The sequence below is a fragment of the Myotis myotis genome, unplaced genomic scaffold (assembly GCF_014108235.1).
Source record: "Myotis myotis isolate mMyoMyo1 unplaced genomic scaffold, mMyoMyo1.p scaffold_m19_p_6, whole genome shotgun sequence".
NCBI classification, from domain to species: domain Eukaryota; kingdom Metazoa; phylum Chordata; class Mammalia; order Chiroptera; family Vespertilionidae; genus Myotis; species Myotis myotis.
Genome location: NW_023416368.1, coordinates 61,051,586 through 61,195,764, shown reverse-complemented (window position 1 = coordinate 61,195,764; position 144,179 = coordinate 61,051,586). Strand labels below are relative to the sequence as shown.

General features: G+C 36.9%; 1 pseudogene; it reads left to right on the top strand.

Annotated features, from left to right (window-relative positions):
• The first annotated feature begins 81,510 nt into the window (after window positions 1-81,510).
• On the top strand, window positions 81,511-83,407 carry LOC118658475 (annotated as a pseudogene).
• Window positions 83,408-144,179: the final 60,772 nt, after the last annotated feature.

The window sequence follows — 144,179 nt, the reverse complement described above, 5'->3', positions numbered from 1 at the left end:
AGAGTCATTATTTTATTTATGGCTATCACACACTTCATAAAAATTATAAAATATAATAAACAATGACTTAAATTCATGCTTCTGAGACTTAAATGTGTAAATGCATCAGAGGAGTGTACTGTTACAAATGAAGGTAGATACTAATTCAGTAGCTCCCAGATGATGCTGAACATACATTGAGTAGCAAGGTCTAAATAATACTAAGTAATACTGGCTGCTAACACATAGACAAAAAAACACACACAAAAATCTGGTTTAGCTTAATATTTTATAACTAGAGGCCTGGTGCAAGAAAATTTGTGCATTGGGGGGGAGTCTCTCAGGTGGGCCTACCCCTCTTACAATCCAGGAGCCCTCAGAGGATGTCCTACTGACAGTTTAGTCCCGCTCCCAGGGGAAGGCGCCACCCCCATCACCCTGCTCCTGCTGGCCCTCGCAGCCACCGTGGCTTTCTCCGGAAAAACGTTCGGTTGTCCAGTCTAATTAGCATATTACGTTTTTATTAGCATTGATTTTGTCCCCTGTACCTTGTAGATATTCATAAAAAAGTTTCTTTGGAGCTGAACACAGAGATATCAGAAACATATTAGACTGTTTGAAACTTTTAAATGTTAATCCTCTTATGGAGCAATACTTTCCCACATTCAGAAAACCAATTCCAGATTTTAGCAACATTCTTTATATTCTTCGGCAGTCCTAAGTTCTGTCCACATCCATGATATATGTTTTTAGTGAGATATAATTAACATATAAATTTTATTAGTTTCAGATGTACAATATGATGATTCCTATTTGTGTATATTGGAAAATGATCACCATTAGTCTAGTTAATATCCATCACCACACATAGTTATAAATTTTTTTCTTATAATGAGAACTTTTAAGATCTACTCCCTGAGAAACTTTTGAATATACAATACAGTATCATTAACTAGAGTCACAATGTACATTACATCCCAGGACTTATTATTTATTTTATAACTGGACGTTTTTATCCTTTAATCACCTTCACCTATTTCACCCACTCTCCACACCCCACATCTGGAAATCAATAATCTGTTCTCTGTATCTATAAGTTTAGGTGCTTGTGGGTTTTTTTTTAGATACCATAAGTAAGGTCATACACTATTTATCTTTCTCTGTCCAATTTATTTCACTTAGCACAATGCCCTTAAGATCTATCCATTGGCAAATGGCAAGATTTCCTTATTTTTATGGCTGAATGATATTCCATTATATATATATACACACACACATTTATATCTATACATTGTGTGTAATTATAATGTTTTCTTTATCCATTCATTTATTGATGGACACTTAGCTTACTTCATGGCTATTGAATAACACTGCAAGGAACAGGTGGGGCGCATATATCTTCTTGAATTAACATTTTTATTTTCTTCAGCTAAATATGCAGAAGTGCAATTGCTGGGCCTTACGGTAGTTCTACTTTTAATTTTTTGAGGAACCTCCACACTGTTTTCCATAGTGGCTACACCAGTTTACAGTCCCACCAACAGTGCACAAGGGTAACCTTTTCTGCACATTCTTGCCAACACTTGTTATCTCTTACCTTTTTGCTAGTAGCCATTGTAACAGGGGTGGGTTGATATCTCCTTGTGGTATTGATTTGCATTTTCCTGATAATTAGTGATGTTAATTTCAACAAAGTAATATGCAAAAACTACAATTATGTAAGATAAATTAGGGAAACCTGGATGATGGTATATGAGAAAATTCTGTACTATATTCATAATTTTTCTGTAAATCTTAAATTATTCTAAAGTAAAAATTTAAAAATTCTGCTCAAGTTATAGTCCCAAGTCAGATTTTGAGTTACTCAGTCATTCAATAAATATTTATTGAAAATGTCTACCATATGGTAGGGGCTCAAAAACACTTGTTTAATGAACCACTGCTACATGAATATGATCATGTTGTACCTTGGACATCCCATTATTAAAGTCACTGTTGTATAGTCCAAGGAAGGAAGCCGGTACTGTTGCCAAAATGCCACAATTTGAGTGAACAGACTAGACAATAGGTCTTCAGCCCCTTAGTAAACTATTACTAAGATTTTCAATTTAGTTATCTGTTTACTTAAACAACAAATAAAGAAGCTACCAGGAAGAATATTTTCTATAAGGGCAATAAAATAAGAAGAAGTCAGTAAAATGGACCACATTAGATATAAAAATTTAGTACATGACACACAAAGTATTTTAAATAAGTAATATAATTTATGTGTTGAGATAACTGATCAGTGATTTTGAAAAAAATGAATAGATATAAAATGGCAAAAATGACTTTCTACAGTAAATAGCTACATAAGCATTTACATTGTATGTTGAATTGTATGTCTTTAAATAATTTCAAGACTGCACATACTATAATGGTTATATATTTACAAAATAAGCTAAGTATTCAATTAACAAGAATTTCTGCTGCTCACCCATCTCACTTAATCCAGAATATTTACCTGCATTACACATATATTATTAGAAAACTCAGAAAACGATTTTATTTTTCTTTCAAATATAGAAATTTTATGTGGCTTTTATGAACTATTTACAACTGTTAAAGAATTGTGTTAAGGTAAATAACAAAATTTGTGCATGTTTTAACATGTTTTTAAATTTGAATTTTTATCCTCAGAAATTTCATAGTTTCAGCTAAGAATAGCTTTTCTTTAGAAAAAAAAAATTGTAACTGTGTTTTGCTGTCAAGCTTCGCTCTTTTCTACCCTACCCCATCTCCTTTTTAAAGGGTCCCTTTATTATGTGATAAAAAGAGAAGCTGTGAAGGAGGGAAAAAAGATATCAATCAAATTGAGCACTACTGACATATGTGTGAGGTACAGCGTTAGGTACTTCCACATAAAAACTAAACTCTTGCATTCCTTTACACCCAAACTTGCTCTTTTCCCATTGTTTCCAATTGAGGAAATAGCTCTTCCTCATCACTGAGCTGTTCAGGCCAAAAAAAAAAAAAAAAAAAAGGTAATTTTTGGATTATTTATATCTTTATACTCAACTTCCTTCTTTTAAGTAGATCCATGACACTTTCATTGAATATGGTGAGTCTGACCTGCTCTCTGTACATCCACAGTGTCACCTAGGTATTGACCTGTAGCATCTCATTTTCCAGACTCCTGAAATAGCTTCCTAATGAGTCCTCTGTTCAAGTTGTGTTTCTCTACAGTTTATTCTCCATACTGCATCCAAAGAGCCTTTTCAATAACTCAAATAATTTGCAATCTCACCTAAAATAAATATCATAGCTTTACAATACCTTGAAAGGCTGCATGTCTGGCCCCTGGATATTTTTCAACTCCACCTTTTTCCTCATTGTACTTCAGCCATTCTTGCTAGAACATTCCAGAGCATTCAAGTTGTAGGACCTTTACACAGATATCTGCATGTCTAACTCCCTAATTACCTTCATATGTTTAAGTTTCACCATTTCTAATAACTCTAACCTGACCACTGTATTTAAAACAGAAAAATTTTCCTCCCCTAATTGCCTTCCAATCACCTTATTGCTTTTTCTGTTTTTTGTGTGTGTGTTTTACCATTGTGTTTACCACCTGATTTATTAATAATTGGTGTAATGCTGTGTTGTTTTGTTGTTATCTGTCTCTCCCCTTTAGAAAGTTAAAGCTCTGCTGACTTTGTTAAGGACTCTCTTAGGAATAAAATGTTTGTTAGTTTGATCCTGTATACCCCATGCCTGGAAGCTTATCATATAAGTGGTAAGCATTTCATAGATAATTACTAATTTTATAAATTAATAAATGAATATGGTTTTTTATTCACATATATTTATAAATTGTCTCCTTTACATGTAAAATATTGACTATTTTCATATTGAGAAAAACCTGGTACCATACAACATAAAACATAAAATTTCATCTATGCTAAGAGTAATATTCAGTCACTTTTAAGAATATTTTCTTCATTCTGTTGTTTTATGTTATCTATATTATTTTAACCTAGGCTGGTCTTTTAAAGTCTGCTGCAGTCTTTAATCAGCTGAAATTATTGCAAAAAAAAGAGCTCATTCTTGATAATGTTATGTTTTGCTTTAACATGCACAAAATCTCCCGCTGATTTCAGACTATTTGGGATGACTTGTTTTTTCACCAATATAAAATTGTGCAAGTAAGATTCTGAGAGATCAGAATCCAGGTTTTAAAAGGATTAACAGCTTTGACTTTCACAGAGAGGAAACCTATCTGCCATATAAAACAGTCTAGGCCAAGGGTGGGAAACCCCTGGCACGCCAGTAACTTTTGCTGGCACACGAAACCCTCTCTTATAATCTTCAATTTACAATTTTTTTCTTAATATCGACTTTTTTATTTTTCAGATAAATTCAGTGTAGGTACATCTTAGATAAATAAATAATTTTACATAACACGTTATCTTAAAGACCATAGACATGGATTGACGAGAGAGGGGAAGAGCAATTCCTATGCCTCTGCCTTAACTCTCCCTGCCTTCCTAGATCCGACCAGTGTTTTGGTTTCATCCACATAGGCTTTTGAATCTTTGCTCTCAGTGATGAATTTTGTTAAGTCTCGTAATAGGAGTAGCCTGATGGATGAAAGTAGTAGCTCGTGCATATCTCTGAAGGTCACAAAATAGAAACCTGATGTAAAATCTCTGTCATCAGTGATGCAGCAGCAAAAGTTTCACTGATAATATCAAATGGAGTCGTAAAGTTTTCTGTTGGACTATCAGTGTACATGTATACATTAAAAAATAAATGTATTTTTCATCATCATATATTGTGTTTTTGTCGCTCGAAAGAATTTTATTATTTCTTCAAGGTTCTTCACATATGTACACCTTAAGAGATATAAAGTAGGTGTAACATGTTCTCAAAAAATTAGGGTTGGCACGCAGAAGAATTTTGAGTCAGAGATTTTGCTGGTTTTGGCACACACTCACAAAAAGGTTGCTCACCCCTGGTCTAGGCCATCTATCACTGGAGAATTAGAAACATGTAGAAAGAGAAAAGCCACATGGAGAAAAACTCGCTCCCCAGCACCAAGATCCTAGACATGTGAGTGTGGTCACCTTGGAATCTCCTACCACATGGAGCAGAGAAGAGCTGTAAAACTATAAACAAATACCTCACGCTGCCTGGCTGGTTGCTCAGTGGTTGAGCATCAACCTATGAACCAGGAGGTCATGGCTCAATTCCCGGTCAGGGCACATGCCCGAGTTTCAGGCTCAATCCCCAGTAGGAGACATGCAGGAGACAGTCAATCGATGATTCTCTCTCATCATTGATGTTTCCTTCTCCCTGTCCCTCTTCCTTCCTTTCTTTAAATCAATTAAAAAAAATATTTGAAATACCTGACCCTTAGAATTGTGAACAAATAACATCATTGTTGGTTTACTCCAGTAAAATGTGGAGTGTTTCAGCAGTTCTATTAGTCTGCCAAATACCACAGACTGGGTAGCTTAAGAGAATTTTATTTTATGACAGTTCTGGAGGCTAGAAGTCCAAGATTAAGGTGCTGTCAGAGTTGGCTCCTGGTGAGACCTCTCTTTCTGGCTTGTAGGTGGTTCCCTTCTCATTGTGTCCCCAAATGGCCTCTTCTCCAGGTGTGTGGAGGGAGCTCTCTGGTGGCTCTTCCTCTTTGTATGAGGACACTAAACCTACTGCATTAAGGGCCCACCCTTGTAATATCATTTAACCCTAATTATTTCACTGAAGGCCCTTTCTCCAAATACAGTCACATTGAAGGTTAGGGCTATAATTTATGAATCTTGGGGGACATGATTCAGTCCATAAAGGCAATAATAAAAAATCTTATACACTTACCAACAGAATAGTTATTAAATCATAATTAATCAATCCCATATTGACCTTCCATGTAATAAAGATGCTCTCCACTGAGACTAACAAATATGACATTGCTATTTCTTACATTTGAAATTACTTCTAATGCTTTCATGTAAAATGATAATGGTAAATAGGTTTCTATCATTATTAATATGTAAGATTGAGTATCACTGATTTTATAGTCACTAGTTCACTTAAATGAATGCAAACAAATAAAAACATAGCCTGGCCGGTTTGGCTCCGTGGATAGAGCATTGGTCTGGGGACTGAAAGGTCCCAGGTTCAATTCCGGTCAAGGGCATGTACCTTGGTTGCGGGCACATCCCCAGTAGGGGATGTGCAAGAGGCAGCTGATCGATGTTTCTCTCTGATCGATGTTTCTAACTCTCTATCCCTCTCCCTTCCTCTCTGTAAAAAATCAATAAAATATATTTTAAAAAAAAACATTATTCGGCATGGCATCACTATGCCACTCATGCAAAACTTGTCATGTGCTACTCTTCCCTGCAATTGGTCTCATATTCTATCACAATTTGCCATTAGCAGGAGCAGCATTATATGATCAAAGGGACCATACAACTGACACAGTTGAGAAACTTGCTTATTATCCTTCTTTAGCAAGTGCATATGCTATTCTCTGATCTAAAATTTTATGTTACTTCTCTTTGACTCCTTTCCCCCAATGTTAAAAACCAGATTAAGAATACTTTCTTTGACATAGTGAGGCTAAACGTACTACTGCACTGAGGATAACTTTCATTAGCATCCTTGGAAGTCCATGATGAAAGGCTATAACTAGCAGAACAGATGATTGTTTCTTAAAACAGAAAACACATTGTGTCACTATGCTCTAGTGATTTTTATTCATCCCATTCATTTTACTGTATAACCCAGTTTTCTGGGAGCAAAGTGGAAAATTTTAATATTCCTTTTTACTTTGAAATTAAAAAAAGACACCTGTTAAAATGTGACTTATACTAACCTTCAAAATAGTTAATTAAAAGTTAATAAAAGTTAATACTAAATATAAGTTGTTAGCATCTTTGTTAAATTTTATTTCTCAAAAATGTTTTTCTAATATTTTCACTCCAAAAAAGCCAATCTCCTAGGTTTTGAGAAGTGTTCCATTGGAAGAAACTACCCTTAAAAACCAATATACTCCTTTCTTGTCCAGATGATCTTAGAAATTCAAGGTGCCAGTTGAGATCATTTGGGACCAGGAATGCTTTCATTCACTTAAAGAAATCAATGTTTTCATTTATTCACCAATAGTTATTGCAGCTTTTCATTATGCCAGGTGCTGTGCTCGGTGCTAGCAAGCAATAAGATGAGTGGATGGGCAGGAGGAATGTTGTGGCTGGCGACTTACATAGAGTGATCTAAGAAGGCATCAAGGTGGAGGTGGCTAGATGACAGAAAAAGCAAAATATCTTCTGTGGGAATTCACAGTTTCACATCCCATAATTAGCCAATATAGGGAGTGATTAAAAATATGCTATGGCTGTGACCTAAATTTGAATAGCAGGTACTATATATAGTGCACTATAACTGTGGAGGAAAATGTTCTGCGTAGGCCTTCAAATATGAATAGTGTAAACAAAAAAAAGAGAGAGAAACTGTCCAAGGCATGAAATATAAAAATTTCTATTCCCCTTAATTTAGATGCTATAGTAAAATGTTAAGGAAAAGAAAAGATGTTTTTGGCATTCTAGTGAAGAATAGTTTCATAAGGATTTCAGTATAAATTCAAATCTTGTAAAATTCCTTTACTACTCTTTTGAGAATAATTAAAAGTAAATTTTAATTATTTAGAGCTTAGAAATTTATTTTGTTTCTTTGGTAAAACCTTAATGACTTTCATACAAGGATATGGCATCTGGCTTGATCCCATGAGATAAATACTCTGAGCAACAGAGTCTGTATATTAAAAAATTCTTTAAAAATCTGCAATTATTCCACTCAAAAAGAATTTCCTAGAGGACATTGTGTTTGTCTACAGAACCTTGTATTTAAAAACATCTGGGTCAAAATAGAACCATTATTCATTCAAGGCATAATGATTTTAATGAGATAAAAGTCCCCCCCCCAAAAAAAAAAATTCTAAAATGAATTTATAAAGTATTGTTTATTTTAAAAACTCACGAACACAAACAGCAGTGTGGTGGTTGCCAAAGGAAAGGGGTTGTGGGGAGAAGAGGGTCCTAATATAAGGTGACAGGAGAAGATTTGTCTTTGGGAGGGAGGTATAGAGTGCAATATACAGATCTTGTAACATAGAAACCCACACTTGAAACCTGTATGTTCATGTTGACCAATGTCACCCTAATCAATTTAATAAATAAAAATAAAATAAAAGCATGGAACATGCCATTATGAAGCTAAAGGTCAGTTGAATTAACCTGAGTAAACTTCTTATTTGAACCTAAGGCATTGATTGGAAAAAAAAATATGACCCTCAGAATCAGAAAATAAAATAAAAACTTATATACACAAATGCAAGGATTATATATCATTACTTTGAGATTGTGATGCAGCTGGGGACATTAGTGTGCTCTGATTATAGAGATGAAATTAAAGCAAAGATGCTTCATCAACATGAAGATATAGTTTTCTGGGAGTTACTAGTGGTTTTATAACCTAAAGAAAACTTTCTTTGTTTTTTCTTTTCAACAGCTCATACTGGTAACTAATTGAAAAAAAAATGTCATGTGAATAGAAAATACAATCTTCATTCTAGGTATATATTTATATTTATTCTTATATTTATATTTATATTATTGATTTTTAGAGAGGAAGGGAGAGGGAGAGAGAGAGAGAATTATCAATGTGAGAGTGAAACATCAATTGATTGATTGCGTCCTGCACACTTCCTATCTGGGATCAAGCTGGCAAACCCTGACCTGGAATCAAACCCTCAACCTACTGGTGCACAGCATGATGCTCATCCAACTGAGCCACACCAGCCAAGCCATTCTAGGCATAGTTTGCTCTTATGCTTAGTGAGTTATAATTTATGTAGGTAAGTTTTAGGGATCCTAGAAAGGTGGAACTACAAGCAAGAATACTCCAGTGATCATCTAGGCCAAATCCAGCATTTTCCTGAATAGTCAGTGACTTAGTCTCCAAAAGATGACCCTCCAATAGTAAACCATGTACTCACACCTGTGTGTTCCCTCCCCTTGAATTGAGACTTGATCTGTGATCACTTTGACCAATAGAACAGGTAGTGTTATTTCCAGCATTTGAGTCCCTCTTCCTCTTTCAGAAGCCAGCACCTTTCTGAGACCATGAAGCTATGAGAAGCCCAAGTCGGATGGAGAGACCCTTGAGGATGAGACCCCGAGTGGAGAAAGCAGCCAAGACCTGTGAGTGAAGCAGTGCTTGTTGACATCCAGCCTAGTGAAACTTTTGAAGAATTCCACCCCAGCTAAAATCAGACTGCCACTGCAAAAGAGACCCCAAAGCAAGAACCTCCCAGCTGAGCCCAGTAAACCCCTAAAACTATGAGAGAGAAAAATAACGTGTTGTTTTAGGCTACCAAGTTTGAGGTGGGTTGTTATTCAGCAGTAAATAAGCAGAAGTTTTGTTTAGAAATCCCGAGCTGGAACAGGACAACTTCTCCTAAATTCCATCTCCAGATCCTCTCCACAATCACCTGCACCTGCGGTTATTGCCACTTTCTCTGAACATCTCTAGTATTTACTATTATTACAAATAATCTTTCAGTATTAAGCAAACACTGCTTGGTATTGTTAGCTACTTATGTGTTTTTTTTTTAATCACTAAAGAGAGCAGAAAATAACATGACTTCTATATGCAGCAATGTTTAAAGATCACAATGATGGTGTTTTGAAAATTAAGTTTCTTTGCCTTTAACTGAATAGGCAGTGAACATGAATAATTATCCACATACAGTCTGGCTTAGTTTTTGACAGAGGTTCCACCTACAGAGCTTGTGAAGACCAGATTTCTGGACTCCGTCCACCAGCGTTTCTGATTCAGAAGGCCTGAAATATGGCCAAAGAATTTCATTTACCACAAGTTGCCAAGTGATGCTGATGCTACAGGTCCAGGACAACATTGTGAGAATGCACGGGTTAAAATACCCCCCAACCCTCTTTTCTAGGACTTTTAGTCCACAATAATTACAAATCATGCAAAAATAATTTTTTTCTACTATGCTCTTCACATCCTCATCCTTAGTTTCCCTCCTTCTTGATTCTCCTTTCCTATAACCCTATCCAGGGGCAGTGACTTTGGGTTCATATCTGCCTTCCCAGAGCCACTCAACGTTCATATCTGCCTTCCCAGAGCCACTCAAGTCCCTCATGGATATGACTTCCTCCAAACAGAAAGAACATGCCAAAATTTTTTCATGGCCTCAGTAGTTTTGACCCAAAAATGTTGCATTTAGATGATCAATTTTGAAATTTTATTTTTCAATTAAATTTTACATTCAATATCATCTTGTATTAGTTCAGGTGTATAGCATAGTAGTTAGACAATCATATACTTTACAAAGTATGTCCAGTACCCACCTGGCACCATACATTGTTATTCTAATATTATTGACTATATTCCCTATGCTGTGCTTTACATCCCCATGACTATTTTGTAACTACCAATCTGTACTTCTCAACCCCTTCACCTTCTGTACCCAGTCCCCCAACCCTCCTCCCCTCTGGCAACCATAGTCCATTTTTTTGTATCTATGAATCTGTTTCTATTTTATTTGTTTGCTTGTTTATTTTGTTCTTTAGATTCCACATATAAGTAAAATCATATGGTATTTGTCTTTCTCTGACTGACATCTCATTGAGCATAATATCCTCCAGGTCTATCCATGCTGTTGCAAATGGTAAGATTTCATTCATTTTTATGGCTGAGTAATATTCCAGTGTGTATATATACCACGTTTTTTTATCCACCCATCTATTGACAGGTATTTGGGTTGCTTCCATATCTTAACTATTGTAAATAATTCTGCAGTAAACCGGGGGTGCATATATTCTTTTAAATTAGTGTTTTGGATTTCTTCAGATATATACCCAGAAGTGAAATCACTGACTCATAAGACAGTTCAATTTTGAGCTCATCCAGGATAGAGATTATGCTTAATGTAGTATTATTCTTGTATTATCAGTGCCAAGCTATACAGTTTCTGACCTATATAGTTGTTTTTAGGTAAAATTAAATACAAATCAACCTAAAGTATGAATTATTGATAGTTCTGCTATGGTGTTACATGGCAAGGATTATATACAAGTTTAAGAATTATGTCTGAGAATTAAAAAGAATTAGAACATCAACATTAGGTTTTTGAGTGGTTCCAAATATATAGGTGTCAAAGAACATTTATTAAGCAAGTCCCCATGTTAACTGAAATTGGGGAAAAAATAATGAATAGGAATCAATCACAGCATCTCAGATACTTACAGACTAATAGAAGACAAGTGGGAAGGACAAGATTTTGTTTCAAATGATGGAGATTCTAAGCACTCCATTCAAATGTGAAAAAGGTCTCTTATTAGAGAGTGAGATCTTAGGGCAGAGACTTGCCACTATGCTGGACAAATACTATTCTAAGTACTTTACATGCATGAACTCATTGAATCCTCTTGATTACTTAAGTGGTAGGGACTATTATGTTCAGCATCCCCATTTTGCAGATTAGAAAACTGAGCCACAGAGAGTATGTCAGTGCAACTGGACGTGGGCAGTCTGGCTCGAGAGTCTGGGCTCCTTGCGACTAGGTTGCATTGCTCTCTTTTAAAGCAATGGCATATTACAATTATAAGACAAATTATAATTTTATTTTGATAAACAGTTATTTACTTTAATTCATAGTTTTACAAAGAGAGTTTTCTAGTACCTTGTATTAGAAGAGTCACATCTACATTGTCATACACCTCAGACTTCTTTAGGGAGAGATGTTTAAACACAGAGTCTATAACTTTAAAATTGCTGTAAAGTTACGACAAAAATAAAACAAAACCACAAAATAAAACTGCCATCATTCTACCTTCTACCTATCTCTCTATCTCCCCCACTCCTGTAAACATGAATAGGGATATTTGCCTTATCACTCAAAAATGTGTCAAGAATAAAAGTTGAAAGCTTAAAATTTACTTACAATTTTTATATTTTTTGGACTCATGGCTCTTTATTGGCAACTGAAGAGGTGGCGCCAGACTCCAACGCTAAGACAAGGAGGGGAGAAGCTGCTCTCTCCAGGCTCAATGCCCATTGACTTTCTTGTGTTTCTGGTCCCCTGGAACCCTACTGCCTCTATCACCTTCACTTCCTGCATCTTTAGATGGAGCATATAGGTTCTTTTTAGAGCATCTTCCACTGATGTATCTTTGGAAACATCAATCATTGTTTCAGGGACTATACCATCAGCTCTGGAAAATTTAGGTTTTGAAACAATTCTTCCTGATTATGTGAAGACTGGTATTGCTCTCCTGTCTCAGTGAAACTCCATTCCATTTCTGTGGGTTTCCACAGGATCCACAAGTTTGACCTCGCGAAGGATCATGGTTCCCCTCTAATCCTCAGTCTTTTCAATGAAGGATAAAGGGTGTTCAGCCCATCCAGGATTTTCACTGCCAAATAGCAGCATTAAGACGCCAGGCCCATATCTTTCTTGGCTTCATTCCTACTGAATATGACATTTTTATCCCAACAGTTGGCATGTTCACCTCTAAAATAGCAATGAAATATTTGCACTATTAACTTAAAAATGCTTTAACTGTATATTGAAACCAAGTGGATCTATATCAAATATTCCCAAAGGTACAGATTTAGGTATCTGAGAACCATAACATTGAGTGTGATTTGTTATTAAAGTTGCAAATGTAATGCAGATGGTGGTAGACTCACCCAATAGGTCCTATATTTGAAACTTAATAATATGTGCATTACCTCTATACGGGGAAGGGCATACTCTCACTTGTGACTGTCATAAGTTTAAGTATAATTTAGAATATATCTGAAAATGAGAGATGTTTGACCTGATACAATAACATAAAAATATAAAATTTAAATATATTTGGCATTTGAGGCTGTTTGTTATTACTAACAGTGAATGCTACACATATAGCTCATGCAAAGTTATATTGATTTTGTTTCAAAGAGTTGAGATTACTAACATTTCAAAGGTTAAATTTACACATAATTGTACTAACATTTGCTATATTACACTAAGACAAAAATGTATACTTACACCATTTATAAATTGGTTCTTCCAGTGTAATTTCATAATGTGTTGTCTTTATAAACATAGTTATGTTGCATAAACGGGAAATATTATTTCATTTTAATTGGGTAATTTAAATTCTCAGCCATTAAGGAAAACAGCTTTAGGGCATAAAGCATGCTTTTCATAACTATAGGCTGCATTTCTTTACCTAATAAATGGAATGAAAACTGAGCATCCAATTTCCCAGTGCTTAAGCCTAATGACCAAAGCAATTCTTATATCGATAAACATAATGAACATCTGTGTGACATTTATGTTCACCATTCAAAAATAAATGTGAACTCGGTAATTGTAAGGATGATGATGATAATGATAAAGAATAACTAATGGCACATAACTATTAATATTTCTTTAAGAAACAATAGCTAAATGAAGCTAATATTTTAGAAATTTTTCTATATTCAAGGCACCATTCTAAATACTTTGATGAATTAAACATTTAATTTTCCTAATAGTACTATTATTTTCACAATTTTCCAGAGGAGGAAATTGGGTCCCAGTGAGGAAGTAACTTCCCAGTGTTGCACAGCTACCAAGCAGCATAATTAAGTTTCCAACCAGGTTTGTCTACCTGGAGCTCCACAGGAGAATCAGACTTGGATGAGGCAAAGTCTACTAAAAACTGGTGTGATGGTCTGATCACAGACATGTAAAAAGTGCTCTGATGGCTAAAAGACAGGGATGTTTCTGATTCTATGGAATAGGGAAAATATTTTACACTTAAGTTCCTTATTTTTAGTTGGGCCTAGAAATTCAACCACCAAAGAACAGCAAAAGAACATCCAAGGGAGAGGGGACAATACCAGCATAAAATCGTATATTCAGGCAGCGATGAGTAGATCAATAAGACCACGGCAATCAGAGAGTGAAAGGACCCTAGGGAGACCTGGAAGGAGAAATGTCTTTTGGAATCAGATTGTTAAGAGACCTTGTGTGCCACGACAAGAAAATTAGATTTACAAATAAGGCCGTGGGAAGTAATCAAAGTCACTTAAGCAGGGGAGTGATACTGTCAGATTATCTTTCACTAAGTTAACGTGTTGACAGAGTCAAACCTGGGTCTTGATAGAGATCAGTCAGGAGCAATAAGCAGCAGAAGGAAAGGGGATATAAGTGATCAGTAGTCAATACTTAACCTCACTATGCTACTGCACTCCTTGTGGTCCATTTATTTTTAACTTTGAAGACATGTTTTAAGAAAGGCAAATCACTTTTGAAATTTGCATAACTAGCCAAATCAAAACATTACAAGACCAATATTTCAAGCCACAGCTGTCAATGTTTTTCCTGCTCTCTCACTTTCTGCTTGCCACCCAGCTAGTTCTCTAGGTCTCCATTCCTTCTTTCAGCTAGTGCCAACCAAGAGAAATTTTCAAAGGCTGTTGGTAGTAGTATTAGCCAGGTTTCTCCAGACAAACAAACCAATGGAAGATATATATATATATATATAATATAAATACAGTACAAAAATATACAAAGTAAGGAAAAAGTAGGTTTATACTTGTTCCTATGGAAAATAATATAATAATAAAAAGCAATACAAGAGTAAACGTTTTGCATACTCACAACTGAAAACCAACTTTTGCCCCACCCTGTATACTTAAAGAGATTTATTATAAAGAATTGGCTTGTGCAATTTATGGAGGCTGGGAAGTCCAAAATTTTCAGAGTGTACAGCGGGCAGATATCCAAGACAGCTGACAGTGCAGATGAAGTTCAAAATCAGTCTATGGAGAATTTTCTCCTGATGGATCTGGCGTGTTTGTTCTGATCTGGCCTTCACCTGCTTGAATAAGACCCACCCATATTATAAGACCAATTTTTTTACTAATTTAATAAGCAATGAATAAATGCTTTCTGCTCTCCTACAGATCCGGGGCTTCCTGTCCAGCTGGGAACACTATACTAACTAATTTAAAAGTTAATCTCATTTAAAAATATCCAATTTGACACATAAAATGAACCAACACAGTGGTCATTCCTGGACTGGCCTCAGAGTAAGTTTCTACTTGATAGGATATCCATTAAGAATTCATAAGAGTCCCCCTGCATGATTGGAAATGTCTTTCATCCTAGGAACAAATATCGGATGTTGTAAATATTTGCCTGCTACAAGTCTTCACTAGTCATAGCATCAAAGTCAAAATTCCTTACACCCATCTTCACGAGCATCCTTTTATTTGCTAATTGCCTCTTATAGGCTCCTTGGACCCTACTCACTGTGCCTTATCTACATGCTCCGTACATACCCAGGGAACATAAGTCTTGTTTTGTTTTTTGGAAGGCATTTTTAACATGTACTTAAAGAAACTCCTGTTATATAAATAGGACAAAATAAAGTGAGAAGAAAATGAAGCTATCTACCTGAGCAATTTTCAAATTCAACATTCGGGAACATGTTTAACATTTATTGCAAAGACAATTGCCATAGTGTATTGTGTTTTTCTCTAAAGCACTGGAAAATGTTGATCACTTCCATGTATTGCTGTTATTAAATCATATTTATAGCATTTAATGCATAGAAAGAGCATTAATTAAAAACACCATTACACCTCACCAGCATTTACTGAGCTCCTTCTGGGCCAGGCACTGAATAAATGCGTTCTGCTCTCCTACACTTCTGGGGCTTCCTTCCCAGCGGGCACACTATACTATCTGCACTTAAGAGAAGCCAGAGACTGTAGATGCACATACCCAAATCCTAACTCTTGGCAATCATTCCCTCTCTCACTCAGCACCGCTTCTCTTCCAACTGCTCCTCATCCAACAAACAGCTCTGAAATGAAATCAGTCCTGGAAAATAAAATGCCACAAAATAAAGAGACTTCCCAGACTCTCCTTAGACTTCCTGGCTCAGGAACTGTTTATCCAACTTCTCTGAGTCTAACACTGAGAATTAATTAGAAGGGCTAATCTTAATTGCTCCCCCTGGCCTGTGTAAAGTGGAGAGAAAAGTGGTGCTGTGGCGTGCTTGGTCTACAGGACTTAGGGATTCTAGAATAACCTGGATTTTTGCACTCACATAGGAGAAGCAGCTAGACATTGCCCCTAGCCACAGGCACATGACTGGGATTTGCTTTCAGCAGAGACCCAATGGGGTAGGTTGGGCAGGTGCTCTGCAGTGCTGCCGTCTCTTCTCTGAGGGCTTTGACAAGAAGAGAACAAGAAGGCATTCCTAAGAAAAGAATGGAGCTCACACACTGTCAGAGGAACAGGGAGCACATTTCCCTTTCTCAAATGCACATGTGGTAAACCAGTGATGGCGAACCTTTTGAGCTCGGCATGTCAGCATTTTGAAAAACCCTAACTTAACTCTGGTGCCATGTCACATATAGAATTTTTTTGATATTTGCAACCATAGTAAAACAAAGACTTATATTTTTAATATTTATTTTATATATTTAAATGCCATTTAACAAAGAAAAATCAACCAAAAAAAATGATTTCGCACGTCACCTCTGACACACGTGTCATAGGTTCGCCATCACTGTGGTAAACTATTTGCATGTTCATATATTGCCCTAAGTTCCATATCCAAGAGTACCATTCCAAGGAAGCATCATGAAATGTGATGTGGCCTTTGGCATTTTCTACAGTTAAAGCAAATTCTGTGCTAAACGAGGACGCTTTAAATGTGTTCAAAGAGATTTCTGGTGGGGTGGTGATAGATTTTAGGGAAAAAGTAATGATGCTTGGGGAACCGATTCCTGACTGTAGAGTAGGTATATGACAAGACAAGAGGAATGTTTAATTTAACATAGTCTGCTTTTACAGGGAACTAGATTTGATGTAAAAGTTAAAATGATTTCGCTCAGACTGGAAGATCATCCTTCCATTATTTATCTTTAGTGATCAAACTGGTTTATGTTGTAATCCATCTGGATGAGCAAAAGATCAAAACAAATGACATGAAACAGAAATATATGCTCTATGCTGCATGTTTCTATGATCTAATTTTTCTTAAATTTGATGCAATGTAGCTTTTTAATCAATGTATTTATCACTCAACACAAATATGTAGATTAGAGTGGAAATATGGGATGATAGAGGAAATGATACTGTTCAACATACTGAAATTTTTCAGTTCCTAACACTTTTGGGGGAAAAATAGAGGAGAATGGCAACAAACTCAATCTCAAAATAATCTGACCTGGGTAACCAGTAAATAAGAAGAGGATTTATACTCAATGACACACATGTTTTTCATTAGACCCCCTTTCCAAAGTAAGTAACACTTGGCAATGAGGAAGGCAGGAAGATGATGAGAACAGAGCTGGGGTCCAGTAGATCTCATACAATCAAAGGCGTGTGGGCCTGAAAAAGAGGCTGGAATCCAAGCCCAAATTTAATCAGCCTCAAGGCATGTGAATGACATATCTTCATGGTGTTAAGTACCTGGTAGGTGTCTTAAAAATACTTGTTTGGCCCTAACCGGTTTGGCTCAGTGGATAGAGCATTGGCCTGCGGACTCAGGTGTCCCAGGTTTGATTCTGGTCAAGGGCATGTATCTTGGTTGCAGGCACAAACCCAGTAGGGAGTGTGCAGGAGGCAGCTGATCGATGTTTCTCTCTCTCATCAATGTTTCTAACTCTCTATCCCTCTCCATTCCTCTCTGTAAAAAATCAATAAGATATATTTTTTTAAAAATACTTGTTTGGGGACAAGACTTTTAGTTGGTAAAGTTATACTATGTTTTGAATCTCTGTTTTTACTGTCTTGAAAATAATGATTGATTACAGGGACCTATTAATGCTCCAGGTCTACATCAAGTTTATTATATACAACTTCACTGTAATGTTTTACAAGTGGACTAGTTCAAGCTTATCATATTAGATTTGTCACTCAGATTAGCCCTGTTGTTGAAGGTTCTACAGAACCAAAGTTAGTGGAGGGAATGTCTCTCCATAAGGAATGCTTGCAGGTGAAAAGGGAGCAGGTATGGAGGTTGGCACACTATAAAAGTGAGGCTAAATGTGCAGCTAAGTAAGCATGGAGGTGGAACTTGGGTAAAGCTCAAGAAACTAAGACTAAATAAAAGAAATAAGAAAGCCAGGGGATGATTGACTGGGACAAGTAAAGACTTAGGATAAGAAGAGGCAAACCAAAGAACTTATATATTTATATGCATAGCCCATGGACGCAGTTCAATAAGGTAGTGAAGACCTGGGGGGTGGGAGGTAGGGGGTGTGTAGGGATTGGGAGAAGGGGTGGATACAAGGTATCTATCATACTATCAACAATAAAAAATATATTTTAAAAAAAGACTTAGAATAGTCTTTGCCCATGTATTTTTTAAAGAATATGCCCTCCATGGTAAGATCTATTCGACAACTACTGTATTTAAAGGTAGAGGCTAGATGAGAAGACTCAGTCTCTTAAGAAATTGTCTAACATTATTGAGATTTCCAAACACAATATTATACTTTAAAGAAGTATGAATACCTTTTGTATCATCATTCAAAATAATATAAAAAGAATGAAATATAAGCTAGCCAAAGGAAAGAGCCCTGTCAAAAGGATTTTATAGTTTGCATTTGGGATTGCTCAATTTTTAAAACTTTTATGTATATATGCATAGCCTATGAACACAGACAACAGTGTGATGAAGGCCAGGGTAGGGCAGGAGGTAGGTAGAGGGGGGCAAAGGGAAGAATGGGGGACATCTGTAATGCTGTCAACGATAAAAAAGTTTAAAGCACCCTCTACTTTTAAGTATTAGTTTTATTTTCAATATGACATATTTGGACTTAAAAAGTCTTCAATATATATTTTAAGAGCTCTATTAGGTATAAAAATCTAAGGAGCTTGATTTAGAAGAATCAGAATTAGTCACGATCAGTGTCATTGTTATGGTTGTAAAGTTAATTTAGCAGCTGAAATTAACCAATCTAGCAATGGGAAAGATGATTTCTATATGTAAATGTGGTGTTAAAATAGATTGTCATATCCTTCAAAAAATAGTGTGGCAAGCATTAAATCTGCACTTAACCTCTTCAGAGACTTGCAGAACACGCTGTACATATTTATCAAGTGTAAAGTCTCGAGAACAGAAAACATGGGCATTATTTTAAAGATCACTGGAGCAGTTTTATATGGCTGCATAACAAACAACCGCAACATTTCAAACAATTCCCATTTTTTTTAGCTTATCATTCTGTGACGTTGTTATTTGGATCTGGATTAGACTCAGATACTCTCAACTAGGCTTGTCCATACATCTGAAGTCAGCTGGGGACGGGTGGGTCTCAGACCGCCCCACTCATGTCTCGTATCTGTTGCCTGGAGCAATGAGGGTAACTGGGCCACATTTCGCTCACCTTCCAATGGCTACTTTGGCTTTAACCACTTTGTAAGAAAAGCAAGAGGGCAAATGCTAATGCACAAGTATTTTTCAAGGCTCAGTTTGCATAGTTTTATCTTCACCCACATTGACCAAAAAAGAGTCGCATTTTGCCAAGTCCAGAAACATTGTTGGGAGATACTACCAAAGGCCTAGAATACAGGGAGACAAAAATAAACAGGAGTCATTACTGTGATTGACCTGCCCTAGCCACACAGACTAAACCCTCTAGCAAAAATAAATCTTCACATTAAAAAAAAAATGACAAGGATCTATTGCAAGAAATAATATAAACGTTCTGAGAAAGATAATGAGAAACTAGATTTTATGTTGCATTAAGAAAGACGATGTCCCTCTTGTTTACCACTGTATCCTTAGAACCCAGGCCAGTGTTTGACTATTATTGGCATTACTAAAAGTTTGTTGAATAAATGAACTATTTTTAAAAATATACTTTTATTGATTTCAGAAAGGAACGGAGAGGGAGATACAAGAAACATCAATGATGAGAGAGAATCATTGATTGTCTGCTTCCTGCACACCTCACACCAGGGATCAAGCCTGCAACTCAGGCATGTGCCCTGACTGAGAATTGAATTGTAACCTCCTGGTTCATAGGTTAACGCTCAAACACTGAGCCATGCTGGCCGGGCTAAATTAACAATTTTTAATGGAAGTAAGTCTTCCTCTAGAAGGTCTAGAATAGATGCTAAAACACACCTTCTGTGTTCCACAATGGGAAAAAGTAAGGTAATTTAGTGGTTTTAACATGAACTCTGGAGTCAGACTTCAAGGGTTTACAGTCTGGCTTTGCCTCTTATTACATGTGTATTCTTGGAAAAAGTACCATACCTTTCTGAGTCCATATTTCCCAAACTATAAAATGAAGATAATGACAGTGTCCATTGTGGTGGTTTTAAACATGGCTCCCAAGTTATCTGACATGAATTGCTTCAAGAGATAGAGTCTGCAACACCTTTTGAATGAATTGAGCTGTGACTGTTTCTGACAGAGTCCCGTGAGAAGAATGCTGCATGACTTCCAAGACCTGGTCATCAGAGGGGATGCACCTTCTGCCTTGCTTGTTGGAACACTTGCTTTTGAAGCCCTGAGCCTCAATTTAAGAAACTTGACTACCACAAGATTATTACACTGTGAAGAAAGCAAGGGGCACAACAAGTCCAGGTGTGGTGCTCCAGGTAGCAGTCTTACTCTTGAAGTCATCCTAATCCATATGCCAGAAAAGTGAGTGAACAACCCACCAGATTATCCCAGCTCCCAACTGTTGAGTTACTCTATCCAACCTTCGAATCTTTCCGGCAGAGGCCACAGGCATCATGCAGCAGGGAATTCTGCTCCACTGCTATGCCCCAGCCTAGCTAGAATGTCTGAATTTCAACCCACAGAATTCATGAGCATAAACTGTTGGTTTTAAGCCACTAACTTTTGGAATAATTCGTTATATAGCAATCATAACTATAGCAGACACATGGTGCCTGGAAGAAAGGTGCTACCATAAAAACCCAAAACATGTGCCTTGGCTTTGGGAGCAGGGAGCGGGCAGAAGCTAGAAGGATCCTGTGATGATTAATTTTGTGTCAACTTGACTAGAACAAAGCATGCCAGACATTTGGCCAAACATTATTCTGAATGTGTGTGTGAAGGTGTTTCTAGATAAAATGAACATTTGGGTCATTAGACTAAATAAAGCAGACTGCCCTCCTTAATGTGGGTGGCCTCCACCCCATCGATTAAAGAGTTGAATAGAACAAAAGGCTGAGTAAGAAAGGACTCCTCCTTCCTCCTGCCTCACCACTGGAGCTGAGGCATAGGCCTTTTTTCCTGTCTTCAGACTCAACATAAAAAATTGGTTCTTTGGGGGTTTCAAACCTGCTGGCTTTCAGACTAGTACTTTTATAATTGGCTTTCCCTTTTTTAAAAATATATTTCTATTGATTTCAGAGAGGAAGGGAGAGGGAGAAAGAGAAAGAGAAACATTGATGATGAGAAAAAATCATTGATTGGCTGCCTCCTGCACACTCCCTACTGGGGTTTGAGCCAGCAAACTGGGCATGTGCTGGAATTGAACCTGAGACCCTGCAGTCCTTAGGCTGATGCTCTATCCACTGAGCAAAACCAGCTAGGGCATAAATGATAGCTTTAACCCATTAAGTTTGGGGGTAGTTTACTACACAGAAATAGTAACTGTAGTACAATCTCATAGAGAAGTTGTAAGTTATCATAAAAAGCACATAAGACAATTCCTGTTGTACGTATTCAATAATTATTAGTTAAAATAATAATGATGATGATTGTAAACATGAAATATATACTCTATGTATGAGTTTAGTGTCAGGATTAGGTCAAAGCTGCCTTTATCTTCATAGCATATCTATTTAACAGGTTGGGCAGAGAGATTATCTGTCATGCTAAAAACCACAAATGTATATATGAAAATTTCAGAGAAAGAGGAAAGCCCATTTTAGCCATCCACATTCAGGGCTACCAAACCCAGGATTTCTATAGTTTGAAAAACTGGGGAGAAAATAGTTACATCCCTGTTGACATTATACAAAGGCAGAGCAACTGACCCCTATTAAATATCATCTATAGTGTTATCCAGCCCATGTAAATAAACTCCCTAGTCTCACATTCTCTTACCCAATTCAAACTCAGTGCAGTGGCTTGTCCTTAGGCATGTCTACGGTAAGCAATTTAATTGATGGTGCACACTCTGATATCCCCAGAGGAGCCAAAAAAAACTTTTCACTGCGCAACTCATGCCAAATTGAACCAAGCCAGTACCTCAGGTAAATGCTGTAAGTTCAACAGTTATAATAAAGCCATCATGTGCAGTTGACGATCATGTAAAAGCTGTTCAGCTCAATGTTATTGTGTTAAAAATTTTTATTGTGATTTAGAAAAGTGAAAAAAAATATATAATTTCCGTAAGTACTCAAATATTCACAACATCATCCGGTGCATGTAACTCTTCAACAAACTTTCCTATTGAATATCATTGGCTATTTTAGTTTTTCAGAGCACAACCTGTTCTTTATAATACCTAACGAGTTGGTAAACAAAAGGCAATTAAGAACATTGCCATCATAAAGATGAAGTAAAAAAAAATGATCAAAATAAGATATTTACAATGCAAAAATTTTAAAGTCCATGAAATGTTGAAAAACATTAGTGTAAGTAAAGAACACTTGGCAATGTGTTAATGGAACAGAAGTGAAAGATGACATGCATTTCTCTACAAAGTTTTAACACTAGAAAATTCTTGGTTCAGCTGCTGTAGGATTGAGGTTCAGACAGCAAAGAAAAGCCATAAGGTTAGGTTCCACTTATCTAAGACATGGTCTATCCCCATAGAGGTCAAATAGTTGACAAACTTCAAATAGTAATTAGTTAGCTTTTTCTTTTAATTATTTTTATCATCATTATTATAAAAAGCTCAATCAATGATTCCAGGCAACCATAAATATTTTACCACTTCATCATTAATGAAGCTATTACTTAATCATATTCATTATAAATAAAATATGTTGATAAAAACATAGTGAACATAGGGAATTAATTCCTTGAGCACTTTTATTTATCCAGCTCTTAATGGTATTTATTTTGTCTCAATGAATCTCCTAGCACTTGAAGTATCAATTTATTTTAATTCTCACAACTTTATGAGATAGTCCTCACATTTGTCACTATTTTACACATAATGATACTGTGGCACAGAAATGTTAACTAAGCTTACCAAGGTCCCTCAGCTAAGAAGTAGCAAAGCTCAGATTTGTGCCTAATTATTCTTCCTCCAGACACATGCTTGTACCTGCCCCACTTTGCTGCCTCAACATAGACAGTCATATAATAAGCAAGAGATTCCTTCTAAATAGAAAGCATGAAGTTTCTATTATACTCTCATTGGACAGCAATCTGAATGCCTGAGTCAGATGGTAGCATGGATAGGGAAAGGCAAAACCTTCACTGTGTGAATGACTGTTTACAGAAATCGCTTCTGCCCTAACCAGTTTGGCTCAGTGGATAAAGCGTCGGCCTGCGGACTCAAGGGTCCCAGGTTCGATTCCGGTCAAGGGCATGTACCTTGGTTGCGGGCACATCCCCAGTGGGGAGTGTGCAGGAGGGGGCTGATCGATGTTTCTCGCTCATCGATGTTTCTAGCTCTCTATCCCTCTCCCTTCCTTTCTGTAAAAACATCAATAAAATATACTAAAAAAAAAAAGAAGAAATTGCTTCTTCCAAAACTTGAATGAACTGCAGTAGTTGTTTCACAGTAAATGGTTATATAGAAAATAGTTTTAGACTAAAATAAAACTTATTGCTGGAATTTAAATTTGTAAAGCTTTGTAAAGTTTACAATAACTAATCTCCTATTTTCTAAGTTTATGAAAGTGAATTTTGAATAAATATGGAAAGTAAAACTGGGTTACAGATCTAAGTCTGTTCAAATTAATACACTTTCAGCCAGAAAGCATCCATAGCCATACAGTGCTGTATGGAACTTGTTTAGGAGTAAAGCTGTTTAGGTTTACAGGTAGGAAGAATTACTATTTGTAAAAAACAAACTATTAAACAAACAAACAAAAACCCAACTGAACATTTGTGAAAACACGGAGCTGGTGCCTCACTGAACAAATGTGTTGTTCACTCGGTATGTCACACAGAGCTTTTCTGTGCCCTGCAGCATTTCATGTCCAATGACTTCCCGGTGCCAAACTTCTTTTCCTAAGAAATTTTCTTTTTGATGTTGACATCAAAAGTACAAATCCTAAAGAATTCAAAGTGTTCCTTTGGCAGTGGTCCGGCGAAAGAGATTCCTTTGCCTTTCATATCCCGATTTGCACAGTTTGATGAATGGGATAATCAGTGTGAAAAGTGAGAGGCCAAAAGCCAAAAGCCAGACACCCAGCGCTCTGGACCACTCTGTCCTTTTCGCTCGCTTAACAGCAAAGTCTTATCACCAGTTCTACCCTCATGTCACACCTATTTCAATTATTTAATAGGGTTGCAGAGACAGGAAAGAGAATGAGTATCGAATAGATGTCATTTCTCATCCTCCCCTGAAGGTTATGCAGGCTGCTGCATGTGGCTCAGAGTGATATTTGGAGGCATGAGCTGAGGGAAAGCAACCCTCAGACTATGATCCCACTTCAGCGGAACTTCAAACGAGCGATTCTAAATCCATGTTGGTATTGTCAGCTCCCTTTGTGCTGCGAAGAACTGAGGCAAGTGTTAGCTAATCAGCAAGTTCTAAATATCCTGATTAATAAAACATGTGTAGCTACATCTGCTCCTCCCATGCTCCTAGACGCTTCTACATCAAGATTTTTGTTCAACTACCTTTCAAACATGATGATCACACTGAGTCTCATTAAATCACCCATGAATATGTAATAATTTTTTAAAAACCCACACCAGGAGAGTAGTTTTAACAATATGCCTGCCTAAGTGAGCCCACAATTTTAAAAAATACCGATCAGGGTGTACCAGCAATTACTAATTGTTTTCATTTAATAGTCAATAAATGTGTTATTCAGTCTTACTTACTAAAGCAATTAGCCACAACATCTGTTTTAAACAAGAAAAATTAAAGTGAATTATGCTAATTTAATTGCTGAAAGCCAATAGTAATATGGAAATTTGCTGGTTTTCATTATATGAAAGTATTTTAATGCTATTAGCAGACTCAGTGGAATTCACTCTAAGCACATGGGACTCTAATACTCAATTTAGACTCAGGAGAGTCATTGGAAATCGCTCTTCTGGAGCAATGAAAATGAGAATTAGCCTTTCTACCCCCTAGCATTCCCTCTATAGGTCGGATTCACACCTGCCAAAGATGTATTTTATTTGACTAATACAGAGCATTCTGGGTAAACGTAAAAAGGTTATTCATACATGAATGTTTGTGATTGCTTTATCTGAATCCCAGCTATTTTCAATCTCCCAAGAGTCGTTGCACAGGTAACACTGCAGGGAACTATTGTAAATACACTCTGGCAAAAGAGAATCATTTAGAGCTCTGCTATGTTGTAAGTATTATAACATCCAAAAAATGGCTTAAACAATAAAGAATATATATTGAATTGCTTCATTGGAAAGTTGTTTGGTTTTGACAAGGGTTGGTTTCAAGCTAGGGCTGACCAAGTGGCTCTGCCAACATCATTCAGAACTTATTTTCTCTTTCTTTGTCCTATTTCCAAGTCAACTTCAGCATCAAAGGCATCTTTAGTTCCCCTGAAGCTCCAACCTTTTCCTTTACAATATCCAGATCCGGACCTCATGTCCTCATACAAACCATCCAGAAGAAAAGAGCAAGTCTATTCTAAAGGTTTCTAGGACCAAAGGCTTCTCTTCCCCAAAAGTCCAAAAGGTTCAACATGTGTCATTGATTTTGATGGAGTTATGTATCCATTCCTGAGCCAATTACTATGATATACTGACTAATTTAAACAAACCGAGGCTCGCCCTGAAACACATGGCTGAGAATGGGCAGGGCTGGTTCTCTGAGTCCGTTACAGAAGGAAGAATGAATGATGCACAGAAGAGACAATGGATGTCCACGAAAGTGAGTCCTCACTACTCAGCTCTATGCTGCCTGAGCCAAACACAGTAAGTCCTCACTTAACTACTTCAAGTGAAATGACATACGATGAAACCACTGTCATAGTAGGCTTATTGACATAAGCATGTATTCTCATCAATGTTACAACAAAATGACATGGGATAAAACATGTCATTCCAGGACCTACTGCATGCCTTTGAAGACAATCACAGTCATTGTACACCCAGAGTGGAGCACGACCACATGATTATGCTAATGGAATAACAGATGAAAATAATATTTTTGAAGTGAGATATATTAGCAAATATACTTCTTTTCTACATTCACTAGTAAACATGCTTTTTTTCTTTAAGGGACAAGCTGGAGATGTTGGGGAATTTACTTAAGGTGAAAAGGCTTTGGTGAGACCACAACTCCATTTCAGCTATCCTGACTCTCACTTAGTCTACTTTTCTCCCTAAATGGTTTTGCCCATTATTATTTAATTTTAACTTATTCTCTAAGTTTTAATGAGATTAATTCTAGTTATACTCTATAAATATATAAATATATAAATATATATATATAAATACATATATAAATATATATAAATATATAAATATTGAGTCATGGGCAGATAACAACAAGAAATCCAAACTGCCCCCGTCGAGAGGTTAGCAGTTTTGAGGGTTAGACAGCCTCTTTAAGTTTGGGGATGTAATTCTGTTCCTTGGAGAAAAAAAAAAACTTACCAAATGCAATAACAACCAAAAGATCACTAGACTGGCAGTTAGTAGGCCTGTGTTTTTATCCCAACTTTACCACTCAGCAGTGGTGTGACATAGACAGGTTGCTTATTCTCTATGGGTTTTAATTGTGGAATTAAGATAAAAAATTCTTAAGGGACTTTCTGATTTTGAGATACTTTGATTCTATAAATTTAGCTTAAGAAATGTGAAAAGGTTATAGTACCTTAATTGTAAAGAAACACGTAGAATCTGAAATTAGATTGTCTAATCTCAAATTAGGAGGCTCTGGCCCTAAGATTCAATGTGTTATTTAGTTTTTATGATTTTCTACTAAAAAGTAGAGTTAATCTTTAATTTATCCACTGTGCTTAAAAAGAAGGATATATATCAAAGAACCATCTTTTTCACATCGCTGATGCTCATGAAAGGATTGCCAATTAACAGAGCAGCAGCTACTGTAAGGAAGGTGGCCCGATGGGCTATCATTGGAAAGACACACAGAAGACCTCGAAGGGATATCCCAGAAAAAGGGAAGGAGAGTTAACACTCTTTTTGGAAAAGAAGAGGAAAACTGAAGTAAAGAAATATCATGAAATCAGTAAAGGAAAAATATACATAAAACTCCCCTTCTCTGCCCTTCCCTCTACCCACAAAAAAATTCTTCTAAAGCATGATTGGCATGCATGGTCAGTTGCAAATGAGGGAAGGGTAGAAGGCAAGGCCTCATGGCCTCTTTTCTCCTCTGGTGTAACTCCCATTGTCTAACTCCCAGCTCTGTACCAACAGTGTAGGGCAACATGCAATGAAGTGGCAGCAGCACTCTTGACTGGATCCATTGGTCAGTACCTTAATTGTAAAGAAACACGTAGAATCTGAAATTAGATTGTCTAATCTCAAATTAGGAGGCTCTGGCCCTAAGATTCAATGTGTTATTTAGTTTTTATGATTTTCATAAATTCTTTACAATTAAGGTATAACGTTTGAAATAGAGTGGGCTTCAGAAACATTTGCTTATCAATCCCAGAGCATTTTAAGGAATATGTGCTAGAGGTCAACTAAGTATTTAAATTTACACAATCAGAATTTCCAGTTACAGAGTATGAAAGTAAGTGACCTCGAAAGTTCTAAGAATTTGATTAGTCTTGTAAGAGACAGGTCTTACATGCCTGAATCCCCGATGTGAATTCGTTGTAGCCTAATATATGGTAATAGATCTAAAAAAAAAAAAAAAAAAAAAAAAGGGAAAATGGATAAACAGAAGCAAAGTGGCCCATTTAGAAAAGTAGGCAAATGAGATTTAAAGAAACTAAACTGTTCAGTCTCTGTACTCAACTAGAGAAGGAGAGATCTGAAGATATCTAGAGCTAGAGCTACTAACCTCTTTACAGAGCCATTTCCCTCCATGGTTTTCCCAATGTTGTGGCTTTCCCAAGGTATAGATTAATAATAATATCCCTACACCAAACCATTTCATTTCCCTCATTGATTTCATGCTACAAAGAAAAGTCTGATTACTAATTTCCTTTTTTGAACTTTTCTCGAGCATTCTATCACTAAAAAATATTATCTCCAGGTATAAATTAATACATTTGATCAGCTGCATTACATATAAATCTTTCAAAACTCTGATTAGTCTATCAATTTCACAGGAGATTGATCATCTAAGAATAGAGTTGTGTTAATAAAATCTTGTCTCTGGAATGCAAGTCTGAGGCACTGCCCTTTAACTGTCCGAACAACCTCTAGAGCTGATGTCTCTAGATGATAAATCTGCATACTTCACCTAAACATTAATCCCAACTATATCCAAACTGGTGTTATCTGCTCCTTGTCTTTTGCACTTCTGGCGTTATGAAGCAAATGCATAAATAATTATAGTGTTGTGCCATGCACAATATGTCAAACACATATTCACTATAAAGCTTGGAGTTAGAATTATTATTATTTTTAATTTTAATGTTATTTTTTCAGCTTCGATCTTTTGGAGTGTTATAATAGTTAATAATAGTTTCATATTTTATGTATGTTATTTAAAAAACTAGATAACAAGTTTATAGGTTAGTATATTCAAGTTTCTAAGAGAACAAATTAAATTTGCTCAACATTTAAATTAGCAAATCCTTAATCCTGAAGTTGGATCACTTGCCCTATGTGTGCATGTATTATTTTGACAACTTTAAGACAAGTAAAATACATTGAAAAAGCCCCAAAGGAGGATGTGTCTCAGTTGCTCAATCAGAAAAAGTGCACCTGTCTACAAGATGTTCTACCTTCCTTTAAAGAGAGTCACCACTTGTCCTGAACAGGTTCCTCTTGCTTTCCAAGACACAGGGTGGATGGTGTTTAACTTATCCACGTTAAATGGCATTTAGAACCCTTTTAGACTATTTATTTAATTCTTCAAAACAGGAGATCTCTTTAATAAGATTTAATACTATGCTTCAAAAAAGAAATATTTAACTCCATCCTATAGAAAATCAAGAGGTATTTGAGTCCTGAAAAGTGCTTCCCTTTTTTAGAACTATGTCTCTTTTTAAAAATAACATGTAGACTGGGAGCTTCCTTTCTTTTTCCGATATTTAACGTTATTTTCCTTTAAGAGTACCCACCGATTCACCCTGTGACATATTAAAGTGTATTTGCCCCTGAAAGAAATGAAGCTGTTCATAAATAGGTACTTCTTTAAAATATTTGTGAGGATTTCTGAAAATGTGGCTTAACATCAATATCTGAATAAAGATTGTGGCTGTTTGAGGTAGAATAATTTCATTATTATTCCTAACATGGAAAACAACCAAGTTTGATTTTTTTCAAGTCACACAAGCCAGCCATCCCACCTTTATCTTATTCATCACCAAGTAGACAGCAGCAGCAGGAGATTTCTGGTGGTGACATATGCCAAAGAAGGAGGGTGGGGGATCTCGAAATGAAACATTTTTCAGATGCTGCTCATTCTAGATGTCAAAACTATCACCCAATTTCATCTTATGCAGTTTCCTTCAAAATTATCTTAACTGCATCCAACGGATCTAGATGATGAGCAATATATAAAATTTATAAATCTGCTTTTAGCAATTCCAAACCTAGTTTCAAAAGTGGTCAATGTCCTCCACTCTCCACCCCATTCCAATAAACTCAACAGACAGCTCTTTGATGTTCTAACAATCCCATTACCAAGTCAAAGAGGAGAAATATTTAAAAGAATATTTTTGATTAATAATAAACTGGTAAGTTTCCTGACTTTACAAGGATTTTTCATTTTAGTAACTCCAGAAATATGTAATGTGCCTATGAAAGGGCATTACTAAGGTAAAGTATCTCTCAAGCTAAATTAGTCAGACAAATCTCCTGAAGTTTTATACAAATTCTAGCCACATTAAGATCTCACTAATCTTCAATGACATTTCTTTTTTGAATCCTCAACGAGAATATTTTCCCACTGATTTTTGGAGAGAGTGGAAGAGAGAGTGAAAGACAGAGAGAAATATCCATGTGAGAGAAGCACATTGATTGGTTGCCTCCTGCTAGCCCCCTCCTCACCCCCCGCCCCCCCCCCCCACCACCACCACCAGGGCCAGGGATGGGGAGGAGCCTGCAACCGAGGTACATGCCCCTGACTGGAATTGAACTTGAGACCCTTTGGTCCACAGGCTGAATGCTCTATCCACTGAGACAAACTGGCTAGGGCTTCAATAACATTTCAAAATTAGTTCAAGTGAAGTACAAAGAGGCTATAAATGAACGTGTGCTTGAATTTATTATTCTCTTCCTCTCAGTCAATCTTGACATTCCACTGCCTTTACTAGTTTGTTTTGCTTGGTTTTGGTTTGTTTCTATGCCCCCTACTACCTATCTTTAGGTAAAAGATGAACGTATGAGACTGGAGGTAGGAAAGCTCATTTTCTACAAAGTTAAGGAGACCTGAGGACTGTCAACAGATTAAAAAGACAAGAGGATTACAGGATCTGGCATTCTATCTCAAGTTCCCTTTTAACATAACAACATTTTTATTTTCACCCAATATCCTTGTGTCTGCTTAATCATTTTCTTAAAATACTTTGAAGTAAGGTCCCAGCATCTGATCTTTCAGGCAATTTAACTTAGAACAGCAGCTGCTATATTTAACTGTAAAATAAAGCCTGAATATGCTGTTAATTATTATATTTCTCTTGCCCATGTAAGTTTCCAATAGTGCTGCTTTTTCATGAAGAAAAAGATGAAACAGGTCAAACAAAACTAATACACAGACATGTGCTGGGAGTGTATATGGAGAGCAATAGATCCTATGAGGCAGTGAAATGTCATCTTAATTCATGTTATGTATTCAGTGACACAGCTGTCATATCTCTGGTGTTTCTGTCACTTCGTTAAGAGAGTCATTTTCAAACATTCCAGCTTAGTGGGCAGTGAGCAACATTAGCAAATATCAACAGCCCCGCTGTCTGAAAGTGGACAACAGCAATGTCCACAGGACAGCTGGGTTGTCCCCCATGAGCCATAAAAGTCCACCAAAGTGACCCTGTACACTGTTTAGAAAAAGAGGCAAAAGTTTTTATCTGTCAAGCAGCAAGTGTCCTTATGGGTTTGAGTCCTTTCCTCATTCAGAAACTAGAGGTTACGTTTCGTAGGTCCCTGTTAGTTCCAAATGATCTCCTTCCAATCAATCCACAGTTACATACTGAGAGCAAGACCCCAGCGGCTCTTAAGCCTTAGCCACATCCTGTGGTGCAATGAGCAGCATTGGCTACAGTTGGCTTGGCTGTCTCATTTTATTAAATCAAACCTTCTCTTACCTCGACTTCCTTGTTCTTCTCTTTGTTTCTGCCCATTGAACTTCTCCCATTGCTGGCAGTCTCCCGTGCTGGGATTACGGAAATCTGGTGGAGGGGCATATTGGCAGGGCTGCAGATTGCCAGTCCCTGATTGGATGCCTTATCTCTTCACTCGCCCTGAGTAGCCCACCTGCACAATTGTTCATATCCTTGCTTTGCCAAGCTCAGCTCTAAACAAAAAAGGGGGAAAATAGTGTTTGAGACACTAGTGCAGCAGAAGCCAGGGTCTCTGGCCAAAACATCAAACACACTGTTAGGGACTCTACTGGTAAGGGAAATGCAAGGGCAAGTAATCCAGGGGATGTTGTCTCTCAGAAGGATGATTTACTGCAAGTCATAACTGCACTGCTTTGTCACTGGAGCACCTCCTCTCCCCTATGAGCATTGCGGGAGACAACTCAATTTCGATGGTATCTAATAACTGTCATGGAAACCAAGGAAACCTAGGTCTCACAGGCCCTTATTAGCAACTGCTTCCTCTAATGGCACAGGCTCCCACATTTGCAGCGGCTACCACTGCTGCTTTTGTTTCTCCAGATTCCTCAGGGGTCCACTAAGCACCCAGAGACACTGCATCCCTCTGACTAAGTAAATAAGCAGAAGGCTGAAAAGCTTAGTGTCCTATTTGGAGCCAAATCTCTTCCTTGAAAAGCATGAGAAGCTGGCTATGTCCTTCAAGCTCCTGCGATCATTTGTTTAGGTCAAAGAACCTGCCTTGAAGTGAAGAGCATCCAAATAAGTGCCATAAAATGAGTAGGGGTGTGTGTGTGTGTGTGTGGAGAGAGAGAGAGGGAGAGAGAGAGAGAGAGAGAGAGAGAGAGAGAGAGAGAGAGAGAGAGAGAGAGAGAATTGGGAGCAAGTGCAAAGGTCTTTTTGGATGATGGTGAAAAAGAGTTAACATTCCCTTCACCTCCCTTAATAAGACACCAGGAGTCAAAAGGCATCATTCTGAGAACAGAGCACCACACTACACATTTTTTATTGCAATTCCTGTGCTCCCGGAAATATATTTATTAGAATCAGTAGTAGCCTCTCCTTGCTTTTCCAAGAAGGAAACAGACTGCTAAGGACTTGATTGTCCTCTTTCTTAATAAGTATACAATTTGTAAAAAAAAGATTGATCCAAATGTCTGCCCTTTATATTTAAACAATCTAATCTCTCAGTACAGTGAGTTCTTAAAATACATTTTTTTAAAAAATCACTTTTGCCCTGTGGTCTTTTCTTCTTTGTTAGGGTATTTGGTATTCTGCTTTTAAAAGAACTGAATTGTCTTTCTCATTTTGTATACATGCACTTTATATTTTCTGGACATTGTAAATAGATCAGATCTCACTATCTTTTGTGTTTCTTTACTCCAAAAGAAGCAAAATTTAGAAAATCTGTTGTTTTATATATCTTCAGGCACTGGGTGTAAATTCTAATTTGTCCCTAAACTTCCAAGTAGTTTCCAGCTGTACTTCATCATTAACCACCTTTGCATTCCACAACAAAGAGGGTCATTTTCTATAAGACACTCCAATTTTTTTTTAAATTCAAGATAGTCATAAAGTGAAAAGGATAGGTACTCTCATTGGTCATTAAGACAAAAATAATCATGTAAAGGTTCAAAAAAATCCTTACGTTAAATATTTGGTGAAATAAATACTTCTATGTACTTTCAAGTTTGGTTTGCTGCCCTACCATCCATTAGGCCCACCTGCAGAGATTTTATAACACAGACAGGTACCTGTGACTCACTTTACTATAGATTCAGATTCAGTAGGCTGCAGTGGGAAGCTGAGCTGGACATTTCTTTAAAATATCATTAATTCTGATACAAACCAATTTGGGGAATCACTGCAGTATGTCAATAAAATAACCTTAGAGCAGCAATAAGCAAATTAAAGTTTGTCTAGTAACAATTTTCTTGCTTAGAAATAAAAAACAACAACAACAAAACAGAGTTAAGTAGCCCTAAACCTGGCATTTGCTCATCATTGTTAGGTCTGGTCTGATCAAATAATTGAATTGATATCCGTTCTCCTGACCTTTCGATTATTTCTCAACCAACATTCCCTTTCGCTCAAACCACATCCATTTGCTAACTTTCCCCTCCTTACCTACCCAGGATCCTGATCTTCCCAGAGAAGTCCCTGCAGAAAAAGTCCTCCTACCTCTGACTCCATGGTCACTGGGTGCTGGCACCATTTTGGGGCTCAGCCCATCTGGTTTCCAGATGACCTAATAAATTTATAATTCTTTACCACTTTCGGCCTCTTGTATACCTCCTTTGGTGACCCTAACAATCATCACCCCTAGTTTACAAAATGTGTGAAACACAGAAACTTTAATGAAGTGAGTAAAAGTCAAATTCTTCCAAAAATGTCATATCCAAAGTTAAGTTGATAATGCCTAAAAATCACTTCTGTGATGTATAATTGTGAGGTGGTCATTTCCTTATTTTAAAAATAATCCTTAATCCCTGTATCTAGAAGGGCTGTCTTAATTAAGGAAAGGTTGAACATAGAAGTCTGTAAATTCAATAGTGTGTGACAACTATTAAAATGTAAATTATGAATCTGTTTAGAAAAGTACTATCCTCAGTGTTTACATCCATGAAAAGTTCCATGAATGGCTAAGGCAGCTTTCCAGATAATTTAGACTTAGTACTTTTGCTTAAAATATTCATTGAAGTTACAGGAAAGGAGATTTCTAGCTTGAATTAACTAAATGGCATTCTTCTTAATCCTTGACCTCATTATACATGCAAGGTTTATCCTTTGTTTACTATGAAATTTTTCAAAAATCAGATTTAAATGTCAAGTTAATTTGATTTATGTGGTTGAGTTATTCAATTAGCTTTCTTTTACCTTAAAATTTAGAAAATAAATTGAATTTTTAAAAAGATATTTACTTCCCAGAGTAATTTACACATTAAACAAGAGAAAGTTTATTATGTCTTTTCAAATAAATACTTCAGAAATAACAAGGAACATTGATAACCAGAATGTTTAATGAAAATTCACCTACTATTGTATTAGGTACTGCCACAAATTGAGCTTTTAAAACTTTCAAACTGTATCAGAGAGAGAAAGAAAAAGAAAGCGCATACTTTTAACACTTTGTGTGTCCGAATACTCTTTTTTTTAAGTATTTTTATTGATTTCAGAGAGAGAGGAAAGGAGAGGGAGAGAAAGATAGAGACATCAATGATGAGAGAGAATCACTGATTGACTGCCTCCTGCAGGCCCCAAAATGGGGATCAAGCCTACAACCCAGGCATATGCCCTGACTGGGAATCAAACCATGACCTTAGGTCGACGCTTCTTAGATTGATGCTCAACCACTGAGCCATGCCAGCTGGGCAGAATACTCTCTTGCCTTGGAACACATATTAGCTAACCTCAATGACTTGCATCTAACACCTTTTCTTAAGCAGCTCCCAACATACTCTGCCAACTACAAGCATGAAGGAAGACTCCCTGGGATGACTCATTTTGTTACAATCCAAAACTAAAAACAAAACAAAACTACAGTACTGTGGAATGCATTTCTCCTAGGAGAGCACAGTCCATCTTGTGAGTAATTAAACCCCATGGAATAAACAGGATGCAATGCATTCAGCAACTGAGCACTTACAGGAATAGCCTTGCTACCAGAGAAAAGCCATGGATTCTGGAATCATTCAGCTAATTTGTGTCTACATACACAATTACAACACAGAGGCATGATCGAGATTTCCCAACATTGCTGTGGAAATTATTTACTATAATTAGTGTTGAAACCATCCTGGAAGATTCACTCTCTACCTGATACCAGGCCATACAGCCTGAATTACATTTGGTTTGCTTTCTCCTTTTGGTTTCCAACCCTCTGGTTCTGGGAACAGTACTTACAGACTCTGGCTCCTAAATTTGGCAGTTGCAGTTTGTAATTTTAATGCTAGGATCTCAGCTTTTCCTAAGCGATTCTGATTTGGTGTTCTCCTTGCACTTGATGAGCTAGGTTGTCTCTAGTTTAAAAGGAAAACAAAACAAGATTTGCATCTGAAGGATACTGTAAGTCCTCCTTCAACTTTGCCACTTCAAGAAAAAAGGAAGGAAGGAAGGAAGGAAGGAAGGAAGGAAGGAAGGAAGGAAGGAAGGAAGGAAGAAAAGACGGAAGGAAGAACCTCAGGTGGTTTATTTAGATTGTAATTAAGCAAGAAAAGAAATACAGTATTAGACAAAGGAAAGGAAGCAAGGTAACACCTACTAATACATTAACTGGACAGACTGATAATTAAATTCAACAAATATTTCTTGAACATCTGTGCTTTCTGAACAATGCAAAGAATTAAGGGGCATGAGGTAATGTATGACATTATGTGGGATAATCTTTGTAGTCAAGGAGTTTGCTATGTCATTAGGGAGGTATGACTTACATAGGCAAATTAGTTTGAAAAACATATGATGCAATATATCAATATTTGAAACATAATATAGAATACTGACTGTAAGTAAAAATCAAAACCAAAAAGGTTTGAGCACCAAGAAATCATCCTAAGTCTAAATAGTTGATCTTGAGGAATTGGGGGTTGCTAGACATAGGGTGATAAAGTCATTTCAAGGCATAGAGAGGAGTGTGAGATTGGCTTGTGGGGATGCAGGTTCCTATTTTAAATAACAGAGAAAATTTGTTTTAAAATTATCAATTGATTTAGACCATGTATGCCCATTAGAATACGTCATTGATTGAACCTTGGGAAGGGAGAGGGGAGAAATCAGGCCAAGAGCCTGAAGAAAGGTAAAGTCTATGCCAAGCATTGGTAGAGAATATAAAGATAATAAAGTTAAAAACTTCAAGTGAATTCTGAAAATGGAAACAAGCATTCTGAGTTGGGGAAGATATCTCATAACATATCCCTGGTGAAAGAGGAGAAACCTTGATTAAATGGATTTTGAACGTGACATCACATAAGGCCACTGTGAGAGGTTATTGGGAAGAATATAGGAGCCAGATACCACTGCACAAAAACTTTATGATGTACTGTAAATGAGAAGGAAAAGGAACTTGGATTTAAAAGCTATTTTTACTGGGGAACTGCTGAAGCATAAGCATATACTTACATAGAAGAGTTAGGAAATAACACAAACAAACAAAACAAGAACCATGGGAATAATGAGAGGGAAAGATGAAACAGAAAAATAATTAAAATCCCTAGTTCTGTTTATAAAAAAAAATCTGCAATATAATGAAGCATTTCTAATATGGTGTGTTTTTCCTGGATTCGGTCTGATTTTTGGAATCCAATCATGATTATTTTGGTATGTGCAACTATCTTTTGTAATTAGAACAACATCTTTTTAATGTAGGAATTCAGTCTCTGGAGACCTTTCAGAAGCAATTGGATGATCAACCTTGAAACATGAACATGAAATAAACTCTCAAGATCTTTGATTTTATTCTCTGAAAAGTATCGGTCCTAATTTTGGACACGTCTATTTTCTGAGGTTGAAGCAGAATACAATGGAGCGAAGGACATCATTTCAGTCTTTTGTAGAATCAATAGCAATCCGCAGACTAAGATATGTGATAATTACAGCAGGCCCATAAATGGTCAGTTGAACCAGTTTTTATTTTTTTTATATTGTGCTCATGACAAAAGAATGTCATCAAAAACAGAATCTCTTTATTAACTTCATAGGATTAATCATTGCTCCTTTCTAATTTGCAGTATTAGAAAGAAAAACATCACTTCATTCTATTCTCTAAAAATATGTTAGAAATAATTTAAAAACTAAGTAATATTGTACACATAATTTAGGATTTATGGACATAGTTTAGAATTAATCAAAATCAAATTTTATGTTTTATAGTATTTTATTTTCTAAACAAATACAATTAAAATCTTATTTAAAAAACAAAATTAGTTTGGCAGATACAGTTTAACTTTCCAAGTAGATAAATGCACAAGTTAATCTTTGTTAAAGTTCTCTGTAACTTTCAAAATGTTGGTGTATCTACTATATAAGAAGCAAATGGGGGAGAGGGGTATCTCTTAGGGCAAGTATCAACTTATTCGCATATTTTCAGAAAGTGTAAAGTAGTCATCCCAAAAGGATGGGCTGGCCTCTATGGGGGCACGAAGTCCTGGCAGAAGTTCTTCAAATCACTGGTTGCTTCAGAACCTTTCCACCCTTATCTCAGAGGAATAAGAGTAAGGGGGAAGGGGGACTGGGTATTTTCACAGAGGGGAGTTTTTGTAGCTTATAAATTTTTTTAAATCCCCAAAAAATAGAATTTGATAACTAACTGGGTATAAACCCAATTGAACAATGTGTTTCAAGAGACCACTGAGTATACAAAACTATCTTGATCCTTTTGAGAACAAAATTGTTTATCCCATTTTTTTGAAAAAGTATTTATTGAACACTCACTATGTTGCAAGCAGTATGCTAACTATTGGGACAGAAATGAATAAAATAGTTTTTACTCTCATGGAACTTACAGCCTAATAGGAAAGATATGACAGGCAAGTAAATATGTACTTATAAATTGAAAACATACTATGAAGGAAACAAATAGGACAATGTAATAGTTTAACAAGGGGAACTATTTCCCTGTAGACTTTTAGAAATAAGACATGAAATTCCATCAGAACTTAATAATACTTCTTATTAGTAGCCATACTACTTTATGGATTAAACTACCTGTTCCCCAAAATATATGTTGGAGTTCTAGCCCTAAGTACCTCAGAATATGATTTTATTTGGAGAAAGGGCCTTTGTAGATATAATCAATTTAAAATGAGGTCATGAGTGCAGGCCTCAATCCAGGAGAAGTGGTGCCCTCAAAAAAGGGAAAATTTTGGACACAGAGACAGATGCTCACATAGGGAGAACACCACGTGGAACTCGAAGGTACACTGCCACACAAGAAGGAACTACAAAAGCTAGGGCCTGGCACAGACGCTTTCATAGTGCCTTCAGAAGGAACAGGGCACCAACAACACCTTGATCTCAGATTTCTAGCCTCCTGAACTGTGAGGCAATACATGTCTGTTGTTTAAGCCACTCAATTTTTGGCACTCCCATACAGTAGCCCTAGGAGAGAAAATTCAATTCAATAGACAGAAGCTTGGAATTATTTTTACTATTAACTCTCCCCTAAAAGTGTATGAGTGATACATATACAGTAAGCTACTAAAAAATAACTGGATATAACCCCAATTAAACAATGTGTTTTAAGAACATTAAGAATACAAAACTATCTTTTAATCCTTTTAAGAACAAGATTGCTTATTCCTATTTTTTTAACCAGCATGTATATTTCTCACAGAATTTTTTAGAAATAAGCAAGTAAAATAAGAACTGAGATACTCATTAACTTTGAGTAGCTAATATAATGGTCCCAGAGAAAACGTTTACTAAATTCACTAAATAGTCTCTTTGTATGGACTGTTATCTTAAAAGTAATGTTATGCTCTAATTTATTTTCTGACATGGATGAAAACATTATACCAACATTTTACTGTTATAAAAAGTAATATCCTAATGGAAAGTAAGGAACAACTAAAATCTTAACACCTAATTTGTTGCTTATATTTTTAATTTTTTGATTGATTAAAACAATTTTGGTTAATCATTACATATCCCGTATTCAGACAGCTAAGATAGGTCTGATCTCTTTCTAGAAAAGAGAAAAGTGACGTTCAGAAGGATAAATTTACATTTCTACATTTCAAATACTGAGGAAGAGAATTAGTAAAAGCACTCAGGTGTTAGCTCTATACCAGTGGTTCTCAATCTTGGCTGCACATTAGAATCACCTGGAAATCTTTTTAAAATCCTGATTTCTGTGCCTCATCCTCCGGAAATTCTGTTTCTTTGTTACTAATATTGTGGCCCCACCCCATAACAAAGAAACAGAATTTCCAGAGGATGAGGCCCAGAAATCAGGATTTTAAAAAGATTCCCAGGTGATTCTAATGTGCAGCCAAGGTTGAGAAGCACTACTCTATACAATAGTCTCTATTCCTCACTAAAGCCAGTGAAGTTTTTCTCCAGATTAGTAGCACTTCCTGGGGAGAAGCAAATAGCAGGTGCATAAAAGTTAGAATGCACTTTACTGAAACCTGCACATTTTGAAATACATGGTACTTGGATAGGCAGCAAAGTGAAAATAATATTCCTATGGAGATCCAGGCTCCATAAGCAGGCAGGCATGCTCCACAGAAAAATGACCCACAGGAGAGGCAAAAAACAGGAGAGCCTGTGAGGAGTGACATATAAGATGTGAGCGCTGACAAAGGACCAGGTGAAGGCAGGGGGTTCTGGGGATAGAGGCTTCGGAGAAGAGCAGTATCTAACGGGTCCAGAGAAGCCATATTGTTTCAGGAAAAGCGAATGAGCATCGATCAGAACCAGGGCATTAGTCAGATGATAACAGTGGGCATCAAGTCCAAGGGAAAGAGCCTAGAATAGAAAGAGAAGACCAAGGACGATGTTGTGAGAGCCAAGAGCAGAGAAAAGCAGTTTCAAAAGCAGTCTGAGAATGAAGAGTACAAAGCAGTGTCTGCATTTTCTGTTTCCCTATGTGTGGTTATAGGGGCTTGGAGGAGCCAGAAAAAGAGAAAGGGAGGGGGTGGTAAATGGTTGAATTCAAGGGGTAAGCTGGGTATATTTTGAAATAATGTCTTGAATATAGTCCAACATTTGGGTCAGTACAAGCAAGGAAATTATGACGATTAGACCTCTGTGAAAATAAAAACAGGCTACTGTGTTAGTGTACAGTTTAGAAACAAACTTTAATGTTCAAATAGTGAATACATAATCACTTATTGGGACAATTAAGGAAATAATTTTAAAATATTTTTAAAGGCTGGATTCAATAGTTTCTGAAGTACCTTTTATTTGGGGGATTCTGTGACATAAGATGTTGTGTTTATCCTTTGCAAGTAAGATTATTCCTTTTATGAGTCAATATAGTTCAGTTAAAGTAGGATTTAATATAAAAAGGCCGAGCCTGCTACTATTAATGACTTACCATAAAGCATAGCATAGAAAATAAAAGAGAAAAATCACAGGGGATAAAAGGTTCCAGGTCTTATGGCAAAAGAAGACGTAAGCCATCAAGTTGTGACAATAAATGTAAAGAACTTAACTATCTAGTTACCGACTTTATTGTTTGTCAATTACATATTCTTTATCCACAACTTAAAGGGTCATAAACACACACAAATACAAATTCTACACATAAAAGGTCTTCAAATATTCGAAAATGGACTTTTGAATATTTAAGAGTATCACAATACTTTCAAAGGAAAATACGTAAATCAAAAGATTTATCAGCTATAATTATGTCATTTTTATAAGATGTTCTCTATATTTCATGATTAGGTCTCTAAAATCTAATAAATTAGAGTACTATATTAATTATTTAAATATTTTATTTTTATTATTAATAAACATTTATATATTTTTCAATTTTCTAAGGCAGCAAGATTCTATTTTTTTCATTTTTTATGTAAATGTATGTAATTATTAACACAGTAGTACTATGTTGACACTTAAAATAAGATAATGCATGTAAACTTCTTGGCATGTGCCTGCCGTGGAGTAAGCACTAAGTGTTCACCACTCATATTTGAAGTTTAAAATGACATAAAATGCTTTAATCTTTAAACGTATACATACATTTAAAGGAATAGTGAAAATTAAATATAGTTTTTAAAAAGTAATTGGCTATGTTCCTGCAGACTCTACCTAAGAAAGTATTCTAACTACATAGTAAAACCCAATCTCTTATTTATAAAGGGAATTACTTTCACTTGTCAATTAAATATAAATGCCTATACTATTTTGAATAGCACTTTTTAAAAATTAAGAATTATAAGAAAATTGCATACATGTAGTATACAAGCTGTAGTTTATACAGTGTTGCTTTTCAGAGTTGTAGTAGCATGGTATCATTATAAATTTGAGTTAATATAACGCATTATAGAAAATAATAATGATGACAATAGTAATTACTATTTGAGCCATCTACTATCTGCCAAGTAATGCATCAGACACCCTACACATATATTACCTCACTTGGCTCCCACCAGAATCTTTCTAGGTAGAATTATGACCTCTATTTATCAGAGAAGGGAACTGAGGCTCTGAGGGATATATGGCTTGACCAAGTTCCAAAATATATAACCAATGACTGATTTTAGATTGAATTTAACTCTGCCTGACACTAAGCACCTTTAAAACAACATGTTAATACAGATTACTGATTGATGGACTGCAGAACAAATACAATATGGATTGTGTGAGTTGCTGATGATCATCATACCCTGATTATGCTGTCCTTGCAGATCATGCCACAAAGCCAAACAGTCAATGAATGTTCTTAGAGCTTTAGTGACAGTGATACCCAGCTCAATGCATTCTATAATACAGTAATGTCTTTGCTTCCATAGTAGTGGGCAGAAGAGTATATCTGTCATAAGTTCTTATAGTGTTTGGCTATTTTCCCAAGAATATGGAGTCAACAGAGTGCTAACAGGTCAAAAATCTAGAAAATTAACTTTTAAATTGTAGGGAAAAATAACTGAACCATAGAAGTCCTAAACTATTTTTTATGCCATATTATGAATCATTGAACTGAAAGAATGTGTTCAACAAGACATTATTTCCTAAAATTTTTCACAGATGGCAGTCACCATAGATGTCAAATAACCATAAGAAGCACCTAAATTTTAGAACACAAACTTAATTTACTACCATAAGAGCTCTGCAGGCACTGGCTGGTAAATTAAGTAAAACATTAACTAAACATAAATGTGTAAAGAAAAATAAGGAGATAGGCACACAGAGAGAAACTGAACTTTATTTAAAATACTTAAAAAGCATAAATTTGATTTGGGGGCCGGAATATTTGCTGATACAATTACTGAGTTGGATAAAATGTAATAATTATTTTTAGTCCCTGTGGAGGTTGCACTGAAAAGAAGGAACATTTGAGTAGAATATTAAGAGGTATTTATTCCCAGACCACACAATAGACAAATATCTATAATTGGTTTGAAAATAAAGTACCATCTGAACTGATTCTATTATGAACATTATACATAATTTTAAATTTGATATCTCTTCCTTCAGAGAAGAGCCACTACCTAATAAAAAGTTTACTATTATATAGGGAATGGCACCAATATAATAAAGCAATAAAGACAGAGTTCTCTGCTTAGAATTCTAAAATTAACTGGTGATATTTCATCAGTTGTAAAAGAGGCTGCAATTACCCAAGAATAATTTTTCTAAAAATAACTATAATTAGCAAATGAATGCAACATGAAAGAAAATGGTGACCATTTAGGTCATGTTGAAATAACCACATAAAATGTCCACTTAAGGACAGAGAGTTTAATGCACCTGTTATCATATTGTCTAAGATTCTACTTTTCCTTTTAAATAAGAGGCTAATATATTTGTGATACCTTAAATTACTTGTAAATAAAGACAACTATTCGCTGTTAGAGTCTATAGTAAAAGAATACTAGAAAAATATTCAATAACTTTACTTGAAGCCATCACATAAAGACTTAAAAAGCATGTGGTTATGATATATGTAAAGCACATGCATAGATCATAACACATTCGAGGCAGTAAACATTAGGTTACAAACACCTAGGAATAGAATGGAAATCACAGAATCAGGTAATGATACAAGAGGCAAGGCAGATAGTACTGGAAGGAAGCAGCATAAGATTAAAAATCAAGGTGGGGAGATTACTTCCTCCATTTATCTGAGGCCTTTCCTACTGTATACAAATATAAACCACTGTAAAGAAATATAAGACTGAAAAAATATACTACACAAGTGTTTGCAGGCAATTTACAACCAGGCAGCACAGACCCATGCATGATTCCTGAAAAAGGGTAAATCATGAGATGATTCCGGAAATTTTCTGGTTTCCTGCCTAGAGACAATTTCTGGACTCCGATACTGTGAACCAGGTTGTCTACCTTAGTTGAAGAGATACCAATTGGGCTGGAGGGAAATGGAGATGGCTGGAATGTGTAGAGCAAAGAACCAGAGAGAAGGGCTTAAAGAGAAAGAGCTCCAAAAATTTGTAGAGTCCCTTTGAGCCTTTAGCTACACACTAACCTGCAGGTTTTCGAGGTGAGACCACACAAGGCAAAGGAAGGAAAGAACTATCTGAGAGCTCTAAACCAAACAAATCCAAGAGCTCACCCAGCGTTCAAGATCTATCAAGTGAGAGAGGAGAGAACTTGTGAAATCACAGAATATTCAGCAGAGATCCCCAAACTATTAGAACTTGGGAGTAAATTATATTCTAGACGAAGCATGTCAAACTCAAAGGCTAACACGGGCCAAATAAACAAGGCATGCAACCCACAGGCCACAAGTTTGACATGCTTGTTTTAGACTCTCCCCACAGGAAGCTTAAAAGTCAGCCTATAAGGAAAAAAATAAACCTCAACTGAATTAACTCTTTGCATTTTTTAAAGGAAGATAGCCTACAAGGGTTCCTTTTTCTCAGGAATGCAGACAGGTACAACCACTATGGAAAAACAGTGTGGAATTTCCTCAAAAAATTAAAAATGGAACTACCATTTGACCCAGTGATCCCACTTCCAGGAATATCTCCTAAGAAGCCTGAAACACCCATCAAAGACTATATTTACCCCCATGTTCATAGCAACATTATTTACAATAACTAAGATCTGTAAACAGCCCAAGTGCTCATCAGTAGATGAGTGGATAAAAACTGTGGTACAGTTACACAATGGAATACTATGCAACTGTAAAAAAAAAAAAAAAGGATCTATTACCCTTTGAGACAGCATGGAGGGACCTAGAGAGTATTATGCTAAGTGAAATAAGTCAGTCAGAGAAAGATAAGTATCACATGATCTCACTTATATGTGGAATCTAATGAACAAAATAAACCAATGAACAAAATAGACCCAGAGACATTGAAGCATACAACAGTCTGACATATTTCAGAAGGAAGGGATGTGGGGCAGGAAGAAATTAATGAAAGAACTTATATACATATATGCATAACCTGTGGACACAGACAATAGTGCAGTGAAGGCCTGGATGGTGGGGATTAGGGGTGGAAGCATGGTGGAAGGATTGATTCAATGAGGGTGGGGGAGGCAACATCTGTAATACTTTCAACAATAAAGATATATTTTAAAAATAAAAAAATAAATGAAGATAGCAAAATCCAGATTCTCAACAATGAAATATTCAGAATATTTGGCATTAAAAAAAACATGATTAGATATATGAAAACAGCAAAGTATGATTCATAGTCAGAATTAATGGCAATGATGTGGCAAATCCAGAAATTACAGAGACAATGAAATTAGCAGACAAGCCATTATAATAGCTATTATAAATTGGCTCAAAGAAAAACATAAGGAGAAAAGAAATGCAAATATTAAAAAAAAGCAAATGGAACTTCTAAATATAAAAAATACATCTAATATGAAAATTCATCAAGTTGATCTAAAATCAAATTAAGCATTGCATGAAAACATAGGTAAACTTGAACATATAACAAAAGCCTACCCAAATATAGTAAGGAGGGGAAAAAAAGAAGACAAAAATAATAGGAAAAGAGTTATATGTGGAAGAAAGTCAAGCAGTTTAACACTCAGGCAATGGGGGCAGGGAGGGGTGAAAGGGTACATGTAAAACTTTAAACAATAAAATTTTTTTTAAATATATAAATATATAGCAAATAAACCAACATGAGAATAAAATTAAATTCTAAAATCAATCCAAAAGAAGGTAGGCAAAAGAGGAAAAAACAAACAAACAAAAACAGATGGGACAGTAAAATATATATCTCTACCTAGACTGATTAAGAGAAAAATAAAAAAAGGCTCTAATTTACCAATAACAAGGGTGAAAGAGGAAACATCGCTACGTATTCAACAGACATTAAAAGAATAACAAGAATATATTATGAACAATTTTAAGTCAATAAAAAATTGACAAATCAGATAAAATATGTAAATTATTTGAAAGATACAAATTAATAAGTAGAAACTCTTAATAAGCCTATTTCTATTAAAGAATTGAATTAATAATTTAAAACTTTTCAATATAGAAAACTCAGGGTCCAAATGATATCACTGAGGAATTTTTAAAAAATTTGAATTTGAAATTAATACCAGCCTGACACATTTTTTCAGAAGATATTAAAGCATAATAACCTCCATCTTGTGTAAAAACTGCTGTTTAAAATTTTAACCCTATTTTGGCTTCTGTAAATGCTTGCTTGCTTAAGTAATAGGGAAAATAAGACTACTCCCCATTCCAGAGAGGCCATAAAATATTCTCCAGACAGAGATGTCAGTGCTGGCGCCAGGCCAGGCCTTGAGATATGGTCTCATGGCCCTGTCCCAGCAAACAGGACTTTTTCTCAGAAGATCTGGAAGTCTCATTCCAAATTTGGAAAACAAAGTGCTGAAAAACATATAAATTGAAAAGACCTCCACCATATTGGCGCCCCAGAATTTGAGAAGCAAGAGTTCCTCTGGGCCCGCTAGCGCTAGCAAAAATGAACAGGACTCCAAATAAATTTGGCTTATTGATTAATGCGTCTTCTAATTTACAATATAACAATATAAAAGGATAGCACAGTTTTCCAATTAATTTTTTTGAAATCAAAACTACCCCTATACCAAAGACATTCCAAAGGAAGAAAAATTTACAGACCAATATCCATTATAAATATAAATGCCAAAATTTTAAACATAATTTTAGAAAGATGAAGCCAGCAATATTCTAAAAGGATAATCTATCATGAAAAAATGGGGCTTATCCCAGCATCTTAGTTTAACAATAAAAAAATTAATGTATTGCTCCATAGTAAAGACTATAAGAAAACAAAATGATTAACTCAATAAATAGAGAAAAAGCATTTGGTAAAAAAAAAAAAAAAAAAAAAAAAAAAACAAAAAACCTATTGACAATATAATTTTAGCAAACTAGGAAAAGAAGGGAAGACACTCCCTCAACTTGAGAAAGGATACTTAATGAAAAATTTTTAGCAAACATCACACTTAGTGATAGACAAGCAAACAAAAACTAAGTTCTTTCCACCCTATGATTGAGACAAGACAAAAATAATCATTCATAATTTTAGTCAATATTGTCTTTATTTCCAGAAAACATTATTGGATAAGTAGATAAGCTTTAGGAATGTCACAAAAAGGAATTAGACCTAAATGAATTCAGACAAATTATAGAATTGAAAGTCAGTTTACAAAACAAAAACAAACAAAAAAACACACACACACACAATTTTTTTATTTGTATATATTAACCACAAACAATAATAAAATGTAATTTTCAAAAACACCGTTTACAGTAGCATACAAATTCAAGACTACTTAGGGATAAATCAAAGTGCACATAAGATCTATTCACTGAAAACTATAAAATATTGAGATAAAATAGAGAAGACTTAAATAAATGGAGTAATATATATTATGTTCTTTAGAGTATCAATATTATTATGTAAATTCTCCCTAAATTTATTTATAGATTCAATACAATTACAAACAAAATTCCCAGTAGGCTTTGTAATAAATTGATATTTATCAATGCTTTTAATCATATTTTTAAAGTATAACCACAAATAGAAACATTTTGTAGAATAAAGGGAATGACCCACCTTTCCATAAAGAAGGCTCTTTGAAGGAAAATGAGAACGTAGCTTGTTTAAAAATTTAGAGCAGGCACAAACACACTTTTTCTATTTTATAACTTTCAATGCAGCAAAAGCATGTTTAATATCCTTCCCTAAAAACTTTATTCTTATCATAAATTGTCAGCAAAGATGAAAAGCTGATCTGCAGTAACCTTGCATAATAATCTGTCATCTATCATCGCATTCTTCTTCAAGATCAAACTACCTGTTTACAGAAACATTGTCTGTGAAAGACTTGCCTTAATACAAAAGATTCACCCTAATCATAAATGACATATGGGAGTATGGGCTTCTTTTACTTACAATTAAACAACTCTGTGAGATGTTTACTGAGAGTCCAGAATAACAAAAGGCGCTATGTAGTATGCAAAAAAGCATGAGAACATAGCATAGTGGAGGAGTTAAGACATAAAAAGGCTCTATTTAGCCATTAAGATAATACAGCATCACACATAAATCTGTATGGCATTGATAATAACTGCAACATCATTTTCAGCATGAATGAATAAGTATCTCACTGAGGGAAATTTTTTGCTGAGAAAGTAAGATTAGAGTCCTGGATTGACAATGTTCAGGGGAGGATGTACATGGATGGAAAGGAAGGAGAGGGGAAGAGAAGGTAAGTTTGAGCATATGAGAATATTGTGCTATTCTTTCATTTACAAAAGAAGTGGAGGAGGGGGAGATACAACCCCACCATAAAACCTGTATGAGGATCATATGGGAGGTTGGAGGGGAATAAATGATGGAGATCAAGGTGGAGGCTATGAAATTCTTTTACTTTGTAGAAAAGAGACCAAAGCTAATGCCTGTTGTTTATAGAACAAGGACTAGAAGATTCTGTGTGTATTTAAAGTTACAAAGTTATCACTAGAGTAACTAACTAATCACAATAATCTCACAATATTAGAGTGGGGATGTAGAAATGACGGGGGAACTAAATAAACAAGCTAAATTTCATCTATGCTGTGGGAGCTAAAGGATGTTGGCAAGAATTGAAAGTGTAAGTAATAAAGATTAATGGATGCAGTTGCTAAGAAAAATCACAGCAAGAATTATTTCCAATGATTGCCTCTAGGAGGGACTGAAATGGGATATTGCTGCTTTAGATTCCGTTCATATGTTATGTTAATTAAAATTATAATATAGGTATACTCCCTGAAAATGGATATGTTACATCAAAAAATTGTTCAAATTCAGAGAAATTATATTAAAAGTATCTTTCTCAACACCTTATTTGCTTTAAAAAAACAACAAATATGTAGAGGAGGCACAGTGATCTTTCTGTGGCAAATATACTGAGGAGGCGGGAATATGCAATTTAATCTCACTTTACTTTTGCACTTTTCTCTTATGTTTCACTGTTCATTTTTGCATCCAATTTTAACATACTAAAATGTGACTCACTATTCATTAGCTTCATCGAAAAAATAACAAGAAAATATTCAAAATACCAAGTATAAGAAAATCTTTTTTTTTTTTTAATTGACTTTCAAGGCAGGATGGGAGAGAGAGAGATACATTGATGTGAGAGAGAAACCTCAATTGGTTGCTTCCCATATACACCCTGACCAGAACCTGCCATCTTTTTCTGTACTGGTGTACAGGATGACGCTCCAACCAACTGAGGCACACTGGCCAGGGCAACAATAGAAAAATCTTACTGAAACTAAAATATCCAGGATGATTATCTATAAATATAAAAGGCTAATATGCAAAGTGTCCCCTAGGGAATTCAACCAGGAGACTGGGAGTTCCACTGCTTGCTATGACGTGCACTGACCACCAGGGGCAGCATGGAACAGAAGGCCCCAATTGGCCTTGATCGCTGGCCAGGCCTAGGGACCCTACCCATGCATGCATTTTGTGCACCAGGCCTCCAGTACAACAATAAAATAAGTCTGCATTTTACAAATTATTATTTTTTTGGTTTGCAAGCTATTACTAATGTCATAAAAAGTTGTTGCCAATACAAAAAGTAAGGTCCCAAATCCAGAGACCTTAACAAAGTTATAAAAATATTTGAAAAAAATTAAATTTATAGAATTGAAAACTTTAAAGCTATTTTTGACTGTTTAGAATTTGGCTCCTGAATTTGAATGAATGTCTGTTCATAACTGATAAGATTTTTTAGATGGTGTGAATGTTAAATATCTCTGAAACAATATGGTTTTGACTTTTGCACTAAATATACACATGGCAATGTTTCTTTTCTCTTTAATATTCAAACTAGGAGTATGTCCAACACTAGCAGGTATGTTTGTGGTTACTGACTTCTCTCCTGTATTTAAAATATTGACTTTGTTTTTCAAGAGCTTCTAATGTTGAAACTGAATTTAGAAAGTAACACTGACTATTTTCTAAGGTAAGGATTATCCTATAAAATAAAAGTATAATATGCAAATTGACCGAATGGTAGAATGATTGTTCACTATGATACACATTGACCACCAGGGGGCAGACTCTCAATGCAAGAGCTGCCCCCTGGTGGTCAGTGTACTCCCACAGGAGGAGCACTGCTCAGCCAGAAGCCAGGCTCATGGCTGGCGAGCACAAGGGCGGTGTCTGGAGCCTCTCCCGCCTCCGCAGTAAGGAGCGAGGGGTCTCAGATTGCAAGAGCCCCAGACTGCGCCTAGAGGGATGTCTGGCTGCCGGCTTAGGCCCGATCCCCCAAAGGGGTCCCAGACTGCGAGAGGGCGCAGGCTGGGCTGAGGGACCCTCCCCCACCTCCAGTGCACAAGTCTCATGCACTGGGCCTCTAGTAGAATATAATGGAGATTCTGAATTGTTTAATATCAATTTAATGGGCTATGCTTAAGGACTCTATGCACTAAAATTGTGTGTATATTCTATCAAATGTATGTTCCTTACTGCATTTCCTGAAAGTATGCCATTTTATTAGCTCTCAGATATTAAATTCAATTTGAAACCTCATAGGTAATTATAATGACTATGTTAATAGGATCATAATGTAACTATTACCACATAAGTTATGAAGTCAACCAAGCAATCAGCTCCAGCTCTCAGTATGAGGCAAATATATCTAGATATTTATCACATAAGTGGACACAGAATTGCATGGCAGCATCTAAATGTGCATATACTTTATGTGGCAAGAAGATAATTTAGCCAAGGGTAGAGCTGTGAAGCCTTCCCTAGTCACCAGAACCTCCCCACTCTCCTTCCTTCACCTATAGCTACATTTCTTTGGCGTGGCACAATGCCTGGGAATCCATGTCTTCTACATGCCTTATCTCTTCTTTAAGCCTAGAAGCCCTCCATGCATGGGACTCATGCTTACCACATCCATTTTTCTACAAAAACTACTCGCAGAGTGATTCTTGGTTGATGTTCCTTTAGCAATTATTTGTTGAAGGAATGAAGACATTAATTACAGAGCCAAATTAGTATATCTTATTAGTATAACAAAGAGTACTGTATTTTGGATTGAAATATTTAAATGTGTTTTCCTTTCCATCCTACCAATAGCCTCGAGCTGTGGTCCAGCAGTGTACCCAAGAGTTTATTATACATGCTAATTCTGATTCTGATATATTGAATTAGAAACTCCAGCAATCTATGTTTTGCATGCCTTTCTAGTGATTCCAATGTAGGATAAGGTTTAAGAACCATTGGTCTAAAGACTCATGGCAGGCTTATAATCTTTCATTTGCTTTTCTTTGTACCTCCACCAGAAGACTAAGTAAACTTATTTCTTAGAATTAAGATGGCTTTTGTGAAAAAAAAACACACACACACAAAATTGATCAACCTGAACTTGGATCAATTCCTCTCTACCTCCGTAATTTATCATCGATTGTCGCTATTCTCTGGTGCTACTAATACTGCTCCAAAATGACACAACCAACAGTTCTCAATTTATTGCTCTTAGTTAATATTATTTTCTAAAAGAGTAAAAGTGTTCATCATCGTCTTCAATCTTTTGTCCTCAGAAGCTGCTCATTCTGGGCCAGGGTCCAAGAAAGAGACTCCTCAGACCCTCCAGCTTGAGTCCCTCTGAGCTAAAAAAGTAAGAATTTATGTCCTAATTGAAATAAATCATTCTATGAGAGGAGAAGTTGGACTCTGAGGGAACAGATGGCAGGTGACTGGAATTGGGCCTAGGAACCTCTCGAATAGCTTTCTTCCTCCCTCCTCCTCAAGTCACCCTACAGCCACCTTCCTTCTTTCTTTAACATGGTATTTCCCTTCCTTAATCCTAACTCCCACAGGTAGTTTGAAAGTAGGTAGGGATGGAACTGAGGTTCTAATGCTCAACAAACTTAAGAAAAGACAACCTTTCCAATAACTCAGAAAAAAAAAAAATGAAATAAGGACCCCGTAAGAGTTTGGGGGATATGGAAGTGATTGGCTTTGGTTACTTGTATTTAAATCATAGAAGTATACAACAACAATAACAAAAAGAGTCAATATTATTATATAAAAACTAAAAACAAAAATCAAAGCATTGCACCTGGCCACTGTGGCTAAGTGGTTGAGCATCGACCCAGTAACCAAGAGGTCACTGAATTGATTCCTGGTCAGGGCACATGCCTGGTTTTGGGCAGGAGGCAGACTATATATATATATATGGCTAATATGCAAAACTAGAGGCCCGGTGGGGGGGGGGGGGGTCCCTCAGCCTGGCCTGTGCCCTCTCGCAGTCTGGGACCCCTCGGGAGATAACGACCTACTGGCTTAGACCTGCTCCTGGGTGGCAGAGGGCAGGCCCAATCCCTAGGTGCAGCCCCTGGCCGGGCTCAGAGCAGGGCCGATTGGGGAGTTGGGGCGCCGCCCTCTGTCATGCTCAGAGCAGGGTGAAGGGGGAGGTTGTGATGCCACCCCTAGTCACGCTCAGGGTAGGGCCAATTGGGGGGTTGGGGCACCGTCCCCTGTCACACTCAAGGCAGGGTCGATGGGGAGGTTGCGGCACCACCCCCTGTCATGCACAGAGCAGGGCCAATCAGGGAGTTGGGGCACGGCCCCCTGTCACTCACAGAGCAGGGCCAATCAGGGGGATTGGGGCTCTGTACCCTGTCACACACAGAGCAGGGCCAATCAGGGAGTTGGGGCACGGCCCCCTGTCACTCACAGAGCAGGGCCCATCAGGGGGATTGGGGCTCTGTACCCTGTCACACACAGAGCAGGGCCAATCAGGGGGTTTGGGCGCTGCACCCTGTCACGCTGATGCCGGTGCTGGGAGGCATATTACCCTTTTACTGTATAGGATAGAGGCCTGGTGCATGGGTGGGGCCGGCTGGTTTGCCCTGAAGGGTGTCCTGGATCAGGGTGGGGGTCCACACTGGGGTGCCTGGCCAGCCTGGGTGAGGGGATGAGGGCTGTTTTCAGGCTGGGAGTGACTGAACTCCCAACCGCTCCTTTTTTCCTTTTTTTTTTTTTTTTATTCTGGGCCAGCTTTACCTTGAGGCTTGGCTCCAGCTCTTAGGCCTCGGTTGAAAGTAGGTTTCTGGCCTTTACTTACAATGTTGCGAATCTGCTGGCTGAAGTCCCGCGGTATCTGTTACAATGTTTGAAACTGCAGGCTCAGAGGCCTGCAGCCGCAGGCGGGGAATGTTGGTTTCCTCCGTCACTGAGGCAACCAAGCCTCATGTTAGTTTCAGGCTGCCTGGCTGCCGGTCGCCATCTTGGCTGACAGTTAATTTGCATATCTCGCTGATTAACAATGAAAAGGGTAGCGGTCGTACGCCAATTACCATGTTTCTCTTTTATTAGCGTAGATGTCCTCTCAGGAGTTCTACCAGGAGACCAGGAGTTTGATCGCTCGCTGTGACGTGTGCTGACCACCAGGGGGCGGCGCGGAACAAAGGAACGTGCTGGCTGGCAGCCAAAAGGCCCAGATTAGCCCTGATCACCGGCCAGTCCTAAGGACCCTACTCATGCATAAATTCCATGCACCAGGCCTCTAGTCAATAATGTTTCTTTCTCATCAAGGTTTCTATTTCTCTCTCTCTCTTCATTCCTCTCTCTTTAAAAGTCAATAAAAACATACTTTTAAGAAATCAAAGTATTCCAAAAAAATCTCAAAATAAAGCCAATCAAATAAACAAATAAAACAAAACAACAACAAAAACAAGGACCCTCTAAGTTTATTAAATTTTCCAAATAGTCCAAAGTTGATTAATTTAAAATTAATATTCTCTAAGCAAATATCAAGGATGATGTGATTCAAGTTTAACTTATTTTAATGCATAAATAATATAATTACACTGGCTGCTGAGTTTTAAAAAATACTTTAGACTACTAGGGAAAACATACTGGTCCTATAATACACTTCCTCCTCCTGATTTTCTTCTGTTATTCTTGTCTTAAATAAAAGCAGTCCAAGATTGTTAGCTACATAAGGGCAAGGAGAGGGTTTACTTTACCTTTTAGACATGCAGCAAAGTATCTGAAACACAATGTCCAAAACTAGGAAGGGTCTAGCGGGGGGGGGGGGGGGGGGGGTACTTTTTGACTTGAGGGCCACAATGGGTTCTTAAACTGGACCGGAGGGCCGGAACAAAAGCATGGATGGAGTGTTTGTGTGAACTCATATAAATTCAAAGTAAACATCATTACATAAAAGGGTATGGTCTTTTTTTTTTTTTTTTAGTTTTATTCATTTCAAACGGGCCGGATCCGGCCCTCGGGCCGTCGTTTGCCCACGGCTGGTCTAGACACTCTAACACTATTCAGGAGCTAACAAGCTGGCTTGACTCAGTTCATGGGTGCTGGCAGAAAACACAGGACTCCCAAGTCATAGACAAAAGACAGTTCATTACATATTCCATAACAATAGCCACAGTGTGGTCATTTTCTTGCACCGTTCTCCATACGCCAATGATCACAATTTGACACAACCAGAGAGAAGTGCCACCGTGCACATACAGGGGCTGCATTATAGGAGAGGAACCTCAGGCTGGATCCCGGGTTTGACAACAGGCCTTTTTCCCAGAGCGATGCATCCTCTTGATCATACTGACCACCATCAAATTCTGCTTCTTTCCCAGAAGAGACCCTATTTCTATGTTCCAAGGCTGTTTGCTCTACAAATGTTCTTAAAAGGATATCCAGATCAAAAGCTGTCAGTGCCTCTTCACAAGATGTGCAGAAACGCAAACTATCCATGGAGATTGTCTCCCAACACATAACGGGTGCTCATTTCTATTTCTGATTAATTGATTAAAACAATGAAAATGATTCCAATTACGAGCACTATTTCGTAGTATTATCGGACATTAATGATCAGCATATTCTTAAATGACTAATATGAGTATAATAATTTTCACATTTCCTATTAAATATAATTCATTAGATGCTTCATATGTGTGCTTTATACTAGAAATTATAGCTTATTAGCAGAAATCTTATCCTTGTCCTGTAATAAATGTACAATTCAAGATAAGAAATATTAACAAAAACACAAATATAATGGACCTACAATACATGAGTAAACATGAAGAATATTATTTGCAAGACACTATAGCATCCTATGAATGAGAATAAAACTGAATTACATAATTAGTGTGAGTGAGGATGAGTGAAAATAACTATAGAAATATGATCATCTAAGACAGAGTGAGGGAAAGCAGCCAGTTATTTTGATGAGAACTAACAGAAAACATTTCATGAGAGAAGAAATACTTGTAGTTCTGTTTAGGGGAATGGAATATCTTGGTGAACAGGGAAATATATATTGACTACAAATTCATATTTTTTATAAAAAAGTTTTTAAAAGTATGTTACATTAGAGTTTAAACTTCAGGGTAAAATTACTGCCACAAACTTAATTATATTAAATAAAATAATATTCCTCAAAGCAATATGTTTCATAAGTGTTTTTAAATATAAATATATTTGAAATAAAAAAAAAATTTGCTTAAAGGCATATCCCAAAAATATTTTTCTAAAACATCGGTTTGATCATTCTGCTTCTAACCTCTATAACATCCATATAAATAAAGCTCTGGCCAGAGAGCACCTATGAAATCTGAGGACTTTTTCAGCTGACAGGCAGCAACAAAACAGAAACCTCAGTCCTACAACTACATGGAAATAAGAATTCTGCCATACAGTGAGCCTAGAAGCAAACTGTTTTCCAGAACCCCTACATATGAGGCCGGGCCTTCCCGTTTCTGGATTTGAGGACTGGGAAACCTGTAGCAGAAAACCAAGCTGAGTCCACATGGACTTCCGACCTACCAAACTATGAGATAATAAATGAGAGTTGTTTCAAGCCACTAAATTTGGAATAATTTGTTATGGCAGCAATAGAAAAACAATAGTGGCCGTCTATAAACATATCCCAACTCAATTTTGTAGATTTTCACCATTGTCCCTCCTCCGCATTTGACCACATAGATATTCTAATTCTAATTGGCCCTCCACTTTTTTGTTTTCTAAACATGCAAGTGTTCTCTCACCACTATTACTTTGTTTCTAACTTTTTCAGAAAGACCTCTGTGGGCCATTTCTGTTGAATAAAATCATATCCATCCCTCAAGGCTTAGCTTGAATCCCTAGTAAAATGGTTTCATCCTTGAGCATCTACGCCTAAAAATATTCTAATCTGATAAATTGTACTAATTATTTGTGGGCAAATAATTAGTGCCTTGTATTTACAGTTCTATTTGCTCATTTGTTTGTTTTTTATTTACCTACTATCCCAATTCAGATCTGTGGCTCCTAGAGAGGAATGATACAATTTTACCTTCTAGAAATCATCTTCCTTTTCAAGGCAGTGTCTATCACATCCATAATTCTCTCAAAAGATTATGGTGGTTAGTATATTTTGGTCCTTTCTACTGAGAAAAGCAAAGGCCAAAACAAACAAAAAATCTCAGTAGATATGGAGTATAACATCATGCTCAAAAAAATTAAATTGTAAGGAAAATGGTCCCTGACCTTCTGTCAGATGCCATATTCCCTAACCATGTGAAAATATATATATCAGTATTCATTTCTGATTTTACAACTAGAAGTGAAAAGAAATCAGCTTAAACACATCTACACTCTTTTTTCTGATTTACACTTCAAATCAAAACACTTTCTTTGAATTCAGCTTACAATCTCAAAATTTTTGATGGTGCAATTGTTAATCACTCTAACCCACAATGCACATCATTGCACAGTAGAGATTAAAACTCTAGAATCTAATATATATAAAATAGTTTATTCTATATAGAGAAAAAGTTAAAAGTAATACAATGAGCCCAAATAAGTGATGGCTAATCATTTAAGAGGGGATTTAAATTCAACAATAACTTATTAAAACTATCTAAAACATAATTTTTAAATTAACTTTCAACTACTTTTTCAAGCACTTCAACAAAAATATACAGAGCTAAAAGGAAGCTGAAGGTCAAATGACCATCCTTCTGCTGCCTGTCTCCACTTGCTGTGCCCTGGACAGATGGTGTGTCTTTAGCACATGTTCACTTTGCAATGCTCTTTCAGAAAACAACATAGTAAACAATTAATTTGGACCTAAAAATCATACACATATATATGTATATATGTGTTGTGTGTGTGTGTATACACATTTATATATACACAAATATAGGGTGCCCCCCAAAATGTATACACACACACTTTGAATAATTATAAAGGCAGTGTTTATTAAAATGCATTTCATTTCAAAATAGAGCTTTCAGCTGTTAAAGTGTGTAGACTTTTTTAGGATACTATATATACATATATATATATATATATATATATTTACAAACCAAAATTTCATTTTTAATTACTTCAGTTTTTATTTCATTCCTACCCAATCATAACATTGAAAATGTTTTCCTTAAAGGTTTTGCCTTTGACTTCTTATTGTGTTAATCCTCACCCAAAGATATTTTCCCATTGATTTTTAGAGAGAATGGGGGGGGGGGGGAGAGAGAGAGAGAGAGAGAGAGAGAGAGAGAGAGAGAGAGAGACATCAATGTGAGAGAGACACATTGATTTGGTTGCCTCCTGAACACACTCTGACCAGAGCTGGTGATACAACCTGCAACTCAGTTAAGTGCCCTTTACCAGGAATTGAACCTAGTACCCTTTGATGTGCAGGCAGATGCTCTACCAGTGGTTCTCAACCTTCCTCATGCCGCGACCCTTTAATACAGTTCCTCATGTTGTGGTGACCCACAACCATAACATTATTTTCATTGCTACTTCATAACTGTAATTTTGCTACTGTTATGAATCATATGTAATATGCAGGATGTATTTTCAGGGGTCACGACCCACAGGTTAAGAACCGCTGTAACCACTGAGAAACACTGGCCAGGGTGCCTTAGACTTTTTTTAAAATTTGAAAATCTCAATTTATGTAGCTTGGCAGCTTGCCTTTTATGCTACAAAATCCTTTTTTTAAAGTATTTTTATTGATTTCAGAGAGGAAGAGAAAGGAAGAAAGAAATAGAAACATCAATAATGAGAGAGAGCCGAAACCGGTTTGGCTCAGTGGATAGAGCGTCGGCCTGCGGACTGAAAGGTCCCAGGTTCGATTCTGGTCAAGGGCATGTACCTGGGTTGCGGGCACATCCCCAGTAGGAGATGTGCTGAAGGCAGCTGATCGATGTTTCTAACTCTCTATCTCTCTCCCTTCCTCTCCCTTCCTCTCTGTAAAAAATCCATAAAATATATTAAAAAAAATAAAAAATAATAATGAGAGAGAATCATTGATCGACTGCCTCCTGCACGCTCCACAATGGGGATTGAGCCTGCAACCCGGGCATGTGCCCTGACTGAGAATCGAACTGTGACCCCCAGGTTCATAGGTCGACACTCCACTACTGAGCCATGCTGGCCAGGCGCTACAAAATCCCTTTAAAAACTTCTTATTTCCTTGGTTGTCTAAATTATTTTTCTTCTGCATTTTTCCAATCAATATCAAAAAAACTATTGAAGATTTCTTTCCAGAATTACTTATCAGGGTAGATTTTTTTCATCTTCTTTTCTTTAAATATGTTAATTCTTATCATCTTTTATTTGGCTTCATAAAAGATTTTACACACCATTACTTATTATCTAATATATCCCTACCTACAGGGGAAGAAACACAAAAAATTAACTATGCAATTCTCTTACATAATAATTTCTAATATAGTGAACAAATATGCTAATTATTAAAAGCCAATATGTATTAAACATTAGTTAATACATTACATAACCTAATGTATTAAGTATTAATTATTAGTTTAAGAGCGCTTTCTGGTTTAATCCTCCTAATAATCTTAGAAAACATGTATTTTTGTTTTGTTTTTGTTTCTATTAGCTTGTTTTTCACAGATTTTAATAATGGGAATTAGAGAGGTTAATTAACTTTGTTAGATTTACTCAGGTATTAAAGTATTAGAGCAGTTACTAAACCCAGGATGTTGGACACAAAACATAGTATATAACCTCTGTGGTAAACCACACTCAATTCCCTATGACACACTGAAAAAATATCCTTGGTCATCCCCCTTTCTAAATAAAAATGACAGAAAATATCACTAAAAATTATCTCACTTACTTTTTGAATAAACTGATGAAGTGAAACAGCAGCTTAGCTCTGAGAAAGGAAGTTTTACCATCAATTCTTGCCCTATACACCCCACATGTGTACACATACACACCAACCCGAGAAGCCTAATGAAATTATGACATTTTTATTGCCACGCTTTCTTTTAAGATAGGCACATATTTCTAGAACGCTAAATTCTCTAATGTATCTATCTGTCTTTGACCTCTTATCTCAATTCTGCTTTACCTTTCCAAATTCTACTTAACATCGCCTCCAGGATGCCTACTGGGTAACTCAAGTTTGATACGGCAAAAAATAAAAGTCTAATTTTGACAGCCCACCTCCTCATCTCTTCTCCCATTATGTTTCCTATTTGCATTAACAGCACCTCCATTCCTCCAGCGGCTCAGATCAAAGGGTGAAAACACATCATTCAGTCTTCTCTCAGTTTTGTGAGCCTTACCTTCAAAATGCATTGAATACATACACTTCCATCGCTATGTCTGATCTAAGCCACCATGATCTCTCTCTCATTTACCAAAACTGTCCTCTAATTGTTGCCACTCAGAACATGGTCCACAGATCAGCAGGCAGCATCACCTGGGGATTGTTGGACATGCAGGGTCACGGCCCATTACAAACTACTGATGTAGGACCTGCATTTTAATGATCTGCCTGTGACCACAGGCACATTAAAGTTTAATAAATACTCTTCTAACTCACATGCCTACCTCTTCCCTTGCCCTCCTATGCCTACACAGTGACTGGAATAATCCGTTTAAAATGAGAGATTAGAACACTTTTTGCTCAATACTGGAAATCAATTTGGCACCGTGTGTCAAAAGATTTTAATATGTTCAGTCCTTTAACCTTCCAGTTCCACTTCTCAGATTACCTTATATACAATGATGTTCATATCACAGATAGATATTAGAATGCATATAAATTTGTGTGGAAACAGACTAAATTTAATTATAATATGTTTACATCATGTAATAATATGTTTGAATTATAATATGCTAGTTGAATTATATGTTTATATTATGTAATAATGTATATCCACTGATAAGCATGTCTTCTATAGAATATCTAGTACCTGACATACTTGTAAGAAGGAATGGTAGTTTAGAATACAGTATATATGATATGCGCCATCTGTGTGCTTGTGTGTTTTTACACATTCATGTAGCAGAGAAATCAGAAAGTGAACAGTACTTTTCTGTGTTTTATTTTTTAAAAGGTGCTCTTTATTTATGCTTTTCTATATGTCCTAAATTTGTATTTTTATATTAGATAACATTTTATGTGTTAACAATGTGCCAGACACAGTTGGAAAATTTGATGAGATAGGTTATATTATTCCCTCTTATTGGAAGAGGTATACGAGGTACCCGTGACTTACAGAAGGTAGGTAATTTTCCCCAAACATGAAAATAATAAGTAAAGCCAGCCTTTGTCTCAGATCTATCAGACTCTATAGTGCAAACACTTAGTTGTCATGTTATTTTCTCATGTTCAGGAGAAAAACAAAAAAGACAATGCATTCAGACTGCAGAAGTCCTTATAGAAACTACAGGATTTATAGAGCATTACCCTGATTCCTTCAAAAAATGAACTTTTAGGATACTTTCATTTTAGAGGACACTTCAGCTTTAGTCTAGCCATGCCCTGGCTCTGCGTGCTTTTCCCTTACAGCCAGCACCTCCCTCTCTTTGTTGAAGGGCTCTCTTCAGGCTGCCTGAGTCAACATCCCTGAGTGCTGGGGAATTTATGTGCTGGGGCTGAGGGACTCCCTTAACCGATGACTGGCACGTGCGAAGGTACGAATTATAAATTCTCTGGCTCTCCTGCTGGCCTGTCAAATCAGGACAAATCAGAGGTGTGACCAACACTGGCTCAAGGGAATTCCAGAGCATTTGAGACAAAGTTCCCATGAGAACTTTTGGAATTTCATTTGGGTTCCTTCAATTACAGCCCAATTTGTCCATTTTCCTCCCATGCTTCTCTGGGACATTCACACTAGGGTGTGCCTCTGGAAAACACAGCCTAAAAATGTTGTTGTGGTATATATATTACCAACCTGCTCATTGAGAGTAGTAGTTTGGGCCTTACTTTAATAAAATGTTAAATAACAAATAAAAACACCATGACATTTCAAGAGAGAGACTGCAGAAGAAATCAAAAGGCTTTTTCCCCTGCTTTTTGAACAAGGAACTCTGCATTTTCATATTGCAGTGGATGCCACAAATTATGTAGTTGGCCCTGCTTATACTTTTTCGTTGTAATAATTGTAATAAAGACTGCAGTACTTTGAATGAAAAATATTAAATAACCTCATTCACACAAAAATATCCACCCATTAAACTAGGAAGAAATGCATCCAACAAATTGTTTAACCCCACTTCCATTTCTTCCTCTAATCCTTAGTAACAGATACCTAACTATTCTCCTAGAGACATCATTTCATACAATTCAGACTAGATTTTCCAGCCCCCTTTATAGCTTGGCTATGGTCATGTGACTAAGTTCTGCTCACTGACATACACGTTGTGTGGGACTTCTAGGAAAGTTACCTAAAATATAGCTGAAGGAAATCGTTTTGCCAATTTGTCTCTCATCTTTCTTAGAAGCTGAATCTCAGACTTGACTCAACCATCTTGACTCCTGAGGGAGTTGTGAGGATAGAAACAATGGGCTAATGTAGTAAAGCAGAAAGTCAGAATCATAGATCCTTAATGCAAATGCCATGCCTCTCTAGACTGTGTACATCTGAACTCTCTTATGTAAGAGGGAGGTATAAACTTCTATGTTTAAATCATTTTGTTTTCTGTTGTTTTACCTTCTATGTAAGCAAACTTAACCTTAGCCTACCCCAAAAAGGCAGTTATTTTCCCTTAAAGAAATGTTCAACATCTAATCAATCTTTGAGATCGCCACTAAAAGCCAAAGTTCATTCATGTAGTAAAAAAGGACTTCCTATTTTATTCTATTTTTTTATTTAGATATATATTCCTTGAATAGTTGCCTATTCAAACCTGTCTCTGATGAAATTGACAATGGGAAATGCAAAAAAAATGTCCGCAAAGTTTTTGATGCAAATACTCACAGATAAGGAAACCAGTGAGTCTCAAGGATGCCTGTGGAATGTTTTTGTTCCCTAAACTTGCACGTTCAGATATGCTGCCCAAAACTGCAGGTGCTCCCTCTAGGCAGAGTAACAAGATTTTCCTTTCAGTTGAAGTCTGACTTGGCATAGAAATTTTTCACCATTTGAAGATACTGAGTTTGTAAGAGGGCTCATAGCATTCTTTCGTGATATTTGATATTTGCACAGAAGAGCTGGTTTACTGAAGGTACAACACAACTGCTGGCATGTGGAAGGGAAATAACAGTGGCCAATTCCTCCATGACCCGCTTTAAAATAGTTAAAGAGTATCAGCGAGTCTGGAGTAAGTGAGTCCCGTTACAGAGGCAGTGGTTCGGTCTGCTTCCGCAGGAACCACCCTGACAATTCCCAGGCAAGTGGCTTCCCAAAGAGCTTTCCGAGGTGCGTGCGTTCTCTCTCTTAGCGATTTCATAAGAAACTGAAGGATGCATCCGAGGCAGGCTTTTGTGTTGAGACAAATGTAAGTTTTGATACAGTTCTAGCCTTTTCAAATCGATGCACTCATTTTAAAAAGTTACATAATTGATACATTTTCAGGATGAATAAATAAAACACGTTTCTTCAGCTTTCTTGCCCCTTCATGAATTCATTGGCAAAACGTCCTGGCTGTTTTAAGAGGCATTGCAGCTTTTGTGCACCATCAAGCTCAGCAATGAAAATAAAATTAAGCAGCATGTAAGCTTCATTGTGCTATTTTTATGTTTTCCAGTTAAGATTGGCTTGATGTAAATAAATACAGATGTCCAGAATCATGACAGTGAGTACGTTTTTGTTAATTCCTATTAAAGGAATCTATTTTGAATGTCATACTATGTGAAATTCACAAATTTGCACATTAACCTTATTACAAATGATACAGTGATTTAGAATAAATATATATTAAAATTGTACTGTAGTATTTAATTGAAAGTGATCTCCCTGAAGAACAACTTTCTGCTATGCTTTTAAGAAAACATTCTTATTTTAATCACATAATATTTTGTATTTTATTTGCAGTCCTGGAATGAGATGTGATGAACTGTATAAAAATATTTTGCAACTAATGGGTAATAAGTAATTTTGCATAAAAATACATAAATATGCAATTTAATAAATAATTGAAAATTGATAATTTTTATCAGGACAAAGTGAGAATAATCATGAGAATTTTCAAATGATTGAACATTTAGAAAAGAAAGGTCCAATATTCTTTTTACTTTTAATCTTCACCCAAGGATATTTTTTCCATTGATTTTTTTTTTTTTTTTAGAGAGAGTGAAAGAGAGGGAGGGAGGAGAGAGAGAGAGAGAGAGAGAGAGAGAGAGAGAGAGAGAGAGAGAGAGAGAGAAACTTCGATATGAAAGAGGCACATCATTTGGTGCCCTGATGTGGGTGGGGTAGGGGGAATTGAACCTGTAACCCAGGTATGTGCCCTTGACTGGGAATCAAACCTAAGACCCTTTGGTGTGTGGGCCAGTGCTCTAACCCCCAAGCAACACTGGCCAGGGCAGGTCCAACATTCTTAATATCCCTCAAGAAAGAAAACCAAGAAAAATAAGTTACAAAAAGATAAATTTTCATGCAATGTAAATAAGAACTTTCTAATAGTTGTAATTTTCTAAGAATAAAATGGGTTTTTATATATAAGAACCACTGGAGATGTTCCTCTCTAAATTTCTCCTAAATCATACATTTTATCATTTTATTTTTCATGCAACATATTCTGATTTGATAAATGTGTAAATTGTCATCTTATTTTGGTACTCTGCTCCTGAATTCCAATTTTTCCCACTTTAATCATCTTAGTCTTTCATCATGTTTGATGAATTCTTTGATCATGTTTTCCTGAATATGAATAACCGATTCATTTCTTAAACTTATTTCAGCGCCTTAGGATGGAACTTTTCCCCTAGAACTCGAACTCCTTTTTGAATATTTTTATTGAAGTATTCTCAGTGGGAAAAAATGTAACTAAATTTGTACTCAAGTAGCTCAATTTTGTCCTCTGTGACCATGATATCATCTAGCCCAATGTACTGAGCTCAGCTCCTTTTTATTTCTCTCGGTTTCAACAAAAGTGAAAGAGCCTGTTTTCATTGGGATTTAATTTTTCTAATCTCTATTTTGAGCTTTTATAATCCAGATATTATTCTTAAAATTTCAAACTCCACTTTTGCATTCTCTATAGCAGTGCAGCCAGAGAAACTGAGTAGTAGCAAACATGGCTTCAAAACGTGTAGAAACGCTGTTTGCCAGGAACTGAGTGTCATCACATTTAATATTAAATATGATGCTAAGTGACACGTAGAGGCCTTCAATAAAAGCCAGTATCAATGTGCCCTATGGAATGTGTGCATGGCATCCCCACCCTCCATCACCTCCTCCCCCCGCGAGGTTTGAGATGATACTCTTGAATTTAGAAAGGTCCTATCTAGAATTTTACTAGAATGTACATATGGCTATTAAACAGAGAAGGGATTCATTTAAAAACTGATTGGTTGGGGATGTGGGGAAGAGTTCAATGTGTATTCTTTGAGGGTGAACTCATATTCCGACTGTGTCCACTTTTGGACCTAGAGTGGTCCATATTTACTCCAGATGGCTCACCATCCTATCTAGTTAGTGCTCCACTCACTCCCCAAAGTTTCCTGGTTTATAAGATAAATTACATGTTATGCTAATTCTATAGCATGGGATTTTTCATCTGGAAGGATTTTTCAGCAGTGCAGAGTAAATTTTTATACCTTCAATGCAGTCAGAATTACAAAACCCTATTTATGCTAAACTAAAGGTCCTAATACATTTGTTAAAATATTCAATTATGTCATATAAAACAGTTTTGTTAAAATAATGTTTAATAATGACTACCTCTGAACAAAGGAGTTGTGGGCAATTTTTTAAAAGTTTGTGTATCTCTGTATTGTTCCAAGTCACTATCATAGACATGTATTACTTATGTAGATTTTTAAAAAGTAAAAGCTATCTTAAAAGTAAAAAAAGCCTTTGGCCAGTGTGTGGTTAGAGGGCCAGCACAAGGATTGAAGGGTCTCGGGTTCGGTTCCTGATCAAGGGCATATGCCTGGGTTTCAGGTTTGCTCCCGGCCCCCAGTGGAGTGTGTACAGGAGGCAAACAGTCGATGTGTCTCTCTCACATCAGTGTTTCTTTCTCTCCTCCTTCCTTCCACTCTCTCTGAAAAGCAATGAAAAAAATATCTCCAGGAGATGATTAACAACAAAATAATAAAATAAAATTTTAAAAAAGTTTACTTTGACCTTGATGTTTGAGCTACTAATTAAACATCATTTTTCAAATTTAAAAAAGTAATAATAAGCCCTAACTGGTTTGGCTCAGTGGATAGAGCGTCGGCCTGCGGACTGAAGGGTCCCAGGTTTGATTTTGGTCAAGGGCATGTACCTTGGTTGCAGGCACATCCCCAGTAGGGAGTGTGCAGGAGGCAGCTGATCGATGTTTCTGTCTCATTGATGTTTCTAACTTTATATCCCTCTTCTTTCCTCTCTGTAAAAAATCAATAAAAATATTTTTTAAAAAATAAATTAATAAAATAAAAAAGTAATAAGTGAGAACCATTTCATCTCCTTTTCAGAGGGAAGCATCTTAGTCTTTTGTATCTGGTAATATTAGTCTATAAAACTAATAAATATCAAAAGTGTCCTAGAAAGTATTGAATAGTGTTTTTCAAATTTAAAAGAAATAGGGAGGAAAAGCATTATTCTTCTTAGCATTTGAGTCTTTTGGTATAAATGATATGTTTTTCAGAAATAACAACTGTATGTGAAACTTATATGCATATACGTATAACCCAGGGACACAGACAATAGTGTAGTGAAGGCCTGGGGTAGGGGAAGGAGGCAGGCTCAAAGGGGTCAATGAGGAAAAAGGGACATCTGTATAACTTTCAACAATAAAGATAAACTTTTAAAAAACTGTGAAAATCATGATTTCTCAATACTTCATTTCAAAACAGAAATCAGTAGTGATTAAAAACATAATAGTTTTAAATGTTAAAAAAATATTTTAAAAGTACAAAGTATTTTTGTCCATCAAGGAATAAAACTATTTATTAATTGCATTTGCATTTAACGATAGGTTGCATTTCATTTAACATGCTCTTAGAAATTAATATTAGTAAAGCAAACACAGACAATGCTGTTTCTCTGAATTAATCTAACATGTTATAATGAACATTTAAAGTTCTGTTTTGTTCCTTTGAGATGCATTGCTGCTCTTATTTCTTTCTGTTAGGCATCGCCTTGGGTTGTTACTGACAACACAGACAGCACATAGCTTCCTAGTGACAAACTTTGCTTTCAAAATTTCTTACCCTGCTGTGTGTTTCTGGCTCCTACTGTAAGTGTACACTATATGAAATAAAACTTTACATTTTCTTCTTCCCAACTACCCAACTCTGTTCTGAAAGAGAAATGTTTCACTGCATATTTTATGAATTTTTTAGTGCAGCACGAAAGTGAAATTCATATCATGCAGGTAATTCCAATGCCAACAATGTGACAATACATCTGTAGATTTTTTCAAAAGTCGCAGAAACTAGAGAGAGAAGTAATATAAGCAGTTTTGCTCTGCACTTTGAGCTCATCAAAATCTGGAAAAGAAAGTCATTTCTATCAGGCAAAAGCCATGACTTGTTCCCTATTTGATAAATCTTAGGAAATGCGCAATGAGAATAACACTGCTGATATTAGTTCAATTTTTTTGCTATAAAAATGTGAAAGCTTTATCATTTTCCAATATTTATTCATGTTTTTCACCAACAATATTATTCACTGTCTAATGCTTTCTCCAGAAACAGATAATTTTTAAATATTCTCATTCTCATCTCTCTGAAAGGAAATATGAAGCATTATTCTTTTATAAAAATAGAAGCACTACAACCCTGAAATTAAGTAATTTTCTCTAGTAAAACAAAAACAAACACTTTATTAGTACTTGCCTCTGCATATAATTGAAGTGGTCAAAGAAGATAAACAGAAAAAAAATTGGCAGATGTATCAGTTAGTAGTAGTGATATCAAGTACAATTAAAAAATCAGTTAAGTGTCTAATGGCAACGGATCTTAACATAGAAATGAAGTGAGTTTTGAAGTGTAGAATTCACATATAAAAGAAGGAAGAATTCTAGGAAAAGATCAAATCATCTAAACAGAATCAAAAATAAAGTTTCTCTGAAGTATAGTGAATTGTGCAGATATAATGAGTAAGTAATGATTTATGAGTTGAGTTTACAAATAGGCAGAAGAGTCTTGGAAGTACACATTAGGGACAGAAAATATAAGTTTCAGTATCAGTTAAAGATTTTCACATCATCATTGCTATCGTGAGTGTGGCAGACTTCTCAAACTCTTATGATTAAAACCTAAGCCCCAAGGTATTCAGTGGTGAAGCCTATGGAAGTGATTTAGGTCATTCGGAAGGAACCCTTGTGAATGGGCTTAGAGTCCTCATAGCAGAGAATCCAAAGAGCTCCCTAGCTTCTTCCATCATGTGAAGATATAAAGAGAGAGTGGCTGCAAACCACAAGGCTCTCACCAGACACTGAGCCAGGTGAGGCCTTGACCTTGGACGTCCTAGTCTCCCGAACTCTGAGACATAAATTTCTGTTCTTTAGAAGCCACCAGTCTGAGGTATTCTCTTATAGAAGCCTGAACTAAGACAACCGTGTAGGCAAGTGAAGGCCATTGAATCTTTATAAGAATTAATATGCTGACTTCACTATTTCAGAAAGTTAAAGTGTAATGCATAAGTAGTAGTAGCTGGTATTTGCTATGAATAAACTATATTGCTAAGAACTTTACAAAAAACATTTAATTTTAAAAGTAAGTTTTTTGAAATAAATAAAACCAGAATGCAAATTAGTCATTTAGTTCCTAGATAGTTCTTTCAGTATTGAAAGACCAGATATACAACTGAGCAATAGCAAGACTGTATATGGCAACAGAACCCTAATCAACATAAGAAGTCCAGTGACCCAAACCACGACCAGACCAAAAAGCCAAACCTCTGTAGCAACTGGCCCAGAATACTCAAGACTTGAACAAGTTTGGGTTTTATTCTTTTTGCTTCCACTCAGGACCAACCAGAGATACCAAATATGCTCCCAAGCCAGTCACATAAGATGCCCTGCTTCTAGTTAGCCTCTCTCCAGTTCCCCATGCCAATGACCTCCCTTAGAGCGTATCTGAAACCTTCCCTTTCTTTCACTGTAAAACGTTCCCACTCACCTGACTGCCTCTAAGTCTCTGCCAAGTACAAGTGCTAGGGACTGACTCCCTGATACAGGAAGTTCTGAATAAATATACTTTTTCTATTCTCATAGGAGTGGTCTTCGGTCATTTCTAGAGTGTGCAATAGGCATGTAACCTGTAGAGAGGCAAATATAAAAATATGTATAACATCCTTGAAAATGGGTATAAACTTCAATCAATTTAATCTAATTCAGGAATTTATCCTAGAAATTAGTACAAAGAACATAAAATTCTATATGAATATTCCTTGCTGCATTATTTATAATGTTAAAAAAAAGGTAGAGCCAACCAGTCTAAAAATAGGTATTTGGCTGAATAAATTATGATAGATAATAGAAGAAAAAACAACTTGTCTTTAAAAATTATTTAGTAGAAGACCTGAAAAAGTTTCCTCAGTATATATATATATTTTTGAAAGTCAGTTTTCAGTGTTTTATTTATTTATTTATTTTTATTGTTTTATTGCTTAAAGTATTACAAAGGGTATTACATATGTGTCCTTTTTTTCCTCCTCAGTATATTTTTAAGGGAAATGAAAACAGCTTATGAAAAACACAAATGGCAGTATCTCATTATTTTTCAAAAGCCTATCTGCAGTAGTTTCTTCTAGATGTTTTAGTAAAGGATGGCTCATATGTTTTTCATTTTATTAGATTATTATTATAAGAAAAAATAATCTATTAAATAATTCGAACAACAGAACAAATGCTACCGTTTTACATCACTGTTTGTTCAAATCAATTCATCCACCTGTAACTGTGACATTACATGTGCTTTCTATATATATACGCATTTGCCTCAAATGTTAAAACAGATTAGGAATTAAAGGAATTTTTAAAGATAAGTTCATTAAAACAGCCTCTGTTCTCTTAGGCTATTGTATTTGAACCATCTATAGCAAAGAAAACAGCAAAAATATTGGGTAAATATAAAAACAACAACCTCCTTACTGGCATTACAGAACTGACATGATAGTAAGAAACTACTGAGTTGTATTAAATTTAAAAAAAAAAAAATAGCCCTAACCGCTTTGGCTCAGTGGATAGAGCTTCGGCCTGCAGACTGAAAGGTCCCAGGTTCAATTCCAGTCAAGGGCATGTACCTTGGTTGCAGGCACATCAGAGGGGGGGTGTGCAGGAGGCAGCTCATTGATGTTTCTCTCTCACTGATGTTTCTAACTCTCTATCCCTCTCCCTTCCTCTCTATAAAAAAATCAATAAAATATATTTTTTAAAAAATAGCCCATTCTTGCCGAAACCGGTTTGGCTCAGTGGATGGAGCGTCGGCCTGCGGACTGAAAGGTCCCGGGTTCGATTCTGGTCAAGGGCATGTACCTGGGTTGCGGGCACATCCCGAGTAGGGGGTGTGCAGGAGGCGGCTGATCGATGTTTCTCTCCCATCGATGTTTCTAACTCTCTATCTCTCTCGCTTCCTCTCTGTAAAAAATCAATAAAATATATTTAAAAAAAAAAATAGCCCATTCTTCAACCCAAGTGTTTCCACACCCTTTCTCATGTTGACAGCACCCGCTTTGCTTTTGGTTCTGCTATGTGGCTTTGTTTGGACCAATGGAATGTTGGCAAGCATGTTGCAAACAAGAGCTTGTAAAGTGCTTATGTGTTTTAATTTTCTCACTCATATTCTCTGTGATAGTCAGGAGAGGGTCACACCCAGGCTAGTGCTATTTAATCCCAGGGAGAGAACAAGAACCATGAAAAGCGGCATCAAATCATGCCAGTCTTGCCAACAGATACCACCTTCTGCATGACTAAACAAGCCCCACCAAGATCCTCAGAGCTACCTAGCTGACCACCCCAGAAACATGAGCAATATGTGCTTATTTCTGTATGTGACTGAAGTACTGTGAATGTTACATAGCATTAATACACAACTAACTAGGTAATGAACATCTGAAAGAATTTAAATGATAGTTGGAACCCAGAAGATTCATTGGAATCTGAAACTTTATTATTTCCTGGGAGCATTTGCCACATTGACTAAATATATGCTTTTTAATATATATATATATATATATATATATATATATATATATGATTAGCAAATATGGTTAATTAACGCATCCATCATCTCACACAGTTACAATTATTTTTGTGTATGGGGAGAACTTTTAAAATCTCTCAGAGCAACTTTTAAATATATAATACAGTATTTTTAAAGATAGTCACCAGGCTGTATATGCTTTTGTTTTGATATATTGAAAGGAAATGAAAGAGAGTATTAAATTCCAGGTTGTGTCCTCAAGGTGGGGTGGATGCTAAGAGGCCATAGTAAGTGACTGTGGTGCTTGGTAGAGGAAGATCAAATGCCTCTTTGAAAAAAAGACAGCTTTCATCTTAGGAATCATAGAATTCCAACAAATAATTTTCTTTAAAAACAAATGAGTAGCTCATAAGAAAAAAATAGAGTTGAGTACATTAGAAATAAGGAATAATGAACAACCATTATAGAAAACAAAAAGTAGAAAAGTACTTGGAAATACATTCAATATTAGAATTCAAAGAAACAGATTAAAAAATAACTGCACTTACTCTGTCCAAAAAAAAATAAAAGACAACATTTAGAATAACATGAGTTAACAGAAACTAAGAGAAATAACCTAGCATTTTTTAAAAAGAACTACATAGAAATTCTAGAAATGAATACGATAGTTGAAGTTGAAAATGCCAGGACAGGCTAAAGAGCACATTCGTCATGACTATATGAACTTCTTTATTAAGATATATTTCTGGGTATAAAATTCTGTGTTAGCATTTAGAAATCACATTAACAATGACATCACCCAATATGTGGGCCTGTTTTCTGAAAACCCTCGCTAATTTGATGGATGGGAAATTGTATCCTATCATTACTATAATTAGCATTTCTGTAATTTTTGAGGTAGAGCATATTTTTATCCATTTAGGGCCTTTTTTGCTTCTTCCTCTGTAAATTATTTATTGATATTTTCATGTATGTTCTTACTGCGTTATGTATTTGCTTTTCACTCTGTTGTGAAATATATTTTACTAGAGGCTTGGTGCATGAATTTCGTGCATGGGTAGGGTCCCTTCTGGCTGCTAGCTGGGGCCTTCCTTTCCCTGGCTGCCAGCCGGGGCCTTCTTTCATTTTGTGCTGCCCCCTGGTGGTCAGCACACATCATAGCAAGCAGTTGAACTCCTGGTTGGTCAAACTGCCAAGGGGACAATTTGCATATTAGTCTTTTATTATATAGGATACTATTATATTAACACTGTATGGCAAATATTTTCCTCCTGTGTATTCTTTGTCAAAAAAATATGGTTCTACAATTTCTGAAAGGCCAATATTTTAAGAAAGACAGGGGAAAGTTACTGGACAAATGAGAAGTTTGTATTTTCAGCCAAATTGAAAATGGAAATGATGACAATGATTATACTTCTTTATCATAAAGCAATCAACAACTGTAGTGATTACCAAAGCCAGGACTTTTATAAAAACTTTATTCTTTTTTAATTGAATTTATTGGGATGCTATCCTATATAATAAAAGGCTAATATGCAAATAGACCAAATGCGGAACAACCGGAACAACCAAACAACTAGTCACTATGATGTGCGCTGACCACCGGGGGACGTGTATGGAACATGGGGGGCATTGGCTGTGGCAGGATGGTTGAGCAGGTGAGCAGGGATGCCGGACCAAGGTGGGGCACCAGTCACTGTCATTGGGGCGAGCCTCTGGTGGTTACTGAAAATCCTTTGCTCCCGCGTGCCGCGGTCCCATTCGGAGCTTGCACCTGCTGCCAACACTGGTCCTGCTCGCACCCACTGCCAGCACTGGAGCCGCTGCTCACACCCACTGTCAGTGCCCAGCATTGGCCCTGATCGCTCAGCGCTGTCAGCGGGGGCGAGTGGCAGTTGCCAGCCCCAATTGCCCCTCAGGGCTTCTCCACCTCCTCCTGCTCCTGAGGGGAAATCGGGGCCAGCAGCCACCACTCGCATCCATAGCCAGAGCCAGAGCCACTGCTCACACCTGCTGCCAGTGCCCAGCGCCGGTCCCAATCGCTCGGTGCCATCTGTGTGTGCAAGTGGCGGCTGCTGGCCCTGATCACCCCTGAGAGCTTCTCCACCTCCCCCTGTTCCTGAGGGGCGATGGGGACAGCAGCTGCTACTTGCACCCGCTGAGGGCGCTGGCCCTGCTTGCACCCGCTGCTGGTATGGCCCCAATCACTTTGTGCCTTCAGCAGGTGTGAGGGAGGCCAGTGCCATCAGTGCATGCAAGTGGCGCTGACAGTGGTGGGGGCAGTGGTGGGAGCAGAACTGCTGGCAGACAGGGGACCATGGACCGCAGCAGAAGGGGCTGGATGGGGCGTGGAGGATGGGCCAAGACCAGCCCCTATACCTACCACAGCCTCATGGCCCACAGTTCCTTTCAAGGTGCATGAATTCATGCACTGGGCCCCTAGTTGGTTAATAAAATTATATAGGTTTCAGGGCAAAATTTTATGATACATCCTCTGTATACTGTATTGTGTATTCACCACCCCACGTCAAGTTTCCTTCCATTACCATTTATCACTCCTTTATTCTCAACCTCCACCATAAAAACTCTATTCTTTACAATGTTAAGAAATATGTGCAAGTTTTTTACTGTAGTGTACTTATCTAGACAATGTATCTTCTTATTTTTAGTAGAGTTCATTATTAAACAGATACCTAATGAAATATTATTAGAATAGAGAATACATTTTAAAACCTCATATAACTTCTAATTTAAGAAAACAATAAGAAATTCCAGCACAGCAATTCAACGAATCTTCTAGTCTAGAAACTTTCCTAATTATTCACACTCCTTTGTTAAAAAAAAAAAAATAGTGTATTTTTTTCTTTTTGGTCAATTTTATATGCTTTCCTATTTTTATATATCTACTTTTCAGTAGTCATAATAGGAGCATTATTAAAATAAAATTGTATTTCATAACACACCTAGAAAGTATTTAGTAGCACTTTAAGTAGCATATTTTCCCATAATGTTACAAATTTATAATGGAAAGAGTGAATAGTGTTATAAACACAATATATTATTATCAGTGTGGCAGTCTATTACATTGGTAGCTCACAATAAGCTATAGCTTAGTATTCATACCCTAGTATAATACCATCATTTTGCTTTGGGGCTGTGCCTGTGGCTCACTTTAATAAACTGCAGTTAAATTGACAAAAAATATATAAAAATTGCTGGACAAAGGTCAACCAGTTTTCATTGGTAAACTTTACAAATCACGATTTAAGAATGCCACACTAGATAAATATCCTGAAGTTGAGACATATGATTTACATATTAAAACATCAAAACCAGGTATGTTTCTGATTCAAAATAGCATACAAATATAATTGTACTAGCAGATTTTGTTGACTGACTTTATTTAAATTTGTTATGGGAAATAGTACTGTTCTAATATGTTATGACTGATACAACTTAGCAAAAGAAGATTTTTGTAAAACATTTTTCTGAAAGGCTCTTAAATAGAAAAAAAAAGAAAAAACATAAAAAAAAACAAAACCTTACTGCTCTTCCTTGCTCCAAGATACAAACTGAGCCCCCCAAGGAAGATAAACTTTTCAGAATCCTGGGAGCTCCAGGGAATGCAGGGATTTAAAGATATTCTGTGAGCGCTTCTCTACTCATCACTTAGCATAGCACAGGGCCTCCACTTAATTTAGTGGCAAAAAGGAAAAATGCTTTTCATATGGCAAGGTTTCCTAGCATGGTTTGGAAGTCACGAAAACACAAACACACACACGTACATACACCCGCACACACATGCAACAATCTGATCTTGGGTCCTCTCTCTCCTCAGGAGCTACTAGGAAATTAGGTCACTAGACCTTTTCCTATGTATATGTTTAGTCTTTGTTTTTTTCTCAATACAGGTGCATTTTATCGATGGCACCACTAGAGCAATACTAGACTAATAGTCATCTTGACTAAGAAAACTAATGAAAACATCATCTAAGAACACTGTGCTGATAAACTGTCTCACACCATCTGGCTGGCAAATGTGCACAGGTCTGCTCAGTATGCCCTGTGCATGTCATCCTGTCTACCTGGCCAACGGAGCGAGGTGACTTACTCATGTATTAGTGTTTTCCCAATTATGAAAACAGCCCCAAGAGGCTACTTTCCCCAAAGCCTCTTCTTCTTCATTGCATATGCATAGTCCCTGGAAATGTCAAATTCTCCAAAGAACACAAGTTTGTTTTTCTCCAGGGAAGCCTGTCTTCTCATTTCACCTTCAGCAATTAAGGGTTCCTCTCTTTTGCACAAGGCATGAAATTATGTATTAGTGAAGTAAATTATTCTCAAGAATGCTAGGGACAGATGCTCATTTCTTATTGCCATCAGCTTAAATATATTAATTTACAGACCCCATGATATCATTTGCCAAAAAATCTGCATAATAAGAAATGAAGCAACAGATGAAAGACCTTTACAGTACTTCTAATCTGCCCCCATCCCTGAAACTTGGTCTTCTACATGTCTTTGAGCTAGTTTATAATCAAGAAGATGCCAATTTTTCAAAAAAAAAATTGTTAAAAAGCAAAAAGGGATAGTAAAATTTTCACTTCATTACAAGGATTCATGCATTTCCTGGAAAGGATACATACAAATGTTATCTGTGCTTCAATTTAGAAAATAATTTTAATCTGCAAAAGCATCAAGTAACTGGACATCATAATATCACTTTCATTTGTTTGCAATAATGGCAAAGAAAGACATATGTTAAAAATAGAGCAATTCATGAATTGTATCTCATTTTCAAACCCATGAAGCAAGCAATGTGATCATTCCTGAAATTAGCCAAATTTAACGCCTTCATCCTGACTTGCAATCCATTTTAAGCTGAGGAGAAACAGGATTGTAATGAAGCACATCCTTACATATCACTGCTACAAATCAGCGCCAGCCATGTGGAGTACTTCAATTAGAATCGACATAAAATCTCATGTTGCCCTTATTCTGCCCCGAATCTCACATCTCAAAGCTCTTCTCACATACTGAAGTGGGTTTTCGGTGTGTTTTTGTTTGTGTGTTGTTGCTTTTCCTTTTGAGAGCAAGTGAGATATAGGGAGAAAGAAACATCGATTTGTTGTTCCACTGATGTATGCATTCACTGGTTGCTTCTTGTATGTGCCTTGACTGGGGATCTAACTTGCAACCACAACTCATTTTTTTGGTTGATTTTTCTTTGTTAAATGGCATTTAAATATATAAAATAAATATCAAAAATATAAGTCTTTGTTTTACTATGGTTGCAAATATCATAAAATTTCTATATGTGACATGGCACCAGGGTTAAGTTAGGATTTTTCAAAATGCTGACACGCCGAGCTCAAAAGGTTCGCCATCACTGCCATACGAGGACAAAATAGGTCACCATTGTGATGCTTACGCTGACACTTCTCAGAAAAGTAAAAGAGGAGCTCAGGTTGGTAAAGAGATGAAAAGTCTTAACTATGACCTCTATGGAGTGGGAAACAGAATCAGATGGGGTTGGATGTAGAAGAAATTTAAAAGTTGCTGAAAGTTTTGTTGTTGTTTTATAATCAACTGGATTTCTCTTGGACCACTGTTATACAAAATTATTATTTTTTAATTTTTTACAGAGAGGAAGGGAGAGGGATAGAGAGTTAGAAACATCGATGAGAGAGAAACATCAATCAGCTGCCTCTTGTACACCCCCTACTGGGGATGTGCCCGCAACCAAGGTACATGCCCTTGACCGGAACCGAACCTGGGACCCTTCAGTCCTCAGGCCAATGCTCTTTCCACTGAGCCAAACTGGTCAGGGCCAAAATTAAATTTTTATAGTAATGATTCATCTTGTCACATGTTTTCTAAAGGGGTGCTTTAGGGGTATGTGCTGGAGTGATGGCTCTATTCCTGACTCATAAAGGGGCAACATAGAATTGGTACCAAGGGGATGAGGGAAGGGACAACAGCTAGACAAAGGTAATACCTTCTTCTTCTGTAGAAAACAGTACAGATTTAATAGGCAAAAAGATTACTCCAAAAGTGTATACTGTTGTTGTTTTAAGTGAAATAAAATAGTACATTTCACAGCATCTGCCCCAAATGTACGACACATCCAATAGTCTGGTATAGATAGGTTCTTGGTTAGATCTTTGAGGAATATTTTGGTGGCCTAAATGTTAAATTCTAGCACCACCCAATTCTGTTTCAATCACCTTTTAAAAAATCTGATTCCACACTTTCACAGAACAATAGACCTAAAAGGACCCCAAAACATAATTTTCAACACCTCAATAAAAACCCTAAAGGCACAAAAATAGAGGCAAATGTAGAAATCATTGCAGTACATTTACTTTCTATTTCCACTAGCCATACTTCTTTTAGATTATTTTAACCTAGGGATATGATTTGGGGTTTTTATTAAAAACCTATTTCAGTTTCTGAGATATAGTCTTTAGCCTCACACAGTGAAAGATCTCTAACTTTAAGGGCCTCTAAAAAATCATTGAGCATTTATCAATTACAAAGGACTATTTTAGATACTTTGGTATGTTTATCTCATTGCATCATCATTATTTCTTTAAGGAATTGTGATTTATGACATTTCATAGGTGAAAAAACTAAGGGTCATAAAAATGAGAAAATTATTCTAGTCATACAGTTAATAAGTAAAGTTGTAATTATGTTTTATTTCCTACTAAATTTTCTAGAATAAAGGCTTTCTGTCTTAGATATGTTAACCTTGATTTAGTAACTGTAATTTATTACAATTTATGTACAATATGAGATCATGGATTATTATATATTATTTCACCCAATTGTACTAATTCATTTCTTGGACTTAAATGTAGGAAATAACTATTTAGTGAATTAAATTGAATGGGATTTACACTGCAGATAGGGTTTTTAAATAAGGAAAGGATAAGAATTTTCATACTTTAGATAAAAATACTTCTTAATTTAGAAAATAATTTAATTATATAAATGTAATTGCTCTCACATAAGCTTAGTAAAATAAGCAATTATTATTTGCTATTCTAAGATAGTATTTTACATAAATTCTGAATTTGCCAATCTCAAAAATTAAGTGCTTATAATTTGCTATTCTAGTGTTTTATAGGAATTATAGACTTGCAAACTTCCAAAATTCAGGTAAGAAGTATTGCAAAGTAAACATTTTACTAGTGTTTTCACTGGGAGACATATGTTTGCATTTTGTGGCTTTTTAAGATTCAGCTTCCTCAGCCATATTGTTTGAACCATAATTAATGTCAAAGAAACAAACCTCACTATTTTATCAAAACATATAAACTGAAACAATGCTTCTGTGTGAGTTGAAACGTTGATGAGGATTTTTTTTTTTAAGTTTGTTATTGATTTCAGAGAGTAAGGGAGAGGGAGAGAGAGAGATAGAAACATCAGTGATGAAAGAGAATCATTGATCGGATGCTTCCTGCACACCCCACACTGGGGATCAAGCCCATAACCTGGCATGTGCCCTGACAGGGAATCAAACCTTAACCTCCTGGTTCGTAGGTTGACACCAACCACTGAGCCATGCCGGCGGGGCAAGGATTTTTTTAACTAATAAAATGATCGTCATTTACTCATATTTTCCTGAAGGAATTCACTTATTAAATCTACAAAGCCCAAAGAAATCTCTCTTATGCTGACACTTGCTACCTTCTATTGCTTAATTGCAAATCTTAACCTATGAACCAATTAGTAAGTTTTCTCTCTGTTTCTCCATTTATTTTATTCTTTCACCTACACAGTCTAATTTGACAAATCCAAAAATACAGAATTGTTTTTCCAGCAATAGAAATGCTTTCCAGAAAACTCATGGGCATGGCAACACTGTGGTAATTGTGGGGAGGGAGGGGTGGGTGGAGGTGGAAGAGGGCTTAGAGGGGATAAAAGGTGATGGGAAGAAACAAATTAAAATACTTTTTAAAAAAGGTTTTCCATGTAGTGGACCTATTATTTGAATTATAGCAAAATTTATATTTTACAATTCTATTTATATAGGTCTTCATATAAATATAAGATACACTTTTCTAATTTATTTAAAATCCCTAGAATAACCAAAGATATTAGTTTTATGAGATTTTTAGAGGCAATAAATTGGAAAGGTTTAGACCAAGTTAAATTTTCTTTTACATAAAAAGTGATTTTCAGCCCTTTCAAAACCATGTGTGCCATAATTAAGCTAATGGTAGGAAAATATGATATTCTTGACAATAGAACTTTCCCTTTTTTATATACATACCTTCTTGTCATTTGCTCAATTCCCAATGACATTAAAGCACAGGCTTAAGAAAGGATATTGTAATTTAAGAGTTTTGTGCATGAGAAGTAGTGTATAGTTGTCAAGAATAAAACTCTTTGGACACCTGAAGGAAAGTATAGTTATTACAGATTTCTCAAAGGCAAATGCCAGTTGAGGTTTTTTTTCACATACCTGCAACAATTCGGTAGTGTAATTCTGAAGTCAGTCTTGGTGCATGGAAATCACATTTATCATGAAAGATAATTATGATTGTGTATTTCTCACAACTTCTCTAGATAGGAGGGAGATAAAAATACAATTAAACCAAGATAAAGATTAAATTATGAAAAAATTAAATCTTGCCATCCTGGTTTATGAGTTCTATAAAATATTTGTATGGGGACAAGTTATTTAATTATCATAAGGAATTGATGACTTAGGTTAATAAAAAAACTAAAAAGGAAAAGGCAATGAAAAATAAATGATATGACTTCTAGAAATACAATTTCCAAAATAATATTTTGCTGGGTCATTTTACATCTTGAAATTTATAATATTATTAAAGGCTAACATCATTATTTTTAGTCATTAGTCCTAAAGGATAAAAATAACTTTTGGTTCAGTTGGAAATACCAGGGCATAATGTTATCTCTTGCATCTGAGATCACGTTATCAATGTTTCAAATACTGGTTAAAAGTAATACAATTGCTGCCCTGGCCAGTGGCTCAGTGGTTAGAGTGTCAGCTCTCACACCAAAGGGTCAAGGGTTTGATTCCTGGTCAAGGACATGGAACTGGGTTACAGATTCGATCCCAGCATGTGGGAGGCAACCAATCAATGTATCTCTCTCACATCAATGTTTCTCTCTCTCTTTCAATGGAAAAAATATCCTTGGGTAAGGATTATAAATAATAATAATACATTCACCATAGAGGTGTATCATGAATCTTATAAAATAATTATCATTAGAAAAACACACTGTACCATGATTTTTTCTGAACTAAACTTTTGTTTCCAAATATTAAGCCATATTCTTAATGCATATATAAATGGCCAACAGTAACCTTTGATCTTCTATTAATATAATATATTTCTACTGTTAGTCATGAAAAGTTCAACATGTTTTACTATTGTAACCACCAGTTATGAAGAGTAATAGTCGTTCAATCTTAATTATGTATTACAGATTACACAAACTCTTTCATCTACCCTTGTAACAATTTTAAAAAATCAAATGTTCAGCTTAGCAACCATACAAACAAAAAGTGAGAGTTGATATTCAAACCTAGATAAATTCATACTCTGTATTTTTAATCAGTAAACCACACTGACCTTAAATTTAAGGAATTAATAGATGCTAAATGAAAATACTAATTAGGAATGTCAATCATCATCCAATAACTTCTGTTGATGATTTGCTATTATAAATGTGGAATAAAATCATCTATAATAATAAAAGCTAATAGTAATATACTAATTATACCCGACGTCCTTCCAGATGACCTTCCGGACAAAGCCAGGCTGCAGCCGCGGGATTGAGGAAGCCACTGCAGCTGTGAAAGCCTACTCGTGCACGAATTTGTGCATCGGGCCTCTAGTTTTATATAATTTTGGGAAGATAGATGGTGGCTTGAGAGGAGGAAATAATATTTGGGAAGTGAATAAAAGGAAATATTTAACAATAATTACAAAATAAAATGCAAGCCTGGAAACAAAGATTCAACTGATAATCCAAAAAAAACCCCACAAATATATGTGATTACAGAATGTTGCCTAAAGATTTCATCAAACATATGGAAATTTTAGCATACTTTTTATGAACAACAGACAGTTAAAAATATAGTTTAAAAAGTACTAATTTAGAAAAATGAGCTGGCCAATACACATCTCATTTTTCTAAATAACTAAAAGTATGGACTACTTACTCTTGCCAGGATTATGTGAATACTAGGAGTCTCTTAGGTATTCAAACACCAGAACCTGACATTTAAAAAAATTCTTTAAACTTGCATTTTATTAAAAATATAATATGACTCTTTGTTCTTCCCTAATAACCTTACTAGAGTTCTTTAAAATCCTACTGCTGCTAACTTTATTTCAGAAAGAGGAAAATCCACTAACATGTTGATCAGTTATGTAAAACTAGAGGCCCGGTGCATGAAATCCATGTATGGAGGGGGGGCATCCATCAGCATGGCCTGCACCCTCTCCAATCCGGGACCCCTCGAGGGATGTCCGACTGCCGGTTTAAACTGGCAGTCGGACATCCCCCTTGCAATCCGGGACTGCTGGCTCCTAACCTCTTGCCTTCCTGCCTGCTTGCTCACCCCTAACCACTCTGCCTGCTGGCCTGCTCACCCGTAACTGCCCTCCCCTGCTGGCCTGCTCAACCCTAACCACCTTTGCCTCAGCCCACACCATCATGGCTTTTTCTGGAAGGACGACCGGAAGATGTCTGGTATTAGCGTATTACTCTTTTATTAGTATAGATGTTAGCTCATTCTTTTTTCTTAAGTGGGTTTGTTTGCAGGTTAAAATCTTAATGAAAGATAATATCCTGTTAAATGTCCTTCTCCACAGTGATCATCTGTAATTATAAGCTTGAGAAAGACCTCTATTAGCAAATTTCCTGGGATAGCTGATTGTCAAGTGCAATGCTTTGATTCACTGTCTCTTCAAAATATAACAGAAAGTTTAAAGTCAGTAGTCTTGGCAGCATAAATAAAAGTCTGACTTTCATACTCTATCCAACCAAATCCAATCAATACAATTAATCAAGTCTGCCCATCCATAAAATACTGTTTGAAATTTTTGTAAATGTATATATTTGTCAAAACATCTTCCATGTTGCTAACAATCTCACTGAAACAAAATCAGTTTGAGATAAGTGTTATTTCTTGAAAAGGTGTCTCTCATTTTCTCAGGTAAGTATTGTATAAGCTACTGTAATAGGACCAATTACCTGAGGCATATTAAGAAGCAATGATGCATAAAACCTTTCCCAGTATCAAGTTCAGAGCAGGACAAAAGGTGAATCCATTAATGTGAATGTTAAGACAAATGAAATAGAAAGTCACAGCTGTTAATTATGCAGGAAAAACAAATTAGAGTTCGTTACACTATTAAAATTTTTCTTAAATAAATTACTCAAATATAAATTTTGTCAATATTGTTTCTGAAGTTAAATCAAGAATGTGTTATATATATGTAAAAACAATAAAAATGGAGAACCTAATGCTTGTAATTTGTTATATTTTGGATTATGGATGTCCACCGATGTAATTGATAGTCATTATGAACAAAGAAGAAGGAATGGCTATCTCTCTGCTAAATCATCAAGGAACATTGCTGCAGCTCACAAGAAGACATAATAGATACATTTTTGTTCTTTTGGAAACTGGTACTCACTATATTAATCTCTATTCTATAAAAGAATCTCTAACTAAAAGGAAACTGAGTTTTCCTTTTAGAGAGTTATAATTTTTACACTTAAACATTTGTACTTATGTTACACATCAACTTATTTTTTCATTTACAGGTGTTAAGAACTTTACTCCAAATAACAAACTTCCATAACTCCCTATTATAGAACATAAATTTAAAAGAAAAATGCACACACGTTTTCCATCACTACTTAGGAAACCTTGTTTCCTTAGCAGACTGATCACAATTGAATTTCAATCAATTAAACTCATTAAGAGTGAAACAGTTTCACTGTGTTGATAATATATAGAATATCTTCAAGATCTTTGGTCAAAATCTTTAAGACAAAGACACAAAACTTTTAGATATCCTTTTAGCAGTTTTTTAAGCACTTAGAGTTCCTTCCTAAGGAGCTCATCAAAGGAAGATGCTGCCAATAACTATGCCCACAGGCACTACATCATTGTCAAGGAGATCATTGACCTCATCTTGGACCAAATTCGGAAACTGGCTGACAGGTGCACAGGTCTTCAGATCTTCTTGTTTTCCCACAGTTTTGGTGGGGGAACTGGCTCTATATTCACCTCCCTGCTGATGATATATATCTGTCGATTTATGGCAAGAATTCCAAGCTAAAGTTCTTCATTTACCCATCCACCCAGGTTTCCAGAGCTGTAGTTGAGCCCTACAACTTCATTCTTACCACCCACACCATCATGGAACACTCAGATTAGCCCTATTGTGTCCTCCATCACTGCTTCCCTGAGGTTTGATGGAGCCCTGAATGTTGATTCCAAACCAACCATGTGCCTATCTCTGTATCCACTTCCCTCTGGCCACATATGCCCCCGTCATCTCTACCGAGAAAGCCTACAATGAACAGCTTTCTGCAGCAGAGGTCACCAATGCTCTCAGCCAGCCAGCAAGATGGTGAAATGTGACCCCGCCATGGTAAATACATGGCTTGCTGCCTGTTGTACCTTGGGGACATGGTTCCCAAAGATGTCAGTGCTTCCACTGCCACCATCAAAACCAAGGCCAGCATCCAGTTTGTAGACTGGTGCCCCAATGGCTTCAAAATTGATATTAATTACCAGCCTCCCACTGTGGTCCCTGTTGGAGACCTGGCCAAAGTACAGTGAGCTGTGTGCATGCTGAGCGACATCACAGCTACTGCTGAGGCCTGGGCTCACCTGGACCACAAGTTTGACCTAATGTTTGCTAAGTGTGCCTTTGTCCCCTGTTATGTGGGTGGGGCATGTAGGAAGGAGAGTGTTCTCAGGCCCATGAGGACATGGCCACCCTTGAGAGTGATTATAAGGAGGTTGGTGTGGATTCCGTTGAAATAGAAATTATCATTTCTTTCAGTCCTGCAAGCATGTCATATCCAGAACGTCAGGTTCAACAGCTGACAGGTGTTAAAGCTTTCTGGTTAGACTGTCTTCACTTTTATCTGTGATCATGTCTGTCATTTTCATGTGTACCTATAAAAATATTTCCTCACATCTCAAAATAAAAGCACTGAGAAATAGATAAATAGTCAGAAAGCTGCCATAATTTGTTTTCTTGTATAATTGCATTTAAGTTTTGTTCAAGGTGTCTACCAAAGGCTGATACAAAAAACAACCATGGAAGACAAACAAAATATGGAAGGTTCTTTTTCCAATACCTATAAAGCTGGAATGTATTATCACATCAAGCCTGACTTTGTCCTATCTATGATATCAGTCCTTTAGTATCCATCTTTTTACCTATATTTAATTTCTTAATTGTAATTTACAGTGATTATCTGAATAACTATAGCATTTCTTTCATTCCTTGCGTGCCCCCCCCACATCTCTTTGACTATATATATATATATATATAGTATACAAAGAATAGACTAAGATGGATGTGGGAGGTCAGAGAATTATAATATAGTTGGCATTTTTATTGTCATTAAGCCTATGTTTAATTTTATATAAATAATCTTCCACAATGAGATTATAGCATTTAGAAACAGTGATATTTTATAATTTTCTTTTATTCCCCACAACTCTTCTCACAAATATTCATTTGATTAAATTCCTTAAATTTAAAAAAAAGGAAAAAAATCTGGAAAAATATAAAGCTGATTTCATCTCTACTGAGTTCATGGGAAAAGAAAGACTATTAAAATAACTAGTGTTGGCTCAGTGGATAGAGTGTCGGCCTGTGGACTGAAGGGTCCCGGGTTTGATTCCGGTCAAGGGCATGTACCTGGGTTGCGGGCACTTCCCCAGTGGGGGATGTGCAGGAGGCAGCTGATTGATGTTTCTCTCTCATCGATGTTTCTAACTCTCTATCATTCTCCCTTCCTCTCTGTAAAAAATCAATAAAATATATTTTTTAAAAAAACTAGTGTTAACATGATTTCTAAGCTGAAATCATCCATTGTCAAAATACCAGAAAAATAACCTCATTGAAAGGTGTGTGAAGTATAATCCCTTCTTAAGGGAGTATCAATAATGGACAGCAAAAATATAGCTGTGATTTTTTTTTTAATGTGCTCATTAAAACACTTACTTAGATGAATTCCAGCCAGATGACATAGTGTAGCTCCCAGGGGTGTTCTCATTCCAAATACAGAAGGACTACTTTGATCATGGCTTTACACCAGTAGAGAAAATGGTACTAATTCTCCATTAGGCACTGGACAGTTATGCAACTGGGACCATAGCTGAGCAAATGTTTGCTAAACCAGTTAACTTCCTCCTCTGTATGGTCTCAGGAAAGCAAAGCCAATGTTGATTGAAGCTAATGACCTAAGACAGAATGTAAAATAGTGACTGGATTTGAAAGATTTCATGTTGGTAAATGAGCACTTTTTTTCCCTCAGGTAGTCCCTGCAAGATAGGATCAGTTTTGTTTTCAAAAAATCTTTCAAAATAGGGATTTTCAAAGCTCTATCTGTAGTTATTCTAGTGCATATAAATTCTCACAGCATAAAAGTCTTTACTGATAACAGTGCAGGTTTATTATACTTCAGGTTTTTTTCAGTCACTACAAAATTATTAGTCACTTTTACTTGTGAAGAATGATATTTAGTTATTTCCCTGTTTTCTTCTTCATATAGACTTTTTCTACTTCCTTTAAATTTTTATCAGGGACACTATTACCAAGAAATTTTAATCACAAATTGTATTTCTCTCCTGCACCTCCTCCTTGTATTCCAGATTCCTCATCAGCTGAATAGACCATAAGTGTTCAGCATACTCAACAAGAGTGTGACCAAAGTCAAGAACACTTTTGTTCCTGGCTCTTGCATTTTAGTAACCTAAATCCTAATAATACTTCTATGATTCCCAACTTGGATTGCTTAGACCTGAGGAACTGATATAGTAATGGAGAAAAAGCATACTGTGAAATACTGATAAAAAAATGTATATTCACCACTGACATAATTGCACAGCAAATTTCTTTTTTTATTTTTCATCCATAAGGTTTAGTACATTGTAAATGTTCAATAATATTTTCTGTTAATATAAAATTGTAGAAAGTCAATTTAATGCTGGTGTTATTCAATGATCAAAGATTGGAATTTATGTAGAGAAATCCTTATTTAATAAAAAAGAATAGAAAACTGATAACTTTTATTAAATGAAATATTTTAGATGTAAAACTCCACAGTTTCCATGAAGATAAATAATAATATAAATGGATAGTTTGGGAAAATGGAATTGTTGCAACATAGTTTAAATTTAAGATGGTTTTTGTTAATCTCCTACATAATCTTTGTTTCTCCTTCATGAGATATGTTAATATTTGTCTTTATAAAATTTCCTCATTCTTTGTAAGTGATTTTTCCACCAATTTCAAGATTTTTTATATCTGATTTATGCCCTCCAAATTACTATACAGATTTCTAAGATCTGCTGTAATCTTTAAGTATGCTCTTCATGTTATTATACTCAGCACTAATTAAACTGTTAAAAAAAAATACTATACTAACAAAACACTTCTGGTAAAGAGCACTTAGAATGGCTACCGTGCCACTAATTATGGATCTATAGGTATATTTTTTTCATCTAGTTAATCCTCCACCCACTTATTATTGGGGGTGGGGGGATATAGCAGAATTTTTTTTCTCTTGCTTAGTGGAAGTAGTCTGCCTGAAAGAAAAGTAAAAAGGAGAGAGAGAGCGAGAGAGAGAGAGAGAGAGCGAGAGAGAGAGAGCACAATAAAATATTTTTTAAAGTTGTAAATGTCAAAATAAGTGACATTCTCTCAATCTACTGGGTATGGCATAGAAGTCTAATTAGAGTCAAAGAGACTATTTTATCTCCATACCAGAAGGCATCTTGTAAAAGAGGAGGAAATCTATTTGCTTTACACTATGCTTTAAAAACTGAAATAGCACAATTTCTCAACTTTGAGATAATCAAAGGGGTTGGTTATAAATTTGAAGGTTCAGGAAACATTCAATTTAATGTCATTCACAACTCTAGACAGCAGCCTTTGTTTTTTGCTTTGTGTCATGTGAAATAAATGAGTATGAGATTCTAGTACATCAAAGTCAATCTCATCAAAATCAATCTTATAAATTCATGAATGTAAAATCCAAGTACTAGTAATAAGATAAAATCAATATATTTCCTAAAGATAGTCAGTAGTCAGTAACCTTCATGAGACCACATATGGTAGTTACTATAGATAAAACTGAATATATTTGTTCACTGAAATGGAGTATAATGACCAATATATTTATCCAAGCAAAATCAGTATTACTGACAGCACTGCCCCTTTAACTAGCTCATCAACTGATAAAGTTCTTATCTCAAGTCATTAAAACATTGGCTAATAGATAGAAGGAAACAGAGTTCATTAAAAAAAGAACTGCTTTTCACTATTTATTGAAATTAAATAAATATTAGGTAAAGGAAGCTTGAAAAAAAATAAAATCATTTAAGTCTTCCATTAAAGCAAAAGTTTACTTTAATTCCAAAAGGGAAAAAAAAAGTGGTTCTCTGCAGCAGAAAGTCTTCTCTATTTAGATAAAAATAGGTGAACTTACAAAATACAGCCGTGTCTTGTTTAATCACAGCAGGAAAACTGAGTATATTCTCTCAGAAATCTTCTTAAGTACATTTCCTGAAAAAAAAATTAAAATAAGTAAACTGAAAGGCTTAACATTAAAAAACTAACTATAAGGTAATAAAACTATAAGGAAACTAAGTTTGTGTAATGGAAAGATCACACAAATACTGTATAAATTGTGTACCTTTCTAAAAATTCTTTAAACTATAATTTAATTGGGAGTACTCCTAATGTCATTTGTGCCAATATTCAGATCATATGAAAGAATTTAAATCAATTTCTATACAGTTTGAAAATATCCAAACATTTCAGTATATTACAGGTGACTTAACTGAAGTTTTATCCTATATAATAAAAGAGAAACATGCAACTTAACTGTCCCTCCACTACGCTCAAGCCACGCCCACAAGCCATGCGCACCAGCCAATCAGGAGTGAGTATGCAAATTAATCCAACTAAGATGGCAGCAGCCACGGAGCTGGAGCAAGCAGGAAGATTGGATTGCACCCGATTATGGAGGAAGCCAAGCTTCCCGCCTGCCCTGGCTGGACCTGGGCTCCGCTCAAGGCTACAAAGTTTCAATTATACAAGATAAATAAATCCCAGAAAAAAGAAAAACAGAAAAAAAGGAGAGGCTGGGAGCTTGGGTTGCCGGGGGGCATGGCCAACCTGAAAATGGCCCTCAGCCCCTCATGCAGGCTGGCCAGGCACCCCAGCGAGACCCCCACCCTGATCCAGGACACTCTTCAGGGCAAACCAGCCGACCCCCATCCATGCACCAGGCCTCTATCCTATATAATAAAAGGGTAATATGCAAATTGACCCTAACAGCACAACAACTGGGAATGACTGGTCACTATGACACACATTGACCACCAGGGGGCAGACCCTTAATGCAGGAGATGCCCCCTGGTGGTCAGTGTGCTCCTACAGGGGGAGCTCTGCTCAGCCACAAGCCAGGCTGACGACTGCCAGCACAGCAGTGTGGCAGGAGCCTCTTCTGCCTCTTCAGCAGTGCTAAGGATGTCCGACTACAGCTTAGGCCTGCTCCCCGCTGGTAAGTGGACATCCCCTGAGGGTTCCCGGGCTGCCAGAGGGATGTCTGACTGCCAGCTTAGGACCAATCCCCTGGGGATCAGGCCTATGGCAGCAGGTGGACATCCCCCGAGGGGTCCCAGACTGCGAGAGGGCACAGGCCGGGCTGAGGGACACACCCCCCCCCCCGAGTGCACAAATTTCTGTGCACTGGGCCTCTAGTTTTCTAATAAAAAAGTTTATAATGATCTCTTCTGGTACAAGACAGAAAAGGTTGTTTATGCCCTTTATGTCCTACTGAACAGCTAAGATGCTCAGCAATAGCTCCAAAGATAGAGAGCAAACTAAAAATGAAATTAGAATACCTGGCCCCAATTTAATTCAGTGAATTCATGGTGATACAATATGAAATTGACAGAATATTTTAAACGTAGTGAGGATAAATAAAAAGATGACACACTTGAAGGGTAAACAAAGCACTTTGTGTAAAGATGAACAAGAGCTTCACTTTGGGATTCCTATACATTCAAGTAACATGTCAAGAGGAAATATTCACAAGCACGTGCTTCACTGCCTCTTATATTCCCATATATAAAACAGCACCAACTATTCCACTCCTTCTTTGTTTCAGCATCCACTCCAATGAAAGGCAAATATGACTATAATATTGAATTGCCTATGTTTGGTTGAAAGGGCCAAGAATGCCCATGTCCATACTTTGAGCTGACATCAATCTTTTAGAATATCCCCATGTTCTCTTTTCCAAGAAGAAAGATCACAGATGGTTTTTAACAAACTATACTGATCGACAATATTATTAACTATTTTCATAGAATGTATAGAATAACATTATAGTTGTAGATAAAATATGACACTTTCTTATAAGAGTTGGATCCATTTGTAGAATCAGTGTGCAGGGTGCTAAAGCAGAGGTTGTATAATGGTTTAAGTATGTTTGCCTATAGAATTAATAAGTTGATTTAAAAAGTCAACTGCAGCCACTGGGACTAGATTGCAATCATAGGGAAGAAAAAGTAAATACAAACTATATTCAACAATTTGAAAGTCAGATAAATTTGTTAAAGAAATAACAATGACAACAAAAATGTTTCCACAAGAAAAAATGTCATGAAAAATTTCCATTTATTTTTAAATTGTTATCAATGCAATTTTAAAAATAGGTCATTGTTATTTCTACTTTTAGTAAATATTTTTTATAATTTGTGCATTTTCAAATACTCAAAATAAATATTGTATTAGCAAATCAAATATACATCAATAATTGCAAATGACTTATTTTGCCAGTTAAAGAATACTATCCTTTGGTTCAGAATAGTCCAACTACATCGTCACCCAGCTTTAAGTATGGCTACCTTCAACTTTGCTTAAATTAAAATGAGTAACTTGAAAATTTTTCACTTTTTGAAGCATCTCATTTCCACAGGTGATATAATTTAAATGCAAGTTAGGTATTAAAATTAAGTTCCAATTACAAAGTATTGTGAAATATCAAAGAATTTATTAGCATAATGAAAATAAATAAACAGAAACCCTAACACATTGTGCAGAAGTTATTTAATTAGTATTCTACTACTTCAATGTTTTAGCTTCTCCAGCTGGTCTTTTGAAACCTTAATAAACCAAATGTTTTCCCTCTTCATATGTACCTGCCCAACATTTACTTTCTTTTGTGTAATACGACATGAGAGACAAAAAAGGTAAGAAGGGATGTAGAGAAGGGAGGAGGGAGAGAAGTAGAAAGAAGAAAGGACAAAGCTTACATAAAGAATATGTATCTGGGGAAATGAGGGAAGTTGAGACTAAACTGGAGTCACCTGGTGTTCTTATACATTTGAGCATTTGGTGAGGTGGATGTCAACATTATCTTTGTAAGTGACTACGGAGAATCCTGAGAGAGAACTAAGTGAATAGAGAATTGTTTAGATAAGTATATCCCAGAAATAAATTATTCAGGCAGAAGTGGGGGATGTCAAGGCTTAGTCAATGGATGGTATAGAATGAATAGACATGAGATATTTAAGAAATCACTCCCCATGACTATTGCAGATTCTTTAGGAAAGAGGGAAAATGTAAGTTATAGGTAAAATTATTATTTCACTAAGCATGCTGGGAAGGTTTGACTATTCAGACTGGGTATAGCACATCTAAGGTTTCCCCGCTCATTTCAAACATATTTTTATTAATAATTGTTTAATCCAGAAATAGATAATTTATGTATTAATTATGACAGACTTCCAGTAAGTGGGATAAATTATTATATGAGGATAGAATTGATATGTGTTATTCTACTTGGATTTTCAGAGGATGAACAATTTTGAGAAAGATCTGATATAAAAAAAAGTCACTTCATAACATTTATGATAATCTGTGCTTCTAAACAAATAGTTGGTTTTCAAACTGATATAGCTATCAATCTTTCAATCTTCCTATTTCTAGTTTACCTACATATTTATCTAGTCTATTTATAATTATATGTATATACATATATGTATGCAATATATACTCATAAAATAAAAATCCCTCCTGGGTGTTAATGCACTGGCTATTTTTAATACATTGTTATGATAGCTCACATTATCTTTTTTTGTTTACTACAACATAAATGCATTGTTGAGTTCCCTACTTCAGTCTACACAGGGTCTTTGATTATGATACAAATCATTATGTTATTAATTAATTATTAATAAGAAAACATAAATATTAACATAGGTTTAAATTACAGATTACTATATTAGGACCCATCCCTTATATAACAAGGATTGCTATTTTTCAGTTGGAAAATTTGGTCAATACAGAAATTAAATGATATGTTAAAATTTTGTATTTCTTTCCTGTAGAGGCTATATACTATATCATATCATATTATGTTTTATTATATAAAGGCTACATAGCATATCATATCATATTATGTTTCATTATTTTACAAAAATTGACCATAGAGGCTATATATCATATCATATTATGTTATAATCCATTATTTTACAAAAATTGACCACAGCAGGGAAAAAAGCTTAAATAGATCCATTTCAATAGAAGTTATAAAATAAATAGTAGGTTCAGATATTTTCATTAATGTAATCAATTATATTTCCAAAGACCTAATTATGCCAATACTATTTAAATTGTTCCTGGGAATACACAAAGAAACATTTCTAAATTATTTTATGAAATGAACATAATAGGTACTAGAGCTTGCTTAAAATTACATAAGAAAACTACAGATCAATCTATATATGTCTATTCATGAAAAATCATAAATAAAATATTAGCAATAGAATCCAACTGTACATTGAAAGGCTTAACACATCATTACAAAGTGAGGTTTACTCCAGAAAAACAAGAATAGTTCAATAATAGGGAAGTCATTTTAAAAATTCAGCATATAAATAGATTTATAAAAATATTAGTTATCTTTTTAAGTGCTGAAAATGTTTTTGTCATGCAATATTCACTCAATAAATATATACTTATCATCTATCCTATCTGATAATAGACAAACATGGTAATTAACTGCAACTCTGACATGCTTCCCATTGGCTAATCAGGGCGATATGCAAATTAACTGCCAACCAAGATGGTAGCCAGCAGCCAGGCAGTTGAAGCGAACAAGAGGCTTGCGTGCTCCAGTCATGGAGGAAGCCAAGGTTCCCCGCCTGCCGCTGCCGGCCTCTGAGCTGCACTCTAAGGAACAATGTTACAAATATAGAAGCTAAACAAACCCCAGAAACCTGCTTTCAGCCAGTCGGGCCTCAGAGCTGGAGTCGAGCCTCAGAGCTAAAGCCGACTCTCAGCTCCAGTGACAGCTATAGAAGGTAAATAAATCCCAGAATAAAAAAAAAAGAAAAAAGGGAGAGGTTGGGAGCTTCAGATACCTGCCAGCCTGAAAATGGCCCTCAGCCCCTCACCCAGACTGGCCAGGCACCCCAGTGGGGACACCCACCCTGAAGGGGGTGTGACCAGATGCAAACAGCCATCAGCCCCTCATCCAGACTGGCCAGGCACTCAAGTGGGACCCCCACCCTGATCCGGGACACCCTTCAGAGCAAACCAGCCGGCCCCCACCCGTGCACCAGGCCTCTATCCTATATAGTAACAGGGTAATATGCAAACTGACCCTAACAGCAGAAGGACTGGGAATGACTGGTCAGTATGACACACACTGACCACCAGGGGGCAGGTGCTCAATGCAGGAGCTGCCCTCTGGTGGTCAGGGCGCTCTCACATGGGAGGAGCTCTGCTCAGCCACAAGCCAGGCTGATGGCTGCCAGTACAGCAGTGGTGGTGGGAGCCTCTCCTGCCTCCTCAGCAGCGCTAAGGATGTCCGACTGCAGTTTAGGCCTGCTCCACTCTGGCAAGTCGACATCCCCCAAGGACTGCCGGGCTGCCAGAGGGATGTCTGATTGCCATCTTAGGCGCAATCCCCTGGGAGCAGGCCTAAGCCAGCAGGTGGTCATCCCCTGAGGGGTCCCAGACTGTGAGAGGGCACAGGCCGAGCTGAGCGACCCGCCCCCCGTCCCCCGAGGGCACAAATTTTTGTGCACCAGGCCTCTAGTATATATATAAAGATGTAATACGCAAATGAGGTCAGGACTCCGTAATGGTCATGACCAGCTCAGGAGGAGGGGCTGGGCATGGCCCCGAGCCTGAGAGAACAAAACGCAGGTGTGGCCTGGAGCCTGAGAGGTCAACACAGAGGGGCGCCTGCTCTGAGCCTCTGTGGCACGGCTAGGGGCAGGTCCTCAGCACACACACAGACACACACACATACACATAGCACCTGCTCCAAGCCTCCATGGCCAGACTGCAGCTTAGGCTTGCTCTCCACAGGGACATCCCCTGAGGGCTCCCGGACTGTGAGATGGGGCAAGCTGGGCTGAGGGACACCCCCCCCACACACACACACACAGTGCACGAATTTTGTGCACCGGGCCTTTAGTGTAAAATATAAACATCTCATTCAAAAGTTATTATAATTCCCACTCTGAGTTGTAGGCTCAGAATGACAATTAAGCTCATAAGACACAAGAGGCTTTAATCAAGACCAACTTAAGTTAATAAAAGATATGGGTTGGTAAAAGGGTACAACTTTACAGTTCTATGATGAGTAAGATCTAAAGTATAACATGGTGACTATAGTTCATAACACTATATTGTATATCTGAAAATTGTTAAAAGAGTAGAACTTAAATGTTCTCACCAAAAAAAAAAAAAAAGAAAGAAAGAGGTAAATATTTGAGTGATAGATGTATTAATTAACTCAGGTGAAGGGGGTCACGGGGGGGGCGTTCCTTTCACAATGTATATGTACTAGTATATCAAAACGTCATGTTTTATACTTTAAATAACTTATGATTTTATTTGTCAGTTAGACCTCAACAAAGCTGGGGATAAAAGGCAAAAAACAACATAAAATAGGCAACATAGCATGGAACTGAAGAGTCTTGTAAATCACAGGGACAGCTTCTAAAATCCATTATTACATGTTTCTGAGAAATGAGGCAAGGTAGGTATGATGGGAATAAAGAGGTATGGACCATCTCAGCCCAGGGAAGCCAATATCTTTGGTGGCCTTTCAGTTTTTATACTGTGCTCTCATTCTTCTGTGCTGCTGCATATTATGAATTACTGTTCACAAAAACACAATTTCAACTACCTGGTACAGAGTGATCAACTCAGTTAATAATAACCTTATTAGAAATGCACATTTACATTGGACCTAGGATACTCCTATACATTCCCTAAGTTAACATTATAAGGAGTTTGAATAAGATCTCATCTCATTCAGTAGTATCAAAGGATTAAGTTTGATTCTGTTGTTAACCCTTCATTCAAGCAGCATCTTAATGGGTAATTTGTAAGCTTTCTCACTAAAGTGAAGAACAAAGCAATGGTGCTCATTACATTACAATTGTATTCAGTAGCCAAAGTAGTATTGCGATAAGAGAAAAAATAATCAAAGACATAAGCATTGAAAAGAAAGACTTTATCTGTTTGCAGATAACACAATGTTTTGCATCAAAAATCCAAGAGCTGAATTGTAAATTATAAATACACTTGATAAAAGTTCACTAACATACGATTTTTATTATATACAAAATATTGACACAGTATGGTTTCTTCCATAGCAATGAGTACAATAAAATATTGAAAGTTATTTAATGAAATATTGTTCCAAATACATTTTTAGTTTTAAAGTCTTTCTAAAATCATCACCTTTATTTTAGAAAGTAAATCCTATGTGAATGAATTTTGATCAAGTGTATTTGTAATTTACAATTCAATTTTGTAAAAGCATATGCAATTTGAATGTTTTGAATAAGATTAATCCGAATGCAAAAGTCACACACTACTTTTATAAACATTATCAATGTTACCAACAATAGTATCCAGAAGGAAAAATGAAATGTTTTAATAATTAATATCTTTTTAAGCACTTATTTAAATGTTAATTTCTTCATAGTGGTTTAACACCATACAGTGCTAAAGCAGTTGTAAATATAATCATGGTTTGAAAACAGTTATTAAAAAGACATGTATATTCAAAGATAAAAAAGCAATTTTAAATTCAAATACTGAATGTTATAGAGTACTTTGGTTTCATGAGGACAGTCTATGCAGAAAGCAGTTTACTATTCCATTCTCACTCAAGATTTCAAATACCAACAATGATTTCATTTAAATTTCACTTTATTTCATTGTTCCTAATAAATGTGCTTAAAGCTATATCATTATGTGTTAATTGTATATAGAAAACACCCACAATAATAAAATGTTAAGATAGAGAATGTAATAATAAAGCCTGCATAGCACTTTGTCTTTAACGAAGTGTCTTTATAATAATCTCATGTCACCTTCATAATACCCCATGAAGTTTCACCCACACTCTAAACTGGAAACTTGAGGCTTAGAGATATTTAAGGATGTCTAAACAGTATGGCTGTAAGTGGCCCCCCTGGGAACAGATCCCAGGTTGGCTAATTTGGGCTCACTGTTTTTTTTTTTTCCAGTATGCCACAATTCTCTCGGCATAAATTAGCAAGTTAATTCATATAGTTATGTATTATAAGCATGAAGTAAATGAACGTGAGTTTTTATCTTCCCACTAAAATTCTACATTTATAAGCTTGTATTTCAAATAACTTCTAGGACAAAAGACTTCATTCACATTGATAAAAATGATTACCTGTGATTTCTTTGTCTACAGACAGGAGAGTAGTGGTTTTGTGAAATAATGTGACTCTTTCTCATCGTTAGGATTTAAACACAATTCACAATCAACTATCTTCTTGTAAGTATAAAGAAATGTATATGCAATATCTGTACTCTATAGTGGAAATTGTGGAAGACATTCACACACACACACACACACACACACACACACACACACACCCTCCCAAATTAACAAAAAATGCTGTCCTTGGAGTGCTAAGGTGGTTTCCCTGGGAGAGATGAGCTCAGATGGGAGACAGGGAGCTAAATGCCATTGGGGGTTGCCATGGGATACAGTTTTATAAAAGCACTTGCAGAGCAGATGGAAGGAGGCTAAATAAAGTATATGCAGGTATGAAAAGAGAAGTTTTCTATTTAATTTGCCATTAAACAATGGAAGAACCTGAACATTTATCTTTGGGGGAAAATTCCTCCTGTCACAGCAAATTACATTTGGCATTTGGAAATACAATCTCATAGCTGTAAGCCCAATTTATTTTAAAACTTGAGAGAGCAGTTTTTATAATGGCATCATAATGCTCATAAAAATGATATTTTCTAAGAACTGATTGAGAAAAAATAGTATATTTTACTAAAATGAATTTATGCTTTCTTCTTTCGTATGATTATAGGTAAACAGAAATAGGAAACTATTGCCAACTGCCCTTCTAAGACCTGAAACTGGAAATTATAGGGCTTAATTATCAAAGGGAAGAGCAAGCCTTTTAAAATTCTACAGATGATGGCCTTGTTTGCAAAGTAGTTTCCTGTGCATGCTGCTCTGAATAGCTTCTGGATATACCGGAAGCTCTATAAAACTGCACCATTTTAATTAGCATAGCTCTTGAGTTGCCTCCAGTGAATTAACTAGCTTCACATTAAAATGTAATTTCTTACATGAAGTTTGTGTACTGAATGCATGTGATATAGGCCATATAAATTTCTATTTTTAAAAAAGCAAATGCTTTGGGGGGAAATGTGCTGACTGACTAATCCTCACCAGAAAAATGGCAAGAGAATATTTACTTAAAAATCCTATATATTAGCACTAATGTTTGAATTACTACTTGAAATATACTAACTTCTAATAGCAAAACATCCTACAAAGAACAGCCGATGGAACAAAATAAAACAAAAACCTGTAGCTGCCTAGGTACTAGTAGCATAAATGATTCATATTTGAAGAAAGACAAATTGTTGTCGAACAGAAATAGAGTGATAAAAAATAACCCTTTCTTCCTTTTGTCTTGCCCTCCCTCCCTCCCTTCTTCCTCCCCCCTCTCCTTCCCACCCCTTCTCCACTCCTCCCTCCCTGTCTCCCTTCTTTCCTTCTTCTTCCTTTTGCTAGAATTTAGAATGGGTGTAGAGGCTTTATGCGATTCAGCTAAACATTTTTAGCAAGAATACATTCTAAGTAATTTTCTTCATATTGCAGCATATCAGAAGGTAAAAAATTATCACATTGCCTTACTATTAATGATAATCAACTGTAAATGTGGTCATTTGGCTGATAATGACTGATGACTGCCAGTTCTGACCATTTTGCAATCTGTGCTGGATTATTTTGCCAATACTTGAATATCCTGTTCTCCAGTGATCATTGACATAATGGCTTTTGCTCTAGTTGATGATCCTTACCTGAATCTGTTGTAAATGTAGAATTTCCAATTCTATCATTCCTTATACTTTTATATCTAGCACATCTTTTACAAAAAATATTGTTCTTCCCCCCCCTTCTAATTTATGTACGTACATACATACGTATCTATGTATGCATGCACAATTGTATTTTTTTAAATATATTTTATTGATTTTTTACAGAGAGGAAGGGAGAGAGATAGAGAGTTAGAAACATCGATGAGAGAGAAACATCGATCAGCTGCCTCCTGCACATCTCCTATTGGGGATATGCCCGCAACCCAGGTACATGCCCTTGACCGGAATCGAACCTGGGACCTTTCAGTCCGCAGGCCGACGCTCTATCCACTGAGCCAAACCGGTAGTTTGCCCACGGCTGATTTAGACAATGCAGATGAGTATCATTTTATTGATTTCAAAACCATTATGGTAATTATTTAAATAAAAGTCTCAACACATTAAAATATAGTTCAAATATCATCACAAATACGCATGTACATACATGCAACAGAGTGAAATTTTACCTAAAGATGATATATTTTGTGACCTACATGAATTCTAATGCCCAAAAACTAATCACTTATTAATAACTCTACCAAGAATAAATCACCTAGGCAGTTGGTAGGACTAGTAGAAATAAAGTCCAAAGGAGAACTAGTATTCTTGAAATTTCATATGTACTAAAAAAGCAGGAGACATTACCATCTACCCACTGCTGTAACCGATCCTCTTATTAACCTGGATGAGCTGTTATGCTCTGCAAAAATGAGTAGCTTAGGCCTGAAGAGAATCTGATTCAGAGTTCACTTAGTATGATCTCACTTTCTAAACAGATGCTGTTAGAAGATTTTTTTTACATATGTCATTTCCTAACTATATTGATAATTCCTTAAGGCTACTGTATAGTTCTAGCATAGTATCTTATAAATAGTAGATATTCAATTAAAGTTTGGTTTTCAAAGTCATTCCAATTCAATAATTAGTTATAAACTTTTCCCTTTTGTGGGCCATTATATAATGCGCGTTATTTTCTGAAACCTTTTTAGTTAGATATGACCATGAAATTTCATGAATGAGTCAAGGGAAGTAATTTCTCCTTTTTACTTCCAAATTGCTTTCCACATACATTGCTATAATAGAGTGCACATTGATTTTACTCTGTCAGAACACTTGATTGGTTACCAGTGTTTCTACAATCTCAGGGGGTATTTTAGAACTCAGATAATTTTCATTATGCTAAAGTGCAATCTCATTTAGATTTCTGTTGTTTGCTGAAAGCAGAACCTACTTAAAATTCAAATTTTTTTTTTTGTTCCCGGAGACATTACAAGCTTACTTGAAGAATATATTATATTTCCTCTGGTATCTAAGACATACTCCATTGGTAAAAGGCTGCTCGGTGACTTTAACTCAAACCATTAAGTCACTCTTTAGTGCATGTCTTCTGCTAGTTTAGAATCAAGAGAATTTCCTGACCTGCATTTATTTATATTCTCCTCTTCTCCCCATTTAACACACACCACAATATTCAATAAACACTGGAAATATACATCAGAAATTAGTAATAACAGATGCCCCTAAAGACAATTAGAGGACAGGGGCAAGAGAGATAATTACTTTTGCCTTTATTTTTTTTGGAACTCTTTTAATTTCTTTTAGCAGATGCATGTATTACCAATTGAAAATAAAATAAAAGATTAAAAGATTCAATGCACAAATTTAAGCACTGTGGAGTCTGTCGGAGTATCAGTCTTAGAGAAAAACTAATTTCCCAAGTTTAATTGAGCAGTTATTTCCCCCAAGCAACTAAGGTATGAAGTCAATTGACTTGAGTCTGCATAACATCTGTGAGATTTAGGTACCCTTGATATCTCCTTTCATTTCCAATGTGCCCTTTGAAGCAGATCCATGGAGAATTTACTTTGATCACTGTCTTTGAGGTCCTCTTATGCCAATGAAAGGACAGGGTCCTCCCAATTGGTTATTGATGCCTCATTTGTCTTTTTTTTATGCACAGTCTCCACAATATCATGTAAACTGGAAATACTGAAGAAGAACTATGCTAGAATTAAAACATAGAATTCCACTTGGAAGTACAACTGACAGCAATGAAGTTCATAATATGGAAATATAGAAAACTGTAATTTTTAAATTATGGCATTTTCTTAGAATGAGAGTCAGTCAGCAATTCAATGAAGGGTCTGCTGAAGTTTATTAAAGTCATCAACAAAAATAAGTTATTTAAAGCATAATTGCATTTGATACTGAGCTAGGTAATTCTCATCTAGAGTAAAATACTAAAAAATTTAATCCAAGAATTATCTGTATCAGAATCACTAGCATTTCTTGTTTAAAGTGCAGATGGTTGAGTCTTTTCTCAGTGCCAACAACTCAGAATGTGAGGGGTGTACTCTAGGCATCTAGATTCTATAAACACCCAGAGCTAGGGCCATTTTTATACATAAGCCCTAGGATAATAACTAGAATCTTTAAGAGAAGGAAGCCTACATCTCTTTGAAATTATATAAAGAGAAGATACCACTGACATACAATATAAGGTTATAATGCATTTTTATATGGTGCCAAAATTACTTCAAAGGAAATATAGGGGAAAAAATGTTCTCTGTTGCTGAAATGTATTAATTATTAGTATATATACACATATATATATATGAATGTACACATATGACTACATATTATATACATAAATATATAAAAAGGAGAAAAAATGTTCTCTTGTTGAAATGTATTATTAGTACACAAACACATATATACATGAATGTACACATATGACTACATATTATATACATAAATATATAAATGTTAATATAATGTAAATGTATAAATTTTAATAAAGATTATTGCACTGATATGTCCATATATAATGTGACAGATATATCATTTATACAGAGTAATATAGTCCCAAGTAAGTAAAGATTGATATCATTAATGATTTCCTCCATCTTTAAAAGTAGTAGGGGTGGAAAGATGCTTTAAATATTGATCTGGCATAATATTAAAAGAAAACAAGTATAATTTCAAAGAGCTACTTGGTCTTTGTGTGGCTATGGTGAAAATTTGGAACAGATGGTCTTTGGGATAGGACTGTAATTGGCTTTGTTTCACTCAGATTGATCCTGGAGCATAATTTTTAAGGCAAAGTCTACCAAAGAGAAGTAAAGTGTTCTCCCTAGAAAAGTTACAAGAATTGATGATTCCTCTATCAAATTAGGTGTCCTGTGAAAGGACTCCTCATAAAAGTTAAAGCATTATTTTCTCCTGGATACTGACATTTACCAACACTTTTTAGTTTTCACTATTTCTTTTCCTTAGGTTATAATTCACTCCATCGCCCCTGAGCATCAAGCCATCAGCATCCTAGAATGGTTGTAGGAGGTATTTGTGAAAGGAAAAAAAGGAGTAGTGCTCAATCTGGGATGACATGGTGATTCAAAAACCACAGTGGCCAATGGAAGGTCAGAATACAGGACAGAGATCCAAGTAACCAAGGAGATATAAGCTGCAATACAGTGTCTTCACGCAAAAATCCAAAACATCTGTTCTCACTTTCAGAAGTCACTTGTATGCTCTGTGCTGGTGCTTACCCACTCCATGTAACTACCCCACAACAAGAAGTTATTTGTGATTATTAGCTACTTTATTTCCCTGGGTACCAGCATTATCACAGAAGGTAATCTGTGTGACATGGAAGAGAAGTGTATGAAGAATGCAGTATTGTGATATGGGCTAGCTATATCTAAAAAAAGTCATTCTAGAACTGCGGGACAATGAACACTGACTTTTGACATGTTATCACATCATTGTTCCAGTTACTCAGATATCTCTAAGAAAGAGAATTTAGTGTGTGTGTGTGTGTGTGTGTGTGTGTGTGTGTGTGTGTGTGTATTTGAGAGAGGGAGAGAGAGGGAGGGGGAGAAGGAGAGAGGGAGAGAGAAACATTGACTTGTTGTTCCACTAATTTATGTATTCATTAGTTGATTCTTGTATTTGACCTGATCAAGGATTGAACCCACAACCTTGGCATATCAGACCTTGATGTTAATCAACTGAGCTGCCTGGCCAGGGCAGTAAGACTTTAAAATAAAGTTTTATTGGGCCTGAAAGGACTGAAAGGAACTAATTGTGTAGACAACTTGTTCATATCTAAAGGAAACTAAATATTTTATTGAGATTTAAATAATATGACAAATTTGATTTTAGTCAAAGACTGCTGTTTTAGTGGTTTTGCCATTTAATTCAAATCTCATAGTTCTCATTACTTGACTAAGTATTATTATAATTTTTACCAGTGGCATTGACTTCCTATTAATTCTGATACATTTTCTAATTTTAAAGTTGTCAGAACTTCCCTTCAGATTTTCTTCATCTTAGTAGACAACCTTGTTACTTAGTAGATTGAAACTCAATAATATGTTAAAAGGAGAACTAGTCTGAATAAAATAATTATGTTAATATATTTCTATGATATTATGATAATAGAATATGACAGATAAAACTTGATGATAAAGTACATGGCAATATATTTCATGCAACATCAACAGAGTGATTATTTTCTAATGATAGCAAGGAAAATTCAGCTATCAACCTGCTTTCACCATATTAATGGTTTGTAAGCTTCAAATTTCTCAGCCAACTGCTATGCGTTAGGTTCAATGGGCAATATCTAAAAACAACAGCTCCTTTTTCTTTTGCAGAACATATCAAAATATGTATTCCTAGTCAAACATGTCACAATAAAAAAAGGAAACAAGTTTAATATCTTAATTGTGAGAACTGAATTTAACAAAGTACATCATTAATAATGAAAAGGTAAATTCCATTCTTGTTATCTAATCATTTGTACTATTTCCAGATCTCTGGGAAATATTTTTCCTTATTATGCCCAAACTAAAATCTTTAGACTACATTTTTTTAAAATACCAATGACAACAACTTAGAAGAAAATATTGTAGTTGGTTTATTACAGAGTGGTTTTGAGGAAATTGTCATGAAGTGAACACACAGTAAACCTGAAAGCACACTTGTCCCTGGTGGTGATTTCTGAAATTTATAGCCATTGCATTACTCCTTGCTCACTAGGTTCCTCCAGGTGTTCCTGGCTGTAGTAATGACAAAACCAACATAGACTGCTTGGGGCCAAATCACTACAGTGACAGCAAGCAGCTAGTGAACTGTGGGAAGGAGTGGGAGTGTTTTCATGCTTATTACAGGACTTATTGAACCAACTAAGAAACTTTCTTATATACTTATATTAAGTTCTTTTCCATCTAGATTATTTTTTACCAATCTCTGACATGATCTAGTTTTTATTTCCTTTATTTTCTGTATTTCTAACTTTTACTATTTTTTAATCCTGGAAAACAGAACCCCCAAATACAAGCTGAGCCTGTGTTGATGGGCTATTTAAATTTTGTGGCATACACACCACCACACTATAAAAGATCTGAATTTCCTTTATTAAACAAAATGACAAGTTGATGACAGAGAAGCCTAAGCTAAATATTATACATTTGTAGTATATGTAATTCTCCCCCTTTGGCTTGACTTAAAAGAGATATTGTACTTTCAGATTGCCAAGGCAACGTTAATAGCTAACCTTTTCTGAGTATGTTCTAAACACTTTCCATGAAATCATTTCAAATAATCCTTACAACACACTATTAGGAAGGTACCATTTGCATCCTTTTTACATGGATGAAAAAAGCAGTGGTGCAGTGAATGAAGTGATCCGACTCTAATCTCTGTCACAGCAAACTTGTCTCAGTGCCTCAGTGATCATGAGCACTGACTGTGCTATTCCAATAGCTTTGAGACTATTACTATTTATTTTAAAGCAGCCAAACAAATTAAGTTAGAGCCCATAATGTAAGACTTCTGTTAAGAAACCATTACACACACATACATCTATTTACCAAAAATGGTGGTACACTTACCAAATGTAGGATATTGTGGTGTGGTGAGAGACACAGAGATTAAAAAATGACTTTGTCCTCAAGTGCTTACAATATAGTATAACAATGGCAGTACCCAACTTATTCAAACGCTAATGCAGTGTTGTGGTTGTCCTATGAAAGACACAATACAAGGACAAATTCTTATAGAGGAGAAAAGCAGTTTCAAGTGTCAGCGACCCACAGAAGAGTTGGATGCTGTAACCAGAAGTAGGAGTGAGGAAGCAGGGCCTGACCCTGAAGCTTAGGTCACTCCTAAGAAGTGGAGCCTGGAATTTGAGGTGTAGGTATTCCTGGAGGACTAGGAGTAGTAGCGGATTTGGGGTACTTGCCATTCAGGGTAGGCCAAGATTGAGACGTATAGACGTATGCTTAAAACAGACCCTGCAGGTAGAACACCTGTGTTTCCTGCAGGAACCAACTCTATACAGTTACATGTAACCACTGCACCATACTTCTTTTTCTAGGTATCCCTAATCTTTTCATTAAATACTAGAGGCTTGGTGCACAAATTCGTGCACCAGTGGAGTCCCTTGGCCTGGCCTATGCAATTGGGCTAAAACCAGCTCTCTGATATCCCCCCGAGGGGTCCCGGAGTGCGAGAGGGTGCAGGCCAGGCCGAGAGACCCCCACCAGTGCACGATCAGGGTTGGGGAGGGATGCGTGAGGTTGGCCAGCCCGGGAGGGACCGCAGGAGGGCTCCAGGGCATGTCTGGCATGTCTCGCTCAGTCCTGATCGGCAGGACCCCAGCAGCAAGCTAACCTACCGGTCAGAACGTCTGCGCCCTGGTGGTCAGTGCACGTCATTGCGACTGGTCAACTGTCTGCCCCCTGGTGGTCAGTTTATGTCATAGCGAGTGTTGAGTAGCCTTAGCATATTATGCTTTGATTGAACAGACACTTAGCAGATTAGGCTTTTATTATATAGGATATCTTTATTGATTTCAGAGAGAAAGGGAGAGTGAGAAATAGAAACATCAGTGATGAGAGAGAAGCATTGATCGGCTGCCTCCTGCATGCCCCCTACTGGGGATTGAGCCTGCCACCTGGGTACGTGCCCTTGACCAGAATTGAACCTGGGGCCCTTCAGTCCACAGGCCAATGCTCTATCCACTGAGCCAAACCAGCTAGGGCTGTATCCCTAATCTTTTTTAATAGACTTACCAAATATTTGTAGTTGTATCTTCCTTGTACTTAGGTCAATTAAGAAATGGACACGTCTATTCAGAAGAAGGGACATGAGCAGAGCAGTGCAGAGTGTTGGTGACAGTGACGTGTGGGAGCAAGAAACAGTCAGTCACTCTCCACCTCTTTGACCTCATCAGGGTAGGGACTGAAAGGCACTAATGTCATGACTTCATTTGGTGGCTCTTCCTGAGCACATGAGTGATAGCTCCCTTCTTGAGAGGCTCTCAGGAGTAAGGCCATTTCAGGAGGACTACATTCTTGCATAGGCAAGTAGAGACCGAAAGGCAACCATTGCTGGGCAATCTGATTTTTTTTAATGAATGTATTCTGAAACCCTAGGTTGGCAAGGCATGGACTTAGCCATCACACAAATTATAAGGGAAGTAAGTCAGAGTTTTATTTTGTTATTTCACTGAAACACCTCACTTAGCTTTTCTAAAACTAAATTTCTCACCTGTGAAATGGGTATTAAAGCAATGATTTCTTTTCTGATCTAGTGAATGACATTATATCTAAGAATTCTGGGGAAGTATGAAGTTCTTTGGTAAGAGGAACATGATATTCTACAAAATCAGTCAACTTAGCTAATTGGTATGACATATAAAGTCTCAGAGAATCTGCTGATAAGCAATAATAAATGACTGTCATGTGCCAACCTTAACATTTTAAGATATTTTGTAGAGAATTGGTAAAGTGACCTCAGAAAAGGACATTATCCAATCTTTCTGTGCTGGTGCTTAAGTAGAAAGCCTTGATCTTTAATTTCCCCCTCAAATCTCATATTCATTAGCCCAGTCCTTTTCATGTAAGAAATGTTGACATTCTGACAAGTAGTGGCTTCCCCTACATAAAACTTCAAATACTGGTTGGCTGCAGCGGAGCTACCAAAAGGCAAAAAAAGGTGAGAAGAGACATGTAACTTGATGTCTACTCTCTCCAAGGGTCTGGGAAAGAAAAGTGGAAGTGTTGGAGTGACAGAAACAACCTGCAGTATCTATATAAGAGACAAACAGATCTGAAAGAAGAAGCTGTTCATCTTTGCTGTGAGGGCTGCCTATTTAGAGCAGTAGTGAACCTTTGAAAATTCAAAGATGCTTTTAGCAGAATGAAAAGCAAATGCTTTCATGGTAGCATCAGGGAACAACTTCCTGTTCCTTCCTTTGGCAAATATACCCCATCGCCAGGGTATGTTTATTGACTCCAGAGAGAGAGATTGGAAAGAGAGAGAGAAACACCGACATGAGAGAAAAACATTAATTGGTTGCCTTCCGCATGCACCCTGAAAGGGGATCGAACCGCTACATATGTTCCCATACTGGGAATTGAACCCACCACTTTATGGTGTATGGGATGACACTCCAACTAACTGCGCCACCTGGCCAGGGCCCTTTATCTATTTTGTGTACTGCCTTTAGGTAATGCACTTTACAGCAAGATCAGCTCTTTTAATTAAAGGGAGAAAAAAAAGTAAAATGTTCTCTTACTAGTTGCAACTCAGAGTTCATCATTCCAACTGGCAATGTGCAAGCTGTAGGTAAGATGGCAAGTTGGTCAAAGTACAAATTCTTCACAGATCCTCCCAAAAGGTACAAAACTAACTGTTTAAAGTGGAATAACCCTGGTTGTCCCATGTAATTAGATCCAATTGGTGCAAACTAATTTTTTTAAAAAAAATCATTCTGGAATTTAGCAAAATATAGAAAAGAATAACATAGAATATGAAAGCATGATAAAGTATAAGACAAAATTAACATAATCATATGTAGTTTTGTAATAATCAAATTCAATTGAGATATTAGAGGACAGTCATATTCTGGGTTGGGTGGGGGTGAAAGAGGGCATTGAGGGGATAAATGTTAATGGAAAAAATAAAATAAAATTGTTAAAAAAAAGACTAAAGTCCTATTCTGAGAATTAGTACTGAGTTCTTTTCATTTCTTATGATCAAAAGTACCTTATGATGATAGTGACCTCGTTGTGATCCTCCGGGACCAAGGTAAAGAAAACATATGCATTATACCAGGGCAGTCTATTTAACAAAGGACTAAAAGATGCTGAACTAAAACTACCAGGAGATGTTGACAAGAAGTCAGTTCATGGGATTTTGCTCAGTTCTTGAATATAATTCCAAAATGCTTCAATATGAAACTAAAGACTACTTGACTAATGACAGCGGATAATTCAGACTCTTCAGGGAAATTCCTCACTCCACAGATCCTGATTAAGTACTCTTAGTACTTGCTGAGGAAGGACAGCTACCCTCCTTCTCAATTGAACCCTTCCCCACTTTACTATTTCTTTATCCCCTTCCCAGTTCCATTGTTCATACTTAGCCTTCCCAATAAATTTTTGGGTCTGTAAATTCTTTGGGTGAGGAGGCACATTTCTCTAATGCCTCCAATAAGCCATTGCCTGAAGCTGAGGTTCCTATAGCATTCCATGGAGGTTCTCTAACAGAGAGAAAAAAAGGTCGTGTGTGTTTTTAAAAAAGAAACAAAACACAATTAACCAGGGTGACTATTTTAAATATGTTTCAGGTCCTTTAGAAAATTCTGGCCAACTGACCACTACTTCCTTTATAAAACAAAAGGTTAATTTTATAATTAATTTTAGAGATTCCAGCAAATGTTGCCTTTTCTTCCTTCTGCACATCCATAATAATTAATATGGACAAAGACACTAATGTGATTGTTTCATATACATACATATATATGAAACAAGTATATCTTATATCCTAACATAATAATTAATTTCCTGTGGGCAAGGATCATGTTTAGGACATGATATTGTGCCCGGTGGACTCTAAAACTTCTCTGAGCTCGTTGCATTTTTTAAACTCAGATTTTTATTACATCCAACAAATGACATCTTAGAAAGTATAAGAACATGGATCAGAGAGTAGAGTAAGAGGATACTTTTATAGTGTGACAACCACCGGATGGGTCAGGCTTAGAAAGGTTATCACTACATATCAGCTTTTCTGAAAAATGGCTGCGTTTTAGAGAGTTTTTATCCCTTTTAACTAAGAGCTTTTGACAATATTTTATCTTCGTTGTCCAAAGCTGGTTCCTTGGCAACAGCTTCAAGGACTCCTTCAGTAAAAACAACTATTTTTAGATTTGAGTCAATAGTAAGAGCTCATGTTTTTCATCAGGAATACCATGAATTCACAGAGTTTTAGACATACTTAAATTCAAATAAATCAGGAGCTTCCCAAATGTAGTAGGGATTGGATGAATGATGTAAAGAAATTCAGACTGCTGGCTTAAAGTATAAATTATCTTACAGGTATCTAGATATTTAATAAATTTATGTCAAATTTTCAAACTTTTGACATTTAAACATCATTAATCGTGGCTTTTATTGTAGTTACTAGGGGCTTAGTGCACAAATTCGTGCACCTTGAAAGGAACTGTGGGCTGCAAGGCTGCAGTGGGGACAGGGGCGGGTCTCGGCCAATCCTCCACATCTCCGCCCAGCCCATCACACCACAGCTCCCAGTCCCCTGTCTGCTGGCAGCCTTGCACCCGCTGCTGCCGTTCCCATGCGCTGACGACGCCGGCCATGCTCATACCTGCTGATGGCGCAGAGCAATTGGGACCAGCGCCGGCAGCGGGTGTGAGTGGGGCTGGCGCCGTCAGCAGGTGTGAGTGGCAGCTGCTGCTCCAATTGCCCCTCAGGAGCAAGGGGATATGGAGAAGCCCTCAGGGATGATCGGGGTCGGTAGCCGCTGCTCACACCAAGTGATCAGGACCAGTGCCAGGCACTGGCAACGGGTGTGAGCACCGAGTGGGACCGTGGCGTGCAGGAGCAAAGAATTTTCAGTAACCACCAGAGGCTCACCCCGATGACAGCAACCAGCACCCTGCCTTAGTTCGGTGACCCCGCTCACCTGCTCAACCATCCCACCATGTTCTGCATGCACCCCTGGTGGGTAGTGCACATCATAGCAACTGGTTGTTCAGTTGTTCCACCATTTGGACTACTTGCATATTAGCCTTTTATTATATAGGAAAAGTGTCTCACACAGGCCTGGCCTGCATAAAAAATGAATCTGATTTTCTGATTTATTGATGGAAATATCTTTGATATTCAATAGGATAAATTATTTGTGCTCAGGGTTTTTCTATTTAGACACTGTATTATTGACTCATAAAACAATATAATGGAATAGTTACTGTCAAAAACAGTAAAAAATAAGTAGTTGGAAGAACCAAGATGGCGGCATAGGTAAACGCCTGTACTTGCTGCCTCCCACAACCACATCAAAATTACACCTAAAATACACAACAACTATCATCCAGAACCATGGGAAAGCTGGCTAAGTGGAAGTACTACAGCTAGAGAGGTAAAGAAGAAAGCACACTGAGAATGGTAGGAGGTACAGAGGCATGAAACAGCCTGGTCCAGCACACAGGTTTGCTGCTTTTCTAATCGGGAGGGAGATCACCTCTGAGGAGGCAGCCCAGAGGAGCGAGGGGTCCCAGCCCCACACAAGACCCCCAGCCCAGGGTCCCAGAGCTGGTGAGAGAAGTCCATTCAGGCAATAAGAACTACGGGCTATAAAAACCAGTGTGGATTGGGGCTGAGTGACACACAGGCTGCTGGAGACCCAGCTGCTCCTCTTAAAAGACCGGCACCACAAACTGAACTTACAAGCTCCCACTTGCTCTGACCACTAGTGCCGGGCAAGGCTCTGGGGGACCCAGACATATACGAGGAGAAATTGGACTGTCTGGCATTGGGGCAGGAACTCAGGGGCAGCTTTCTTCCAGACAGTGGTGCTTGCAGAGGTCATTGTTTATGTGCTGGGACCTCCCTGGTGCAGGAATGACTGGCAGCCATTTGTGTTTGCTCCGCCCTGGTGATTCCCTGACCCCGCCCCACCCAAGCTGTGCATAGCAGCTTTTGCATATGAATAGCCTGTCCTTTCTCAGCCTAAAACCTGTCAAACAATGTGGCAGGCCTGCTCAGCCAAGGGTTCAGTGAGCCTGAAGCGGGGGCGGCGAAGGATGTAAAAAAGACAGACAAAGAGAATAAGCTGGGTCTAGGTGGATCTCCTGTGCCTGGTTGAGGCCAGAGAGAGAGACCCAGACAGCAAACTGAGCCTTTATTTTATAGCCAGAGGTAAACAAGGTAGTGGTAACCATAGTTACAATGTTCTTGTGAGTTTCAGTTGTTTTGGCAGCACTTACTGCATCTCCCTCAACCCATTAGCTACCCAGATAAGATCTAGGGAACATCATAAGGTCAAGCCTAATAATGCTAAGAGGGCTGTGCCCTCTAAGCTGGGACTTGTTAGTGGCTTTGCCAACAGGTTAGTCCGAGGCTTAACCCTATAGCCGCTTCCTACAAAACAAGCTGCAGCTGGGTCTGGGAGTCCCAAAGCTATCAATAAAAGGCCCAAGGCTGGAGCCAGCAACAGCCTGTCTTGCTTCACAGCTGGGCCTCATCTGGGCACTTCCAAATCCAATACAAAGAAGAGGAATCTGAAGATCTCTCTGTAGCTCCTGCTGGGAGGCTCCAGGCAATGGTTGCACCTCCCTGGAGGCCCAAGAGCCAGTGTACCCAGTGGTCAGTGTGAGACCATACCAGATTACAACTCTTCATATCCATAAGCGACACACTCAAGGGGCAGACTCACTGAGCACCGAGGCCCCACTGAAACAAGTCCTGCCCCAGAAGGGGTGTCTCCTGCACAGCAGTTCTCACACTGTAGTTGCAGTTGGTCCCCACCGCCAATTAGCCTAGAGGTCAATTCCTCCCAGTGACAGCAAACTGAGCCTCAGCAATAAAGTCTCAACTACAACAAGACTGTGCTCACAGCCCACAAAAAGGTGCACCTAGAGATCCCACCTCAGGTGACTGGGAAGGCTGAGCCACTGGGCCCTATAGGATACCTACTACAAAAGGCCACGCTACCAACTCAAGGAGACATAGAAGCTCTATCCAACACATAGAAACAAACACAGGGAAGCAGCCAAAATGTGGAGACAATGAAACGTGTCACAAATGAAAGAAATGAAAGAAAGCAAACTACTGGATATAGAGTTCAAAATCACAGTTATAAGGTTACTCAAGAATCTTCTAGAAACCTCTGAGGAACTTAGTGAGACCTTCAAGGATCTTAGTGAGAATGCCAAAAAATGAAAAAGGACCAGTCAGAAATTAAGCATACACTGACTAAAATAAAGAATAATATAGAGATTTAACAGTAGACTAAAGGTTCCCAAGAATCAAGTCAATGATTTGTAATACAAAGAAGCAAAAAAAAACCCAACCAGAAGAGCAAAAAGAAATAAAGAATCCAAAAATATGAGGATAGTGTAAGGAGCCTCTGGGATAACTTCAAGCATACCAACATCCGAATTAAGGGGGTTCCAGAAGAAGTGAGAGAGCAAGATATTGAAAACCTATTTGAAGAAATAATGACAGAAAACTTCCCCTACCTGGTGAAAGAAATAGACTTACAAGTCCAGGAAGCACAGAGAACCCCAAACAGGAGGAATACAAAGAGGACCACACTAAGACACAACATAATTAAAATGCCAAGGTCAAAAGACAATGAGAGAATCTTAAATCAGCAAGAGAAAAACAGTTAGTTACCTACAAGGGAGTGCTCATAACGACTGTCAGCTGATTTCTCAACAGAAACTATTCAGGCCAGAAGGGACTGGCAAGAAGTATTCAAAGTGATGAATAGCAAGAACCTACAACCAAGATTATTCTACCCAGTAAAGCTATAATTTAGAATTGAAGGTCAGATAAAGACCTTCACAAATAAGAAAAAGCTAAAGGAGTTCATTGCCACCAAACCAGTATTATATGAAATGCTGAAGGGTATTCTTTAAGAAGAGGAAGAAGAAGAAAAGGTAAAGATAGAAAATTATGAACAACAAAGTGACAACAAATGCATATCTATCAACAAGTGAATCTAAAAATCAAATGAGTAAAAAATCTGATGAACAGAATAAACTGGTGAATGGAGTAGAATCAGGGGTATGGAAATGGAATAGACTGACAATTCTCAGAGGGAAGGGGGTATGGAGGGTGTGGGAAGAGAACAAAGAATATGCATGTATGCATTACCTATGGACACAGACAATAGGGTGGCAAGGGCCTGGGGTGGGGTGGCAACTGAGTGGAGGGGAGCTGTGGGGGAAGAAAAGAGGGGCATCTGTAATAATCTCAACAATAAATATTGAAAAAATAAGCAATTGTTGGTTTTACCTGCACATAATTAGAAAGTAAAATCCCACTGAAAGTTAATTACAGAAATTAATTCATATTTAGATTCTGTCACAGAGGTCACATATAGGAATCATATGATTACATTCACTTAGACAGATACTGATTTTAAATTACTTGGCAGTAACTTTATTTTCTGAAAACTTTTGGTGTGCCTCGAGTTTTATGTTCTTTGCAAATGGAAAGTTCAGTTTTCAAGTCTTTCCCAGGGTTTATGTGTTCCCACTAAGTGCAGGAAGTGTGCCAGAAAACAACGCATAAGAACTCCTATTTGACACCTGTGTGCCTGCTAATAGGTAGTGATGTATAATAAAAAATGTCATTGCTTTCTTTACACATGGAATAGGCATGTCTTCTAAAGAGCAGGAAAGTCCCACATTTCCTTAGAAATAAATATTAAAATGTTACTGTTATAACCTGACATTAGATTTCTGATGTGAATATTGACATTAAATGTTTAACATGAAGAACCATAAGATATAGGTTGTTAGAAAAATACATTGCTTAGGAAAGTAACTAACATGAAAAATACTTTGGGTCTAAATTTTTAAATACTACTTTTAAAATAAGGAAACAGCATGATCCAAAATGACTATGTGAATTCAACCACCGACAGCTAGTGCTCTTTCCTTCTCTCATTATGAAACCCCAACTGACAGATACACTTTCATCACAATTCAGCTTAAGGCTTACCTTCCCCATAAAACTTTTAAAGAATAACCTAAGTAAAGAATGTTAAAGATCAGAGAGCCTGTAACAAGATAACAGAAGACAGACCACACAATTAAAACACATGAAATCTCAGATTCAATAAAAGTCAATTTGACTCTATGCTTTTTATAAAAGACATACCTGATAGCAAATGACAAAAAGGTAAGAATAAAATGATGGGTTCTGTTTCCAACATCTTGGCTAAGAAAGTATAAGTGACCATTCAACTGAAAACAATTAGGCTGGATAAAATTCAGGGAAGCATATTCTTCAATCTCTCCATGAGATGTTAAAATGATAACAATTAATAATAATAATATTCAGGCCAAAACCTAAGTGAAGGTGGGAACTGAAAGGAAAGCACTGATGACAGCTTTCATCTTGAGGGTAAACTGTTAGACCTGATATAATAGAAATGATGTTTTCATAGCCACATGTAACTTAAAAGTTAAGAGACAAAAGCCTGGGCCTGTCAGGTAGAGAATCTAAAAGAAAAAATCTACTCTACAGATCTAGTATACCATGTGGCTAAAAATATAGTGTAGAGATGAATTTTAGGTACACCTACCTTGCTACTAATAATTATGATCAATCATGAGCCATCCCTCATATGGTCCAAATTCCAACAAGTTTTTATAACAATCCTCAATACATAGTTCACTGAGGGACCTGGTAAAAGAAAACCCAATTCTCTCCCCACCCCTCGATTTATGAGAAATAAAAGCATCACTATATAAGTGTAATGTAGACATCATGATAGAAAAAATAATTCTTTGGAGGAATTCCTCTTTATCCCAGGACTCAGGAAACTTTCATAAATTAAATTCCAAGAAGTATGAACTCACATTCATAAAAGCACAAAACACTAAAAGAAAAAAAAACAAGAGGCAATGAAAGCAAGTGCCAGCAGAATCAGACTTATACAGACTTCAGATACAGGAATCATCAGACAGCATGTAAAAGAAATATGTTTTACATGTTTAAAGACCTAAAACAAGGAGATTTTTAAAAAGCTCAGACTATAATAAATTACTAAATAGATTTTAAAAAGAAACAAATACAAGTTTCAGGAATTAAAAGCATAATAATTTAACCAGAAAATCATCATTAGACCAACTAAAGGAATAAGGTTTGCACTGGAAGAAATTACTTAGAATGCAACACAGATAGGCATAGGGATATGAATTATGAAAGGCAAGTAAGTGTCATGGAGGACACCATGAGAAGGTTTCATAGACATCCTGTATGCGTCAGAGTCTGATCAGGAAACAGTCCAATCAATCTTGGTAGTCTGAGGAGAGGCTGAGGGAGACTATAAATTTTTGTTACAGTTTAACAAAACTGTATTTGAATATCCCAGGGTTAGTAACTGTGGGAAATACTACCACTCTAGGCCTGGGGAGGAAAGGAGAGGAGCAGTAATAGAACCAGAGAGGACGGCTATAAGGAAAGGGCTGCTGACAGGAGCTGTGACCTCTAGTGTTAGTAAGTGGCCAATCAGCCTGGCATAAGGGAGCAGTGCCAATGAGTACCCAAGTTCACTGTCCTCCCTCCCTCTGATCTCTGCCTGGGCCTCACGCTATTTGAATATATCTAGAAGCCAGAGGCAAGGGAGGCCATTAATGCAGTCCACACAAGTCGGTGTCTTAAGAAATGAGTACATGAGAAGGCAAAAAACTGATATCCAAAAGAATACATACCTTGAGTTCCAGGGGGAAAATTAAGAGACAACAAGGCAGAAGCAAACTTTAAAGAGACAATGGCTGAGAATTTTCCAAAACGAATGGAAGACCTAGTTATCAGATACAAGAGCCCAGAAAATTCAGAGCAGGACAAATAAGATGAAAACAATATTAAGAAAAAATTATAAGGAAAGAGCAGAATACACACATACAACAAAAGAATATATAAATGCAGCTATCCCAAAGAGAACATATCACCCTTAAAGGAGCAACCAGTTTCCTGACAGCTAACATGTCAGTTAATCCTTCGATTCTGTGAGCTAAACTGGAGTGCTCCTGCCTCTCGGATTCCTTCTTTCTCCTGTCTTTCTTACTCCCATACATCAAGTACTACCATGTCCGCAGAGTGATCGTGGACCTTAGAGAGGAAAAGAGTAGAGGACTGAAACTCCATTCCAGTTGCTTTTTTCCTTTCGTGTTTGCTTCACTACCATATGAAAATATAGAGGCTGAATATGCTCAGCAGATAATGCAATAACTCATTTGCTAAGAATGTTTTTAAATAATGCATGCAAGGAACAGAGACTGATACGCTCAGCTCTTAACAAGACACAATTTCACAGGAATTTGGGATAAGAATTTCAAAAAATGTTATGCCTATTCAAAAATTCACCTGGGGATAGAATTCCATCAGCCTAATCAGTATCCTTGCCTTTGAAGTGCTCCTTTTGTCTCCTCATGCCTTTTCCTCTGGCATCCTTATTTCATGCACGAGATGACAAATATATACGCATGTTGGGTGAGCTTGTTCAGTCTAATAAAATTCCATCAAAGTCCAAATGAAGTGTGAAGCCAGTTAAAGGCTTTTCATTATTTCCTCACTTATACAATCACGTTATTTAAAAAAAAATCTTATATCAAAATGCTCAGTGTTTTGAAAAGACAGACCAGAGATAACAAGGAAAATAACTAGTCTCTAAACTTGTTCTGAATTCTAAATTCGTTGGGATAATGACAATTTATAGACCCCAAAAAGAGATATGTAAGTTGTGGGGTTTTTTAATGTATGTAACATTAAGTAGTCATAAAAGCAAATAATTTTCAGCATATTTAAAAGAAGGTATTTATTGAAAAGACAAAAGTGATATAAAACCACGTCCACCCAGGACTGTTGGGCATCGTTTCCTGCGTTGCTGTAGCTGAGTCACTTGATTCAGTGGCCCACCTTCCCCTTTACCATCTCTACTATAATGACTCTCTCTCTTAGTAACCTATACATCATTTTCAGCCAAAGAGCATAGCCAAGCGATTTAAAACCATTTAGAGAATTAAAAATCTATCACATTCACAAATATGCATTTACCCTTCATTTAGCACCTTGCATGCTATTTCAGGCCAGTTTTTCTTGCTCTTACTGCTCCGTGTGTTTCCAACCTGCTTAATTGAACTCAGCCAAAATTCTCAGCTATTTCATTCCATAGAGGCAGGTGTCCAGGAGAATCAAACAAAAGGAAAAAATGAAAGGATAGCAGTTGAGGTCCTCTGAATACCATGAGCCAGCTCTGAGGAAAATTTAAATTTTCACATTTTGATGGAAACAGTAAACATTTGTGAAGAACAGCTCAGGGTGCCATTCTAAGAGCATAAGAATTAAACTACTTTGTATTGGTCATAAAAAGCCTTAGTATATGTTGCAAAGGTATATTTTCCTCCCGGAGCTTAACAGGAATTAACAGCTTCTAATGAAAATACCTCTACAATTTGTTATAAATGTCAGTGGCATCTATTAAATGGGTAGTGGAGTTTATGAGTTTTGCTTGTAGCCTATATATTCTCAGGCTCAATATTTATTGTCATTAAATATTGCCAAGAAATGTTTATCGAGCTTTGTGAGGAATTGCATTATTGTTCATAATCACTACTGTGGTGAAGATTAAAGGAAATAATGTTCATGACCATGCCTAGCACTTAATAAGTGTTTAGTAAAGACTGGCCTATTTATGGTGCCTGCCCTCAAAAAGCTCATAACCTGTTAGGGTTGCCTAGTCACTGATCATAGTGAAATTTTTGTTTGCTGTTATAATCGTGATGGGAAAAGCATGTTATAGAAGCAGGGCAAGGTGGAGTCATTTAAATCTGACTATCAATACTAGAAGAGATTACATTGGAAGTGAATTTTGAAGAACATGTAAAAGTTAGATAAATGGGGGGAAAGGGAAATTTATTCAAAACTGATGAAACATAGAAAAAGAAACCAAAGAGATTGTTGCCAGCGGAGTAGGGGAAGAGGAGGATAGGCAGAAAAAGTGAAGGGGAATATAGTCAATAATAATGTGATAAGTTTGCATGGTGTCTGATGATTACTAGACTTAGGTGATCACCTTGTAAGGTATAAAAATGTCAAATCACTATATTGTGACTTGACTAATATAACTAATATAATATTGTATACCAATTACACTTAAATTTTTAAAAAAATTTTTTTAACTGGTGGAACAAATTCCTGTGGAGGTGAGAGGAAATGTAATCCAGAACACAGAGGGGATGTGCTGATCAATCATGTTAACAGATAACAAACGTTTATGAGTAATTCTGATGGTCCTATGCACTTCAATAAAAATGTCAAAGAAAATCTGGTGAAATAAACTTAGAATTACATAACTAATTATTGTTGGCTTCTAATATAAACCCCAAATTGGAAAAACTGTTTCTCTTATAATATAACCAAGGTTTTGAAGTATTGATTCTTTCATTCAATAGATATTGCAATTAATTGAGTGGTAAGTATAATTGACCTGACAGGGGAAAAAAATGACTTATAAATGTATTCATACTTCAGAGTACCTGTGCCCTTTTAGTAAACATTAATTGTTTTACCATTTATCTCAATAGTTCTTCTCCACACTGCATACTGAAACACTTATAAAGTCCATCATCATAAATTAAAAAAAATGATTATGTAATGAAACAACATTAACAACAATATTCACAATAGAGTAATCCTATATAATAAAAGGCTAGTAGTATTTATAAATATGTATGTGTCTGTTTATGTAGCCCACTTGCTTTTAACTTGTGGCCACAGATTACAACAATGCTTTTTTTTTCAATGAGTCATAGTAAGTGAATTAAGTGATCAGAAGATTCTAGGAATGACTATTTCTCAAATAATGGTTAAAATAAAAGAAATGTTATCAAAGTTATACTATTATGTCATTAAAAGAAAAAAGTAAGGACACCTTATTTTTCCCCCAAAGCTTATTAAGAAAGGCAAATTACTAAAACCCAAAGCCTAACAAGAATTTAAGTGTGTATATATATATATTTAATATATATTTTTATTGATTTTTTACAGAGAGAAAGGGAGAGAGATAGAGAGCTAGAAACATCGATGAGAGAGAAATATCGATGAGCTACCTCCTGCACACCTCCTACTGGGGATGTGCCTGCAACCAAGGTACATGCCCCAGACCGGAATCGAACCTGGGACCCTTCAGTCCGCAGGCCAACGCTCCATCCACTGAGCCAAACCGGTTACGGTGAATTTAAGTATATTTTTAAAGAAGTATGTTAAAAAGTAAAACTCATTATCAAGTTCCTCAGTATACTGACTGTTCCTATCATTCAAATGCTTCATGTTATTGGGAAGTGAGGGCTGAGAAAATAAAAATGCATTGGGCCCTTTAAAGTTTGCTGTTCAGATTTTCCAACCAATATGCAAATATGAGTTTTTAGAAAACAATAGTATTATAACAAATTAAATGTTTCTCTAGTTTTCAAATTACTCTGTTAAGAATGACATTCTGATTCGACCCGGGAATACACCATATGCCATTCTTTTCAGCCATGTCTACTATTGGTTCCACCCATCTGGCCTGCTCCACTGTCTCCATCACAGCAAGTTTCTCTAACGGCCATCAGGCTCCCATGGGATAGAATTAAAATGCCAAACACAAACCCTGTTCCATGTGGAGCCATTTACTAATCACTTCTATTTCCTCATTCTCAGATGTTCTTTCCTTGTCTACCTCATGACCAGCCATCACCCTTCCTTTTCTCTAGCCTCTTATCATCTGTGTGGCTTCATTCTTTTCCCCAGTGCCTAGAACAGAGAGGAAGAGAAAATCAGTTAAGTAAAATAAAATCTAAACCTATAAGAACATAAAATTATTGTTTATGAATCTATAATCACTTTATGGGAAGCAAACACAGTATATCTTTTCTAGTGATCACTTAAGTTTAAATGAGGATGAATATTAGAAAGTCACATTATCTGAGCACCAGAGGCCTAAGCTAATTTTTCTCTCATAAAGAATTAGTGTAATACTTTAAGCCTTGCCCAGCACTTCTCAGAAATTGTAAACTCATTGAGTTTACAAAATATTTATTCTTTGTTAACATCACCTCATACAGACTAGACATTAATAAGTTATGAGAATAATAATAAATTCCCAAGAGAGCACACAAAACAGTATTTGCTTTAAAAGTCAATTTACTTCCTCCAAGTCTGCAATTTACACCCAGAACGAATATAAAATCATAGAAGAAAGAACTCTGCAAGTTACAAATTATATAGAAAGTTATATTCCCTCTACCTCTTCATCATATACAGGGTGCATAATTTCACTGCCCCCATTCCTATGCAAGAATATCTTTACAAAGAACATTAAATAACAAAATTTAAAGTAAAAATTTCTGAACATAAATGAATATCTTACAGTTCTATTATTTCTCTGTTTGATAGATTACTGCATAAAGGACAATTTTTTTAAAAAATGTCACTATAATAGTTATTTCACAGTAAATCCTTAAACTTGAAATCTAAAGGAACGAAAGCATAGTACAAAGTATATGTTATGAGTAAAAAAGAAACAACTATTTATTTCTAAATATTTAGGTTCTCCATTTGGATCTCTTAGAGAAATTTTTTAAAGTTCCAGAACAAATTAATTTTTTAGGCTGAAAAGTATTTTTTTTTGAAGTCTATAAAAAATAACTAAAAGCAAGTATGATTGAATTTAAATGAAAACAAATAAAATTAATAATTAGTATATTGGCTACTCAGTTTTACTTGGATCAAAATGCACCTTATTATGACTGGTTCTTCTAGTTATTTTCAAATCAAAGTTGAATGAGGTTGGCTATTCATGCTGACTGTCATCAATATAGATTACTTTTACAATAGCAGAACAATTTGTCAGAATAAAATATGAATGACATAAAACATGGTTAATCCTTAAAACATGGTTCCCAAGTTTTTAGAAAGGCAACTACTCTTCAGAAATTACCTAACTTTGCAGTGTCAACCAACCTTCTAAAATTGTGTATTAGAAAAAGCTGGTCAAGATTACTTTCTGCATTAAAATAAGAAAGTTCAAAGATGATACACATTTTTCACTATGGCTCAGCACATGTTGAGATCCAAGTGTCAGTCTTGGGCTTTAAAGTGTGTGACAAACCCACAGTAAGAGATACAGAAAAACGATAAAGGACGAAAGCTGAGCAAACTGGGTAATCACCTGCGTCACACTGACACATTTCCCATAGCCTCTCAGCCTTCTGGTTGTCCATTACATAAGAAAACAGTGTTGTGTAAATAAAGGAACAGATTGAAGTGAAGTAAATACAGTGCTAAAAAGTGAATGTTTCCAGGGAATGATTCCTTCCTAAGTTCCTTTCTTTCTAGAATTACTTATTTAGAATGTATACCAGATACCATGTTATGCATTAGAAATACAATTATGAAGCTGTTCAGAAAACTGGAAGGACTTGAGAATGATTGCCATCAAGTTAGTGTAAGGTAAGGAATGGTGAGTTTAGAATGGCTGGCAGGGCAAACTCAATCTTCTTTTTGGATCTGTTGAGATTGTTTCTCTAGGCAGTCACCCTCAAGGTGGTATGACAGGGAAGTAAAGTGTTTTTATTAAGCTTATATGATGCTTAACTGTTCTCCCCCAGGGTCAAACTGAAGTAATCTTATGTTTTGTGACAGTAACATTTAGGTGTTTTCAACAGCATTTACTACACCTCTTTTTCTCCAAGGCAGTATAAAATCTATAGTAGAATTCATTTTGATAACACCCCACTGTGATGGTTAATTTTATATGTCCACTTGGCTAGGCTGTTGTTTAGTCAGACACCAGTCTAGCTGTTGCTGTGAAGGTACTTTTTTAGATGTGGTTAACGTTTAAATAAGTGTGCATTATATAAGGGCGATTACCCCTGGAGAGCTCCATTCAATAAAGAGAAGGCCTTCAGAGGAAAACTAAGGTCCCCAGAAGAGAAGGGAATTCTGCTACACTGCCTTCAGACTCGACTACAACATCAAGTTCTGCAGGAACTTCCAGCCCACTGGCCTGCCCTGCAAATTTTGGACAAATCCGTAAACCCTTTCCTTAAAATAAAATATAAATCAATCTCTCTCTCCCCACATACTAACATACATAAACACACACACAAATACAAATAGCCTATGGGTCCTATTTCTCAGGAGAATGCTGACTAATATGCTCATGTGGCCTTTTCTAAATTGTTTTCACATGGGCCTCAATAACCTAGCAATATCACTAAAATTATCCATCAGTCTTCTTCAAGCCAATCACTAAAAAGAAAACGAGAGAAATGAATCTACATTTGCTGGAATATATGGTTAAAATGATACAAAATACCAGTCTATTGATAAGAAATAAAAGGGAAGACCTCTTCTTTAACTCACTGAAGGCCAAGTTTTAAGAGACTTTCCAACACCAAGTGGTATCTCTACTTCTGACCCTGACTAAATATGATTGGCTACTGCATCAACAATGCCAAGGGTTGAGTGAGAGAGACATGATCATTTTCCCCCTGGTCTTGATTAAAGTGTTATATAGTCATTGATTTAGCCACATGCACATAGAAAAAATATCCTCACGATTTTAATACTACTCAGCACTACCTAAAATACAATATATTTGGTACAGATTATTTTTTCTACTCAGACTGATCCATATCACAAGGGGGAAAAAACTTCTCATTTTTAAGTGACTTCAAGTAATGCCAACCTTACTAGCAATCTTAGCACTTAACTGACCTAAAATACTCCCTTGGGACAAAAAAGATAACAGAAGTTCAGGATCATGATAACAGAATTAATTACCAGAATTAATATATTCCTACCACAAGAATTTGGGAATCTAAGGTATAGACTTTTTAAAATGAATAGAAATCGCAGAGAGCATCCATTTTTATGTCGCTATCTTTATCTTTTCACACAGCTATCTCCAGAAATACCTTCATTAGATCCACTGATAAGGGCTTTAATTTTGGAGCCCTTCTATGATACCAAATCACCAAGAGCTAGGTTTTTCAGAAAATGTACTGTTTCAGAAACATAACCTATTCTATGACCGACTGTATGGCCTCCTAAATATTACCTTCCTCATTGGATTGCCTTTTTTTTTCTAAAATTCAATTTGATGTATCCATGAGTACTTTGCTATATATAACTTAAAAGGGATATAACTTTTAAGTAAGGTATGTTTCTTATCCTCTTGAAACCAATAATTTAATAAAGTGGCTACTAGATACTAGATAAATAATAGATAATAAAGTTAGATAGCTACTTCTAATATTTACCTTTGTACCGTACTTAGGTTTCAAGACTATTGCAATCAAGCCAGAGGACTAAGAGCTTCGTCTGAGTCCGTGCTACATCTCAAGCATCTGAAATCGTTCGTGCCTGCACATAGAAGCTGCTCATCAAATGACTAAATGTATGAGTGACTTCACACAACTTCCTTGTGACCAAAAGAGAGATCATTGTGGAGGTGATAAAACTGCAACCTAAAAATGTACAGTTATTTGCTAAAATTTCACAATTTGTAAGGGTCAGAACCGAACATAAAACCCAAGGTCTCTGACTTCCAAGACAGTGTACTTGCCACACGGAGAATCGCTGGGCTTGGAAATGCCACAAAGGGGATGACTGCACCCCTATGTTCATAGCACCACAATTCACCATAGCTAAGATTTGGAAACAGCCTAAGTGCCCATCAGCAGACAAGTGGATTAGAAAACTGTGGGACATCTACACAAAGGTAGGTCTTTTAAAGAAGATTGCAGTTTCACTAGATGTGAGATAAATGAAAGCAAGTTTTAATGTTGACACTAGTAAGCACCATTATTTCTTAAAGAGGAAAAATGGATGATCCCAAAATCAAGGGAAATTCAGGGTTACAATTTTCACAATTTCAGGTAATATACCATGCTAACATGCATGCAGATATGGGGATGAGTATATGTGAATGTGAATATGAATATGAATAACTGTAAGTATAGTCCTAGCTCCCCTCAGATCTTAAATCAACACTGCAGTACATTTACTGGGAAGGAAGGGACAGTATTTCTAGCATCATAGTCCCTCTTGTATAACAATTTGCCCTAGAGGGAAAGTCACAGAAAACGCTTATGGATCTAAAACAGGGCATTGATAAGCAGTGATACTTTCACAAATAACCCCCCCCCCCCCCCCCGTTCTCTGAAACCACATCCTTGAACCCAAGGAATAGTATATGTCTCTAAGATCAAATACTCCTCTCTAATAAAGTGGTGTCATCTTGTTTGTAAGAATTGTGCAGAGTCTTATTAGCAAAGGAATAAAGACTTGATACTCAGAGGCCAGAATGAGGACTAGACAGAGAAGAGCAGGAGCAAAGTTAAGAGCCCAGGAGAGATCAAGGTTCCCTGGAGGAAGACAGATAACCCGGCCTGGCTACAGGAAAGGGTTCAAATTGAATATAATGTCAGCGAGGTTTCCTCAGTCTCTTTGATTTAACAATTTGAAGTAATGAGGCAACAGAGCAACAATACAATTATTTATGTGCTTCGCATAGACCTGAGGACCTCAAGCAGTAAGTGATGTATGCTCTGTGCCTCCCAGAATGAATCACTGATTACTGATGACAACAGCTTGTAGATGAACACTTAAACATCACTACAATTGTTAATACTATACCCTATCTGGATGGGTTAGTATTTTTTCTTTTAAAATGAACATTTATATAACATTTATATCAGATAATAAAATTTTGACTTCTTTAAATACTTGCCCATTTAACTATAGGAAGTTAAAGAAAGAATTATGCTGTAGCTGAAAATAATAAAAATATGGTAAGAAGATAATTATCCTATAGGCCTGGGGCAAATAAAAAACAAAGAAATGGGGAATCATTTCTCCTATGAATTGAAAAATTTCACACCTTCGTTGCTTTCTGGCTTTTTTTTTTCTTTAAGGTGAGATCATGGCATCTACAGAATAAGTTCAGTCCTCAGTTTACAGAGAAGAAAAGCACGCAGAGCCAACTTTCACTGTGCTGGATGGTGGTATGGGTTAGAGTGCTCTCCTGCTGGCATGGCCCCTAAGAGGTCTTGGACCCATAACTGGTTTCTCCACCACCTGCTACCAGGTGCATAACCCTAGGGAGTGGAAGCAGCAGGGAAGAAGGTAAAAAAAGAAGCCATGACCTCTTCTTTCTAGGAATCTATAAAAATAGTTTGCAAGAAAATCACTTCACAGAGGGTCCTGTCCTTAGTAAAGTCTTATTATAGCTACATTAAAAATGCCAAAAAATAAATAAGCACCACTTGTCACTAACCCTGTATTATAATTACTTTTGGCATCAATGTCTCACTGCCATGTGCTCATGGCGAAATATGTAATCCTTATGACCAATAAAGAAAAATGGTAGCAAGTTTACCTGAATTATGAAATAGTACTCTAGTGTAAATGATATCAAATAGTTTTAAAGTCACTGTATGTTCCTCAAAGTGGTACAATTTCTCTAGTTCATAATAAGATATAACAAAGTCAACTATAAAAATAAATTACCTGAAATTAATACACACACACATTCACTCACACAGTAAAAGGCACTGTAATGAGAAATCTTTGCATTCATTCTTATAGGTTATTATGACAAATGTCTTTTTCATAAGATACTATTAATATGTCTTCCCATTTGCAGATAATTACGCTCCATCTGGTAAAATCCCTAGGAGATTTTTTCCCCTCAAAATAAAATTGTGATTTGCATAAAAACAATTAGATGGTCTATAACTTATGAAAAGACTAAACAAGGTGGGGAAAGTATTAAAAAGAAAGTTTTGCTCAACCCGAGACTATTTCAGTGGGAGGGGAATTTGAATACTGTTTACGGTAAGAATAGACTAACAAAACAACTCCGTACTAGATGGTAAAACTCTAGATGTTGGGTATTTTGCTTCACTCCCATGAACCTCCAAAAGTGACAGGTAATTATACATAGAAAGTTCTCAATACCTGTTTCTAAATGGAAGTCCCAGGACATTGATAAAGTCACATCCTTTAGTGGTGAAAGCACTGAATTAAGAAGACAAATGGTATTTTTTCAAAGTATAGGTGCCCAAAAATTTGTGATTAGACACATACTTACACATGTTTTAGTTAAGAATTTATGCTGAATTATGGCTTCTGCTCTGGTAAGACTTTTATTAGATGTAATAAATACAGACTTAGTAGACAATTCAGCATGTGCTAAATTTGAACAGAAGATGAGTTTTTTATCATTTAAACTTTTACATAAATTTGTAAAATACTCTTTCCTAAAATTGAAGATTAATGCAAATAACCTTTCATGAAGGTCAATTATATAAAATTGCAATCTAATAGTATTCTACCTGTCCATTTAATGTCCATTTAATAATTTTAAACTATAATTCAGAATTGCATTGACTGTCAAAATTATACAGTGCTTTATAACAATGAAATAGTTTGAGGATGAAGTTTTATTAAAATACAACTGTCACGATGTGCTTTATTTTATAAATCAACTTACGTAGCAGAAGGGACACTGATATATCATCTTTCAGCAGATACTCAACATTTTATTTACATTAAAACAGCAAATATGTGTATAGGTATCGTAAATTCACCCTAACCCTCTGGGACAAGTTAGGTTACTAAATCTCTTACAAGTCACTCTAAATCTTATTATTTTGTAAGTAAGATTTAGTACATAACTAATTAGTAAGTAAGTAATAAAGTTTAGACTAACATTTTTAAAGGGACAAAGGCCATTCGAATTGCAATGTCCACTTACCATCTCTATTCTCACTGCTCTAGTCAAACCTGCCGTCTCTCACCTGAGCCATATAATTTGTCTTCTCCCCAGGCTACCTGCACCCATTCTAGGCCCCACCTGCCTTCCTAAAACTTGTTTTAAATCCTACAACCAGAGAAATCTTCACCATAGTTGTATTACCTTACTTAACATTCTTTACCAGAGTCCCATTGTTCTTAGGCTAAATGCAAAACTTTAGTATTGCCTTGCTATCTCATAAGACTGGGTCCCCTTCGCCTCTCCCACATCAGCCACCTAAGCCTTAATTAACTCCTCACACCCATCAACTTTTCTTTTCCACAAAGCATTTGCTTAGGTTCTTCTTCCACCTAGTATACACTTGCCTCCTTCTTTGACTAGTTAACCACTACTCAGCCTTCACTTTTAGCTCCCAACATAATCCTGTTTATCTCACATATCACTTTTGTACGCACATTTATGTGAATACCACAGTCACACACACAAAACACACATACCATATATTATATAGATATGCACTATATACATATATATATATGTATATTATATATATATGACATATGATGATCATATTATACACTGAGTGGTCAGATTATTATGACCACCTGACATTTGTAGGCAAATTAGCTATAATTTCACGCTGAAGTTGCTAGAGGGCCAGATCATTATAAACGTCTGAATAGCACAACATACCTAAGTATCATTGCTGATCAAGTTCATCCTATCATGTTGATGGCCTATCTCAATGGAGATGGCTTCTTCCAACAAGACAATGCGCCATGCCACAGTGCTCGTATTGTGCAGGAGTAGTTTCAAGGACATGAGGGAGACTTTACCTTGCTTAGGTGGCTCCCACAATCACCAGATCTCAATCCAATTGAGCACTTATGGGACGAAGTTAAAAGAGCCATCAGGCAGGTGGTTCCACAACCATCAAATCTCACAAACTGGACAGTGCTATTCATCAGGCATGGTGTCAGATCCCTCGCATCACCTTTCAACATCTCGTGGAGTCAATGCCAAGAAGAATCGCCGCAGTATTAAAGGCAAAAGGTGGCCCCGCGAAGTACTGATGGGGTGCTCATAATAATCTGGCCACTCAGTGTATGTATATGATGTGTGTGAGATTACTTAATGGATATAAATATACTCCAGTGGGCTGTAAGATCCATGAAGTCAAAGATTGTATCTATTTTTGGCTCATAATTTTATCTCTGCCTTCAAGCCTAATTTTTTGGCACATACTAAGGCCCAGTAAGTATAAGTTATATCAACAATGTGCAAGAACTACAACTAATTCCATGGTAGGAAATAGATGGCCAAATAAAAGGACTGTAATTTGAGGGCACAGAAGAGGAATCATAAGATAATTCTGAAATGTTACAAAATAAAAACCCAAATTAAATCATTTCTAATTTATTTATTTGCATTATCAGTTTTTGATGAATATCCTATAATGAACAGTAATCAACTATGTTGTTTCTTTGAAAAAGAGATTATATTTTTAGTTCCATCAAATAGATGTGCTAAGTGCTGCTTAGAACAACAACAATATAGTCCTAATTCAAATGTTTTATTTTGTTTTTCAAACGTTTTCTATAAATAAAATACACTACTGTTCCTTAGATTGTCATCTGCTTTATACATTATTGCAACAAAATTTATGAACTACTATTATTTTTACAATCTATGTCAAGTTAATGTAGTTTACCTAAGGACTATGCCAGTTTCTTGAAATTCTATTTTTAGTACCACATTACAAATTCCCTGAATGTAAACAGAATTAAATCATTTGCCATTATCAGCTTTCTCTTTTGAAACTCTATCATGCGTACAAACCTACAATGGACGATACGTATTGTATAATTAGGGCTTCAGGTTAAAGGTATGTTTTATCTGAAACTCATTAAAATGAACTAAAGAACAAAAATAACCCCACAAATGCACTATTGGCATTGAAATAATTAGCAGTTACAAAACACTAGGGTAATCATAAAAAAATAAAAATGTACACCAAATCAGTTTCTCTCTAGATCTCTGGGCAGCTCCCTAGAGGGCACTGTGCAGTGGAAGATAGGCACAGATTAATAAAATGAAGAAAGAAAGGCTAATAAAGGACGGATTATAAATTATAATCAATATATCTGACTAATAGATATATAGCTAACTTTTTAACTTACTAATGTCCCTATAAAATATTTGCAAAATTAAATCAACCACGTTAAGGTACAAATAATACATAAGTAAATTTCAAAAACAAAAATCATGCATACCATATCTTCTGAGATAGATATATAGGTATCAGGAAGATTAAACAAGCCATATTTGTAAGTGAAGAAAAAAAGCAACTTGCAAAGAACTATGTAAGCTCATTTCTTTTGCAAAGAAAATATTGTCTGTCCCTTTCTTTCTCTACCCCACTCCAAGCCTTTCCTCCCCGCTCTTTTACTATATATAATATATACTTTTTAGCATATACATGTACAATTATAAAAATATTTGATATATATGCAAGAAAAAAGTTACAATACCATAATTACTTTTGCAGAGTAGGAATAAAAAAGTTAGTCAATTTTTATAACATTATATACTTTTATATCACTAGAGATTTACAACAATCATATATGTCATTTAAAATTAAGTTAATTAATTTTAAATTAAACCAATAGGAAACTCCCAAAGTCAACTAGATATTAATATCCAATATGTGCAAATTAAGACTGTTGTCACAGAAATGGATAATTTGAAATTCTCCCAAATCCAACATCATACTTTTCTTTTGAAAATGTAAGCCCACATTGATTGGTGCTATTCTTAATGGAGATAGAAAATATTCAGATATAACACTTCCAATAAAAACTCTTCATGTCAAATTATAAAGTTTCAGAATATGAATAGAGCAAGAGATCATGGTCTAAATCCCTCATTTTTGAGTCAGAGCATTTAAGCTTGAAGACTATTGCCAACTTAGCTTTAACTTCACTCTGCTTGGTATAAACAAGTCTCCCTTCTTATACCTCCTTATGTTTTTAAAAACTTTTAACATTTGTCTTCTCTAAGTATTTATTATTGAATTTTAATAGTAATATGACTTTAGGGTTCAAAACCTAAAACTCTAAAAAGTGGTATACATTGAAAAACTCAAAGTCCCTGTTCCCAGTCCTTCTAGGTAATCACACTTTTAAAGAAATTCTTCTAGAGATGCTGTCCTATCTAATAAAGGAGTGATATGCAAGTTGACCATCACTCTAACACACAAGATGGCCACCCCCATCTGGACACAAGATGGCATGCAGGGGAGGGCAGTTGTGGGCAATCAAGCCAGCAGGAGAGGGCAGTTGGGAGGGACCAGGCCTGAAAGGGAGGGCAGTTGGGGGCAATCAGGCCTACAGGGGAGGAGAGTTGGGAAGGACCAGGCCTTCAGGGGAGGACAGTTAGGGTTGACCAGGACTGTAGGGGAGGGCAGTTAGGGGTGACCAGGCTGGAAGGGGAGGGCAGTTAGAGGCAATTGGGCCGGCAGGGGACCAGTTAGATGTTGATCATGCTGGCAGGGGAGTGGTTAGGGGATGATTAGGAAGGCAGGCAGGCAAGCGGTTGGAAGCCAGCAGTCCTGGATTGTGAGAGGGATGTCCGGCTGCCCGTTTAGGCCCCATCCCACTGATCCTAAACAGGCAGTGGGACATCCCACGAGAGGTCCAAGATTGGAGAGGGTGCAGGCTGGACTGAGGGACACCCCCCGCCAGTGCACGAATTTTGTGTACCAGGCCTCTAGTATGCAAATAGCCAAATATGAATGTATGGTTTAACCCTCTTTTTATACCTAAGATAACATGTCATACAGTACATACAATTTTGAAACATTTTTAAAACATATCATTTAGAAACTTGTCCATTTTAAAACATAGCTTCTTCATTCTCTCATACACAGTATTTCATTGTAGGGGTGGATTGCAATTTATTATCTGTGCCCCAATGATGAACAGATGGTTTATTTCTATTCTTTTGCTCTTAACAACAATGTTAAGATGAATAACTTAGTGTCATGCTATTCTTCATTTGTATAATTCATCTATAAGTTAAATTCCCAAAAGTGAGGTTACTAGGTTAATTTATAATTTTAAACGTTATTGACAAGTTGTCCTCTACAGGGCATGTTCACCCATACACTCCATCCTTATAATAAAGCCCAGCGACCGAAAGGCAGAACGACCAGAACAACCAGGACAACTGCGGCCCCTTGCCCCGGCCAACCCCACCCCTGAGCGGGCCCCCCTCCCTGATCAGGAGCAGGCCAGCCTGCAAATCGCCTGCAGCCCCTCGCCCCAGGCCAGTCCTGCCCCAGATCGGCCCCAACACCCCTAAAACACTGCCTGGCTCCTTGGTGCATATACATTTAGTGAAAGCACAAGAAAATAATTATCAGTCCCTTCTGTCCCCAACCAGAGTCTCCAGAGGCCTCTGCTAATACTGCAGCCAAGGTGTGGAATTCTCTCTCCATGGCCCTGCAGCCCCAGGAGACCTTCCAAGTTAGCCAAAAAGGCGACCTAAGCATTAATGGGATGGTGGCCCTTTGCTCAGGAATGTAGAGAGGCTGGGTGGAGATTTTGTAAAATTGTGGTGCCTTGCAGATTAGGTGAGCTTTCAATCTCTCTTTAAAAGCGGTGGTGAAGAGGACCCTCAGGCTGCCAGGAGCAACAGTGAAGGATAGGCACATTCAAAACCAGAAAAACTTTTAAACAAACAGACATGAAGGTCATATTGGGATACTGAGGGCAAAGCCCTAGGAAGAACGCAAAAATCATTAAAGGGCCATCATCCATCTTGATATATGTTTGCAAACAACACATAAACAACTTCCTCTCATGGCACGTGAAATGCAAAACAGTTCTGTTGTGGATTTTCTTTTGACCATCCTTAAAGTATAATTAGATCCACCGGGGGGAAAGCTATAGCTTCTAGCATTAGACCCCATGGCCAGCCCCACCAGATGGGCCCCCATTGGGGTGGGCCTGCCAGACCCCACCCATGCACGAATTCCTGCACCGGGCCTCTAGTGAAGATATAAAAAAGTTGTTTCTCCACAACTACAACAAAAGAATGTATTATAAACCTCAGACTTTTTCCAATGCTGTGTATAAAAAGTGATATCTAAGAACTACTGGTTCAAAGTTTTGCTCTTTATTCACTGAGATATTGTTCAATTTCTTTGTCTCTGGGAAAACAGGCTTCCCATATTACCTATTTGGTAATTTGGGAATCCACTTTCAGCTTTCACATCAAAGAGAAAGCCACTCTCTCTACCCAGAGTTACCCATCCAATTTTACATATTCAGAAGGATACAATCTGAACTAAAGAACTCAAATTCTGCCAGAAAGGAAAGTTATACCAGTGCTGAGCAGCAGTCAAAAGTTTGCCAAGGCCATTGACAAAAAGCAAAACATCCCATAGAAATTCTCTTGTAAAAACTCAATATACTTAAAGACATAATCAAACATTAACTCTCTTGGCAGTATGGACCCTGAAGCAACAATGGACTTCCAGTGTTGAGCTGAACCCTCTGACATACAAGAAAGAACAGAGCTCAAGCCAGAACTGTCCCCTCAGTCTTTGCTAGCCACAGTGCCCAACAGTGAGCCCAATGTTCCTAGCGATTATGAATTGGATACTAATAAAACCTGCATAGAGCATGTGGCATAAAAAATGCTGGTATAACAAGATGTAAAGAGTTCTGTGATGGATGATGGTGATGGTAGCACAAGTGAGAATACAGAATGCCATGGGCCTCTGTATATAAAAATGGTTAAGATGGTAAATTTTGTTATGTGCGTTTTACCACAATTTAAAAAATTGAAAAGCAAAATAAAATTTAAAATATCTTAGTATTATACAAAAATAAAAGAGATAATTCTAAACAAATTATTTTATTGCCCTCATAAAATTGTTCAAGAATTTTATTTAGAGCCTGACCGGTATGGCTCAGTGGTTGAGTGTTGACCTATGAACCAGGAGGTCACGGTTTGACTCCTGGTCCAGGCACATGCCCTGGTTGCGGGCTCCATCCCCAGTGTGGGTCATGCAGGAGGCAGCCAATCAATGATTCTCTCCCATCATTGAAGCTTCTATCTCTCTCCCTCTCTCCTCCCCCTCTGAAATGAATAAAAATATAAAATAAAATAAAAGATTTTTATTTAGATATCTAGGATGGGTGTTAAGAATGGGAAAAAAAATCAGATAAAGCCCTACTGTGTGGTTTATTTCTGTTTGGATCTGCTTTGTGTTGCATTAGCATGTTCAGTCAATTCTGACTAATGCGCTAATGTTGATATTTGGTGATAAACATATGGCACATATAAGGCATTTGGGTGAGTGGTTATTTTTTAATTAAATTTAGCTTTAATTTAAGTGACAAAAAATATTGCAATTACTACAGTCAATAATTTCATAAGGAAAATGTCTTTCCAAGGTTAATTCCTCTCTAAGTTCTGCACACAGCAAAAAGGCCTTATCTAATGTTACCAGTATTAGCACAACCTGTTTTATTATAGAAGCATCTACACTTTAAAGCAATGTTAAGTCCTTAGAGACATAAGGATTGTTGACAAGAAATATATTTTCACAATTAAATTTCATGCTTGTTTGCATGTCCTCTGAGACCTAATTCTTCCAAAGGAAGAGCTATTTATTTATATAAATCTTTGCTGCAAATTCTAGGGAGATTCAAAAATAAAACATTTTCCCCAATGAGGTCAGAATATACCCAGATGATTTCTAAAAATAAGTCACCTATTTTCAGGAAAAACAAACACTAAAATTTCTTTTCTAGTACAGGAGATAGTAAAACTAGCTACCAAAAAACATTTCAGACCAATAGCTGTATTTCCTTGCAACAATCTGTTATTTTAGCTGAGGGCTTAATAGGGTAAATGCTGATTTCTGGTTTTAATAATCTTTGAAAACATGAAGTGATCCTGAAGTCCTACAACCACCCCAGTGATTAATGTGTTTAACTGGTGGTCAGCATTTCTCAAGGATAGAAAAATTGCCTCTATCGATTGTTATACGGCTCTCTCTGTAAAAACCTGTCATTGTAAAAGAATTTATATCACTGTTAGCCATACTCTACATGACCCACTTGTTTGAAACTCTGAAAACAGATAGTTTGCTCACTCCTAACTTCTTAACTTCCTGCTCCCAAATGCCACTCAAGCAACCATCCACTCTCCGGGCCCGTTCCATTTCTCGAGCGCTTGTTTGTTAAGGGGCGTCTTGCTTTATCTGTCCCTACTGTCACATTCCTCTTACAAGAGGAAAACAGTATGATCTCAGAGGGAAAAGAGCTCTCCAATTTCTAATTAAAAATGAAGATTTACTAGGCTCTACGTCTTTTTACACTTTCTTAGTAAAGGAGGCTCACATGAGTAAATGCCTGAGGGTAAGGTTGAGCTATCCAGGGACTGGGGTTTTAGCTACACTAAAGATCTCAGAAAAGTTCATTCCTTATCTCCTACCTTTTAATTCGTTACATGTTATTGGTTTCTTTATCATTTAAGGGATATTTTCCAGTATGGTACCTGTGGACGGGGCCTTGAAGTTAGGTGGCCAAATCTCAATACTAGGAGGCTGAGTATATCCTAAGGTTTTAGCCCAGAGCAAGGAAGTCTAAGTGTGTGAAAAGTAGGTTCCCGGATTGTAAATCAACATATATGAAGTTGTTACTCAACATCGCAGGACTTGAGATATTTCCAATTGCCTTCAACTATGAAGCAATTATCATTTGCCTGCAAATGCACGCTATCTTCTAATCTCGCTCACTCTCAGCTCTGTCCACCATTTCTGAGCATTGGATGCACATGTGTGTTGGGATATAGTCGGGCATTTCCATATTCTTGGGCAAAGGTCTTCAACACTTTGGTTCAAGGGCATTTGCAAAACTGCTGTGGGTCAGGAAACAGACTTGCTTCTGTACTAGGGTAATAAAGTGAAGTTCTTCCTCCTCTCTCAGGCACGTTCCTGGGTAATAAAAAAAAAAAGTGTTTCCTCTGGATGAGAGAGTGGATTGCTTTCCTGACCAGGATATGGAATCTCTCTCTCTCTCTCTCTCTCTCTCTCTCTCTCTCTGTCTCTCTCTCTCTCTCTCTCTCTCTCTCTCTCTCTCTCTCTCTCGGAGAAGAAGCAGGTTTGATAGTGGTCCCCTTATGAGTCAGGGATTTGCTGAATTCTTAAGCTGTGACACAAATCCACTGTGTGCACATTACCTACCTGAGCCCCCTCCTGCCGGGGTCCAACCCAGCAGGTCCAGGGGTCCCCAAAGGCGTGGACGGAGTTGGCGAAGAAGGAAGGACATGGAGACAGTGTTCAGTTGATCAGCAGCCTAGCCAGGATCTCCAGCCAAGTTCTGGTCTGGATCTCCAGAGAGGTTCTGCTTAGGATCTCCAGCCAGGTTCTGTGTCCATGTTGTCTTGCTAGGTTCTCCAGGTTCTCCAGCCAGGTTCTGTAGCCAAGTTCCCTCGCTAGGTTCTCCAGCCAGGTTCTGTCCAGGTTCTCCAGCCAGGTTCAGTTACCAGGTTCTAGTCAGGTTCTCTTGCCAATTTCTGTAGTCAGGTTCAGTCCAGGATCTCTTGCCATGTTCTCTCGCTAGGTTCTGTCTCTAGGTTCTGAGGCCAGTTTCTGTCCAGGATCTTTTGCCATGTTCTCTCCAGCGAAGTCCTTCTGTCTCTAGAGAACATTCTGTGTAGGTTCTGTGCCTAGGTTCTGTCTCTCGCTGTCTTGTTACATCTGTATTTATACCAGTTGATTCAATCCTATCAATCTCTATTACAAAGGTTAGGGCGTTTCTTATCTCCATTCCAGGGAGTAAAGATTATGTAGCTTAAGCATGATTGTTCGTAGTTAAAGTGATTAATTACCCGCCTGGCACTTAGTTGAGGGGTTTTATTCCCTCCCTAACTTCAGGGGAAAATCCCTACCTGGGGAAACAACCTTTCTCAGAGAGGAGACCTTGGTAAAAACACATAGTGCCAAGAAGGTGAGCAAACATATTAAGAACAGTATGCCATATATGCCAGGTCCCTTGAAACAGCAAGCATGGACCGGCTCCCGGCAAATTCCCCCTTTTTTATTTTTTAAAAGGAGGCATTAAAAAGAAAAAAAACCCCAAATGCTCTCTTGTATCCATTTTAAGAGTAGGATTGGCGCTTTCCACTATTACCTGAGTCCTGATCTATCACCCCAGGGAGAGCTTGCCAATCCTGCACTTTCCCGGGGTGGAAAGGCTGCAGTGGGGTTAAGGATAAGGCTCCTTGGGCCTACCTCCTCCCATCCCTTTACATTTACCTTTCCTTCCTCAGAAAAGCATCGACATACTTCTTGTATAAAACGTTCTGTCTGACTAGGAGTAACCTTAATTCCTCTGCTAGCAAGCATATGTGTTAAAAGATCAATACAGAGTCTTATTTCTTTGACTCAGTATGGCACATCTTCTTAATCTAAAGATCAATACAGAGTCTTCTTTCTTTGGACTCAGTATGGCACATCTTCTCAATCTAAGTTCTGTACTATCCACCTTCTTACCCTACTTATCCTCTATAGGGGGGTCTGCAGTACCCTGGTGGAGTCCTATCCATCCCGAATGTGGGGTTCTCAATGTGGCGGGGGGGGGGGGTCTTACATAGGGGAATCCTGTTCCAGGGGTTCCCAAAGGTGTGGACAGAGTCGGCGAAGACTATCCACCCTCTTCCTACGGTGGAGTCCTATCCATCCTGAGAGTGGGGCTTACCTAGGGGTCCCTGTTCGGGCGCCATATGCCGGGGTCCAACCCCAGCAGGTCCAGGGGTCCCCAAAGGCGTGGACGGAGTTGGCGAAGAAGGAAGGACACGGAGACAGTGTTCAGTTGATCAGCAGCCTAGCCAGGATCTCCAGCCAGGATCTCCAGCCAAGTTCTGGTCTGGATCTCCAGAGAGGTTCTGCTTAGGATCTCCTGCCAGGGTCTGTGTTCATGTTCTCTTGCTAGGTTCTCCAGCCAGGTTCTGTCCAGGTTCTCCAGCCAGGTTCAGTCACCAGGTTCTAGTCAGGTTCTCTTGCCATGTTCTATCCAGGTTCTGTAGCCAGGTTCTGTTCAGGTTCTCCAGCCAGGTTCAGTCACCAGGTTCTAGTCAGGTTCTCTTGCCATGTTCTATCCAGGTTCTGTAGCCAGGTTCTGTCTCTAGGTTCTTCAGCCAGGTTCCCTCGCTAGGTTCTGTCTCTAGGTTCTGTTGCCAGTTTCTGTCCAGGATCTTTTGCCATGTTCTCTCCAGCGAAGTTCTTCTGTCTCTAGAGAATGTTCTGTGTAGGTTCTGTGCCTAGGTTCTGTCTCTCTTGGTTCTCTCTTCTAAGTTCTGTGTTCTAAGTTCTGTGTTCTAAGTTCTGTGTTCTAAGTTCTGTGTTCTAAGTTCTGTGTCTTGCTGTCTTGTTACATCTGTATTTATACCAGTTGATTCAATCCTATCAATATCTATTACAAAGGTTAGGGTGTTTCTTATCTCCATTCCAGGGAGTAGAGATTATGTAGCTTAAACATGATTGTTCATAGTTAAAGTAAGTGATTACCTGCCTGGCACTTAGTTAAGAGGTTTTATTCCCTCCCTAACTTCAGGGGAAAATCCCTACCTGGGGAAACACCCTTTCTCAGAGACCTTGGTTAAAACACATAGTGCCAAGAAGGTGAGCAAACATATTAAGAACAGTATGCCATCTATGCCAGGTCCCTTGAAACAGCAATCATGGACCGGCTCCTGGCATCCTGCCTCCTCAGCAGCGCTAAGGATGTCTGACTGCAGCTTAGGTCTGCTCCCCCTGGCAAGTGGACATCCCCCGAGGGCTCCCTGGCTGCCAGAGGGATGTCTGATTGCCATCTTAGGCCCAATCCCCTGGGGAGCGGGCCTAAGCCAGCAGGTGGTCATCCCCTGAGGGGTCCCAGACTGTGAGAGGACACAGGCTGGGCTGAGGGCACAAATATTTGTGCACCAAGCCTCTAGTGTACATATAAGAGAGAAAACTTACATTGCAGTAAGTTCATAATGATTCAGAACAGGGATTTTCAACCGGTTTGCCATGGCACACTGATGTGCCACAAGAATTTTTCAAACATGCAGTACCTGACTATTTAGTCAGGGGCTTGATCTCTTTTACCTTAGAATGACAATTTTAAAAAATGAGAGCAACCAACACAACAACAGCCATACAGTGTACATGAATCAAAATTATACCTATTTTTTGTCAGATCATCAAAAATATTTTTTTGGTGTGCTGAAGAATTTTAGTAATTAGTTTATGTGTGCCATCAGATGAAAAAGGTTGAAAACCACTAATTTAGAGCATAGTGCCTGCTAAAAACATAACATGATTTCTTTTAATTTGGAAATTAATAAGGATAAAATTATATTTCTTAATTTTTTCCTCTAAAACCACCAATGCATTAAAAAATAATAAATTATATATTTTAAAAATACAGAATATTTAATAAAACTATTAGAGGTAGATCCAACTTAGGCATATTAAGAGCTTCTCTTCTCAAGAAATTGCTCAGAGCACTAGCCCATACTAGGGACAAACAGGGTGGGGCCAAAATAGATTTGCAGTTGTTTTTATGGAAAATAATACAATAATTAATAAATAATAATACATGAATAAACTCTGTGTTTCCCATACTCACAGTTGCAAACCTACTTTTGTGCTATGCCAATGACTTTTATCTTTCACTAAACACTTTTTGGAAGAAGCATTCTAGACAAAATTCGGATTTCTGAGGATGAATGATAAAGGGAGAACACACCTCTTCAACTTGGTTTTCCTCAATGGCGCAAATTAATTCACTTCATAAATAAAGACGGCTTCTGTCCACCTAAACACTGACAATCTAATGGATGTCCCAGGAGGGCAATTACCATGTCTGCTTATTTTATCTTCAGGGCTTAGAATTATAATCATCACATAATGTAAACATTCAATAAATAGTTGGTGAATGCATAAATATTGTATGAATCTTCCAGCACCTGTCAACTAGAGTGCTATAAGGAGACCAATAACATTCAGACCAGTAGTCCAGCATCTGTCAGAGAATCAATCACCAAACTGAAAGCCTTATAAGAAAGAGGCTGCCTTCAAGAAGTAGCTGGATCTTGCTCAAATACTCCAAGATATTTGATGTCTGTGGTTAGAAGTTCTAAACAAGTGGCTTTAGTTATCGTAACAGTCTAGTATACACCCCCAAACCCATTTTAAAGATCATGGTCCATGATTTGTAAGAAGGAGCTATCTCTTTCAAAACATAGGTGAACTCAATCAGAATTATCAATAAAATAAAAATATTATGAAACTGAGTTCGAGACATAATTAGATACAGCTAATGCTCCTGGGACGGTAGAATGAGTCATAAATTAAATTGTCCTCATTACTATAGTACACACAAGTTCTATTTCTTTTTGAGAAGAGAAAAGGGGGAGGAAAATAATTTTAGTTTCAGTTTGGTAGGGTATTTTTTCCCTTTTAGCAGTTTCTGCCTCTGGTGCCAACAAGTATTAAACTTTAATGCCACAGCAGCATTCTAATTTCTAAAATTACCTTAGGAAGCAGATTAGGGACACTGCAGGTGGGAAGTGCATTATGACTTCATTGGGAGCATAATGTGAGAAGAACCATGATGGACGAACAAGCTAATGGAAAACATCCCCTTTCACTTTTCTTAGTATCGTATTATAAAATAAAACATAATTAAATTTTGTAAAAGCTATTTTCATTTTCATTTTTAATTGCCTGGTGTCTGTCAAAATCTTGCAGTTAATTAACTTTTCACACTCAGTCTACATCTCTTAATTACATGCTGTCATCCCACGGTAAAATCTAGCAAGGTTACCATTGACTAATATCAGAATGTTAAGGCCATATCCTGTGAACACTCAATGGGTTTCCACAAGAAGGGAGAAAAGCATGGTCTTAACTGATATCAAATAATAAAATTCTAAACCAATATTTCAGAAATTCTAAAATGAATTCTGCTATACTAAACTTTAATGCACCAATGTACACACCTGAAAACTTTGCTGACTTTTGAAAAGAACATGTATTTTCCTTATAGTCATCCCATCACTCTAAGTGCTTTGAGGACATGATTCATTTTTTTTCACTAATCTTTGTAACTCCACCCATATCTAGCTAATTGTTTTTCATGTAATAAGCACTTGTGTTTATTTTTGCTAATCTTCACCCAATGATATTTTTCCATTGATTTTTTAGAGAGAGTAGAAGGAAGGGGGAGAGACACAGAGAGAGAAACATCAATGTGAGAGAGAGATATCGATTGGTTGCCTCCTGCATGAGCCCTGACCTGGGCCAGGGATTGAGCCTGCAACCAAGGTACATGCCCTTGACTGGAACCTGGGACCCTTCAGTCCTCGGGCTGATGCTTTATCCACTGAGTCAAACCAGCTAGGGCAGCACTCATGTTTACTGAATGAATAAAAGTTTTTCCAAATATAATTACAAATGTAAAATCTTAGGATTCTTGTGCCACTCTAAAGAAAAAAATGAAAAATTTAAAAAGAGAGATGGACTTTTCATGAATGTTTTCATGAAACTGTGATTTATAGGGTGTCCCAAAAAATGTATACACACTTTGAATAATTATTAATTCCAATGTTTCTTTCCTTTCATAGTTAACCCATTGGAATTGGTAATTATTCAAAGTGTGTATGCATTTTTGGGACACCCTGTATTTAGGATGTCAGAAATATCTAAACCAGACTTAAAAGGTAGAGTAAAACTGAGTAAAGTGCATACACCGCAAGATCTCTAAAATCTGTTTATTCCAACATAACAAACAGAAAGAGAAAATCCTCTTCTGCTGTGCAGCCCAAGGGGCCCTGGATTATATCTGAACTATCATCCCGGCTCTTCAACTCCGGGGCCTGTCAGTGAATTTAGAATTCAAACACTCATGGGTTCGTTTTCGTCATTCAAAAAATGAGAGATTTTGGAACTAAGATGGACCTGACGGACTATCTAGACCAGCAGTAAAGCTCTATGACCATAGATCAGTGACACTTCAAATATGATTCTTAGCTTGTTGAACACCTTAGAGTTTCCTTTTACTGGGCTTTGAATTAACCAAAAAATACAAACCTTAATTTGAGTTTTTACTAAAATTCTATAGACTTTTATTTTCACACATGGTGTAACTTAAATGAGTTTTAGGGACTACTGAAATCTGGGATTAATGACTAAAATTGGTTTGTGAGTCGAATTATTGAATTCTACAATTCTATATTATACTACTAATAAAGACATTGGTCAATGCTGAAAATGCAACTTAAAATAGTTGTAATGCTGTGATTTTTCAGCAATCAATACATTGATAAATGCCTTCATTGATAAAGGTATCATTGATGATGCCCTGAGTTAGATCATAATGTTTAATTACTATTTATTACTATCAATTTCTGCTACTTATCTTTACTTTCTAAGGGTCTTTTCTTTTCACACAGTTTTTGCTGAAATAGATACAGGCTTTCCCCACTAGCCAAAAGTAGAGCCCACTATGAAATCTTTCATAAGCTGAAATGGCATTAAGCAAAAAGTATGTCCCACTTTCTGATAATTCACATTAAGCAACTTAGCTTTTACGAAAACCTACATTAGTACCTGTTTTAGCTAACCCAAAGGATATCTGAAAAGAATTTTCCCTCTTACAAAAAGACCTACATTAGCACTGTAATGGCCTTTTTCATAAAAGGGAAAACTCTCTTTGGATTTCTTCCCATTAGCCAACACAGACACTAATGTAGGTCCTTCACAAATATTTAGAAAGCAAGGGATACTGTACATAAATGGTCCCAATGGCCTTGCACCATTTAAATAATTTGCAACATACTATTTAATTAAGTGAGTTTTTTAGGCTTATAAATCTTTGCCTTAAAATATAACATCAATATAAAGCACAATAATCTTTCCCCAAAAATTACACACACAAAAGGGAATGAGGAGAGAAAAAGGATAATTGAGAGAGATATGTTCTAGAAAGCTTCCATCCTCGTTAATACTCACCTATCTTACATGTGAAGAAATTGACAGGTAACATGGGTCAAGCAGAAAAATTATTCTAGCATATAGGTCTTCCTTCCAAGAAGCGATGTGTGACTGAAAATGAAAAGAAACCTTAACTGATGCCCATGCTGATGACGACGAGTGAATAGTACAAGGAACTCCTCTGCTCTCCACTGTCAGTGAGTCACTCTTCATAAGTACCATTTGATTTTTCAGTTTTAGAGATCTGTAGCAGCATGACTCCATCTTCAAATCTACACACTAAATTAAAAGTAACCTCAGAGGCCTGGGCTGTGTGGCTCAGTTGGAGCATGTTCCCAGACACTAAAAAGTGGTGGGTTTGAACCCCATCAGAGCACATATCCAGACAGTGGGTTCGATCCCTGGGGGAGGTAACTGATCGATGTTTCTCTCTCTCTCTCTCTCTCTCTCTCTCTCTCTCTCTCTCTCTCTCTCTCCCTTCCTCTCTCTAAATCAATAAAAGAAAGTGAAAAAAGAAAGTAACCTTAGAATATGCATAGCAGACAATAAATAACACAGTGAACAACAAAAAAGACATATTTGGTGAGATTTTCTTACAAATAAAAGAATAAATAAAATCATATTCTAAAAAGCTAAATTATCCTTTAATGATGTTCCCAAAATATCTCATAATGTAGGCTATCTTTAGATGTAAAAGCTTTCAAAAAGCTCACAAAGACAGAACTTAATTAATAATTAAAATGTTATAAATATATGAACTTTCCATTTCTCACTCATAATGTGATCTCTGTTGTACTTGTTCTCTTACATTATAATTAAAACTGAAACATTTAACCAATTTTACATGGCGCAAATAATAAAGAAATAAAATTTAAAAGTCATATACTAGTATATCCATTTGGAGAGAAACAATTTTCTCCTTTTTCAGAATTCCTTGATTTAGTAAGCAAAGAAAATGATAGTACTGGTTTTATTCAGTTATTATATAAGGATCATGAGATCTTTTACAGCAGGTACTAGGCATGTGTCTTATATTCACTAACATGCATATTAAAAGATAATATCTCCCTAAAATAATTGTTTTACAAGTGTCTGGGAGATAGGGGAAAATATTCAAAGATAAGATAGGCTAATTCAATGGCCTATTGAGAAGAGTTAGTAAAACAGGCATTAAGAAATTTGTGTCCAAGTCATAATTCAACCAGTAAGTAGCTCCAAAGCCTTAAATAACATTTATTTTTTGGGAGGAGGGGGTTGTGGGAGACTCGTTTTCCAATCAGTGAATTGAGAATACAAGCATCATTTTACCCCATCTCATAATATGTACCATAACCAAAAGGGAGAAGCACAGAATTAAATAGTTACAATTCTAGGCAAATAGAAATGCATTTCCTGAAACCCCTACTATAAGAATATGAGCAATAGATTCACATGAAATGAGAGACAGTCACTAGAAATTATCCCAGATCCCAGCAGTAAGATTTTTATGGATTTTAACAATCCTATTCAGATTGCTGCCTTATACATGCTTAGATTGATCATATGTTTCAAATTCTGTAACCCCCACATAGCAAGAGTATATTGAAATATTCTAATAAGCTTAAATAAACTGTCTGAAAAGTGAACCTCTGCAAAATTTCTCTGGCTTACTTTCCCAAATATTCCCATTCTGTACATCCCCAATGGCATGCCTGAGTTTCAGACCTTCATCATTTCATTGTATACAGCTATCCTATAAACTTCTAGTTGATGCTAAACTTTATCCTCCTGCTTGGCTTCCCACAAATCCACCTACCATACTGACAAAAAGGATAGACTCATGCTATCCCCCTGCTTCAGGAGCTTCCCACTGTCTTCCCGGTCATCATGGCCTACGTGGCCCTCTGTGCCCAGGGACCTGAGTATGTGTTCAGTCTCCCCTCCCATTACCCAGTTCCCCACGCCATCTGCCCCAGCAGAAATGAAGTGCTGAAAATGCCCTCAAAGCACCGTACTTCTGCATCTGTGCCTGTGTGTATTTTGTACCTGGGGCCTCCTTGCCATCCCCCGTTTCCTTTAAGAACCAATAAAGATATCACTTCCTACAGGCAGCCTTCCTGCGCAATTCTGGATTCAAAGAAGCGCCCTTCCTCCGTGCATACAAGCATGGTATGCATATTTATATCACTGCATTTTCCACATTGTATTATTTGTTGTGTATCTGGCTTTTCCTCTACAATGAGTTATTCCCCCTTTTAATTTTGGATTCCCACTGCCTGTCATATCATTTATGAACTATATGTATGTCAGATATCATTGTGAACGTCAGTCATTTCAAGATGTTTTCCAAAAGAAATATCAAATATGGCATAAGTCCTAATATGATTAAAGTAACTGAATAAACTTCACTTCACCTCTCCACCCTCTAGCATGTTGTGCTGAGTTATACTCAGATGGTGACTTAGCATTTTCTAAACATATCTTGTGCCTCATTCCTGGGCATGGACTTCTCCCCGAATTACTTTAATTCTGTTCAGCTTTCAAGATATAGTTCTATAACATATATCTTTGTTCAATGTGCCTTTTTCTACCAAGTCCTCAAGGCCTCTTATCAGCCACACAGATATTTAACAAATGTTTTTAAACTAAACTGCTACAATTACCTTTGTACAAAAATTGTATATATTTCTTCAATAATTCTACCCCCAAAAAATATGTTTCAAGCACTGAGTATATATATAGCAGTGAATAAGCCAGAAAGATCTCTGCCTTATTGGTTGTATTCATCCCAGTAAGAGTAAATAAAAAATAAATAAATTAGCAACTAGAAAAGATAATTTCAAGTAGAAGTGTGTACTAGGATGGGAAGAAAACAATGATGTTATGAGAATAATGTGGATCAGTGCTTGGAAGATCTTCCTTAAAGATGACAACGGAGCTAAGACCAGTGAGCATTCCAGGAAGAGAGCACAGCGAGTGGAAAGTGCATTGTTTGGGAACAGGAAAAAAAGCCAGCTTGGCTTGGTTGAAAAGAGATAGCAGGAAAAAAGAGTTGGTCGGAGAAAGTAAGGTTACTGAAACTCATACTGGCCTTCCAAATCAAGAAAAAACATTTGCATTTAATCTTAGCATGGTGAAAAGATAATGAAAACTCTGCAGCACAAAATAGGATTCATGTTTTAGAAGATGACATTGAGAAAATAGAATTTTATTAGGACAAGCGTTGGGAGGCTACTGTACTAGTATAATCAAAACATGTTAGTGGTTTGGAAAACAGAAATAATGGTGAACTAAAAGGCAGAGTCAAGTGGACTTGGAATAGATTGTATCTGAGAGGCAAGGGAAAGAGATAATTAAGACTACCATCTCGATCCTTGGTCTGAACAACTAGAATGGAGGAGGAGGAAAAATGGCGGCGGTATAAACGGACGTGTCCTGTGCCTTGTCCTGGAGCAGATAAGGGTGAGCAGCTGAAACGGGTAACATGCAGCCCGAATAGGCAGAGGATTTTCAGCTGAGAGACTGTCTGCAGCTAGGAAAGACCGAGAACCCCCAGGAAAAAAAGGACGGTTGGAGACTGCAGCTGAAGCCTCTCGTGGTGCGCCAGCTAAGCAGTGGAGACTGCGCCATCTTGGGTGGTTGTTGCCGGCATCCAGAGACCAGCTACTACCCTGGAAACAAGGGATCTCAAGCAGCGTCACTGCCTGAACTCAGACGAGCACTGCTTCTTCTCACGGAAAGGTTGGACATCCCCTAAAGGTGCGGTTTGAAGTTCGGGTTGGAGGGAGGACAGAGCTCGCGCGCGCGCGGGGCGGAATCTGCGCCCCACAGAGTCTGCAGCCGTTGGGACCAGCGTGACCCGCGAGTGGGGAAGGGGCCCCACAGGGCTGCTGGCAGAAGGGAACGCGAAAAATGAGCCCATAGCTGGACTGGATGTAAGGGAGCAGCCTTGGACTTTGCCAATCTGCTGGCTGCTTGGTGCCAGGGGCGAGTGAGCGCGCGGAGACTGCGCGCGGAGACTGTGCGCAGACCTGGAAGGTGGAGGCTTGCGAATTCGCACAACTATCAGGCTCTTGTTACAGTTCCCCTTAGATCCGTGCATTTGATTATTAAACCCAGTGCATGGGATTCCCCAGTTGGGGTCATTCACAGAGCCTGTAGGGGAAAGTTCTTTTTGGGGAGCCTGGGAAACAGCGGGCAGTGGCAAGGAACCAGCTCTGGGCAGTGGTCTTTCCTGAATCAGTTCCCAATACCATAAAGGAAAAAAAAAAAAAACCCTACTGATAGAGAGGACTTATAGCCTCGGAGGTCAATCCAGACA